The sequence below is a fragment of the Chiloscyllium punctatum genome, chromosome 22 (assembly GCF_047496795.1).
Source record: "Chiloscyllium punctatum isolate Juve2018m chromosome 22, sChiPun1.3, whole genome shotgun sequence".
Classification (NCBI taxonomy): domain Eukaryota; kingdom Metazoa; phylum Chordata; class Chondrichthyes; order Orectolobiformes; family Hemiscylliidae; genus Chiloscyllium; species Chiloscyllium punctatum.
In genome coordinates, this window is record NC_092760.1 from 13,660,138 (window position 1) to 13,765,442 (window position 105,305).

General features: G+C 42.6%; 2 protein-coding genes across 3 annotated transcripts; one reads left to right on the forward strand and one right to left on the reverse strand.

Annotated features, from left to right (window-relative positions):
• Positions 1-5,186: 5,186 nt before the first annotated feature.
• syt13 (synaptotagmin XIII) lies at positions 5,187-33,478 on the reverse strand. 2 transcript variants are annotated; one of them, XM_072591831.1, is made up of 6 exons: positions 32,800-33,474; positions 24,261-24,477; positions 19,939-20,073; positions 17,985-18,295; positions 11,910-12,033; positions 5,187-6,939 (listed from the first exon to the last, which is right to left on the reverse strand). In XM_072591831.1, the coding sequence occupies exons 1-6, from the start codon at positions 33,091-33,093 to the stop codon at positions 6,635-6,637; spliced, it is 1,386 nt and encodes a 461-aa protein (XP_072447932.1). In that variant the 5' UTR covers positions 33,094-33,474; the 3' UTR covers positions 5,187-6,634. The 2 variants fall into 2 exon arrangements, with proteins under 2 accessions (XP_072447932.1, XP_072447933.1); XM_072591832.1 differs by lacking the exon at positions 19,939-20,073 and having other exon boundaries at positions 32,800-33,478.
• Positions 33,479-44,815: 11,337 nt separating this feature from the next.
• Positions 44,816-71,553, forward strand: commd9 (COMM domain containing 9). The gene is made up of 6 exons (XM_072591834.1): positions 44,816-44,956; positions 56,459-56,584; positions 65,332-65,471; positions 68,409-68,443; positions 68,626-68,729; positions 70,134-71,553. The coding sequence occupies exons 1-6, from the start codon at positions 44,900-44,902 to the stop codon at positions 70,272-70,274; spliced, it is 603 nt and encodes a 200-aa protein (XP_072447935.1). The 5' UTR covers positions 44,816-44,899; the 3' UTR covers positions 70,275-71,553.
• Positions 71,554-105,305: the final 33,752 nt, after the last annotated feature.

Consider the following 105,305-nt stretch of genomic DNA (forward strand, 5'->3'; position numbering starts at 1 on the left):
TTCTGCATGGAGCGATCCAAGTCATTCCCAGCTCAATCCCTGCTTCGAGTGCCCGTCCAACTTCTTTCTGAAGTCATTGGTGAATTCCACAAGTTGCATAAAAACGTTCTTTCTCACTCACTGCATCACTTACTAGAAACTTTACATCAGTGTCCCCTAATGCTTGTCCTGGCAACAAATGGAAACAATTTCTTCTTGCCTATTTTATCTTGTCATAATCTTCTATTCAAATGTTTCCTCAATATCTTCTTCACAAACAACTCCGGCTTTCCAAACTAACTTAACCTTACATCTCAAGTTCCACATCTGTAAATAATACTAATTCAGAAAAAAAATGCAGTGTTAACCCTGAATGAAGAGCTACAATTATGTACCTATGTACCCACGGTACCAAATTTTGCTTCATGAATCATGGCCTGATAAAACTGAATTGTTGATGCCTGACTCTGATCAATGTTTATCCTTCTAACCTTTTTGAAAATGTATTTTGCTTTGGAGACTATTTTATGAGATGTAGCTAATCTACTTGACTTTGGCAATAATGTTCATGATCTATAAACATAAAAGGTCTGAAAGCACTGGTCTGTAGTAGTTCACCCATAATGTTATCCATCCCAATTCTTTTGTATTTGCTATTGAAATTTAAAGCACCTTGACATGTTTGACCTATCTTTAGTTTGGGACAACAGCAGCCTCCTTTGGTAAATTATTATAATTAGTTCCAACGACACATTCAATACTGTAACCAAATTGTTTGCAATTTGTTTTGCTTAAGGGTCAGTGGGAAAGTAAGCTGAGTTCAGTGTAAAATGGATACACTGGTTTACAAGGAACATGTTTAATGGGATCAATTCCACATCCTGCATTCTCTTCAAAGGATTAGTACGGGTTTTGTTAATAACATTCTTGTTTTTACATTTATTACATCTTAAAAAGTCTATTTTAATTTCAGCAAGGCTGTTATAAAGGAAGCCAAGTTCAACAAGAACTATTTTAGTCACAGTAACCCTTGCTGGCTGATGCCCTGTTCTTTCTGAGATTGTGAGCTTGATGACTGGCAGTATTAACTTGTAGTTTTTTACGTCATTCTTCAGCCTGCTGGAATGTTTTCCACTTTGACAATAAGTGGTGTTATCATTTCCAATGTACAAGTTAGAGCGTCTTTACAAGGATATAGATTGATATATTAAGTTGCTTGTTGGCTTGAATATGTCAGCTTGGTTTACAGTTACAGTTGACAAGTATTATAGCCCAACTAGTAAATTTAAGCTTGTCCATTCTCTTACTCACAGGTAAAGCACAACTGAATAACAATGCTGAGAAATAATTGGGGAAAAATATACCTAGGCATATAAAAACACAGAAATTCCCAAGGATCATCAGGTTTGCCTGTACCATTCTAGTAGTTGGATGATACAATGGTAATTTGTGGCTTTGGCAAATGGAAAATTGTCAAAGAGTGATTCATCATCTACAGCACAAAATGGTATTAGTTCACTTAGTGAGCATGATTGTTCAAGTGAGTGGAAACCATATAGAGCTACAGCAAGCCAGATCTTCTCTAAATCTTTGGAGATTTTATGACAATATTAACTAACTTGTTCATTTCATTGATTGGTAGGAAAGGCTTGTTGATTGAATTAGCCTCCTTTTGGTCCTACGTTTGTATATTCTTATCGATATAAATGTTCCAGAGCTAAATTCCAGAGGTTGCTGTGGTTAGATGATATCACCACTGGATGCCTATGATCCAGGTTTTGACCAAGTCAGGATAACTTGGACATCCTTTAAAATTTGCAGGTAGGTAGCAAGACCAGGATTCCAGACCTCATTCCTAGGGTCAGTGATTGTCAGGAGTGCCTTTTTAAGATACAGGTTGTGAGCCCAGAGCCTATATTTCAGACTCAGTCAGCTTCATTGAGGGAATAGGCTGTCTTAGTCCCTTACAATTTTCATGGAGTCAGGCCAGGATTTATGATTCATGGGCCCTTAGAGATGCCATGAACAATATTCTGCATGAGGGATGTTGTTGAAGAGATATGTTCAGAAAGTCTTCCTCATGCTCAGCTCCCATGCCTGGCTATGTTCCTATGATAAGGCCTAGCTGACAACCCAGAAACACATTAGTTTATTGTAACAGCTAAACCCGAAGGAAGAATAGCCCTTTTGACAGCTCTGGTTCTCTGATCTCTTCTGTTCAATGACAATATTTAAAAAAAAGTATTTTCAACACATTTCCAGAAACCTTCCAATGAAGTATAGATACTGCTCAAGGATGTTATGACATACTTTTTACAGCAGATGGGACTTAAACCTGTGCCATCTGGCCTAAAGGTAGGGACACTATCATTGTACCACAAGAGAACTTAGACAATGTTTACTTTCATAAGATTAAGAGTTTTCAAGCGCTTATAGTTTCTGCTATTAATAATTTAAAATGTCTGTGTAAAAGGAGGTTTTTGTAAAGGAAGTGATGAGTATTAAGTGAATGCATGACTTGTTTTTAAAGCTTATTTTACAAATGCTATTGTCATTGAAGGATTCATTGTTTCTTCACAGTGTAAAGTGAGCCATAGAAATGTACAGCTGGAAACAGATCCTTCATCCAACTTGTCCATGCCCACCAGATATCCCAACCTAATCTAGTCCCATTTGCCAGTACTTGGCCTATATTCCTCTAAACCCTTTCTACTCATATACCCATTCAGATGACTTTTAAATGTTGTAATTGTATCAGCCCCCACCACTTCCTTTGGCAGTTCACTCCATACATGTGCCACCCACTGCGTGAAAAAGTTGCCATTTAGGTCCCTTTTAAATTTTCCCGTCTCACCCTAAATCTATGCCCTCTAGTTCTGGACTCCCCCACCTCAGGGACAAAAAGACCTTGTCTATTTACCTTATCAATGCCCCTCATGATTTTATAAACCTCTAAGACCACCCCCCAGCCTCTGATGCTCCAGGGAAAACAGCCTCAACCTATTCAGCCTCTCCATGTAAACTCAAATCTTCCAACCCTGGCAACATCCTTGTAAATCTTTTCTGAATTCTTTTAAGTTTCACAACATCCTTCCTATAGGAGAGAGACCAGAATTGCACGCAATATTCCAAAAGTGACCAATCCAAAGTGCTGTACAGCTGCAACATGACCTCCCAACTCCTATATTCAGTGTTCTGACCGATAAAGGAAAGCATACAAAATGCTGCCTTTACTATCCTTGCTACCTGCGACTCAACTTGATAGATGGTCCTGCACTTCAGTCAATGGGCATCAAGTCCCATAGCTTGGAATAGGAATATGTGGGGTGGCATGAGTAGGAGGAGGACATGAGGAAACATGCATGGAGCATGAGGTGCGCGTGAGGAATTAGGGGTGAGGGCTAAAAGGCCATACTTGGTTTCATTACATCTGGGATGAAGTCCCACAGCACGAGGACAACACATTTAAACAGCTCACCTTGGCACTCAGTAGCATATTTCGTTGCCTTGGAACTCTTTCCCGGGTTGGCTTGCCCAATGGAAATCCACACTCAATCCCCAGCAATTAAACTCTTGTCTCTGGAGCAACCTGCATTGGGAATTTGGTTGACATCCAGAATCCATCTCGATGATCAAAATCTGGGCTGACTTTGCTGCAAGGTCAGATCTTTCAATGCAACATTAAACATGAAATGTTAATAGGTATTCATAACTTCAGAAAGTATGTCCATTAAGAGCATGGACGGTTGTTAGAAAGAGCAGGAATAAATATGATAGAACATGACCAAAGAGAAGGAAAGGTGGTCTACTGGAATAGGCTTAATAAGATGGTATATAGATGATCCACAGCTACACATTGTATAGATAATGGAACCAATACCAACAGGTACATAATGGAGTGACCCATTCAGTCTCTTAAACCTGTGCCATCAATCAATTAGATCATGACTGATTAGTACCTCAACTCCATTCATCATACCCTTAATACATTTCAATCTCCATCTTGAAAATTTAAATTGATCCAGCATTCCTTTTGGTGGAAGGAGGATTCAGTTCCAGAATTTCTTTATCCTTTGTGTGGAAGAATTCTTCCTAATTTCACTTTTAAATTACTTTGATCTGATTTCATATCATGGCATCTTGTTCTAGATCCCATTACCAAGGGGAACTGTACCTCTGTCTCAACCCTAACAAATTCCTTAATCATTTAATACTTTAATTGAATCATCTATAAATGATCTACAAGTACATACTATATTTATGCAACTTTATTATTTAATCCTTTAAACCATTGCCTCAATCTGCTGAATCCCTTCTAGGGCTAATTTATCCTTCCTGTGGTTTACTGTCCTCAGAATGCTGCAAGGGGATTTGGTCAAGATTTGTTTGAATTGCAGCATTCTTCAGATAAAGGCCACTCAGCTTTTTAATTTTATTTTGTGCCTACATAATGGCTTTTAGTGAATTACAAACGGAAATAATCCAGAGAATGGAAGATCTAAAAAGCTTTTGATAGATAGGATTTGATATCGAGTAGCACGGCAAAGCAGCCTAAGGTGCCAGATTCTTGTTCCAATCTCTTGAATGAACTTGTGTTGCAGTGGCAGTGCCCCGGCATCTGGCCCAGGTTCAATTCTCACCTGCTTCAAAATCATATCATGATCAGTCTGTACAGGTCTATTTAAGATAACAAAATGTGATACTGATGAGAATATTCAAAGAGACCAAATAATGAAGGAAAGTTGTTTGCCCCTGCACCACCCCTGTGAGACACAGTACCAGTTCCCATATAACACCATGTAGGTTCTTCTGTGTTATGTGCCATTCAGTCACTAAACTATACCTTGTTCAGTGAATACAGAGCTGTTTGCTTCACATACTGTACAATGGCACTCAGTGACTTTAATTAGCTAATAATATTACTTGGCAATATATGAAGATAACCAATGGGTATGTCAATGAAATAGCATGGTGATCAAATATGATTTCAGCACATAGATACATGATTTGTATTTGTTCTAATGAGCTGAAGCATGAAAGGCTCATGTGCTCCTGAATTCAATAACTTTGAATAGAGTTGAAGGATAGTATATATCGAGTGTGAGATGAGAATGTTAAGTTTTTTTCGCTTGTTAGCACTAGCCAGCTCCTCCCTCCCCTTCCCTACACCACACCCCTTCCCCCCCCCCCCCAAAAAAATGGTCAAATTAGATTAGATTACTTACAGTGTGGAAACAGGCCCTTCGGCCCAACAAGTCCACACCGACCCTCCAAAGAGCAACCCACCCAGACCCATTCCCCTACATTTACCCCTTCAACCTACACTATGGGCAATTTAGCATGGCCAACTTGCACACTTTTGGACTGTGGGAGGAAACCCACGCAGACACGGGGAGAATGTGCAAACTCCTCACAGACAATTGCCCAAGGCAGGAATTGAACCCAGGTCTCTGGCGCTGCGAGGCAGCAGTGCTAACCACTGTGTCACCGTGCCGCCATGATGTTACCTTGTATGTGATGTCTTTGTGTTTTGGATAGTAATGGTCATGGGTTTGGAAAATGCCTTGGTAAATTTCTGCATTGCATCTTATAGATGGTGGACACTGCTACTATTCAATATTGGTAGTGATATTTCTGGTAGTCAGTGTGTCAAGAGTATATCAAATGATGCATGTCAGCATATACTGTACTTTGTTTTCAGTAAGTAAATTATGATAAAACTGTACAGTCATCTGGGGAATATTTTACTTGAGTGATTTTCTAGACCTAAAATTCAATATATTGCAGACAGCAAAGCTGTCTTTATTTGTAACACCCCACAGCACTTATTTGGTAATGTATTTCATGATGCAGTGTACCCATTTGTATGCAGATGGCTTTCCTGCTAAAAATGTTTAATGTCATTTGGTATGCCAGATTACCAGTGATGGATTTCATGGTTTCTGTGTTGGAAGCCAACTGACCCAAAAACAAAATCAGACAAGTATTTGTGAGACACTATAATTGGATTAATGAAGCACGAGGCAACTGACAAGGACAGGGAGCAAGTTATAATCACGAGGAGGGATGTTCAAGAGAGCGAGGGAGAGGGCTAGGCAGAAACTGGTAATGGTCATCTCAATGCAGTGGACTTAGGGTGGGTCAAACACTTCTGCAACACCAGGAAACCACATTCTGTTCAGCATTCACCAGAAAACGTAAAGTTTTGGTGACTGCCCTCAGTAATCCCTTCAGTTAGGCTGTGTGTAGGACATAGTTTTTCAATCTTTTCAAATTAAGAGCTGTAAATGGGCCCCAAAATTGCATAAACAAAGTGCCAAACACATTAAAGCAATGGGCCTAAAATACAGTTCATGCATCTACGAATATGATGGGAAGTTCATTTTCATTGAGTAATGAGCCCACTTTTTGATTGAGAGGTGGGCACAGCACCATTGAATTTCTTGGGCCGTTATTCATTGGTTATTCAGGAAAAGAGATCTTTTCAGGAGCTTGAAAGCTCCCAGTAGATGCAATGGAGCAGGAAGGGATTATAGTAGTGCTGGAAAAGCACAGCAGTTCAGGCAGCATCCGAACTGCTGTGCTTTTCCAGCACCACTCTAATCCAGAATCTGGTTTCCAGCATCTGCAGTCATTGTTTTTACCCAGGAAAGGATTATGCATATAGTTTATGCCACATTGCAATCTGCTTCCTGGGCTTGTTTAACATTTCCTGCCAGTGACTTAGCTCTAAGTCACTAGAATTCAGACCCAGGCTACATTTGCCCAGTAAGTGGTGTTGCCCTGTACAGTCCTGGTTCAACATCTCTATCTCAAGATGGGATTTAAACAGTAGCTCATAGGGCACTTCAAACATTATCATCTCGTTCCAAACTGGATTTATCTTGTGCTTCACGTGCCTGGTATGTTTCTTCTTCAGTTTCATGGACTGGTGCATCAGGGTGAGTTTCACTGAAACATCTATAAAGAACAAATCACAATTTATTTCAGCTGAGGCAGGGTAACAAACTCTCTAATTCTATATTAAGCTAAAACCTGGAATAACTTAAGATTAGACCTTTGATTATTGGATGCTTATTACAGCTATTGATAGATATAAATATTTACAGTTACATGCACTTCAGTGCTTGGGCTAATACCAGGCTATTCAGATCCCAAGACTAGCATGCTTTCATCAGTGTGTTCTACTTCTAATAGCCCTAGTTAAAGTGGAAACTTAGGACATCATAACTCATATTTTATACAATGATGCTGTGATGATATCATGAGCATGTCTCTTAAAAAGTATACTGGCATATTAACTGTAAGACACAATACACTATTTTTGAAAAGTACTTCACTACTTGTAAAGCACTATAAGAGCTTCTGAAATGATTAAAAGTGTTACAGAAATGAAAGTCTTTCTTTGGATTAAAAGTCACCTTCCTCTATCAGTTGCAATGAAAGCAAAGTGAGTGTTGGGCACTACCAATCCAATCCCTAATGTGTAGCCAAGGTGTAGTGTAACAGTAATAGAGAGCACAGTGATAATTTTTGAAGACATCATAGGGACCATGTTGTCACAGCATACTTGTACATTACTTGAAGTGTGACATTGGAACAGAGTTAGGTGTAACTTTACTCTTAATTCTGAGCTAATACATCTGTCTCTGTTTATACAACTCCCAGATGGCGTCATTATGAATACTAGGCTGAGTTCCAAGACTCATTAATAGGTTAACTCAGCAGGGTTTGGTTTTGATAGGTTCAACAGATTTATTTGAAATCACGAGCTTTCAGAGTACTGCTCCTTCATCAGGTGAAGTGACATTTAATATTGCTGTTATATTCCAATCTGTTACTAAACAGAGTTCCCCTCTGATAACTAAATAGCTAAACTCAAAAAGCATACCTCCTTCTTTAATATTTTATAAAACGGAGGTGGTTAAATGAAATTAAATCCTTTCACTCGCTCTATAATCAACAAGTAACAATTTATCTAACTCTAACAATGAATAATTGAACAGAACTACTAACAAATAAAAAAAATCCTCATGGCATGCTGTTTCAAAAAATACGAGTCCCACTTATACCATAAAACAATAGAATTTAGTCTCTCAAAATTACAGCCAGGTTATGTCTCCCAGAGCTTTGTCTTCTCCCATTTTCTTCCTGTCTTTCTAGACTTTCTTGGCAAATTTAGAAAGCATCCTTAAACCCTAGAATCTCTTTAGCAATCTTAAGAGCCACTCCCCCGACTTTTGATTTATCCAAGTAACATAAATTAAACAGATTTTTCAATTCTCACCTAAGTTTTATGTAAAGATCTAGGGCACTAATCTCCAAATCTGTTTAAATCTGCTGGGACCTTTCCTACCCCAAAACTGTTCACATCTGTCCAGATCCATGCATGAACCAGCCAAATCTGTCCAGATCCCAGATGAGTCCCCAATTTGTTACAGTTATATTATGTTCAGTGATACTTTACCTGACAAAGGAGTAGCGCTCTAAAAGTTTGTGATTTCAAGTAAACCTGTTTGACCGTAACCTGGTGTCATGTGACTTCTGACTTTGTCTAGCCCAGTCCAACACTGGTACCTCCACATCACGGTTGATAGATGAAAATGGAGTGTTTTCCTCTACTTATTACCTCAAAATGTGTCAATCAATGAATTATTCTTGGTTTAGTTTAATCAATGAATTATTCTTTGTATAGTTTTATCAATGTCTATATGGTTATTTGGACTAGATTAAGTTCTGAAGTGGGAGAGGCTTCTGGTATTGAGAAAGTGAATTACTCTGATTGACATTCCTATAGGATTGTAATAACAATTCTTTTTGCAAGGCAGAATTCTGAATGGGTGCTTTCTCTTGCTTACCAGTTCAACACTTATCAATGTGAAATAGCTCATTACTTCTTTTCACAGTACATACCTATTACTAAACAGAGTTCCCCTCTGATAACTAAACAGCTAAACTCAAAAGGCATACCTCCTTCTTAATCTTTTATAAAACGGAGGTGGTTAAATGAAATAAAATCCTTTCACTCACTCTATAATCAACAAGTAACAATTTATGGGAGCATATGTGGAGGGGAGGGTTGGTGTAAGAAGTGAAGTTCAGAGGGCCTTACAGATCTTAAAACAACTGGGACAGAGTCCCAATGAACTGAGGCAAATTTTCTAACCAGTTGTCCTTGGCATATGGCCAAGTAACTCAGTCAACCCTGTGACCCTGAGTGAGAAAGCAAAGATTGGGTTCATTAACCATTTCTCTCTCCATACATAAGACATTAGACCATTAGAAGTAGAAACAGGAGTAGGCCATTCAGCCCCTTGAATCTGCTCCACCATTCAATAGGATTATGGCTGATTTCACATTCCTCACTTCCAGTTTCTTGCCTTTTGTCCTGTAATCTTTGATTCCCTGACTGATCAAGAATCTATCTCAGCCCTAAATGTACACAAAGATTCTGCCTCCACAGCTCTTTATGGCAAGGAGTTCCAAAGACACTCAATCCTCTTCTTCTCAGTCTTATGTTAGTGCCCCTTTATTCTGAGACTATACCCTCTGGTCCTAGACTCTCCCATGAGGGGAAACATCCTCTCAGCATTTACCTGTCAAACCCCTTAAGAATCCTACATGTCTCAATGAGGTCTCCCCTCATTCTTCTAAACTCCAGTAAATGCAGTACCAAGCTTTGCTCATAAGACAATCCCTCCATACCAGAGATCACCCTTGTGAACCTTCTTTTTAACTGTCTCCAATTAAATGATAGCTTTCCTTAAATAAGGGAATCACAACAGCCCACTGTACTCCAGACGTGGTCACACCAGCACTTTGTACATTTACAGTAAGACATTCCTACTCTCATACTCCAACCCTCTTGAAATAAGGGCCAACATTCCATTAGCCTTCCTGACTACCTGCTGCATCTGTGAGCCAGCTTTCTGTGTTTCGTGCACAGGCCCCCTGAAGTCCCTTTGTGCTGCAGCCTTAAGTAGTTTTTCTCCATTTAAATATTTTGTTCTCTCTTCATAATGAATAACTTCACATTTTCCCACATTATACTCCATTTGCTAACTTTGCCAACTAAACCTATCAATAGCTCTCTGCAAACTGTTTATATCCCTTTTTACAACTTGCCTTTCCACCTATATTTGAGTTGTTTGCAAATTTGGCTACAGTACATTCACTTTTTTTCCAAATCATGCATGTTTGATTTTTATTTCTAGCTTCTATACTATTTTGCCTTTGCATCACCACTGTTCCTGTCTTGGCTGAACATGAGTCACACATCAGGTGTTTGACTGTGGATCCCACTCTTTGAAATGCCAACCCTACAATTTTTAACATCTAGATGAAGGGCTTATGCCCAAAACATCGATTTTCCTGCTCCTCGGATGCTGCCTGACTGGCTGTGCTTTTCCAGCACCACACTCTTGACTCTGATCTCCAGCATCTGCAGTCCTCACTTTCTCCTAATTTTTAACATCTGCCTGAACTTACAAATGGGGCCTCATATAAAGAGCATCTTTTATGAAGGAATTATCTTCTAACTGTCCTACAATGGAGTTTGTGTTTTGGGACAAACCTATAACCAAAGTGGACAGTGCTACCAACTGAATCTGGTTAACAATACTCACACTTAAATTTTCCAACATTATTGTGCATGTACATTTTGATGCTTATGCATTCTGCCCAAATTGAAGTTCTGCATGTGTCAAAATTGGTTTGTGCTATTACTGGATGGAAATGTTTGAGGCGTCCTGTTTATTTAATTTACTGATAGGACAGTAAGTGTTTTTTGTAAAACAGGAACCCACTGAAAAATTTGAAATACAATGAGAAATGGTAAAATACACAGAGGATTAATAATGCAGCAGTGGCTGTCATTCATTACCTTCTGCAAATACATACACAAGGGAATTGGCACCCAGCTTTAGGATGGCCTTTACAATACGGTCAGAGGTTTGCAGCATGGAAACCGGCAACTTGGCCCAACTTGCCCATGCCGCCCAATTTTCACAATTAATCTGGTCCCATTTGTCTGCATTTGGTCCATATCCCTCCATACGTATCCCATCCATGTACCTGTCAAAATATTTCTTAAATGACAAAATTGTATTAGCCTCCACCACTATCTCTGGCAGCCCATTCCAGAAACTCACCACCCTCTGTGTGAAACAATTGTCCCTCTGCACCCTTTTGTATCTCTTCCCTCTCACCTTAAACCTATATCCTCTAGTTTCAGACTCCCCTATCATGGAGAAAGGCTGTTGGCTATCTACCTTATCTATGTGTCTCATGATTTTATGGACCTCTAGAAGGTCACCCCTCAGTCTCCTATGCTCCAGGGGAATATGTCCCAGCCTGTCCAGTCTCTCCTTATCCCAAAGGTTATCCTCTTTATCTGCTAAATGATGCCAGAGTATATTCTATCAGTTCTCTAGTGTAGAAATCTTGCTTTCTATCTTAACAGAGGTAAAATGCATCCTGCTACTCTAATTCACTAACTTTGATTCCCTGAGGCTAACCAGTGCTGATAGCCAATTGCAATCGTCTGAAATTATAAAGTTGCTGAAACTTTTCTTGAAAAGAAATAAAAATGTTGGATTTACAGGGGTAAACAGTTAGGGTTAGGGAGTGTTCTGAAACTGTTAAAAGGTCAACGTGTTGACTGATGGTGTTATGACAATGGGTTTGACTTAAATTTGCATCTGAGCAGCATCTCAAGAGGTTAAATCTGAAAAGACAGCAATGAGTTTGATCACCGCTGGAGGAATCAATGTGGTAACTGATAACAGGCTGTTCATCATTTCCCTCAGTCAGAGGACATGAAACGATGCAGGGAATTGTACAAAGATCAAACTGGCAAATTCTTGAAAAGTCACAAAAGAAATGCTTTCTTAAAATAAGGTATGTGTGTATTTAGGAGTTGACTCTTTTACCTATCAGATGTTTCAGCTCGTCTGAGTTTAAGTGTCGTGCCTTCATAACAACGACAATGAGACGGTTGGCAGCTGGAAGGTAGTTAATAGAAAGCAAAATCTCACCAGGCGACGTTACAGAGTCCTAGAAAACAAGCCATTGGTGACAATTTGAAAAGTTCTTAATCATCAGCAGTAGCTGCTCCCAAAAGCAGTTCCTCCTCACATAATTTGCTCAAGTACATAAAGACAGAAATCATATTGTATAATTCCAATATAAATGTGCTAAATATAGATTAGGCAGCACCACAGAAGTACACTTAACCAAACTGCTATTGAATTTTCTACCAATGAATTGCCTGTATGTGAAAACTAAACAGACTTTGTTCTCTTATTGCCTCTGGTTTATACCTCTGGGACCTATAAACACTTCAGAATCACATGCAAGTGAACACAAGTTAATTGGATTGTCATCAGTCGTACTTAGAAACAGAGATAAAAACATGTTTACAGGTCCTGTATTGTCAGGGCAAGGCTCAACACTCTTCCATTATTATTCATCAGACAATGAAAGGCTGATTTTATGTCCTGAGCAAAAGCTAAAAAATCTAATCAAGTGTCATAAAAATAGATTCATTGTCACTAACTCAATATATAAAACCCATATGATTCCTGAATTCCCATTAACTGGTTGTTGAGTTCCTAATTCAAATTGCACTGTTACTGGAGCTATGACAGCTACAGAACAGGAATTTCTTTTCAGGAGGTAGAAGAGTATGATAATTTTCTTACAATGCACTCATACACCTCCTACAGGAAGGTAGGTGAAATAACTGCACAGAGGCTGGTATCCCATCATCAAGTCATACTTTATTTACACATGAAGAGTCCTTGATATTTATTCAACTCCCTCAGAGCCAGCTCTGAGTGAACAGGATGTCTGACAATCCTGTCTCTGTCAGCCAAGGATCCTTGATTGGGGCTCTTAATATGGTCCAATCAGGAACCTCCTTTGAGGTCCATCTGACTGACCTCATTACAATCTTGGCGTCCCTCACCATCTGAGTCCAAGGACATAGGCCAGTTCCTTTTTTTTTGTAGCTCGTCTTGGGGCATTTTAACACCCGGTCAGGTTCCTCCAACTCTGCCTGTTATACAAGCTCATTTCTTGTGCCCAGAGTGTCTCAGAAGACATTCACTTTTCTCCAGGCAGCAAAGATGTCGAGGTGGTGACACCTGCCATTCCAACTCAGATTCTGAGCTATCTTCAAAACTAGATGGAGGGGGAGAACCCACGGGTTCCAAAACAGTTGGAAAGGCTGTCAAGGAGCCAGGTACATTTTGCTCCTTCATCATTTGCTAATTCTACCCTGATGCCATACGGGGAGGCATCACATATCAATACCAGATCTAGCTTGGGATTATAATATGCCAACACCTTAGAGGATGATAGCTGTTTCTTCACTTCCCCAAAAGCTGTGGCTTGGCTATGTGAGCATTTCCAAGGCTAATCCTTTTTTTTAGAAGAGCTGAGGCAAGTGTACCAGGATGGAAACCACATTATGGATGAACTTGCTGTAATGATTCACCAGCCCAAGGAAAGACCGAACCTCCGATACAGACATGGGAGCTGGGGCACTTTGATCGCCCTCTCCTTGTCTCCAATGGGTGTAACACAGTCTTGTTGACTCTGCAGCCCAGTAGATCACTTGGGGTGCCTGGAACATACATTTTTCCCTACTCAGTCAATGTGCTCACCTGAGAGAAATGTCTGTGGACTATGTCCAAGTTCTCTAAGTGCTTGTTATTGGTCTTCCCCGTTGTAAGCATGTCATCTAGATAAATGGTGACCTGGGATAGACCTTGCAAAATGTCCTCCCTCGTCTGCTGAAAAATTGAACAGACTAATGATATCCCAAATGCCCAAATAGCATTGTATATTGGTACAAACCCTTACGGGTATTAATTGTAGCATACTTTTGGGAATCCTCAATTGTAGGTATGCATGACTCATGTCCAGCTTCCTGAAAGACAGCACCCCCTGCAGCTTAGTGTATAAATCCCTTGCGCAAGGGATTGGGTATTTATCCAGCTGTGAAAAGTGGTTTGAAATCCCCAAAAAGGCAAATCAACCTGTTGGGCTTCACAGTCAGTACGATTGGTGCTGCCCATTCTGCAAATTGGCTTGATGATTCCTTTGCTTTCCAACCTTCTGATTTCTGCCTCTACTTTTGCCCATAAGGCAAACAGCACTGGGTGGGGCCTTGCAGAATCATGGAATTGCTTCCTGGTCGACATGCAAAGTGACCTTGGCTGTTTTGATAGTCCCTGGACCTTCCTGAAAAATGTCTCTCAAGCAGCCATTTTCTAATCAAAAATGTTGATCTCATCTAGGTGAATCTTTCTCAAACAATTTCACCCTACCAAGCTTGGGCCCCGAGTCTTTTACTAAATCAGTTGTAACTAAACCAGCTGCTTCTCATAAGACACTGGAACCGAAGTACCCTTCATCTATAAAGGTTTCTCAGTATAGGTTCTCAGTCTAGCCAAGATCTTGCATAAACTTAAGGGTTGGAGTCCAGAGCGAATTTTGTTAAAGATTGGTTCTGCCATCACTGAAACAGCCACGCCGATATCCACCTCGAATAGAACTAGGTGGCCATTTAACCAGATATTTATTTTGATTGGATCTGATTTGGATGTTGCTGAGCAATTTAACTGTTCCAAGCCAGATGTAGGTGGGCTTTCTAGGGTATGAACTCTGCTGAATGTCGGCCTATGAGTTCTTTCATTCAATTCAGGCCTAGTGGGACTCTCTTGCTGTCTTGAATCCACATACCAGCAGCAACTACAATGGCTTGCTGGCCTGGATCCTGAAGAACACGTTAACCATTTGGCCAAGGCTTAGCTTTGCTTTGGGGTTTTGCTGTGGATTGACCTAGAGTCCCTCTGTTCAGGATATGTCCTGAGGCTATGCAATTGCCTTCACGCAAATGGTGTTCCCAAAGATCAGTTGGACTGAGGAGGGTATCCACTTCCATCTGAATACTCTGCACTCATAAACTCCACTTGCTGTCTTTTCCAATGAAAAAGGCCAGTTACAGTGCCTGTTTGAAGCCTATATTGGGCTTCAGCTCGAAGGTGCTTTTGCATGGTTACACCATTAATCCCACACACCAAACGGGGTCTCAGCATCTCATGAAGGGTTAAATCAAAGTCACACACCTCTGTCAGTCATCTTAACCTCATCAAAAATCCTGATATGGATTCCACTGGTTCTCAAATTGCTGAGTAAAACCGATAGCACCTCAGAATCAGAAGAAGTTTCATGTTGTAATATTCTTTAAATAAATCCACCAACTCTTAAAAGTTTTCATTACGTGGTGACTCGGGGAAAGTTAGGCTTCTAATAACCAAAAAAGTTGTCAGGAGAATTATGCATTGCTTTTCAGCCAGGAAAAGCTAATGCATTCTTTGCACATACTGGGTCCAGTCTTTGGTGGCAGGATTGAAGGAGTCAAGCTTTCCAAATAATGGCATGATGTTAGAAATGCTTCCCCCAACTCAAAGGCGACTGTTGCGATTGAATTTCTTCAGGAGTGTGTTTTTCTCCCATTGCCACTGAAAAGCTCCACAGAGGCCAGTATCCCATCACTAAGTCCCCCTTTATTTACCTGTGGAGAATCCTTGATACTGATCCAGCTCTCAGAATGAACAGGATGTCTGACACTCCTGTTTATATCTGTCAGCCATGGCTCCCAGAGTGGACAGATTAACAGCCCCAATGATGGAACTCCTGTTGTCTGAGGTCCACTTGGCTGATCTCATTACAATCACCACCATGGAGTACCCATGTTGGAGAATGTGAGGATTGCAGATGCTGGAGATCAGAGTTGAGAGTGTGGTGCTGGAAAAGCATCTGAGGAGCAGGAGAATCGATGTTTCAGGCATAAGCCCTTCATCAGGAATGAGGCTTGTGGGCTGGGGGGGATGAGAGATAAATGGGAGGTGGGTGAGTTTGGGGGGGGGGGGGGCGGGGCGGGGGGGGAAGGTAGTTGGGAAAGCGATAGGTGGATGAAGGTGAGGGAGAAGGTGATAGATCTGAGGGGGCAGTGATGGACGGGTCCGGAGGGCGGTGCCGAGTTGGTGGCTTGGGACTGGGATAATGTGGGGGGAGGGGAAATGAGGAAGCTGTTGAAATCCACATTTATCCCGTGTGGTTGCAGGGTCCCAAGGTGGAATATAAGGCGTTCCTCCTCCAGGCGACAGATGGTAACAGTTTGGCGGTGGAGGCGGCCCAGAACCTACATGTCCTTGACAGAGTGGGTGGGGGAGGAGTTGAAGTGTTTAACCATGGGGTGGTGGGGTTGGTGGGTGCGGGTGTCCCAGAGATGTTCTCTGAAACGATCCGCAATAAGGCATCCTGTCATCCCGCTGTAGAGGAGACCACATCGGGTGCAACGGATGCAGTAGATGACATTGGTAGATGTACAGGTGAATTTTTGTCAGATGTGGAATGATCCTTTGGGGCCTTGGACAGAGGTGAGGGTAGTAGTGTGGGCACAGGTTTTGCACTTGCTGGGGTGGCAGGGAAAGGTGCCAGTCGTGGGGTCTGGGCTGGTGGGGGTGTGGACCTGACGAGGGAGTCACTGAGAGAATGGTCTTTTCGGAACGCTGATAGATGTGGGGAGGGAAATATATCTCTGGTGGTGGGGTCCATTTGGAGGTGGTGGAAGTGGCGGAGGATGATGTGTTGTATGCGGAGGTTGGTGGGGTGGAAGGTGAGGACCGGGAGGGGTTCTGTCCTTGTTGTATTGGGAGGGGTGGTGTTCAAGGGCAGTGGTGCGTGAAATGTAGAAGATGTGCTGGAGGGCATCATCAACCACGTGGGAAGGTAAGTTGCGATTGAAGAATAAGGAGGCCATCTGGGACTTTTTGAGATGGAATTGGTCATCCTGGGAACAGATACGGTGAAGGTGGAGGAATTGGGAATAAGGGATGGTGTTTTTACAGGAGGTAGGGTGGGAGGAGGGGTACCCATGTTATACTTACTATAAATGTGTTTTGTTAAGTGAAGCTCTCAGAAACCACATGGAGAGACCATCAGACATGGTCGAGGGAAACCCACTTTGCTTTGGGAAAAGGAATGAAGATCTATCAACTCATGCAACTTACAGCGATTCACTAGGTTGTTTCAAGTTGAATCTGTTTTTGCCTGCAGCAAAGATCACCTGGTACAAAAGGTGGGCACCTTATGGCATTGTTCAAGGAGAGAAGATCAATTGAGGAATCTCAACATGCTATAAATTAAGGCTTTGAAGAAGGCACTTACCACCCATTTAAGGGACTGAACTCACCATCTCCCCAATCACCTGCCTACTCAGGTGAGCAAGAAAGGTGGCTCGTTTTCTCAACTGGGTATCCACGGCAATCTACCTGCCACGTTAGGGGTCTGGGAATGTCTTCACTCACTCAAATTTGAGGCGAAATGCTGGCAAACGTAGGGGAAACAAAGGTTTAGCCTCTAAAAACTGGAGGCCACCATGCCTATGGTACACCAAAACACCACCCTTCCTTACCCTCACCCTGTAAGAGGAGAGAAAACATTTATCTTCTCACCATTCCACCCCTAAGGAGTGGGCCTCGAGAGACATTGACAGTCGCCATGGATCGTCACTGTCGAGGCCCTCGATGGGCTGAGAAATGTGCCAAAGCTCGCCAGTCAGCTCTAAACAAACTGCTTGCCACGCGTTAGGTTGAGTTTTGTCGGTGGGTGTGAGAAAGATGCCTGGACTCACATTTAGTTCCAAAAGGTGGTTGTAGTAAATCTTTCTTTGTATAATATTTAGCATTACAATCAGAGGCAATTCAACAGCTTTCATTTCCCTTTACAACAAGTCTTTATACAGTCAAGTTTTTTCCACAATCTACAAATACTTCCTCTCTGCCTGATTGGTCCTATTAATAATTCAGACATTGAGCTGCTTCACTACATCCGCTTATGTAGGTCGTTGTGATCCCAGAGGCCTTGCAATAACATATACATATACAAATTTCAGTGAGCAAACTGAACTGGGAAGGTATAAAAGGTAATACCTTTTTAGGAGCTTTCAGATTGATCCACAAATTGGTTCTTGCATCCATCGGCATGTCAGGTAGGTGGAGTTGTGCTTCTCCCACACAGTAATGCCTGGAATACCTGTCATAGCTGTAGAGAGCCAGCGTCAATATCCCATCCCGCAGGTGTTCTTCTGAGACTGGGAAGATCAAAGTCTCCTGCCAAACTGGGAATAAGGTCTTGGTTTGGTTGGAGGTCTCGGCCTCAGTCTTTCCAAGTTTCGTGACCAAAGTACCTACGACATAAATGTCGCAGTAGTTCATATTTTCCACTGTATCTATGAACTGGGCTGGAAAACAGTAAAATAATAAAATAAGGAAGAAAGAAAGCAAGCTAGAATCTGAATTGTTGGCTGCAATATTACTCATTATCTAAGAAAAATGATTTAATGAATGAGGCACTGTTTAGTATGACACCATCATCCCTGAGAATGGTTTTTACGTGAAGGGCAACCAGATGCTACTTTTTGGTTTCTTCAAGTTTCTTCATTTAACCTGTACTTTAAATACATCAAAAACATGATTCCAGATTTAAGGTTTCAAATGACAGTCTGTGGAACAAGTGGAGTGGCAAGACAGCCAAAACCACAATTTTTAACCGGGAGGTTTGAAAAAAAATTCTTTACAGAAAGAATTATTAGAAAATGCAATTCGCTGTCACAAATTGAAGTCGGTTCAGAAGTATTTCCAAAAGAGAAATGTGTGAGGAGGGAGGAAAGGTCAGACTACATGGCTCATTAGGTGATAAAGCCTGGCACAGACTTGAATACCAAATGGCCCGTTTCTGTTCCTATGATCTTGTCCAATTGTGCACAGCAATTCCCCATGAAAGCAATCTGCCAGTTAAACAACAGTGGCCACTTTTCAAAAGTAAATTATTGCCTGTGAAATGCACAGGGTCCTCGAGAATGAGAAAGTCACTCTATAAAGTGCATATCCATCCATCTGCACATCCTCCTTTCCCAGGAGTGCTGTAAGAAAGCAAAAGAATGGAGCGGTGCTGCAATTCCCTTATGTTTTTAATGTCCAACTGAGTAACAAGGGTAAAGATGCCCAGTTCACCCAACTGTCCTTTCATAAAAAGGTCACGTTGCACAAAGGGACTGGGAAATGGAAGCAGGGATGGAATTGCAAAGACCTTTGTGTAAAACACAGGATGGTGGAAGAATAGGAAATTATGCTGAAGAAACTGATGGTAGCATTGTCATTCTGAAATGGTAAACTAAAAATTCCAGTGATTGGAGCAATTGGAAGCTACAGCACCATTGTGACAGTTATAGCATAATGGGAGACTACTCTCTAAAGGAAACATTAATCCAGTAATGTTCTTGATTAGAAGCGATTTGAGGCAGTAACTGAATTTGAAAGTGGTTTAAGAGCGCCAAATTCACACAACACTACAGTTCATCCAGCACTGACAAGTGGCAATATGCTACTGTGAGTTCCCTAACTCAGCCAGGGCGGGAGGGAGATGAGATAAGTAGGGGCCAGACAGAGAGTGCTGGATTGTGTGTTGGTGTTGATGGAAGTCAACCTGAAGAAGAGGAAAGAAAATTAAACTTAATTTTCTTTATCATAGTTGGCAACTGTAAATGTCTGGGCATGGTAGGGGACTAACTAGTTGAAGTCCAGTGTAACTGAAAGAGCTTTGGTGGTGCAGAAGTAATGCTGCTATCTCTAGACCAGGAGGCCTGAGTTCAAGAAGTCCCACCAGGAGGCCTGAGTTCAAGAAGTCAACGGATGTTGTGGTAATGTGTCCAGCATAGTTGAAAATTGTCTTGAGTTTATTAACAGGCAAGATAGCTGAATCACCAAACATTTTCCCAGGCATATTGCTACACATGATTGCTTCATCACCAGAACTCAGTAATTATGACTTTGGCAACTACCTCATTTACACTGTGCCCTGAATTATACTGAACCAATGCTACACCTTCAATAATGGTGAGATGCAGTTCCGACTTATGGTAGTTATATTTTGTTGCATAATGCAGCTTCACAGCTTCCAGCCAATCTTCAGATATTTCACTCTCCAAATCATCAGATAGAGAAGCAGCATCAACAGCAGCTATATATAATCAGAAGGAAGGAAAGAATAGTAATGAGTCTTCATTCAGGCAAAGGATGGGGCAAAATTTTTCATACCACATTATCACAGATTCTCGCACATTCAACCACCTAACCAGTCACAGTTACCTCCAAACTCAATATTTTATGTTTTGAGTTATTTATCACAAACTGTAATTTTTTTTGTCAAGCTTCTACAATTGCCTTACATCATGGCCCAATATGACAAACAATTCTCTAAAACTTGTACAAGAGGACAATAAGTGATAAAGTTCTATATAACACATTAAATAGCAACATCACAATGTAGGCCATATGGATATGTCTTTAAAAGTCATATCTGAATAATTATCCAGTCACTATTTAATGCCATATAGGGCTGCCCTCGCACAGTACAGTTCCAATACAGGCTCATCTCAGAGGCTACCGCAGAACAGGCTGCTCTTCCAGACTCCTCATTCAGGTTAAGAATCTTTTAACTGTGCCTTGTCTGAATAGAAGATCAGATCAACACAATAACAAGAGCAGGAGGAGGTGGCCTTAACTCCACTTTCCTGTCTGTGTCTATCGAACCTGACTCCTGTCAATCAAAAGTCTGTTTTACTCTGCTCTGAATATAGGCAATGAGACTGCCTCTATTTGTCTCTGTAGAAGAGATTAACACACCTCCCTTCTCATTACTAAGTCAAATCAGAGATCCCTTAGTTTAAAACCATACTTTCTATCTTAAATTCCAACAACGCCCCACAGCTTCAACTTTGTTAAATCCTCCAGATTTCTATGTTTCAATAAGATTAACTTTCACTCTTCTGAATGATCCAGTGGACCTATCTCAACCTTTTCTCTTAAGACAACTCCCTTATTCCAGGAATCTGCCGAGTGAATCTTCTCTGAACTGCTTCCAAGGCATGTATCTTTCCTTAACTAAGGTGCCATAAATTCCCTGTACAAATCTAGCAGGATTTCTCTATTTTTATATTTCATTCTTCATGCAATAAAGGCCAGCAGTCCATTTATCTTCCTATTCACTTCATAGAACATAAAACATAACAATGCAGGACAGGCCCTTTGGCCCTCAATGTTGCACCGACAAGTTAACATTCACTTCCTGTATGTTAACATTTTTTGACATATGTAACATAACACCTAGCTCCCTCTGTACCATGAAATTCTGCAGTCTCTCTCTCTATTTAAATAATTTTGCTTTCCTATTCTTCCTGCCAAAGTGGGCCATCTCATTACAAATATCTCAGCAAATGTAACTACCATATACTCAACCCCTTCAATGTGGCCCAGCTTTGATCACTATAACACCTCAAAAGTTAAAGTTTGTCAACCTGAAAATGACCCATTTATCCTGATTTTGTTTCCTTTTATTAATTGGTATTCTATTCATGCTAATACCCTCTATACCAGAAGCTCTTACTTTATCTGGCAGCCTTTCACGTGATACCTTATCAAATTCTTTTGGAAATTCAAGTACACTGTATCTACTAGCACCCTTTTTATCAACCCTGTGTGTTACATCTTCAAAAAACTCTAACAGATTTGTCAAAAACTATTTCCCTTCCATAAAAGGGATGGCATGGTGGCTCAGTGGTCAGCAATTCTGCCTTACTGTGCCAGGGACCTGGGTTTGACTCCAGTCTCAGGCAACTGTCAGTGTGCAGTTTGCACATTCTCCCCATGCCTGCGTGGGTTTCCCCTCACAATCCAAAGCTGTGCAGGTTAGGTGAATTGGCCATGTTAAATTGCTCATAGTGTTCAGGGATGTGTAGGTTAGGTGCATTAGTTGGGAGAAATGTAGAGTAATAGCTGTATGGTAATAGGTCTGGGTGGGATACTCTTTGAAGGGTTGGTGTGGACCTATTGGGCCGAATGACCTGTTTCCACACTGTAGGGATTCTAGTTCTAATACTATGTTGACTCTACCTGATAACACCACAGTTTTTTTTTTCTTAAATGTCCTGCTACTACTTCCTTAATAACAAATTCTAATATTTTCCAATAACAATGTTAAGCTATCTGGTCAAATGTTTTGTGCTTTTTGCCTCCCTACTTTCCTGAATAGAAGTATGATATTTGTAATTTTCCAATACATTGGCATATTTCCAAAATCTAGGAACTAATGCATTCCGTATCACTGCACACTAAGGTCGAAAAGAAAGCAGCTGTAGAAACCTTAAGCTCCTGCCACCAGTGACTACTAACATTTTCTAATTACTTTCACCCAAACTGATTCAATATCTTGATCTTTCAAGCCAAAATTATTTCTCACTACCATGATGATGTTATTCATTCTTAACAGATATCCTATCTCATTCATCTTCCTTCCCATCTTCCTGAAATATTAAATATGCCTAAATATTCAGTTTGCAGCCTTTATCATTTTGCAACCATGTCTCTGTAATGTCCATCATGTCATACCCATTAATTTTAGTTTGCGCAGCCAATTTATCAATCTTTTTATCTGAACACATGCAACATTCATAAAATGCCTTTTATTCAGTCTTTTTGCCATTTTCTTCTACTCTTGCTTGCACATTCCTATTCTTGCTCTGTCCCTTCATGCTGTACTCTGGGTACCGTTACACTTATGCTGCTCTGCTGTATTGCCATGTCCTTTTTCTTTAAATTCCTTAAGTCTACTCTTATATGAACCCTCCCCTAGCTCATACTATTGGATTTAGAGTCTTCTCTACAGTCATGCTTATTATTAACCAGGATCCCAGGGCAGTACTAATAAAGGCATAATGGATTTCCCAGTGGTACAGCTCCCCAATATTGACACCAGTGCCTGATGCATTATAATGTCTGAAGTTCAGACTCCAGCTCATTAACTTGGAGCTTAAGGTCATTGAGCTACAAACACATTAAGATGTAGTTACGTGAATCACAGTGGTGTCCAGCACTCTCACATGTTACAGTTGCAACACTTCCACTGCCCTGCCATATTCATTAAATTGGTGATGGTACTGTGCCTTTAAGAGAGATGTACTTTTTGTGCCATTTCTTTTGCAGAGAGGTGTTTCCACTGTGGTACTGGGGTGTCTGCTTCAACAGGCAGTTAGTAAACAGCTTGGAGTTATCCCAGAGTGTTTTTCTTTAATTAGACAAAAGAAGTAGGAGTAGGTGGGCTCAGGGCTCTCATAGACCCAGGAAAGTTTTGACTTTTGCTTTCAGTTATTGAGAAGCTTTCTGCTGCTGCTGAGGTAGCAGCTTGAGTCCTGTACTGCTAGAGTTTTAGACAATAGGCTTCCTCTTAGAAATAAGGAGAGACAGGCTGTTATTTTCAGTATTTCAATCTGCTGGACTGGAGAGAGGCAGCACATGAGAATCTTAATGTTTTGCAAAGTAACCTTGCTAAAGTAGTGATGGACCAATTGAACTGCATCTGGAACACAACACCTTACACTTCTCTTTAAATCAATATAAAAGTTGGGGTTTAGGCTACCCCTTTACTATTTTGGGTGGGTGGTGGGGGCAGGGGGAGTGCCTGGGCTGGTCCATAACAAATTGTATTTAACTAACTAAGGTTTCAAGATTACAAATACCACAATAATGATTTCTATTTATATGATATGCTCTAACTAGTTAATCTACAAGATCAATACAACACAACTGTCTCCTTGGGAGCTCATCCGAGCAGCATTAATGAAGGATTGAGTCCAATTTCAGGAGTCCTCATTTCAGACTTGAAAATAGACCTAAAGGAATTTTAACCCTTCTTTAACATCAATAGATGCTTAACTTCCTGGAAGAAATGTCATCTTCACCTGTTCTTAATATCTCCTTCCTTGACAGTCCAGCTGAGATCAGTACACAGGCAAACCACAATGCTGGGAGACCTTTCAGTTATTAAAAAAAAATCCAGCAGACAACTTTGGGGTTAGCATCATGCAGCACTTTGTGAAATCCATTGTACAATCCATATTGCTATCTGGATCAATCAGAACGATTTCACTTTTGAAAATATTACTCCCATTTCTAAATCACACCATGGAGAATTTATTGACTTGCATTAACACGGGGGCAGACAGGGGTCCCAGAAGTACTCCTGCACATAGGACACCAAATTGTCACCCACTTAGGGCGTGACTTGTAGAACAAAATTGTTACTATGCTGGCAATATTTTAAATCATGGAGGACTGGCAGCACTTTATTCACTCGTTGGAGCGTTGCCTTACCGTTCTTGGAAATAATAAAGAGTTCTTCAGATGAGTCTGCCATTAAACTGTCAGTTTCTCCCCCGTCGACTGATGTTGTTTCATTTGTTGATCCCAATGTGTAGTCAGTGTAATTTATGAATTCCGGTGATGTTACCACTGGTTCAGGGGTGTAGATCTTTGGGGTTGTCAGCCGGGTCCTTGGCTGGACTGGCTCTGTAGTCTTCTTCAAACTAAACTGTGACAGCAATTAAACAAGAGCCTTATGTTTAGGAGAAATTGAACTTAGAAAACTGGCTGGTGTAGGTAACATATGTGCTTTTGTTATGCATATTCATGTTCTTGTGATCACATGCTGCTAGCACACAGCTTATTTTCTTTCAACCACGCACCTTTTATCTTCTACTGGTTTTAGAAAGTAGTTGCTGAGGCTGGAGAGATGGACTATCCCCTACCCTTTTATCAATCATTAAAAGAGTAAATTCATCATAGATGTGGGATTATTTATTACACAACAATGTCAAACATGCTCTTTATCAGCCCAAACCTGAGTATCATCCAGGTCTTGCTGCATATGGACTCAGAATGCATCATTATCTGAGGATTTGCAAATGGAAATGAACATTCTGCAATCATTGGTGAGCATCCCATTGTCACCTTATGATAGAGATGAGCTGTTAGACATGGTTGGCTCTAGGGCATTTCCTGCAATTAATGTCCTGGGATGAGGTGATTGCCCTGTAATAACCACACCTATTCCTTTGGTGCTTGGCATGACTCCGACCCTTGGTGGGATTTCTCCCATTTCCAGTTGACTGCATTTTGTTCAGTAGTGCTCTGTGGTGCCATATTTGGTCAACTATTACTTTGATGGAAAGAATTCAGATCTTTTGACCCTATTTGGACAGAGGTTGTAATAAGGTCAGGAACTGAGTGACCCTGGTGAAACCAAAGTGAACACTGATGAACAGGTTGCTGCCACCTGATAACACTGTTGATGGCACCTTCCAACACTCTACTGATGAACAAGAGCAGACTGATTGGTTAGTATTTGTTCAGGTTGAAATCATACTGATTTTGTGCAAACTCGGACACACTTGTCTGGGCAGAGTACACCTTACCTGTGACCAAGGGTACCCATACTGGCAAGGACAGGACTGGAAAGAGACAGAGAGCACCAGCCTTGGAGTATGGACAGGGAGTGGGACACCCAGAGAGTGTAACGGGTCTCATAACAGTTAAACGTATCCATGGAGTCAGTCACATCATTGGGGAAATAGTATGTATTAAGATCTTCTGGTTGAATAAGGGTAGAAAAAACTCAGCACCCAAGTGGTGCATGAACTTCATTCACCAATCTGACCTACCCAATCCCTTGACCTGAGTGGCCACATATTCATGGTTACACTCTGCACTCAACCAAAACCACTCAACTCTTTCAGGGTGTAGTCAGCTCTCAAACAATTTGTGAAGTCTCTCCCCAAGCTACATTAATATTTGCTCAGACACCTCTTAGATATTCCTCCCAATTTTCATTCCTGTTGAGGTAATAATACTTTAATAACGTTTAATCTCATCGACAGCAGTACTCTTAATTAGACACGGTGAGAGCTGTTTGTCCTAAAGCTGGTTGATATAAGCAATATTTCTGGGAACTGCTGATTTAATGTTAGGCAAGGGAGCCATGAGAAAACTCTGGCTTCATTGTACGAAAATAAAATTTAATTTCACCACAGAGCTTCTCTGTTTCTAGCTCAGCAAATTAGATCTTTGCTGTTTATCCTGTTCTTTTAGATGTGATTAACCATTTTGCACTAACCTGAGGCCATTGTGCATAAATCCCCAGTTTTCACCTAGCATCTGTCTTGTGAAGGAGACCCACACTAAAGTGACATGTATCCATCTAAATTGTCTCTTAACTCTAAATTTTACAATTATTGTCTGACAGCTATCTTGTTTTTATTTTACGTACAAATCTAAACTGGTTGGAGACAAATTTAACCTACAACAGCTTCCTCCATAGAGTCATACAGTCCCTCTCCATCTTAATAATATCCTTCCTATAACAGGGTGATCAGAATTGGATACAGCACTCCAGAAGAGGCCTCACCACCGGGCCTGTACAACCTCAACATGATATTCCAACTCCTATACTCAAAGGTTTGGGCAATGAAGTGTGCTAAATGCCTTCTTAACCACCCTATCTACATGTGACACAAGCTTCAAAGAATTATGAACATGAATTGCTCATTCTTGCTTTTCTACAATACTATCCAAGGCCCTACTTTTAATTGGGTAAGTCCTGCACTTATTTGTTTCACCAAAATGCAATATCTCGCAGTTATCCAAATTACACTTCATTTGCCAAAGATCAAAGAGGCTATCTTTGTGTTGAACCACAGGAAATGGTAGTGATATTAAATGAATATTTCATGTCAGTTTTTACTGTAGAGAAATAAATGGAGGCTAGAGAACACAGTGAAATAAATATCGATGTTTTGAAAACAGTTCACATTAAAGAAGAGAGGTCTTAGATAATGTAAAGGTGACAAATCTCTAGGATCTGATCTAGTGTATGTCAGGATGTTGTGGAGAGTTTGGGAGGAAATTGCAGGGCCTCTTGCAGAAATATTTGCATCATTTATAAGTATGGGTCAGGTGTCAGATGGCTGCAGGGTGGCAAATGTTACCTTTGTTTAATAAGGGATGGGAGGAGAAGCTTGGGAACTATAGAGCTGTGAGTCTGATTTTGGTCGTGGTTAAGTTGTTGGAAGTGATTCTGAAAGATAGGAATTATATGCAATTAGAGGCAAGGAATGATTAGGGATAATCAGCATGGTTTTGTCTCACAAACTTGATTTGAGTTTTTTCAGGAAGTAACCAAGAAGATTGATGAGGACAGAGCAGTAGACTTTTTTTTTACTTTTACTTTAGTAAAGCATTTAACAAGGTTCCACATTAGACTAATTTTGATAAGATAATTAGTAAAGTTATATTACTTGGGACCCAGGGTGATCTTGTCAATTGAATACAGAAACAAGTACATTTGTATTCCATGGAATGGTAGAAGCAAAATAGTAAAGAATATCAACATTATCGATCCACTCTGAGCAATGGTAATCCAGTATATGTAGTTTGTCACCTGCAGAAGTTTTGGCCCAAAATAGAAAGAATGTAGAGGTACTGGAAAGGATTCAGGGGAGATTTACAAGAATGACACCAGATACACATGGGTATAAACATCAAGAAAGGATTGACAGGGTGGATCTCCTTCCTCTTGATAAAAAGGCAGAGGGGTGACCTAATAAAAAAAGTTCTTTTAAATTATCAAAGAATTTCAACAGAGTACATCCAGGAAGAATATTTTCTCTTGTGGGGAAAAGCGAATGCAATGTTGTCTCTTATCTCAAGAGGGTTGGAATATAAAAGCAGAGATGTACTACTAAGACTTTATAAAGCTCTGGTTAGGCCCCATTTGGAGTACTGTGTCCAGTTTTGGTCCCCACACCTCAGGAAGGACATACTGGCACTGGAACGTGTCCAGCGGAGATTCACACGGATGATCCCTGGAATGAAAGGTCTAGCATATGAGGAACGGCTGAGGATACTGGGATTGTATTCGTTGGAGTTTAGAAGATTAAGGGGAGATCTAATAGAAACGTACAAAATAATACATGGCTTTGAAAAGGTGGATGCTAGAAAATTGTTTCTGTTAGGCGAGGAGACTAGGACCCGTGGACACAGCCTTAGAATTAGAGGGGGTCATTTCAGAACGGAAATGCGGAGACATTTCTTCAGCCAGAGAGTGGTGGGCCTGTGGAATTCATTGCCACGGAGTGCAGTGGAAGCCGGGACGCTAAATGTCTTCAAGGCCGAGATTGATAGGTTCTTGTTGTCTAGAGGAATTAAGGGCTACGGGGAGAACGCTGGCAAGTGGAGCTGAAATGCGCATCAGCCATGATTGAATGGCGGAGTGGACTCGATGGGCCGAATGGCCTTACTTCCACTCCTATGTCTTATGGTCTTATGGTCTTAAAACATAACAAGAAGCCATCAATATAGTCAGCAAAAACAAAAAATATTAAATTGGAAATTCATAACAAATGTCTTCAACCAAACAGTAGGAAGAATGTGAAACTCACTAACAAGTGGAATGGTTGAAGCAATTGACTTCGATTAGATTAGATTACATTACATTACAGTGTGGAAACAGGCCCTTCGGCCCAACAAGTCCACATCGACTTGCCGAAGCGCAACCCACCCCTACCCCTTACCTAACACTAGGGGCAATTTAGCATGGCCAATTCACCCAACCTGCACATCTTTGGACTGTGGGAGGAAACCGGAGCACCCAGAGGAAACCCACGCAGACACGGGGAGAACGTGCAAACTCCACACAGTCAGCCGCCTGAGGCGGGAATTGAACCCAGGTCTCAGGCGCTGTGAGGCAGCAGTGCTAACCACTGTGCCACCGTGTCTCTCACACACATTGTCTCTCACACACACTCTCTCTCACTCACACACACACACTCACTCTCTCTCTCTCACACACACACTCTCTCTCCCTCACACATACACTCTCTCCCTCACACACTGTCTGATGTAGATACATTTCAGGGAAAGCTAGCTAAACAGAGAGGGAGAAAGGAATCAAAGTTTATGGTGGTAGATTTGTGGAGCATAAACATGGCACCCCCCCAGTTGGCCTAAGTGGTCTATTATCCAATGTAATGAGCACATAAGGACAATTGGTGAAGAAAATGGAACATTATACTGAGCACGAGAAGATAGGCATAAAAAAGTTTATGTGCAATATTGTGCAAGTATAATGGGAGCTTTAATTCTGCAAGTCATATGTACTGTATCTGACATAAGTATGGAGTAATGGTTTAACAGAGTTAGCCTATGGGATTATGATCACCTGAAACTATGTCAATCAATGACTAAGTAACATATGAAGGAAAATAAAACTAAAAAGTTTCTTGTTAAAATGTACCCAGATTTCTGCAGAATAATTTAAGAGACAACAGGACATTACACTAACCAAAAGCTGAAACGAGTGAACTGGATGTTAACACGTTGTGATGTACTCAGTGGGAAGAAAGTTAACTTCTTTCTGTGGGAGAATGCAGGTGACCACTTCTACACAGAATCATTTTATTCAAAATAAAAAGTGAATTGAAGTTAATGTTGTTGGGGGAACGGAAGGAGCGGACTTGATTGCTGCAGTTATTTTACTCAACCACTTTCAGTCCAGTTGCCATTGTGCAGTCTTTTGTTCACTGATCCTGCATCTACCTGTTTTTAAGACAGGTGGCACCAATGCAATTGGCAAGTAACAAGCCATTTGACCTTTTTGACATTAAAGTTGGCAACTGGTAAACAATCTGACATTTTGGTACCAGGCCATGAGTACACTCAGTTAGAGACAGAGTACCATTGCCAAAGCTGATATAGTTATATAGAAGTCAGGATGGTATGTGACTTAGAGGGCAATTTGAAAGTGGTTGTGTTTCTATGTATCTGCTGCTTCTGTCCTTCTCGGTAAGGGAAGTTGGAGGTTTGACAGGTGCTGTCAGAAGGAGTTTTCTGGGAAATTTCTGCAGTCCATCTTGTGTAACCATTGTACATTGGTGGGAGAGGTACTGAATGAGTAAAGTTAGTGAATGTGGTGCCGATCAAGTGGGTTACTTTGTCCTGGATGGTGTCAAGCTTCGTAACTGTTATTGGATCTGCACCCATCCAGGAAATTAGAAGCACTCCATCACATTGCTGACCTAACCTTGCAGCTGATGAACAGGGGAGATGAGAGGATAGTTACTTGCCACAGAATTCCTAGCATCTGATCTGCTCTTGTAGCCACTGTATTTATGATATTAACATAAAACCATTCAGTTTCCAGTCAATGATAACCTCCATGACATTGATATTGGGGCATTCAGTGATATGAATGCCATTGAATGTCAAGGAACAATGTTTAGATTTTATTTTGTGAGAAATAGTAACAGAGTCATACAGCATGAAAACAGACTCTTTGGCCTGACCAGACATCCCAATTTGACCCAGTCCCACTTGCCAGCATTTGGCACGTATCCCTCTAAACTCTTCCTTTTTCATATGCCCATCTAGATGCCCTTTAAATGTTTTAATTGTACCAGCCTCTACCATTTCCTTTGGCAGTTTATTCCATACATGCACCATCCTCTCCATGAAAAAGTTGCCCCTCAGGTCCTTTGTTGAAGATGGCACTTTTATAGTTGAAATGTGCTTGTCACATATTAGCCCAAGTATCTGAGGAATCGCACTTGCTACAAAACACTGAACTTGTAGCAAACACCCATATTTCTGATGTTATTTTGGAGGGAAGCTCACTAATGAAGTGAAGCAGCTTCAGATGGCTGGGCCTTGGACTGAAATCACTGTTCCACGTAATTTATTTGCCACGACACAGACCTCCAAGATCCATTTATGACACCAGCTTCCAGAAGCCACTCACTGTTCAAGCCAATCAGCATACCTGGGATTTCACAGCTGCTGTACAGCTTAGCGGGAACACTCCCTGAGATGTGAAACAAAAACAGAAATGGCTGGAGAAACTCAACTGGTCTAGCAGCATTTGTGGGATGAAAGCAGAGTTAACATTTGGAGTCCAGTGATACTTCATCAGAGCTAGATGATTGCCGTCCAACAGTCATAGATGTGCAGGTTGGGTGAATTGGCTGTGCTAAATTACCCATAGTGTTCAGGGATGTGTAGGTTAGGTACATGAGTCGGGGTAAATGAAGAATAATAGGGTAGGGGGATTGGGTCTGATTGGGTTACTCTTCAGAGGGCCGGTGTGAGCTTGGACTAAATTGTCTGTTTCCACACTCTAGGGATTCTATGATTCTATTCTATAATAATCTTTATTAGGTATGGCTCCAACCAGCAGAGTGCTTTTGCCTCAATTTCCATTAATGTCAATTTTGATAGAGCTCCTTGATGCCACGCTTGGTCAAGGGCAGTCCCTTTGGAATTTAGCTTGAGTTCATATTTGGACCAAAGTGAACATTGTTGACAGGTTATTGCCGAGTAATTGCTGCTTGATAACACTGGTGACAACCCCTTCCATCACTTTACTGATGATCTAGGATAGACTGATAGGGCACAACTTAGCCAGATTGGATTTTCCGTACTTTCTGTGTACAGGACACACCTGAGCAATTTTCCACACAGACAGGTAGATGCCAGAATTGTAGCTGTAGTGGAACAGCTTGACTAGGGGTGCGGCAAGTTCTGGAACACAAATGTTCAGTACTGTTGCCAGAATGATGTGTTTTGATATCAAGTGGACTGAATTGAATTCAGCATTTCATCATAGGATCCCTACTATGTGTAAGCAGGCCATTTAGCCCATCAAGTCCACACCGACCCTCTAAACAGCAGCCTACCAGACCCATCCTCATATCCTATCCCTGTAACCCTGCATTTTGCATGACTATTCCACTCAATCTATGCATCCTTGGACATTAGAGACAATGTAGCACGGCCAATCCACTTAACTGTACATCTTTAGACTGTGGGAAGAAACCCATGCAGACACAGGGAGAATGTACCGTACAAACTCTACACAGACAGTCACCCAAGGCTGGAATTGACTCTGACTCTCTGGGTGCTGTGAGGCAGCAGTGCTAATCACTGAGCCACCATGCTGTCCACTTCTGGCTGAAGATTGTTGTGAATGCTTCATAGATGCGTTGCATCTCCAACCCTCTTTATTGAGGGGAAGGAGATATTTAAGAAACCATTACCTCCAATGAGTGGTGGAGTTATTCATCACCATTGGCAGCTGGATGACGCAGGACTACGGTGGAGCTTTGGTCTGAAAGATTTATTTGATCGCTTAGCTCTGCCTATCACTTACCGCATCTGCAGTTTGGCATGCAAATAGTCCAATAATGTAGTTTCAGTAGGTTGACACAATGTTTAAGTGTTGCTCCTGTCAGACTCTCCTGAATATTTCACTAAACTAGCACTGGTAGTAAAGGTAGAGAGTGAAGGCTAGACTAGTTTATGATTATGGGTCAAAACAATTTAGCTGCTGCTGATGGCTCACACATGACCAAGGCTGTGCGTCATGACAGATATGGGAATCATAATGGGTTCTTCCCTGACCATAAGGCATGCATGTCTCCACTGACTTCAGTGTTAAGGGGTCTCTAAAACAGAAAGTACACAAGTCCTTCAGAGCAGTTAGAATGACTCAATCTCAGTCTCAGTCATTAAATAACGGTTCTATCAGTAATACAGACAAATGTCAAACTTTGGAGTGAGTATTAGCTGTCATGGGAGAGTGACTGGGCGAGCCGTGGCTTACAGCTGCAATGTGAGAAGTCTCCTCTCTGCAACACTCCCTATCCTCAATGCAACTTTGGCTAGTGACAGCGTGAAGAATGTGGCTTCAAGCGAGAGATCCTGAGTGTTTTTTTTTGTTATTGTTTCTAAGCTGTATCTAGTTTACTATAAGATTCCTGAGTCAGTGACTGACTGACTAACTGCTGTGAGAGTTGTGTTCACTGACCTGCTGCGCCGTGCTGACGATGTTATTCTGCCCCACGGTAGCTCCAGCTTTCTCGGGGCTCTTAGAGTCTCCTGCCCTTTTCCTGGAACAGCGGCAAAACAAAGCCAGCACACAGATGGCCAGCAAGCCAGCAACTGTGCCCAGTGTGCCCCCGACTGCCGCCAGTGGAAGTGCCATCACGGTCTGAGAGCCTCTCCCCGCTCCCCGTGTCACATTTTGGGAAAGATCTGCAGCCCTCTTGGATTCAAACAGGCGGCTGAAGTTATCTTCCGCCATCCTGCCCTGGGAACTCATCCCTCACGCACAGTGAAACCTGGCAGGCGGTCTGGTGAGCAAGAGATCTCGGGCATTGCCATCCTGAAGTCAGTCAGAGAGGGGAAAGCTGCCCAGGAGACATCGGCAGCGCTTTCTGTGGGTTCAAACTGATCTCAGCAGGAGAGGCGGGGCTTGCTGATGGGATACAAAACAGGGATCTGGGGCAAGGCTTTCCAAAGGCAACGAGGAACTTATATAACGCTCACGAAAGGCAAATTATTGTTCGCGTTTCACATCTCGAATCTCACATGAGCCGTCAGGAACTGGCAGCGTGTTGAGAATCTGTTTAACACCAGAGAAACAAGTTGCAACAGTGCTGCAAACAGCAGTATCTCTTATTTATTAACTCTCACAACAGATCCCGCCAATTACCGTAAGACAAGATGTACAGACAGCAGTTTTGTTTTTCTCATTGCACTGATGCATTCGATGAGGTCTGAGCTTTGTGCAACCAGGAGCGAAGGTATATCAAAGAGCTTGGATCCCTATAAAAATCGGTGATTTCACTCCTCTCGGGAGTTAATCATTTAGCAGGTCCTGTTCCTCACTCAGGCAGTTAGGAGAGAGCACAGGAAGGGTGGAGGTGGTAAGGGAGTAGCACTAGCTTAAGGCATTCTTTGAAGTGGCTCATTGTCTGTATCATAGTTGCCTTCGACCGTCAGGACTGACCACCTGAAGGTGCTGGGTATTTGGTTCGGGGGGGCTGGGGCGTGCGCCAAGACCTGGGAGGAGCGGATCAGGAAGATGAGACAGAAACTAGGCAGATGGGGGCAACGGTCGCTCTCCATTGCGGGAAAAAACCTGGTCATCAGGTGTGAGGTACTCTCAGTATTGCTATATGTGGCACAGGTCTGGCCTATCCCCAGGACCTGTGCCGCCGCAGTCACCCGGGCCATCTTCCAATTCATTTGGAGATCAAAGATGGACCGGGTCCGAAGAGACTCTATGTACAAAGACCGGTGCAATGGGGGAAAAAACACGCCCAATGCCACCCTCACCCTGATGGCCACCTTTGTGTGTGGCTGCATCAAGCTGTGCGTGGATCCCCGGTACGCAAACACCAAGTGTCACTACGTACTGAGGTTCTACCTGTCCCCGGTGTTGCGAAGGATGGGCCTGGCCTCGCTGCCGCGGAACGCTCCGAGTAGTTGGACCGTTCCGTATCACCTGTCCTTCGTGGAGAAATTTATGAGGAAAAACACCTTTGACCACAAGTCCATCAGGAAGTGGTCAGCACGTAGCGTCCTTGAGACCCTTTGGGAAAAGGAGAGGGCGGATCCTGTCGAGCGGTTCCCTGAGCAGACTGTCAAAGCCATTTGGCAGAATGCCTCATCGCCAGAATTTTCCAACAAGCACCAAGACGTGGCTTGGCTGGTGGTGAGAAGGGCTCTGCCTGTGAGATCCTTTATGCACGCCCGGGCTCTCAGCCGCACCGCACGCTGCCCTCGAAGTGGCTGCCGGGGGGACGAGACTGTCACACACCTTCTTCTGGAATGTGCCTATGCAGAGGAAGTCTGGAGAGGAATGCAGTGGTGTTTGTCGAGGTTCGTCCCGAGCAGCGCCGTGACGCGGGACTCCGTGCTCTACGGCCTGTTCCCCGGGACTCACACCGAGACGAACATTAACTGCGCCTGGAGGATCATCAACTCGGTGAAGGACACTCTCTGGGCAGTCCGAAACCTGTTGATCTTCCAGCTGAAGGAGTTGACCCCGACTGAGTGTTGCAGACTGGCACATTCCAAGGTCCAGGACTACGTGTTGAGGGACGTGCTGAAGCTTGGGGCAGCTGCCGCCAAGGTGCAGTGGGGAAAAGACCACCGTGTAAGATCGGCCTGCCTAAAGAAGAACAGGGGGCCCGTGCGGACGTTTTTTTTTGGGCTCTGCTGATGCCTCAGCCAAATATATGTACAAGATTGAAAAATGCACAGGATTGTAAATGACAAGGATAAATTTGAATCTGTGTTTGTAAATGTGGACATATGTATGGCATGATCAAATGTACAGACCATCAAATCATTTTATGAATAAAGTATAATTTTGAAATAAAAAAAATAGTTGCCTTCGCCCAGCTCCCAGCTGTGCCTCTATGGAGTAGCTGCTTGCATTCAAACGTGGACACAAATGATAAACTGGTTTGATAGCTGGACTAAAACCAGGCGAAGGTTAGGTCTCCTGCCCTTAGCAACTTAAGGATTTTACCACCTTGGAATGTGAAGATTGATTCCAGCAAATTAAGCAGATGAGTTTTTAAGTAACAGGTATTTAACAGCTAGCAGAGTGCACACAAAGACTACACACAAGCTAGCAATGCTGAGTACAAGTGCATTCTCTAAACATCACCCTTTTCATATGAAACAAAAAACGCATATGCTCTCATTTACAGTTGCATGTATTTCAAATTACCAATATGCATGGTCACAAATAACACTGTCACTCTGTAACACAGTTGTGTATTAGTTCTACTCCGTTCCAATTTAAAAACATTTCCTATGGCCCCTTGAGCCTGCGCTGTCAATTCAATGGGATTATGGCTGAGCCAACATTCCTCGAGTCTACTTTCCTGCCTTTTCCCATAACCCATGATTCCCCAACTGGTCAAGAATCAGTAGGGGTATGGGTGGGTTGCGCTTCGGCGGGGCGGTGTGGACTTGTTGGGCCGAAGGGCCTGTTTCCACACTGTAAGTAATCTAATCTAATCTAATCATCTAATCTAATCTATCAATCTCAGTCTTCAATTCTCCCATAACCACTATATTTTTATGATTAGTCCAGTTCAGCTTCTGGTCAACTGTAACTCCCAGGATGTTGTTAGTGTGGGTTGAAGTGATGGCAAAACCATTGAATATCAACGAGCAATTTCAGAGATAAATTGTTTCTAAGATAAGGGAATTTTAACCTCCCACATCCACACAATACTTCAGAGGGTACAAAGTTTTAATCTCTTAAGGTTCAAACATGGTGTCATGAGATATTTGAGAGTTGTCTGTTTACAGAGAAACTGGAGAGTTGCCTGTTAACAGAAAAAAATGGACGTTAACTGCATTGAAGATGACCTTCACAAATATATTACTCTCTAGTGGCCCTTTGCCCAACCTCTCTTAAGCATCAAAATTAGTTTGATGAAAACAGTGAGGTAATCCAGAAAATACTGAAGGAGAGGCATTGCTACAGAGTATATCTCAATGACAAATCATTACTGCTGAGCGGAACACTCAACATACTGGGCAATGCAAGTTCAGTCGGATGCAAGACACTTAGCTGAACCTGAAAGCAGCTGAACATCAGTCATATGAAGATCATAAAAGACTGAAAGAAACTCTATGGTGATCTGAAATCTGTCTAAGAACTGTAGTCTGCTGGTTAATCACTAATCCTTGGGACCCAAAAGTTAACATTGCACAGAGGAAAGGGCCAAGTTCGAGAAAGATGTTTGGAACATTTCAACCACATCCTGAATCAGCCTTCATATATCGATGAAGAAGCAATTAACAAGCTACCACAGGTTCCCATTAACTTCTCCCATGGTGACCCTCCCACAATGTTAGAGAAAACAAAAGACAAAGTTCAGAGAGCTGGTGCTTTCCCAGCTAAGGTCTCCAAGCCTGGAGATCAATGTTCGATCAAACACCTGAGGTGCTCACCTGAGCTGGCAGGTCAAACCCCATTATAGTGAATCAGTCACAGTGAGTCAGACTACATGTAGACAGAATGCATGTCTTAGCACTTGCTAAGTTTTATTCATTCATAAACTATGATGTGTCACGAGCTAAGTCTGTACTTATTACCCAACTATAACTGTCTTTGAGCTTGGGTAGTGAGCTGCCATCATGAAACATTGCAATCCATGTGCTGTATGAGGACCCACAATGCCATTAGGGAGGGAATTCCAGAATTTTGACCCAGTGCCCCTGAAGAAACAGAGATATAGTTCCAAGTCAGGATGGTGTGTGCCTTGGAGAGGAACTTGCAGTTGATGGTTTTCCCATCTCTCATTGTCTTTCTAGGTGATAGAGGTTGTGGATTTGGAAGGTGTTATTAGAGAATCCTTGGTGAGGTACTGCAGTGTACGTTGTAGATGTTACATTCTTCTGCGACTGAACATCAAGATTAATGTTAGAGGGAATGAATGTTTGTGGATGTGGTGCCAATCAAGTGGGCTGCTCTGTCCTAGATGCTGTCAAGCTTCTTGAGTGTTGTTGGAGCTGCACCCATCCAGGTATCTTATTCTGTACTCAGACATTCAGTATACAATAAACAGACTCTGATGTTTAGTATTGCTGAATAAAGAGATATGCTGTCAATTTTCTTTTTGTTTTGCATTTGTAAGAACAGACACAAAAATACCGAATTTCAAAGTGAACACCAATTTGGACTTCATGATAAAACAGTGCTGATTGGCTGGGCAAGTTGACTCTGATTGATCAAGTTACAACCATGGAGAGTGCACCACTGACCAACAAACCCCCCCACCATATTTTTCTTTAACTCTGAAAAGGTGCAATGCCTGGACATATTCTTTTCACCTGTGGGGGACAAGGCCTAAATATGAATACATGTATCTTCTAGCAAGTGTAAATTAGGCATGTTGTGAGCTTGACTGATAAACTTAAATTGGTGGTTGGTGCAATTCTTAGCACACTCAGCATTATTCTGAAACTGAGGTTATTGAATTAGGAGATGCATAATCTTGGTATCCTTGTTAATAAAACCTTGCTTCCAGACCATAAAATCTAGGAGAAAGTGAGGACTGCAGCTGCTGGAGATCAGAATCGAAAGGTGTGGTGCTGGAAAAGCACAGCAGGTCTGGCAGCATCTGCAGAGCAGGAGAATCGATTGGCTGTGCTTTTCCACACTTTGAGACCATAAAAACCAGGCTTTGAGTTCTTTCCTTCGCTGTCTTTCTAATTTTTGATCCAGAGTACAGTGTCATAGAGTCTGGGGTCTATTTAACCCTGATCAAACGTAAGGTCCACCAGAACCTGATCATGTGAGGGAGGGATATATATCTGACCCCAATGTCACAGGTGTCTGCACTCTTCCCCATTCGCAGGGTGCTGTGTAAGTGCAGCTTGGTTTGAATGTACTGGCGCCCTCTGCTGTGGCATAATAAATATAAAGCTTCAGGGATTTATCACTTTCTTTTCTGAAACTGGCTGAACTGGTTCTGATCGCCAGTTTCTAAACAGCTGAAGCTCCATCTGGGCAGTCAGTCTATGTGAACCCAGAGGGAGGAAAGAATACTGGGGTCTGATTTTGCAACTGCAATTACGGTCAGATTTCCACTCCATGCTATTATTTTCCAACAAGACAGAGCTCTGCATTTCTGGCAGGAGATTTATCACAACTCCTTCAGAAATGCAAAACGCACCTTAAATTTAACAGGTATAGGATAATCAGGAAAAGTCAAACTACATCCCATTTTCACACCAGCTCGCCACCTTTTCAAAAGCAATTAGGAACAAGCAATAAATGCTTTTCCAATAAAAGCAACATGCTCATCTCCTGACTGAATAAACATAAAATATAAAGAAACAGATGGAGACATGGGATACTGTAAAGGATCTGGGCTTTGACACTATTTCCAGTGACAGTACTGAAGATTTGTGCTTCAGAACTTGCCACACCCCGAGACAAGCTGTTCCATTACAGCTAGAATACTGGCATCTACCTAATAATGTGGAAAATTGCCCAGGTCATCCTGTACACAAAAAGCAGAACAAATCCAACTGGCCAAATAAAAAATAGCCTGTCAATCTACTCTCAAAATAAGTAAAGTGATGGAAGGGGTCTTTAACAGTGCTATCAAGCAGCACTTAGAGTCATAGAATCATAGAGATATACAGCATGGAAACAGACCCTTCAGTCCAACCTATCCATGCCGACCAGATATCCCAACCCAATCTAGTCCCAACTGCCAGTGCCCGGCCCATATCCCTCCAAACCCTTCCTATTCATATACCCATCCAAATGCTTTTTAAATGTTGCAATTGTACCAGCCTCCACTACTTCCTCTGGCAGCTCATTCCATACATGTACCACCTTGTGTGTGAAAAGGTTGCCCCTGAGGTCTCTTTTATATCTTTCCCCTCTCACTCTAAACCTATGTCCTCTAGTTCTGGACTCCCTGACTCCAGGGAAAAGACTTTGCCTATTTATCCTATCCATGCCCTCATGATTTTGTAAACCTCTATAAGGTCACCCCTCAACCTCCTCTCCAGGGAAAACAGCCCCAGCCTGTCCACCCTTTCCCTATAGCTCAAACCCTCCGACCCTGGCAACATCTTTGTAAATCTTTTCTGAACACTTTCAAGTTTCACAACATCTTTCCGATTTGCCCAGCAATAATCTGCTTATTGATGCTCAGTTTTGGTTCTGCCAGGGCCACTCAACTCCTAACTTTATTACAGCCATCGTTCAAACATGGAGAAAAGAGCGGAATTCCAGGCATGAAGTGGGAGCGACTATCCTTGACATCAAGGCCGCATTTAAGTGAGTGTGGCATCAAGGAGCCCAAGCAAAGCTAGAATCAATGGGAATTAAAGGGAAAACTGGTTGTGGTCATACCTGGCACAAAGGAAGGTAATTGCAGCTGTTGGAAATCAGATATTTCAGCTCCAGGATTTGTTTGCAGGAAACCCTCTTCCTCAGGGTAGTGTCCTAGGCCCAACCATCTTCAGCTCCTTTATTAATGACCTTCCCTCCATCATAACGTCAGAAATAGGGATGTTCACTGATTATTGCACAATGTGCAGCATCACTTGCAACTTTTCAGATACTGAAGCTGTCCATAGCCAAAAATAATAAGAAGTGGTCAATATCCAGGTTTGGGCTAACAAGTAGCAAATACTATTCCTGCTACACAAGTGTCAGGCAATGAAAATCTAATCAACCACCTTTGATATTGAATAGCATTACTATCACTGAATCTACCACGATCAACATCTTGGGAGTTACCATTGAACAGAAACTGAACTGGATTCACCATATAAATAGTGATGACAAGAGCAGGTTAGAGGCTAGGAGTTCTGCATCTCCTGACTTCCCAAAGCCTATCCCTCCTTTGCAGCTCCAATAAAATTCAAAAAGAGTGATCAAATGGCTTGGGCCCTATTTATGAGATTGCCAATAAAAGGCCTTATAAGACATAGGAGCAGAAGTAGGCCCATTCAGACCTTTGAGTCAGCTCCACCATTCAATAAAATCATGGCTGAACTGATAATCCTGAGCTCCACTTTCCTGCCTTATCTCCGTATTCCTCAAATCCATTATTGGTTAAAAATTTATCTGTCTCAGCTTTGAATATACTTAACTCAGCCTCTAAAGTGCTCTGCAATAAAGAAGTCAACAGATTCACAACATAGTTACAGAAGAAATTTATTTTCATCTCTCATTTAAGAAGGTGACCCCATACTCTTGAGATTATGCCCTGTAATCCTAGACTCTCCCACAAGGGGAAACAAGCTGTCTGCATCTACCTTTTAAGATCCCCTAAGAATCTTATATATTCTTATAGGTCTCCTCTCATTCCTATAGATTCCAAAGAGTACAGGCCCAATCTATTTAACCACCCTTCATAACATAGTCCCTCTATATCCAGTATCAGCCAATTGAACATTTCCGGGACTGCCTCCAATGCTAGTAGGTTTTTCCTTCGATAAGGAGCTCAAAACTGTTCACAGTATTGTAGCTGTGGTCTGACTGGTTCCTTGAATAGTTTTGACTAAACCTCCAGATTTTTATATTTCATTCACTTTTAAATAAAAGCCAACATTAATTTACCTTATTGAATCAATACCCAATGAACGTGAATACTAGCGTTTATAGAGATTTATTCACGAGGGCTTCCTCTGTGCTGCAATTTTTTTGCAGTCTTTTGCTACTTAAATAATATTCTGCTTGTCTAGTCTTCCTGCCAAAGGCATAACCTCACATTTTCCCACATTATGTATCTAGTAGTGACATCCCACTGGAAGTGGCAGAAATGGCACCTTATGATCCTTTGGATGTAGAGGCTGGTGACATGAAAAGTGCTGGACCTTTTTCTCTAGTGATATATATTGTACTTATTTTCGTTCCTCCTTTTGCCCCCTGATTATTTGGTAATTTTGGAATGCCATTAGTGTCTTCTACTGTGAAGACTGATGCAAAATATTTATTCAACTCCACTGACATTTCCGGGTTCCCCATTATTTCCGCAGTTTTGTTCTCTAAGGGGCTTATTTCACTTTGGCCTCTCTATTTCTGTATAGTTAAAGAAGATCTTGCTGTCCATTTTGTATTACTTGCCCTCAAAGTTTATCTTTGCCTTCTTTGTTATTATTTTGGTCATCTTTTATTGGCTTTTAAAAACTTTCCCAATCCTCTGCCTTCCTGGCAATCTTTGCATGATAAGTCTTGTAACATATGTATACTGACCACTGAAGGTGGATTTATGGTAGATAGTAGTAGATAACCTCTAGCCAATTTCCCTCAGCACTCTCCTCTCATTCAGTATAAATGTTGAAGTGTCCTGATGAATACAAGTTGAAAAGCTTTGACAAATGTATTTTTTTAATAGACTCAGGTTCTGTACAATCAAATTAAAATTTATAAGGAGGAAATGTTGGATAGGATGTCTGTACTTAAAACAGTCAAGGCACCAGCAATGGATGAGATGTATCCAAGGTTACTGAAGGAAGTAGGAGAGTGGAAATTGCTGAGGAGACTTAGTGTGGTATTCAAAATTATGAGGGGTCTATGCAGAGTAGATAGGGAAAAACTGCACCCACTCATGAAAGGATCAAGAAGGCATAAGATTTAACGTAATCAAACAAAGAAGTGAAATTGACACCAGGCATTGAGTGGTTTGGGTCTGGAATGCACTGTTTGTAAGTGTGGTGAAGGTAGTTCAATCATAAATTTCAAAACAGAATTAGACTGAAACCTGAAATGGAAGAACAAGAAGGACCTCAGGGACATTTCAGGAAAATGAAATTAAGTAAATCACTCATTTGGAGAGCTAGCACAGACACTATGGCTGAATTGTCGCCTTCTGCAGTGTAAGAAATCTGCAATTTTTAAAATCTACTTGTGGGATCTGGGCATCGCTGGCTAGTCCATTTACTGCCCATCCCTAATTGCCCTTGAGATGGTGGTGAGCTGCCTTCTTGAACTGCTGCAGTCCATGTACTGTAGGTAGACCCACATGCCATTATGGAGGGAATTTCAGGGTTTTGTTCTAACATCACTGAAGGAATGGTGACATGTATCTACTCACAAGAGAAGGCTATACAAGGAAGGTAGCATTTTGTAAAGCTCCAAGTCTGGGAGGGAAAAAGTCCTGGAAATTCAGAACTTTGGCTACCAAGATCAAAGCATATTGATATTGTGGGAATGGAAACATTAGGATGAACAGGGGATGGATTCTGTGATACGCATTTCAGTTGAATCATTCAATGATTGAAGTCTGTGTACCTTCTTAGAGGTAGGATGTAGTACTTGTAATGAAAATTTACCCACTTCCATCTACAAAAGCTAAACATTGTAGAGGCAGGAAATTTAAATTCAAAACAGAAATGCTAAAAATACTCAGCAAGTGAGGTAGCACTTCTCCATCCCAACAACAAAGGTTTTATCAGTATCCTTGTAAACCTCTTTTGCATTTGCTGCAATGCCTTTGCATCATTTTTAAAGTTTGGTAATAAGACTGCATGATAGTGAGGACTGCAGATCCTGGAGAGTAAGAGTCGATAAAGTGTAACGCTGGAAAAGGCACAGTGCCTTTCCAGTGCCGCACGTTATCAAAGAAGACATCCTTAAGTTGTGAAAAGAGGATTTGCTTCGGAAGTGAATTACTTGGTTTGAGATGCAGTGTCTAGACCACAGCAGCTGTTTAAAAATGATCACGGTTGCAACTGAATCACTTCTTACAAAGTTCTGGGAAGGAAGCACTGTCTCCTGACTTCTCCAATGCCATTTTTGATTCACTTTCCAGGAAGCCACTGTTCACTGTGAAGATTCTCAAACAATCCTGATCCATCTCTCAGTACAGACTCATTCTCGTTTCTGGCAATATCAAAACCAATACAAGCAAAGTATTGGTACAATACACAGAACTCTACATGGCTTTTATTGACCTTCATGATCAATTCCACCTCAGAAAGTCCCAGATGGCCTCCTTCTTCCATGATTGTAACTTCCCTTCCCATATGGTTGACAATGCCCTCCAATGCATCTCCTCCACTTCACGCACCACTGCCCTTGAACCCCATCCCTCCCAAAGCAACAAAGGCAGAACCCCCCTGGTCCTCACCTTCCACCCCATCAACCTCTGCATACATTGCATCATTCTCTACCACCTCCAAACAGACCCCATCACCAAAGATATATTTCCCTCCCCACCTCTATCAGCATTCCGGAAAGACCCTTCCCTTTGCGACTCCCTTGTCAGGTCAACACCCCACACCAGCCCAGACCCTATTCCTGGCACCTTTCCCTGTCATCGCAGAAAGCACAAAACCTGCACTCACACCACGCCCCTCACCTCTATCCAAGGCCACAAAAGATCCTTCCACATCCGTCAGAATTTACCTGTACCTCTACCAAAGTATAAATTGCACCCGGTGTGCACTCCTCTACATTGGGGAGACAGGATGCCTTCTTGCAGATCATTTCAGAGAACATCTCTGGGACATCCACACCCATCAAACCCACTGCCCCGTGGCAGAACACTTCAACTCCCCTTGCCATTCTGTCAAGGACATGCAGGTCCTGGGCCTCCTCCACCGTCAAACCATACCACCTGACGCCTGGAGGAAGAACGCCTCATATTCCACCTTAGCACCCTGCAACCAGATGGGATAAATGTGGATTTCAACAGTTTCCTCATTTCCCCTCCCCCCCCACATTATTCCAGTCCCAAGTCTCCAACTCAGCACCGCCCTCCAGACCTGTCCACCACTTCCCCCCGTTGACTTATCACCTTCTCCCTCACCTTCATCCACCTATCACTTCCTCAGCTACCTCCCCCCGTTCCTATTTATCTCTCAGCCCCAGCCCACAAGCTTCATTCCTGATGAAGGGCTTATGCTCGAAACGTTCGTTCTCCTGCTCCTCAGATGCTGCCTGACCTGCTGTGCTTTTCCAGCAACACACTCTCAACTCTGATCACCAGCATGGAAACAGTGAGGTCTGCAGATGCTGGAGATCAGAGTTGAGAGTGTGCTGATATGTGTTTCAACTCTGATCTCCAGCATCTGCAGTGCTGACTTTCTCCTCCTTTATTGACCTGTGAAAAACCATTAACCACGAGGCCCTTTGAAAGTTCTCCTGGGTCTTGAATGCCCAATAAAGTTTCTTAGTACCCTTCAATTTGATTCCTTGATTCTTGTGTGATTCCATCAACTCTCATCATCTTTAATCCAACGCCTGGTCATTTGCAAGCTGCTTCCATCAAGGGATGATTCTTGAAGTCTTGACTTGACAGGGAGCTTTTTGACCTCAGCAGGTTGAATAGTCCAGCCTAGGGTCACATGAGTCAAAGCCAAGTTCCCAACACACAAACATTTCACCATGGGCAAGGCTGTGTAGTTCACATGCAAGGGAGTTCCAGCGCTAAAACTGCAAAGTGTTGACAGTACGTGGATTTGAAAGTGAATCTTGACTGAGGTGAAGTCAGCCCACACTCTTTCCCCAATACATACACAAACACACACACAGAGACATCTTGACACCAAACCGACTACAGCTCCCAGAATACAGTGCGCCGCTCACCGCGCCTGCGCACTGGCTGTCCGGAGGCAGCAAGATGGCGGCTGGGCTGGGCAGCCTCCCGGAGCTTGGAGCCCTGCAGCTGCTCTTGAAGGTAATGCGAGAGAGGCTCAGAAACCCTCATTGATACCGACGGATCCCACTAGCGGCCTGGCAAACTCAGAACCCGCTCACCCTTCCTCATCAATGACCCGAGACGTTGGGCCTGTGTGTAATCTTGCCCACGATACTGGGGGCGGGGGGAGGGGGGTCAGGCAGCTGTATTGGTGCATGTGTCTTTTTTTCCCCCTTCGGCGGGTTTCTCTGTGTGAAATCGTCACGTTTTAAAAAAACTATAGAAACGCAAAATAAAATCATAGTACAGGAAATTCGGTCTACAAGCAATTGCGCAAGCAACCTGTTAAAGTTTTGATAGAATTATGAAGGATGAACAAGACTAATTATTTCCTCTGCTTGTAGTTCAGTGACCAAGGGTCGTCAACTTAAAATTCATCACTGAGTGAGGAGAAGCAGTTCTTTCGATCTAATCTTTAAATCCTTACAGTGTGGAGCAGCCAATTCAGCCCATCAAGTCCACACCGACCCTTGGAAGAGCATCCCACCCACACCGCATAACCCTGCATTCCCCATGGCTAATTCACCTAACCAACACATTCCTGGACACTATGGGTAATTTAGCATGGCTAATCCACCTAACCAGCTCATCTTTGGATACCTCTGTGGGAGAAAGCTAGAGCACCCAGAGGAAACCCACACAGTTACCCAAGGGTGGAATCTAATCTGGCTTCTGGTGCTTTGAGGCAGCATTGCTAACAACTGAGCCACCGTGCAAACATTAATAGATTATTTATTGCTCACAATGACGACTTTATATTGGCAAGGCCAGATGCAGACTGAATGCCTTCTTTTTGGAACACCTCTGTAGGAATGATTGTGATCTTCCAGTTGCTTGCCATTTCTGTAAACCATCTGATGTTTTTGGTAACGTTTCTGTCCTGGGTCTGCTGCAATGTTCCAATGAAGCATAATGTAAGCTTGAGGCTGAGACACCTTACAGCTTCTAGGACTTTATGAATTGCACAACTTCATAGCCTACTACAAAACATTGTCCTCTATGTGTTCTTACTCCCTCCCCCAGGCCTTGTTTACTTTGCTCTTGGCAAAGAGGACTCACTTTCTCCCTTTCAAACTTTAATTTACACCCATTTTACATCTCGCTCACAACAATTAAAACCTCTTTTTTCACTGGGCCTCCACATCATTTGTTCACTTGCTACCAGCCTTTTGTCAAAAGTACACAATATGCCATTTTCCAAACCTTTTCAGTTCTGAAGGAGAGTCACATTGGACTCTGTCTCTTTTATTACAGATGCTACCAGACTTGCTGAGTTTGTCTAGCATTTTGTTTTAAAGCAGTTTAGTGAGATCCATTTACAAAATGATGCATAGAGGTTATAAAGGAAGAATAATAAACGTTTGAATGAAAAAGAACAGGACATGTTTTGAGAAAGTAAGGCAGCAGTTTGGATTTTTCAAGCACTCATAAGAGTCCTGTACTATAAGAGGTTATAAGCAGTAATTTTGCTTAAAGTGCCACTGGCACCAGTAGAGAAGAGTCTTCGAATTTTTAAATTGTGTTGTAACATTTAATTGCATCAAAAGTTGAGTGCTACAAAGAAACAAGGGACAGAAAGGAATTAGTTCACAAACTCCTGAGCAGTAACATAAATCAGTGAATCGGAGGTACATGCAACAAGGATGATACAATAATTATGGATGACTTCAATCTTCGTACAGATTGGACAGAGCAGATTTGCAGCAATAATGTGCAAGATGAGATCATGGAACAGTATGTCTGGGAACCAACCCAACGATAGATAATTCTAGATCTAGTTTTGTGCAATGAGACAGGCATAATAGTAAAGGAATGTCTTGGGAAAAGTTATCAGGGAAAGGTGACTATAATGTGGTAGAGCATTATATTGAATTTGAAAATAATTTACTTAAGTGTGGAACTAAATCCAGAAACTGAGTTAAAAGATATGGAATTATAGTTTCAAAAAGCACAAAAAGAGGCCTTCAGCCCATCATGTCTGCAACAGTCATTAAACATAGGAATGTTGTGCTAGGCCAGCACTAGTTGCACTTGAGAAGGTAATGTTAAGTTATAAGTAATGTGATAGCAAATTACAGTTTCCAAGTTTGAGGATATGAGAGAAACTCACCAGCTACTAAAGATTTGTTTTTAAAAAAACACAAACTTTCCTTTCTAGTTTTTTGAAAAATGTTTACAAAGTATTCTCTTAACCACTCTGTGCTCCATTCTCCTCACTCAGAATCTGACAATTATTTTCCGTTTGTTAGCTTGAAACAATAATGCAAGTTAAGTCAAACTGCAATATACATTAAGAAATTTACAGACTATTTTGCATTTCTCCCAAGAGAATATTTCAAGGAGAAAGCATCCTTTAAAAGGTGTTTTTTTTTTCTGCATTGACTATATGTTTTTGGATGGTAAGAGATTAAGAAGCGTTTGCATTCAGAGGGCTCCTTGTACAAGTTAACATATAGGTACATCAAGCAGTTAGGAAGACAAATGGTATGGTAGATTTTATTACAAAATGATTTGAGTGAAAGTGTAACGAATTACTCCAATTGTACAGAATGCTGACCACAATTGGAGTACAGGCTACTCTTTGAGTCTCCTTGCCCTAAAGTGAATGCTGCGAAGTTTCACTAGATTGACTGAGTCAAGACAAGGCAATGTTCTATGGAACTGAAGATAATGAAAACTCATCCAATTATTAAAGGACTTGGCTCAGTCTGTCAAGGGAGAGTGTTTCTCCTGATTGGAGCATCCAGAGTGTTACTGCTTCAAGCTAAGATGAGAAATATTTTTCACTAAGTGTCATAGAGATGTACAGCATGGAAACAGACCCTTCGGTCCAACCTGTCCATGCTGATCAGATATCCCAACCCAATCTAGTCCCATCTGCCAGGACCCTGCTCATATCCCTCCAAACCCTTCCTATTCATATACCCATCCCAATGCCTTTTAAATGTTGCAATCGTACCAGCCTCCACCACTTTCTCTGGTAGCTCAATCCATACTCGTATCACCCTCTGTGTGAAAAAGTTGCCCCTTAGGTCTCTTTTATATCTTTCCCCTCTCACCCTAAACCTATGTCCTCTAGTTCTGGACTCCCCAACCCATGGAAAAGACTTTGTCTATTTATCCTATCCATGCCCCTCATAATTTTGTAAACCTCTATAATGTCACTCCTCAGCCTCCAACACTCCAGGGAAAACAGCCCCAGTCTATTCGGCCTCTCCCTATAGCTCAAATCCTCCATCCCTAGCAACATGCTTGTAAATCTTTTCTGAACCCTTCCAAGTTTCACAATATCTTTCCGGTAGGAAGAATGGTGGTAGATCTTTGGAATTTTCTCCTCCAAAATGAGCCTGTTGTTCAGTTGCTGAGTGTATTCAAAACTGGTGGATTTTTAATTTGTGGACCTTAAGAGGTCAGGGAGAGTGATGCTGCAGTAGAAGATCGGTTCTGATGTATGACAGAGTAAACTGAAAGAGTCCAGATCCTTTTTATGTTCACGATAGTGATGCCCCTTTATAATTTGTTTTCATCTATGTAAAAATCTTCAGCTTGAAGATACAACCTGACCTGCTGTGCTTTTCCAACGCCACACTTTTCGACGCTGACTAGCAAGGTTAGATCACACTGAACACGGGGAGAACTAGCCGTTTGGATACAGAACTGGCTTGTAGGAAGAAGACAGAGGGTGGTGGTGGAGAGTTGCTTTTCATTCTGGAGGCTTGTGACCAGCAGTGTTGCACAAAGATCGATCATCTCGTGGTCATCTATCTAAATTAAAGAATATGATGTCTATGTTTTTGTGTAAGGAATCAGATTAGATTAGATTACTTACAGTGTGGAAACAGGCCCTTCGGCCCAACAAGTCCACACCGCCCCGCCGAAGCGCAACCCACCCATACCCCTACATCTGCCCCTTACCTAGCACTACGGGCAATTTAGCATGGCCAATTCACCTGACCTGCACATCTTTGGACTGTGGGAGGAAACCGGAGCACCCGGAGGAAACCCACGCAGACACGGGGAGAACATGCAAACTCCACACAGTCAGTCGCCTGAGGCAGGAATTGAACCCGGGTCTCTGGCGCTGTGAGGCAGCAGTGCTAACCACTGTGCCACCGTGCCGCCCACAAATCAGTCTCTTTAATTCATGTTGCAGGATCATTATGGCTAAAATTTCACCCAATATAACTTTGTTAGTGTTGGTGCTGTGGTGACTTCTGAGCCTGAAAGGATTGATGAGGGCAGACCAATGGAAATCATCTTTATTGACTTCAGTAAGACGTTCAACAAGATTTCTCATGGTAGACTGATTAGCAAGATTGGAAAAAGTGAGGACTGGAGATGCTGGAGAATCAGAATCAAAAAGTGTGACGCTGGAAAAGCACAGCAGGTCAGGTGACATCTGAGGAGCAGGAGAATCGACATTTTGGGCATAAGTCTTTCTTCAGGAATGTGAAGGGAGAAGGGGACTGAGAGATAAATAGGGAGGTTGGGGTGGGGGGAGATAGCTGGGAAGCCAATAGTTGGATGCAGGTGGGGGAGTAATTGTGATAGGGTGGAAGCATTGGGCAGGGTGGAAACTGGTGAAATTGATGTTGAAGCCATGTGGTTGAAGGGTCCCATGGAGGGAGGTGAGGTGTTCTTCCTCCCATTGGTTGGTGGCTTTGGTTTGCAGAAGAGCAAACCCAGGATTTGCATGTCCTTGGGATAGTGGGAGGGGGAATTGAAGTGGTCGGCCTCAGCGCGTTGGGATTGTTTGGTGCATGTGTCCCAGACATGTTCTCTGAAATGTTCCGCGACTTGGCGTCCACTCACAGCGTTTCAAGGAACATCTCTGGGACACGTGCACCAAACCAACCCACTGACCTTTGGCTGACCACTTCAACACCCCCTCCCACTACCCCAAAGACATGCAAATCCTGGGCTTGCTCCACCACCAAACCAAAGCCACCCGCCAACTGAAGGAAGAGCGCCTCATTTTCTGCCATTGGACCCTTCAACCACATGGCATCAGCATCAACTTCACCAGTTTCCAAATCTCTCCTCCCCCTGCCTCATCCCAGATTCAACCCTCCAACTCAGTATCACCCTCTTGATCTGTCTACCTGTCCATCTTCCCTCCCACCTATCATAATTACCCTCCACCTGCACCTGCCTGTCACCTTCCCAGCAATCTTCTCCCCAGCCTCACCGCCAGCCCCATTTATCTCTCAGCCCCCTTCCACCTCCAAATTCCTGAAGAAGAGCTTATGCCCAAAACGTCAACTCTTCTGTTCCTTGCATATTACCTGACCTGCTGTGCTTTTCCAACGCCACACTTTTCGACGCTGACTAGCAAGGTTAGATCACACTGAACATGGGGAGAACTAGCCATTTGGATACAGAACTGGCTTGAAAGAAGAAGACAGAGGGTGGTGGTGGAGAGTTGCTTTTCCTTTGGAGGCTTGTGACCAGCAGTGTTGCACAAGGATCGGTGCTGGATCCACTGATTTTCGTCATGTATCTAAATGATTTGGATGTGAACATAGGAGGTATGGTTAGTGACTTTGCAGATGACACCAAAATTGGAGGTGTAGTGGACAGTGAAGAAAGTTATCTGAGTACAATGGGACCTTGATCAGATGGGCCAGTGGGCTGAGGACTGGCAGATGGAGTTTAATTTAGATGAACGCAAGATGCTGCATTATGGAAAGGCAAATCAGAGCAGAACTTATACACTTAATGATAAGGTCTTGGGGAGTGTTGCTGAACAAAGCAACCTTGGAGAGCAGGTTCATAGAGAGTGGAGCCACAGCGATGCACAGCACAGAAACAAACCCTTTGGTCCAACTTGTCCATGCCAACAGATATCCTAAATGATCTGGTCCTATTTGCCAGCACTTGGCCCATTATAACTGGGCCCTCTAAACCCTTCCTATTCATATATCCATCCAAATGTTTTTTTAAATGTTGTAATTGTACCAACCTCCACCGCATCCTCTGGCAGCTCATTCCATACACGCACCATCCTCTGTGTGAAAAAGTTGCCCTTTAGGTCCCTTTTAAATCTTTCCCCTCTCACCCTAAACCTATGCCCTTTAGTTCTGGACTCCTCCAACCCAGGGAAAAAGACCTATTTACCATATCCATGCCCCATATGATTTTATAAACCTCTATAAGGTTACCCGTCAGTCTCCGATGCTCCAGGGAAAACAGCCCCAGCCTATTAACCTTCTCCCTGTAGCTCAAACCCTCTAGTTGCAAATAAACAGAATAGTAAAGAAGGCGTTTAGTATACCTGCTTTTATTAGTCAGTGCATTGAGTATAGGAGTTGGGAGGTCATGTTGTGGCTGTACAGGACATTGGTTAAGCCACTTTTGGAATATTATGTGCAATTCTGGTCTTCCTGCTGTAGAAAGGATGTTGTGAAACTGAAAGGGTTCAGAAAAGATATACAAGGATGTTGGCAGGGTTGGAGAGGTTGAGCTATGGGGAGAGGCTGAATAGGCTGACGCTACTTTCCCTGGAGGGTTGGAGGCTGAGGGGTGAACTTACAGTGGTTCATGAAATCATGAAGGGCATGGATAGGGTGAATAAGTAAGGACTTTTCTCTGGGGTGGGAAAGTCCAAAATGAGAGGGCGTAGGTTTAAGGTGAGAGGGGAAAGACTTAAAAGGGATCTAAGGGGCAACTTTTTCACGCAGAGGGTGGTGCATGTGTGGAATGAGCTGCCAGAGGAAGTGGTGAAGGCTAGTACAATTGCAACTCTTCAATCTGGATCAGTATATGACCAGGAAGGGTTTAGAGGGATATGGGACAAATTCTGATAGATGTGACTAGGACGTCTGGTTAACATGGACGAGTTGGACTGAAGGGTCTGTTTCCATGCTGTACAGCTCTCTGACTTTAAATGACATTCAGACTTGAACCATATTATAGGTGCTGAGGGAAGGCCTCTCCCTGATGAGGCTTTAAAATGAGGCGAAAGTGAGGACTGCAGATCCTGGAGATTAGAGTAGAGAGTGTGGTGCTGGAAAAGCACAGCAGGTCAGGCAGCATCCAAGGAGCAGGAGAATCATCAGGAAGGGCTTTTGCCTGAAACATTGATTCCCCTGCTCCTTGGATGCTGCCTGACCTGCTGTGCTTTTCCAGCACTACACTCTCAAGCTTTAAACAGCAGCCAGGTTTGTTCTCTTAGGTGGAAGGAAAAAAGATTCCATAGCACTATTGTAGGAGTGGGGAAATTCTCCTCAGGAAAAGTAATTGACTATCCAGTTATTTATCTCCCTGTTATTTGCATGTGTGCCTATTCGCTTATATTAAATTCATTGAAATACTTTGCATTGATGAATGGTGAGTAAATTGAAGTTATTTGCTGAATGATTCTAGTGGTCTTGCCTCTGTCCTGTTTGGAAGGTTATTTCAAAGATCTGCCTGATGTAATGTGGATTTTTAAGTATTGTGCAGAATTTTGCTTTATGCCTAATTTGCGTGTCCTTTTTCGAGAGCTACATTTGTATTGATTCATGTGTCTCTGGAAGAGTAATCCCAGCTCTCTTCCAATGAAAGGATTTACACTATTTCAGCTTTTTTTCTGTTGGCAAGAATCCCAGAGCTCTTTTGGAGTGCTGATCACCTTTGCACAGTTCCCAGTGAAATAAAGGAAATGCAGTCATTCAGTCTCCCAAGTGCTTTGCTGCAAGCGAGACCTCTGCTTTTACCACGTCGCTGATACTTGGAACTGTAACATTGAAGTCTTGTGCATTTCAGTCCGTGAGGCGCCTCTGTGAGCTCTTGAGCCTTTATTAAGTAGTTTTCATTTTTCACTTCTGTGAGAGGAACTCTGATTCCTGTTCCATTACTCAGTAACAGGCTAGTGATTCTGATGGAAGGAGTGCACTGGTAATCAAGCTCCATTACTCCATGAGCCATGCCAAAAGTGTAAATGCTTTATTTAATCATCAAAATATTCAATTTGTTCATTTTTATATTATTCGGGATAAAAGAAATGTACACCAGGCATTAACTTATCAAAAACTAAACCAAGCTTACTAGCAAGGCTGTTATGCAAAAGCAAACTCTATTCCATTATTCTCAAACGCACGCATTCACGCTATTGATAAGGCAATGCAGTTCTATAGGGATAATATGTTTAACAAAAATCCCCAAAGGGAAAAAACAATGAACAAGTGTTAAAGTTCTCTTACACATTCTGAACATTTTGGTGTGGGTTTCCCCCAGGTGCTCTGATTTCTTGCTACAGTTCGAAGATGTGCAGGTCAGGTGGATTAGCCATGGGAAATGCAGGGTTACAGGGACAGAGTATGGAGGTGGGTCTAAGTGGGATCGTCTTTGGAAGGGTGGTGTGGACTTGATGGGCAGAATGGCCTGCTTCTACACTATATGGTTTCCTGTGGTAAAGGATACAAATAGGAAGAGTTCTTAACAGTCCAGTCAGTTTTCCACTGACGAAATCAAGATACTGACTGCCATAGAATTGATATGGTCTTCAAATCAGATTTGAGTTCAGATGAGAGTTAGTTAGAAGTCATGATATTTAATGTTATCATGCTCCCACAATATTTCAGCTGAGGGAGAGTGAGTGTGAGATCCTTGTGGCTGATTCAGCTTTAAGATATTCTGCTTATGTTTCAGGAGAGTCAGAACCTGGTCTGTCCAGGCTGGAAGACTTTATTCAACGGACTCAACAAATGGAAAACATAGCAACTGCAGCCCACAGGCTGTTGCCATATAACCTTTAGCATGGGTCTTCTTTCAAACCAGTTTTACGGCAATTAAAGTAATAAAATCCATCACTTAACTGTCTCAAAAGTTTTTGCTTGCCTTCAGAATGCAGAGTCATCTGATTTTTTTTGTAAGCAGTTTTGTAAACACTCTAATCATTTGACTTTTCAATTTCAAGAAGTCATATAGTAAACCCTCTTCAACCCAGACGTTGTTGAAATCTTCCATCTCTCTGCCTCTGTTATGAAGTTATTTTTAAAGGATAGTATATTTCCAACAGTAAACACAACTATTTTATATGAAGGTATATTTTATTATGTTCTAATTGTAAGCTATTCAGATCCATTTGGCTACTATTCGAAAGCTTTACCCTTAGTGAGAAATTCAGATGTTTTGTATTGTGAGTAGCATTGTCTATACAGTGGATCCAATTATCCAATATCCTTCAATGAACTTTTGCTGTCTCCATTTACAGTTTTAAATTAAATTTCTATTTTTTAAGCAGTGTCAGTTTGTAATTGTAACTTCTATGCCTTCACTTCCTTGATAAAACTCTGTAGCTTGTTTTCTGCTCTGCTCACAACTAATCTTCTTAAAGTCATCAACAACAAGTACTGGCTGTGACAAGAGAAACTTCCCCCTTCAAGTCTTCTTTAATATCCATGTTGTGGATATCCTTTAGCCCCTGCTGTTCCTCTCTTATCCAGCTGCATGTGACTGGTCTTTCTCAGTCTGTTGCTCCTATTCCAGTGCAGCTACTGAATGTTGAATAGTTTCTCCTTGAACTGCTTCATAATCAACACTTCTCCTCTTGAGTTTATGCTGTATCATGTTCTCCATGTATTCTGATAACACCCAGTTCTCCCTTTTTCTAAGAACTCATTAGCGTTTGATTGCTTGAGGATAAGCCAGAATTTCCTCAGAGCCAGAAATTGCTGGAGACACTCAACAGGTCAAGCAGCATCTCTGGAAGGAAGCACAGTGAATGTCTCAAATCCAGTGACTCTACTTCAGAATTGAACTTGAAGACTCTCAACAGATGCTGCCTGACCTGCTGAGGTCCTCCAACAATTTTATTGTCTTTGTTTCAGACATCAGCATCCACAGTTGTTTGTTTTACTTCCTCAAAGCTATCTTGTTTAAATGCTACCAAAACACCACCATTGTGTTTTCCAGACTACCAATGTGAGTAGAGACCAACTCTTTTTAAATATAATATTTTTGAAGAAGATTTGAGTTTTTAAATGCATGGCTTAAGGAGGTACAGCGATCCAAATAGACTCCTTATCACATGCTATGACCTTTCCTCTTACTCCTCCACCTTTTACCACTGGTATCCTCATGATCTATTCTTGGCCCTTTGTATTTCACATCCATACCATCCATCGTTGATATCATCATCCAAAGACACAGCACTAGTTTTCACGTGCACTGATGACGACACTCAGATCTGTTTCCATGCTGCCTCTCCTGCCCCTTTTACTATCTACAAATTATCAAATTGTTTATCTGACATCCAGTGCTGGATGAGCCGAACTTTCCTCCAGTTAAGTACAGTAAACTCCCTAATAACTGGCATGCATGAAGAATAGGGGTGTGCCAATTATGTGAATGCACCAGTTGCAGTGAGGACCACTCGTAAATACCGACAGTGAGTTTGATCAAAAGGAGAGAGGAAGATCAGTTCCCAGAGCGAGGAAATATACTCCTGCCAATTGGTGGTTGCATGAGAATCCCTGATAACACCTTTGTCTCTGCTTCCTGTTGCAAACTGCTTTCCTTAGTCACCAACTCGTTCTTTCTATCTTCCTGGCTGAACCAGACAGTTACCAACCTAAGTACTATTTTTGACCCCATAATGAGTTAAAACCTAAATCTACGCCACCAGGGGAACCAACTTGTTCCACCTCCTGAACACAGCTCAATTTTACTCCTGTATCAATTTGCATAATGAAACCCTTATCCATTTTCTTTTTTTGTTCCAATGCATTTTTCCTGGCCAAACTTCCATATTCTACTTTCCCTAAATTTGAGGTCATCCAAAATTCCACCTGTGTAAGAGTCCCATTTGTCTATTATCCCTGTGCATATCTGCCTACTGCTCAAACAATCTTTTGATTTTAGAATTCCCTTTCTAGTTTTCTAATCTCCCTGTCACTTCTCCCAGCCCTATAGCCCTCAGAGATATCTGTACTTCTCTACCTCCAGTCCTTTGAAAGTTCCTGATATTGATCCACCATGATTGACAGCCATGCCTTCAGTTTTCCAGGCCTGAAGTCCTGGAATTCCTCTCCAAAGCCTCTCTGCTTTTCTACATTTCCTTTTCCGTTGATCTTCCTTAAAACCTAGCTGTTTGACCAAACTTTCAATCTGCAATTTGACTTATGTGGTACAGTGTCTCACCTTTGCTTTATGGTGTTCTTGTGAGGCACTCAGGATGTTTTCTTACATTAAAGATCTTACAGAAACACAAATAGTTATATCATCAAAACACATTCGTTCAATTTGGCCACATTTCCCATTCTACCCCAGTTTCTGTTCCTGTGCTGGTTCCAGATTGAATATTCCAGAGTCTACTCTCTAGCCTCCCAATCTCCACAAACCGAACTTGTTTGTTAATCTGTCACCAGGGCAGACAGTTTAAAATCATTGCATTCATCCATATGGGCTCATCTCACTATAGTTCTGTGACCTAATATTCATGGTGTTTTACATAAGTGTAAATACAGATAATTGATGATTACCTACTTGGATTTTTAGGCTCCCTCAAAGGATGTGGTGAGGCAGTTATGTCAGGAATGTTTTTCCACTTCAGCAACCAACTCAGTCAGGTTAGTTGACAGCACCGCCAAAAGTTTATCGGTGACCCCTGAGGAGGCAAAACAGGTAGGTGAACCTCTGAGTTTTTAAGTCTGTACTATAATGATGCATTTATGGACAGCCTTGTCTGCACCTAAAAAGTAAATTACAGGGGAACCTCGATTATACGAATGAGATGGGCAGGCATAATTTCATTTGGATAATCGGTTATTTGGTTAATCGATTAAATACCTTTCCTCTGGGGCTCAGAATTTTTAAAGTCTGCTTCCAATTCAGGAGACTAGCGGCAGCACACAGTGCGCGAGCCCCCACCACTGCCCCAACCCCATTCAACCCCGCCCATCCCCCAAACCCCTTCCGCCCCCCCAAACCCCTTCCAACACTGCCCCTGCCCCACGCCCACCTCCAGAATACCATCAAACCCCGCCCTCCCCCCCCCCCCCCCCCTCCAAACACCGTACAACACCACCCCGCACCTGCCCTCGGCCCCAACCCCATCCAACACCGCACCCCCCCGCCCCCGCTCCCCAGCGCAAAGTGGGTGAGCCTCAACCCCAACACTATCCCCCCACCCACCCCCAGAACCCATCCAACCCTGTCCCCTACCCTGAAACCCATCCAGCACTGCGGCCCCGCCCCCCCAACCTCATCCAACATTGCCCCCCCCACACCACAACCCTGTCCTACCCTGCCCCTTCTCCAGGGCAGCCAGACTGGTCACCAACATGGAGACTACTACTGCTGCTGCCTTTGTGGGGTCAGTCTCCATATGGCGTGCGCGCGCAAGCACACACGCGCACACACAGCCACACACACAACTTATTACTGCAACTTTTTGACAGGTTCCACATTTGCCATGTACAGAATAATGTTGGAGAGATTATCTGTGGAAGGGGGAGGGGGGTGGTTAGGGTACACAACTCTGTAGAACTCCACGGAAAGTGTGGTGGGGGGGAAGAGAGAGAGAGGGCGGGAGGTCAGTCATTTGGAGACGGTGCCTGTTTAATCACTAAACAAAAGACGCGATCACTGTTGGAAACACATCTTTGATGTAATGTTTCTATCGGGACCTCGAGATCTCCTTTGGATAATCTGATTTTCGGATAATTCGTATTCGGATAATCAAGGTTCCTCTGTAATGCTTTCCTGCAAATTTAGTGAATAATATGAATTGAGAAAGTAGAACGTGAAGCAGTGTTCTGGGATCCAACACAAAAAGTTAGAGACAAACATGACTTTGCAAGAATCACAAAAACATCTTGTGCATCAGATACATAAGAGTCTGTGTCTGATGGACTTACCAAAAACATTGATTTGAAGAAGAAGTCTCTGTCTTTTTGCAGAAAATGTGGCCTCTTCACTCCTGATCTTTAGTGATTCAGATTCAGCACAAAATAACAGAATGAGGGCCCCTAAAATGTCTATAGATTAATTGTGGTGTCAGTTCCCTCTCAATATAGTGTCCTGTAAGTGTTCCAGATACAATGTTTCTTTTTACTGTGGGGCAGATTCTAAAAACCATCAGCATTTGCTATTTGTTATCAAACCGTGCAGTCCAACTTGTCCATGCAGACCAGATATCCCAACCTAATCTTGTTCCATTTGCCAGCACTTGGCCCATTTCTCTCTAAACCCTTCCTATTCATAAACCCATCCAGATGCCTCTTAAATGCTGCAATTGTACCAGCCTCCACCACTTCCTCTGGCAGCACATTCCGTACATGTGCCACACTTTGCGTGAAAATGTTGCCCCTTAGGTCCTTTTTATATCTTTTCCCCTCTCACACTAAACCTATGCCCTCTAGTTCTGGTGCGGTGCAGTGCAGTGGAAATCAAGCCCCACCATTCCTGGGGTCATCACACAAGTTAAAGATTTTTAAAACTTTTGCAGCAATTTCACAATCTTCCTGATTTTCAGATCTAGGTTGACAGAAAGATGGGCCATGTATCTGTACTTAAAAGGAATTACTATTTATTAAAAGTAGTTAGACTCTAGCTAGAGGTAAATAACATCAACGTATAACACTAAGGTAAAAGAAAAAACTGGATGCTAGAAATCTGAAACAAAACAGAAATTGATGGAGAAACTCAGCAGGTCTGGCAGTATCTGTGAAGAGGAAAACCCTCTGAGTCTCTGACTTATCAGTTAGAAATCACAGTTTACAGCTCCTGATGAAGCAAAGGTAAGCTGATTCGCTTCATGTTTATTGTTACTTGCTGCAGTGAACAAAGTGGGAGCTCCTGGTTAGTGGAGACCTTACAGATTCTCTTGTTCCCAACCTCAAGTTGTTCAGTTACCCGAGAACAAATCACCTGGTTGTTAGCAGGCAGAAGATGTTTGACATTGAAAACTGGCCATTGTCTAAAACCCCATCAGCTTGTTGCCAATCAAAGCTCCAGTTCCTCTGCAAACACCAGTGTAATCCACGGCTGTAAAAACAGTGTTCACAATTAATATCAAATGTCTTGATTTTAAACCATGCAGCAATCTTCAATTTTAAAACTTTTCTTTTCTCATTTCAGCACACGTTTTAAAAAAAATGAAAAGGTATTATCTTTACAGTGTGCAAAACCAAAGTTTTTAACTCTGGAGGGGCAAAATATCGGGCAGTCTAGGGGGGTCCACCAGAATCAAAACTTACTAATTTGTCAATTTTATTCCGATTACAAAATAGCAAAAAAAGACTCTGATGCAATAAAACTGAAGTAGATTGTTCACATGAAGAAATTTGGACTTGTCACATTGATGCATGGAATTTTCAATTGCTTTTTCCAAAAATGTACTTTTATTCACTTACAGACGTACAGAAGAAAGTTGACATTTGAAAAGTTGCAAATTAAATCCGTTTCTTCCAGTACTATATATTACCATTATATTTACAGTATGCATTCACAATATTTATTCAATGTCAAACAGACAACCACAGAGGCTTTATCCAATTTTCAGCCTCTCTGTGAAACTATGCGAACTGGCTGAGATTTTGGATGCACCGGATGGATCTGACTGGAAGGGTACTTGTCAATTTTGGCGGTGAAACTTCTGGAGATGAGACATTGTATGGAATGACATTGGCAGTCTAATTAGTCATAGAAATGTACAACACAGAAACAGACCGTGCAGTCCAACTTGTCCATGCAGACCAGATATCCTAACCTAATCTCGTTCCATTTGCCAGCACTTGGCCCATTTCTCTCTCAACCCTTCCTATTCATAAACCCATCCAGATGCCTTTTAAATGCTGCAATTGTACCAGCCTCCACCACTTCCTCTGGCAGCACATTCCATACACCTGCCACACTTTGTGTGAAAACGTTGCCCCTTAGGTCCTTTTTATATCTTTTCTCCTCTCACACTAAACCTATGCCCTCTAGTTCTGGATTCCCCCACCCCAGGGCAAAGACTTTGTCTTTTATCCTATCCATACCCCTCATGATTTTATAAACCTCAATAAGGTCACCCCTCAGCCTCCGATGCTCCAGGGAAAACAGCCCCAGCCTTTTTAACCTCTCCCTATAGCTCAAATCCTCCAAACTTTAGCAATATCCTTATAAATATTTTCTGAACCCTCAGTTTATAGAAAGTGAGGACTGCAGATGCTGGAGATCAGAGTCGAGAGTGTGGTGCTCGAAAAGCACAGCAGGTCAGGCAGCATCCGAGGAGCAGGAGAATCAATGTTTTGTGCATAAGCATTTGGCCATTTCTGATGAAGGGCTTATGGACGAAACACCAATTCTCCTGCTCCTTGGATGCTGCTTGACCTGCTGTGCTTTTCCAGCGCCACACTCTTGACTTTGAACCCTCAGTTTGCTGATTTTAAAAAGTGGACCAATTTATCCCAAATCCAGGATTGGCTAACAGGGGGCAAAGTTTGACCAGCTAAACTTTGTAACTTGCAAATTCTGCCGTAGGGCAAGGAAAGAAGTCCATTTTCTCAGAGTTTTGCTGGGGTAATAGATGGCCATAAAGAATCTCCCTGAAAATACCTTTTCCTTTGAGTACTTGGGTTGGCATTTATTTATTTATTTATTAAGGTTTATTAGATTATTGTGGATTTTTGGACTTAATGCTAAACCCCAAAGCTCAGAATCTTTTGTTTGTAAATAACCATACTGGCATAAAGAACAATTGCTAATTGAGAGGGCAAACTAACAGGGTTAATTGGACAAAGCATAATATTTGATTTTCCATTACAAAGATATGATGATGTAGAAGGCCAACGTGGATTGATCGCTCTTTTAGATTCCCATGCTTCTAGGATCTTCTTCACTCCTTCAAGCTGACGCTTTGATAACGTAAACGCTTATATATATATATATCAAACACACACACACGTGGGATTCAAGGTTTGTGACAAATGCCACCAAGGTGGGGGATAGGAACAGAAAATATGGGATGGTATTCAATTGAGAGGGGTAAAATTATACTACTATTAGACAGGAGTTGTGGAGTATAAACTGGAACAATTGTTCTACAGGAAATGCATAACAGAAATGTGGAGACTGTTTAAGGAGCACTTGTTACAATTGTTGGATACCTTTGTCCCACTGAGACGGACAAGGAATGGTCAGGTGAAGGAGCCTTGGATGACAAGAGAAGCTTCTTGTCAAGAGGAAGAAGGGAGTTTACTTAATGCTAAGGAAGCAAGGGTCTGGCACAGCTTTAGAGGATTACAGGGTAACTAGGAAATAATTCAAAAATGGACTGAGGAGAGCTAGGAGGGGGCATGAAAATGCTTTGGCAGGAAGGAGTAGGGAAAATCCAAAGGCGTTCTACACTTATGTGTGGAATAAGAGAATGATCAGAGAGAGAGTAAGGCTGATCAGGGATAATGGAGGGAACTTGTGTCTGGAGTCTGAAGATGTAGGGGAGAGAACAATCGCCCACATGCACAGGGACATGAGTTCACAGTTTTCTCTGAAACAGCAGTTTCTCAATGAACTATAGTCATTTTACAGGGAAGAACATCCAGACAAGGCAACATTCATATTAATTGGGTGACAGTTACAATCAGTGAGTGTCAATAGTAAAGATTAAGCCATCTGCTGTTACACAATGATTAATTGACTTCACATAATGAATACTTTTCAACTTGTTAATTGATGTTACATACTGATTGCTACTTCATCTTATTAAATGGCTCTACATAATGACTGCTTTTCTACCTTGTTAACCCATTATCCTTACCTCCAGCACCCCATTATTAACTGTAAGTTCTTATCTGATCTGAGTCATGCTCAGCTGAGCCATTTGTTTAATAAAACTCAAAACTTAACTCTCCCTTCCTGCTCATACCCAATACACATTCTCATTCCTTTTTATCATTTTATGATAACCAATGGCATTACCAGCTTTCATAAGACTCTAACAGCCAATATTTAAGCAAGTTATTGACACACAGCATACAATGATTAAAACAACAAAATTACTAGTCCATTACAATAATTAGAGTTTGAAGAATCCTCTCTTGTGGAAAAAAAAATCACCAGTAAAGTTCTTAAATCCTCAGTCCTTAGTGACTGCTCCATCCCCTCCAAGTCGAATGGAAATGAGCCAGTTCTCCCAAATCTCCTTTAGTAAACTCCAATCTGAAAACAAAATTCAGTCTGTTCTTGCATTACTCCTCGGAGAAATCTGATTTCTTAGGTAAAGGCAGTTAATACTTGACAAAACTGACGAGACTTGCAGCCTTCTGGAAGTGCTTCAGATGGAGGATACCAGTGCATCTGAGTGTGCAGCAGCTGCAGGCTAGGTGGATGCAGCATTCTTTGCTGCTTCTGCTCCCGCTCTCTACTGTTAAATGTAACAAAGCCAAGTGGCTGTTGTGATGTTAGCTTGATCAGTGAACTTTCATAACTCTTAAATGATTGAAAGAGAAGGTAAAGTTCACGTGGTTTAATGTCCGTAGGAAGGCCACTGACAAAAAGCATACAGATCTCCTCTTTGCCATTGTTAGCTGCTTCACTTTTCATGCTCATGACTGGGAGCTGATTGAATCCGTTGGGTCAGGTTGTGGAGGGATGGGTAGTGGTCCGAAGACATGCTTTACCTGAATATGGAGAAACTCTAGAGACGATGTTAGCTGCTGAAGGTATGTCTGCATTTTCTCTCTCATTCTTTCCTTGCCAAGGTGGTTATCAGTATGAAAATAGTCACACATTTAACTACACTAATTTGTGGCTGCTTATTTAACCTCCTTTGAATTCTTGAAGTCTGTTACTCTGTTCACTATTTTTGACATTATCAAGTTTTATACAATCCATAAACTTCTAAATTGTACTGCTTAAACAATTGAGTCATTTGTAAACAACAATCAATGGTCCTAAAATCAAACCCTCAGGGGACTCTATTCAGGTTAGTAAAAAAATATTTTCTTTTAACAAATTGATACTTGGCTAATGTGAAAGCTGTCAGGATAAGTATTTCAAAAGTCCAGAACAGCAAGAAAACAACAAAATGTTTTCTTTGCTTTAGAAATTGAAGAGGTAGTTTTAAATTTAAATCTCAAATATTCATGGGAAACAAATGCTGAATATTTTAAAATATGTTCTCCAAATGAAACTTCCCAAATAAAACAGTTGGAATTACAATGGCAACTTTGGTAGAGATCAACACTTTTTGAATTTGCATTATGAAGGGGACCAGTGAAGTCTGAACAATAATTAAAAGAATTTAAGCAGCTCAGCCTCAAGTTCTGATAGTCTTTAATATCCTATTAAAACATCAAACTCAACATGCACTTCTTTTTATGAATGCTCTGCAATAAAAACACAGCAACAGAGTTATTTTACTACAATACTCTCATCTGGCTAAAGAATGACCACTGACCCAACTTTTTTTTTAAACAGGCATTGCAGAATTTCAAATACATCAGGAGCTTAAGGTCCTCAATCAATTTATTTTATTTTAGAAAGGACATAATGTTGTACAATTTCAATATAAAAACAAAATCTACCCCACTACACAGCCCACAAAACACATTGAATTGAGATCCTGATTCAAACAAGGTGAAACAGTTACTTATAGGGATTTTTTGATCCAGTATTTTAACAAATCAAAATTGTTTAAACATCAAACACTCTCAGCATGGCACAATTTACATTGAAACTTACCCTTTTCAACCCAAGTATTAGAGCAACCTTAATTTCAGCATTTTCTTGGTTTTTTTTTCATCCTCTCACTGAAATTACACTTATAAAAAGAGAAAGCCCTTACAGCGGACCACATGGCCAATCTCTTCCCCCAGAACAAAGACTCACAGAGCTTCAAATTTCACCACAAGGGGACTTTAACCCCTTTCTCACTTTACTCCCCACGAGGGGCTTGAATCCCACTTAAACATAGAACTCAAATCGCACTGAAGCACAGAGAACATGGAATGAGCTGCCAGAGGAAGTGGTGGAGGCTGGTACAATTGCAACATTTAAGAGGCATTTGGGTGGGTATATGAATAGGAAGGGTTTGGAGGGATATGGGCCGGGTGCTGGCAGGTGGGACTAGATTGGGTTGGGATATCTGGTTGGCGTGGACAGGTTGGACCAAAGGGTCTGTTTCCATGCTGTACATCTCTATGACTCTATAACTCAAATCCCACTTAAACACAGGTGGCACGGTGGCTCAATGGTTAGCACTGCTGCCTCACAGCACCAGAGATCTGGGTTCAATTCCAGCTTCAGACAACTGGCTGTATGGAGCTTGCACATTCTCCCCATGTCTGCGTGGGTTTCCTCCGGGTGCTCCAGTTTTTTAATTAAGGGCTACGGGGAGAATGTGGGTAAGTGGAGTTGAAATGGGCCCATCAGCCATGATTGAATGGCGGAGTGGATTCAATGGGCCGAATGGCCTTCCTTCCACTCCTATGTCTTATGGTCTAACTCAAATCGTACTGAAACACAGAGAACTTGAATACCATTTAAATGCAGAAAACTGAAACCCCAATTAAACGCGGAAAACTCAAACCTTGTTTAAACATAGAGCTCAAAGCTCAAAACACAGCGAACTCAAAGCTCATTTAAACACAGAAAGCTCGAACCTCAGCACAGTGTGGAGGACTTGAACATCAAATCAACCCACCTAGTAGACTAGTACCACGCAGAGGATTTGAACCTCAACCTATTTGTTTGGATCCTGCCGATCGTAACTGTTTGTTTGGATTCCCCCCGCCCTCAGTCAAAGCAAAACACTCATAGACACTGTGTGGTTTTACATCCGTCATCTTTATTCCGGGCCTTGGAGGGAGAGAGAACGATCACCCACATGCACAGGGACATGAGTTCACAGTTTTCTCTGGAACAGCAATTTCTCAATGAACTGTATAGTCATTTTACAAGGAGGAGCATCCAGATAAGGCAACGTTCATATTAATTGGGTGACAGTTACAATCAGTGAGTGTCAATAGTAAAGATTAAGCCATTTTCTGTTCCACAATGATTAACTGGCTTCACATAATGAATACTTTTCACTTTGTTAAACTGACCTCCTATACTGAATGCTACCACATCGTGTTAAATGGCTCTGCATAATGAATGCGTTTCCACCTTGTTAACCCGTTGCCCTTGCCTCCAGCACTCCATAGTTAACTGTAAGTTCTTATCTGATCTGAGTCATGCTCAGCTGAACCTCTTGTTTCACAAAACTCTTTCCCAGCCAGATCATACCCTATACATAGTCTCAGTCTGATGACCAGGTTCCTATCTTGCAGTGGTTTGGGACTGTTGTTCCTTCATGCACAACTTGTCCTCAGTAGAGGGAGAAAAAAATTCTTTCCCTAAACAAATGTATCTCATTTCTGTTCCAAATCATTTTCTCCCTACAGTTGATCTACTCCCTCCATGGCTTCACAAGGCAAGTTGTATTTCAAGGGCTGACTTCAGCTGAAGAGATTCTTCCACTATTTCCTGATAGCTTCCATCAAAACCTGAAAAATCTGTTAACTAAAATAATTGTTGACAACAGGTAAGTGCTTTCACTGCCCTCTCATTTTTCACTCAGTGTTGCTGTCTGCCCTGCTACACTTAGTCTCACCACTCTGTTTACTTGAAAGTGCCCACCATTAAAATGGATGGTTGATCCAATACTGATCAGACCTAACTTGCTTGGGTTTTGTATTCTTATTTGAGTACAATGTAATTTAAAATATTAGGCTTTTGAAATTAATAAAAAAAACCCTCTTGTCAGAACCTGCAACTGAGCTAAATGATTACAAATCCAGCAAATGCACGTGTTCAAATATTGACTGGGTTGCATATAGGCCTCTGATCCCTGATAAATATCTGTAGACACTTCAGACTCTGTTTCAATAATGAGCTGTGAAGTTAAAATAGAAGTTCATTTATTGAGACCAGACAGTTCATTGTTTTCAAATGAGCATTATTAAGATACCAGGTCTTCAAACTGGCAATATAATTTGTGACTCTTGATACTTCTGTCCAGCCAACTGACACTTCAATTTATGTAGATTCATGGGAAATAGTATCTTTATTTGCTATCTCTAAACTTGAATATTTAAATGCTCCACTGACTGGTCTTTCACGTTGCACCTTCTTTAAGTTTGAGCTTATCTAAAACAGTTCCACATAAACCTAACTTGCATTAAATGAAATTATCCATCACCGTGTGCCAGCTGATCTCCATTGGCTCCCAGTCAGATATTTTAAATTTCTTGTTAGAACATAGAACATAGAAAAATACAGAGCAGTACAGGCCCTTCGGCCCTCGATGTTGCGCCGACCGAAGCCTACCTAACCTACACTAGCCCAATATCCTCCATATGCTTATCCAATGCCCGCTTGAATGACCATAAAGAGGGAGAGTCCACCACTGATACTGGCAGGGCATTCCATGAACTCACAACCCGCTGAGTATAGAATCTACCCCTAACATCTGTCCTATACCAACCTCCCCTTAATTTAAAGCTGTGTCCCCTAGTAACAGCTGACTCCATACGCGGAAAAAGGTTCTCACTGTCAACCCTATCTAAACCCCTAATCAAATTGTTAGTTTCAAATTGATCCATATCCTGACTCTGCCTATCTCTAACTTCCTTCTATCATCAGAATGTCTGCATTTTACCAACTTTGACCTCTTTTCCGTCCCTGATTTTCATATGTCTACCATAACTGCCGTACCTAGGACCTAAAATCTGGGATTCCCTCTCTAAACCTTTCCACTTTCCTACCTTTGGAGAAAGTGAGGACTGCAGATGCTGGAGAGCAGAGCTGAAAAATGTGTTGCTGGAAAAGCGCAGCAGGTCAGGCAGCATCAAAGGAGCAGGAGAATCGACGTTTTGGGCATAAGCCCTTCTTCAGGAATGAGGAGGGTGTACCAAGCAGGCTAAGATAAAAGGTAGGGAGGAGGGACTTGGGGGTAGGAGCGTTGGGAATGCGATAGGTGGAAGGAGGTTAAGGTGAGGGTGATAGGCCGGAGAGGGGTTGGGGGCGGAGAGGTCGGGAAGAAGATTGCAGGTCAAGAAGGCGGAGCTGAGTCCGAGGGTTAGGATTGAGAAAAGGTTGGGGAAGGGGAAATGAAGAAGGAGGAGAAATCTGCATTCATCCCGTGTGGTTGGAGGGTTCCTAAGCGGAAGATGAGGCGCTCTTCCTCCAGACGTCGTGTTGCCATGGTCTGGCGATGGAGGAGGCCAAGGACCTGCATGTCCTTGGTGGAGTGGGAGGGGGAGTTAAAGTGTTCAGCCACGGGGCGGTTGGGTTGGTTGGTGCGGGTGTCCCAGAGGTGTTCTCTGAAATGTTCCGCAAGTAGGCGGCCTGTCTCCCCAATTTATAGGTGGTCACATCGGGTGCACCTCCACATCATTTACCGCATCCGCTGAACTTTCCTACCTTTACCTCCTTTAAAAAGCACCTCTTGGAGGGTTCTGGCCATCTATCCTAATATCTCCTTCTGTGCCTCAATATCAAATTAGAACTGTACTATAGGAGTTTGGACAATTGTTTTGTTTCTTTGGGGAACTGCATTTATGTGTGAAATTGGATGCTTCACCCCTAGTAAGCATTTGAGAGAACTGGGGCAGAATCTCTACACATTCTGTGGGATCACAAGAATTGATGTGTCTGCATGCAGGAAGTGCAAGACTACCAACCTGAAAAAAAAATCTGAATTAAGATAATGCACAATTCCAACTTTTGCTGTGTCGGAGAATTGTCTAGCTATAACTGATCTTGTGAAATTGACACACATACTGGTTTATTTCACGATGTTGTGGGAAGAGGAATTGACTGCTTATATACAGAAAGGGCAGTCTGTACAGATGAGTGTCAGCCCCTCTTCCACTAGCTCCAGCTACAGTGAGTTCTTATAGGGTTACAAGTAATCAATGTTAATTTCAAGGCAATACAGTTTCAATCACATTTGATGGGAACAATGCTGCTCGTCCAGCAGTATCGGTCAGTTAACAATGGAAACAAGAGGTTAGTTAATCTACAGAAATAGGTGCTAATATTCAGCATCCTGGCTGCTATAATTTCATAGGGCAGTGAGCATTCATATCAAGTACCCTTGTGCCATTTGTCTGCATGGTCATTGTGATGTCTGGGTTCCTGGGGAGACAGGGCTTCAGGAGCTTCAATGCCATTGGGAGGCAGTGAATCTCATTGGCAGGTCATCTAGGTAACATGTTCTTTCAGTCAGCAAGGGCTTAGGGTAACGTCTCTTTTATGGTCTGTTCTTGAGTGTGGCCAAGTTGACGTAGCAGTGGCTTTCTGGGTAGGCCCTCTTTGGCTGAAGACAACAATAGTTTCTGTAAGTAAATGGTCTGTAGGCAAAGTGGTTTTTCCTTCTCCCACAGTCTGAAATTATGCTGTCTCAGATGTTGTGGTAATTTGGTGGGGTGACATGGTGTCTGTTCTCTTAAAAGTTAATTTTAAATGTTTGTTTCAGAGCTGCCTGGCGGAATGAAGCACTGACAAACCAGAGTAAGTGGAACTTTGTTTACCTTCCTGCTTCAGTCTACATTCTGTCAGTGTGTATTCTGAGATGTATCCATTGTCATGTGATGAGATTTGTAAGATGTGTATTTCTTCCCCATTGGTTATCATTATCTTAAGAATGTTGATTCTTAACCGTTTCGGACTGTTGCTTCTTTCTCTTCTCCTAGTTTCCTTACCTCAACTCATTGACATGGATTGGAGAGTAGATATCAAAACTTCCTCTGATAACATCAACAGAATGGCAGTGCCGACGTGCCTGCTCCAGATGAAGGTATTACTGTGTGATTCGTGACTGTGATATTTAGAAAAGGCAGAGAAATCTTTTTTTTAGATATTTTTTTTCCCAAAAGTAACTTGAAATAGGATTGGGCTGGTTGACCAGTGACAATCATGCTCATCCCCCAGAGACATTGCGCAATTTTAACTGGGCAAATTTGATCTCTCCCTACAATACAGGTGACAGTGTTGACATGTAATCATGTAGTCAATCGTTCCTCACCTATGTAGCATAATAGGATAGGACAGCAATTTGCTGAGGATGACTTTTAGCTTTCAGTGAAGTGGATACTTTGGAGATGGCAAAATCAGACTGATTAATTATGGTTTGCAGTCAGATTAGATTGTTTTGATCTCATAGAGCAGCTTTTGCCTTCAATATTTTCTGGTGTAAAACATTAAGGGGCATGAATGATATGTAAGATATTCCTCCATTAAACCTTTAAATATTGTTTTAAAAAACGGATCAAATTCCTATAAAAAGCAGAACTTGCAAAAAATGGTCTGCTTATGTGTGGGTGCACTTCATAATTTAAAGTAGAATTCATGTTAATGGTTTGATTTATTGTGGGGATGTGATATTTTTCTTGGGTGAAAGAGTGTTTCTCATTCTTGATGTGTGGTGACATTAATGCAAGATTAATAGCTTTGAGCCATCAGTTGTAATCTTATAGAAAATAATTATTATCAGGAAGTTGTGTTTATTAATTTTTCTTGTTCTGCATTAGACACACATAGATTGTTATTTTTTAGGTATGTTGAAATTCAAAGCTGCACTTGCTGATAGTCATACAGGATAGTTGCAGCTCTCTAAGTAAGACAGATTGTATCTGTTTGCCTCAGAACTTACATGCACCAACACAGAGTTGTCCCATAAAAGTTAAATTGCTGTGAGCCCATGAAATTACTTGGATGTAGCCTGGAGTAGGGAAAGGTCACTGTCATTTGATCAGGTTCGGTCAACAATAAATAACCATCTCTGAATCCCACTGGAAGAAGCATCTTGCTATTTGCATCCAACAGACAGAATATTAGTGGAGCAAACCCTTCCTCTCTCAGAGATAGAATTCTAATTTAAACTGACATAACTCCTTGGTTACCCACTTCTCAGCTTTGAGAATAATCCATAAACTGATAGTGGATAGAGGAAACAATAAATTTGTCCAAATAAATCAACAAGTTGACCATGTTATGTAAGTGTGCAGTCTCTTGGAAAGCTAGTTACCTACTTATTGGGATTCATCACAACTCTAGAGCAATCCCCTTATTAAATTTAAATATGCTTGTGCTATGTGCAACTAAAATAAAGCTGCAAATAAAATGTAATGACTCAAGATGTCACTGCCATTTATCAGCAAAGCCAAGATTGTCTTTTCTAACTGCACTGTGCTTCTTGCAGGTTCAGGATGATGTCAGTGCCTGCCAAGGTGGACCCATCATATCCACTGTCTGTCTTGAATTAAGTAAAGAAAAACTGGATACAATGTTGGATGGACTCGGTCGAATCCGGGATCAACTTTCAGCTGTCGCAAACAAATAGCATGTTTGCTAACTGCATCAGAGGAGTTACAAGCATTGGAAATGTCTAAAAGCATCACGTTTGGACTTGAAAAATTATTCTATTACCCTGTCTTGCTATACGGGACATTGCAATAAGTTTTCACCATGTTTGTGATTTCATTTCAAGCACATTGAATCTATGAATTTCCGTAATTTTCCCCTCCACGCTCATTGCCATTTGATTTAAGATACCGTATCAATGTTTCGTAAAGTGTTATTTGTCCTGTGTATTAAAATTTTCATAATATATATTCACTCATGTCTCAGATTGCTTGCCTAAAAACCTCCAAGTACAAAGAATAATGTTAGTAAAAGACTTGCACTTTTGTAGTTTAAAGGAATGTCAAAATCTCTTATTTTTTGAAGCCCTCATTCCTTTAATTGAAAAATTCCATAACATATCAGAGACAAAGCATGTAACTTGTATGTAATTTATATTTTATAGAAATTAATTGGAATTGTATAAGTAATTATATTGTCCAGACTTGGGTTTCACTGGAATATCTATTGATGTGTGTAGCTCCATGTAATTCATGTTCACCTGAGTTTTGCAGAGCTGAACAGGATACACTGTTTAATTCAGCCTTGGTTGGGATGTAAGCAATAACTATATTGTACTGTTAATCTTTGATCACAGAATTGAAGCATTGAGGGACTATTTTGCCATGGTGGAATGAGTGCATTTGGGAACATCAATGGGGAATGAATAGGGTTAGGATGGCTGTACCTCTCCACTATTTTATGGTAGATTTTATAATTTATTTTACCAGATTCTGAACGTGCAACAAGTATGAAGTTATTGAGTATTGGGTGGAAAAAAAAACATTTAATTGGCTTAGATCGAATTCTGTAATTTCAATGACAATTGAGATAAATGTGACCTTTGCCTCCCTCCCTTCTCCCATTGTTTGTACTTCTCGTGCGACATTATATTTAACTATATTGCTTGTTTCAAATGTACCGACAATTACTGTGCCAATTAGCAGTCTATTCTGCAGATGTGCTTTTGCAAACGTGAAGAGATTATCTTTTTGGCTAAATTTTAGTTAAAGATTTTTTTCTGTCCTGTAGTTCTTCATCCTGGCTTTGTATAATGTACCTTTTCAGCCATCATTCTTTCCTTATTTTGTTGTATGTCCCCTATATTTTTTTAATGGAGTACATTTACTTTTCTTAATACCACATTATATAAATGAGAAGAACCTGTGTAATGTTTTTCCAGTTATAAACTATGAGTAAAGTTAATATTTCACTGGTTACCTCTGTGTCTTATTCCTTTGTTCCTTGCTCTTACTTTCAAGGATTTCTTTCATTTTCTCGCCTCATGCTGAGGACATAGTTTTAAAGGTACCAGCAATGTTTGATCTGATCTTCATCAGTATATTAATATTGACCAGCTATTTCCCCACTTAGAGTCATAGAGATGTACAGCACGGAAACAGACTCTTCAGTCCAACCCGTCCATGTCGACCAGATATCCCAACCCAATCTAGTCCCACCTGCCAACACCTGGCCCATATCCCTCCAAACCCTTCCTATTCATATGCCCATCCAGATTTTAAATGTTAATATTGTACTAACCGCCACCACATCTGGCAGCCGATTCCACACACACACTACCCTCTGCATGATGAAGTTGCCCCTTAGGTCCATTTTATATCTTTCCCCCCTCACCCTAAACCTATGCCCTCTAGTTCTGGACTCCCCCACCCCAGGAAAAGGACTTTGTCTATTTATCCTATCCATGCTCCTCATGATTTTATAAACCTCCATCTCAGGTCGCCCCCTCTGCCTCCGACGCTCCAGGGAAAACAGCCCTGGCTTATTCAACCTCTCCCTATAGCTCAAATCCTCCAAACCTGGCAACATCCTTGTAACTCTTTTCTGAACCCTTTCAAGTTTCACAACATCCTTCCGATAGGAAGGAGACCAGAATTGCATGCAATATTCCAACAGTGGTCTAACTAATGTCCTGTACAGCCACAACATGATCTCTCAACTCCTGTACTCAATACTCTGACCAATAAAGGAAAGCATACCAAATATCATCTTCACTATCCTATCTACCTGTGACTCCACTTTCAAGGAGCTATGAACCTGCACTCCAAGGTCTCTTTGTTCAGCAACACTCCCAAGGACCTTACCATTAAGTGTATAAATCCTGCTAAGATTTGCTTTCCCAAAATGCAGCACCTCACATTTATCTAAATTCAACTCTATCTGCCACTCCTCAGCCCATTGGCCCATCTGACCAAGATCCCGTTGTAATCCAAGGTAACCTGCTTTGCTGTCTACTACACCTCCAATTTTGGTGTAAACTGCAAACTTATTAACTATACCTCCTATGTTCACATTCAAAACACTTCTATAAATGACAAAGAGTAGTGGACCTAGCACCGATTCTTGTGTCATGCCACTGGTCACAGGCCTCCAATCTGAAAAACAACCCTCCACCACCACCCTCTATTTTCTACTTTTGAGTATCCAAATGGCCAGTTCTTCCTGTATTCCATGAGATCTAACCTTGCTAACCAGTCCTCCTATGGGGAAATGTGTTGGACGCCTTGCTGAAGTCCATATAGATCACGTCTACAGCTCTGCCCTCTTCAATCCCACCACCGACATCAGGCTCACCAGTCTATAGTTCCCTGGTTTGTGCTTACCACCTTTCTTAAAAAGTGGAACTACATTAGCCAAACTCCAGTCTTCTGGCATCTCACCTGTGACTATCGATGATACAAATATCCCAGCAAGTGGCCCAGCAATCACTCCCCTATCTTCCCACAGAGTTCTAGGGTACACCTGATCAGGGCCCTGGGGATTTATCTACTTGCATGCAGTTCAAGATATTCAGCACTTCCTCCTCTGTAATATTTTGTCACCATATATTTTCCTACATTCTATTATCTTCCATGTCCTTTTCCACAGTAATCATTGATGCAAAATACTTGTTTAGTATCTCCCCCATCTCCTGCAGGGGGAATAGCACCGGGAGTAATCCAGATATTACTATTCTCAAGGATTTCCTTTTTACATTCCTGCCTACCTCTGTATTCTCCCTTCATGTAGACTTCCAGAAGGGTACTTTAGATAGCAAACACGTGTGTGAAGTCTAGCTACTAAATAATCATTACTCTGTCAGAATGAAGGCAGGTTTTTGTCCTGGTAAAGATCTGGTACACTTGTAACCAGAAACTGGTAACTGATACTGGTTATTCTAGACGAGAAAGTTGGAGCTATCCACACATTCATAACTAAGAACAGCAGTAGATAATTCAGCCCCTCCAACCTAGTCCACCATTTGATGAGATTGTGGCTGATCTCACCTCGTCCTCGACTCCACTTTGTTGCCCATTCTCATTGACCCTTTAACTCATTGCTAATTAAAAATTCTTAAATTTACAGGACTCCATGTCCCAGCATCCTCTACACTCAGGGTCAATGAATTCCACAGATTCGGGATGCTTTGAGAGAAGTAATTCCTCTTCATCTCTGTCTTCAATCTGCTACCCATTTTCCTAATACTATGATCTCTTGTTGGAGGTTGCCCCATTTGGGAAAACATCCTCTCTATGTCTACTTTGTCAATCCTCTTCATCATCTTCTATATCTCAATTAGATCTCTCATCTAAACTCTAGAGAGTATTGGCCTAAACTGCTCCATCTCGTGTCATAAGACAAAGCCCTCCTCTTGGGATCAATCTTATCAACTTCCTGTGAACTGTCTCCAATACAAACACCCCTGCTCAAGTAAGGGGACCAAAACTGTATACAATACTACAGGTGCAGTCTCACTAATGCCTTGCAAAGTTGCAGCAACACCTCTGCTTTTATATTCTATTCCTTAAAGCAATAAATATCAAAATTCAATTTGCCTTCCTTATTACCTGCTGTACCTGCAGCTTAGTTTTCTGCAATTCATATTTGATATGTGGTGCGTCAATCAAGGTGCAGTTTGATATGGTTACAGGTAGAATAATAGACAATAGGTGCAGGAGTAGGCCATTCTGCTCTTCGAGCCTGCAACACCATCATCCTTAATCAGTATCCTATTCCTGCCTTATCTCCATAACCCTTGATTCCACTATCCTTGAGAGCTCTATCCAACTCTTTCTTAAATGAATCCAGAGACTGGGCCTCCACTGCCCTCTGGGGCAGAGCATTCCACACAGCCACTACTCTCTGGGTGAAGAAGTTTCTCCTCATCTCTGTCCTAAATGGTCTACCGCGTATTTTTAAGCTGTGTCCTCTGGTTCGGCACTCAACCATCAGCGGAAACATGTTTCCTGCCTCCAGAGTGTCCAATCCTTTAAAAATCTTATATGTCTCAATCAGATCCCCTCTCAGTCTTCTAAACTCAAGGGTATACAAGCCCAGTCGCTCCAGTCTTTCAGTGTAAGGTAATCCCGCCATTCCAGGAATTGACCTCGTGAACCTACGCTGCACTCCCTCAATAGCCAGAATGTCTTTCCTCAAATTTGGAGACCAGAACTGTACACAGTACTCCAGGTGTGGTCTCACCAGGGCCCTGTACAGCTGCAGAAGAACCTCTTTGCTTCTATACTCAATCCCTCTTGTTATGAAGGCCAGCATGCTATTAGCCTTCTTCACTACCTGTTGTACCTGCATGCTTACCTTCATTGACTGGTGTACAAGAACACTCAGATCTCTCTGTACTGCCCCTTTCCCTAAATTGATTCTATTTAGGTAGTAATCTGCCTTCCTGTTCTTGCCACCAAAGTGGATAACCATACATTTATCCACATTAAACTGCATCTGCCATGCATCTGACCACTCACCTAACTTGTCCAGGTCACCCTGTAATCTCCTAACATCCTCCTCACATTTTACCCTGCCACCTAGCTTAGTATCAGCAAATTTGCTAATGTTATTGCTAATACCATCTTCTATATCATTAATATATATTGTAAAAAGCTGTGGTCCCAGTACTGATCCCTGCGGTACCCCACTGGTCACTGCCTGCCATTCCAAAATGGAGCCGTTTATCACTACTCTTTGTTTCCAGTCAGCCAACCAACTTTCAATCCAAGTTAGTACTTTTCCCCCAGTACCATACGCCCTAATTTTGCTCACTAACCTCCTGTGTGGGACTTTATCAAAAGCTTTTTGAAAGTCCAGGTACACTACATCTACTGGATCTCCCTCGTCCATCTTCAGAGTTACATCCTCAAAAAATTCCAGAAGATTAGTCAAGCATGATTTCCCCTTCATAAATCCATGCTGCCTCTGTCCTATCCTGTTACTACCATCCAGATGTGTCGTAACTTCATCCTTTATAATAGACTCCAGCATCTTTCCCACCACTGGGGTCAGACTAACTGGTCTGTAATTTCCTGCTTTCTCTCTCCCACCTTTCTTAAAAAGTGGCACAACATTAGCCACCCTCCAATCCGCAGGAACTGATCCTGAATCAATCGAACTCTGGAAAATAATCACCAACGCATCCACGATTTCTCGAGCCACCTCCTTCAGTACCCGGGGATGTAGACCATCAGGCCCTGGGGACTTATCAACCTTCAGACCTAACAGTCTCTCCAACACCAATTCCTGGCAAATATAAATTCCCTTTAGTTCAGGTCCTTCAGCCACTGTTACCTCAGGGAGATTGCTTGTGTCTTCCCCAGTGAACACAGATCTGAAGTACCAATTAAATTCTTCTGCCATTTCTGTGTTCCCCATAATATATTCCCCTGTTTCTGTCTTCAAGGGCCCAATTTTAGTCTTAACCATTTTTTTGCCTTTCACATACCTAAAAAAACTTTTACTATCCTCCATTATCTTATTGGCCAGTTTACCTTCGTACCTCATTTTTTCTCTACATATTTCCTTCTTAGTAATCCTCTGTTGCTCTTTAAAAGCTTCCCAGTCCTCCGTTTTCCCACTTATCTTTGCTATGTTATACTTTTTCTGTTTTAACTTTATATGTTTCTTAACTTCCCTCATCAGCCACGGCCACCCATGCTTCCTCCTGGGATCTTTCTTCCTTTTTGGAATGAACTGATCTTGCAACTTCTGCATTATACACAGAAATATCCGCCATTGTTCCTCCACTGTCATCCCTGCTAATGTATTGCCCCATTGAACTTTGGCCAGCTCCTCCCTTATAGCTCCATAGTTCCCTTTATTCAACAGAAATATTGTCACTTCCGATTGTACCCTCTCCCTCTCAAATTGCAGATTGAAGCTTATTGTATTATGGTCACTACTTCCTAATGGCTCCTTCACTTCGAGGTCCCTGACCAATTCTGGTTCGTTGCACAATACCAGATCCAGAATTGCCTTCTCCCTGGTTGACTCCAGCACTAGCTGTTCTAAGAATCCATCTCGGAGGCACTCCACAAAGTCTCTTTCTTGAGGTCCAATACCATCCTGATTCTCCCAGTCTACCTGCATGTTGAAATCCCCCATAACAACTGTAGTAACATCTTTGCGACAGGCCAATTTCAGCTCTTGATTCAACTTACATCCGACATCCAGACTACAGTTTGGGGGCCTGTAGATAACTCCCAAGAGGGTCTTTTTACCCTTAGTATTTCTCAGCTCTATGCACACCGACTCTACATCCCTTGATTCTAGGTCCTCCCATGTAAGGGACTGAATATCATCCCTTACCAACAGGGCCATCCCACCCCCTCTGCCAGTCAGTCTGTCCTTACGATAGCACGTGTAGCCTTGAATAATTATTTCCCAGGCCCTGTCCACTTGAGGCCATGTCTCAGTTATCCCCACAATATTGTATCTGCCAATTTCCAAAAGAGCCTCAAGCTCATCCATCTTATTTCTAATGCTTTGTGCATTCATATATAGTATTTTTAATTTATTACTGCCCTCACCCTTCCCATCAACTCCTATTTCACTCAACCTGACAGCATGATCCCTTTTTGAGTTTTCTGCTTCATTGATACAGTTGTCTTTCTTGACTTCCCATGTTCTAACTTTCCCTTCAATTTCCTTCTTAAACATCCAGTTTGTCCCTCTCCCCCCCCCCCACCAGCTTTTGATTGAAAGACCTGGCCTACTCGCCACTGCCGCGGACTGGCAGTATCATCTGTCTCTGCTGTTTCCAAAAGATAATGTAATTGGGTAGGCTATACACCAAAAACGTGTATACCATGCAGGGGAGTATTTCAGTACATTTGCTGTAAAGAATCAAACGAATTCACCCCTGACCTGGCCGGTAGAACTACATAGGATCATACAGCACGGAAACAATCCATGCTGAACATAATCCCAAAATAAACTAGTCCCAACTGCCTGCTCCTGGCCCATATCCCTTCAAACATTTTCTATTCATGTACTTATCTAAGTGTATCTTATAAGTTTGTAACTGGCCCGCATCCACCATTTCCTCAAGAAGTTCATTCCATACATGAATCACCCTCTGTGTAAAGAATTTGCCCCTCATATCTTTTTTAAATCTCTCTCTGGTCACCTTAAAAATGTGCCACATAGTCTTGAAAAGTCTCACCCTAGGGAAAAGACAACTGTCATTAACCCTGTCTACACCCCTCGTGATTTTATAAAACGCTATAAGGTCAACCTCCTACGTTCCAGTGAAAAAAGTCCTAGCCTATCCAGCCTTTCTTTATAATCCAAACCTTCAATACCTGGTAACATCCTGGTCAATCTCTTCTGAACCCTCTATAGCTTAATGATATCCTTCCTATAACAGGGCTAGCAGAATTGGACAGAGTACTCCAGAAGAGGCCTCATGTTGACATTAGGTTGACACTGGGAGATATGTTTTATTCCTGATGAAGGGCTTTTAACCGAAATGTCGATTTCGAAGCTCCTTGGATGCTGCCTGAACTGCTATGCTCTTCCAGCACCACTAATCCAGAATCTGGTTTCCAGCATCTGCAGTCATTGTTTTTAACACTGGGAGATATGTGTCTAACTTATTTGTGGGGCTTTTGTATTCAATCATATTTGGAGGTTGGAGAGGACTTTTTCAGCTTGATATTTTTGTTTCTCTGACCTTTTTCTGTTGGTGGGGTTAAGGATGTATAAGTGAGGGGGAGATGGTGAACTGAAATTGCCCAGTGATAACGTACAGGCTTAGGACTTGGTGGTCATGTCGGCTTAGACTGAATTCCTCTCCCACCCGCTTGATTTGTATCACAAATTGCTCATAGACCCCTCACCCTGCAACTGTTGACCAAGTTGATATTAGTCAATTTAGCAAACACCTGATTTAATAGCATGCATTGCATTTACCAGTTGTGGGGAATCCTAACCTGTCTGTTCCAGAGAAACAGAGTCTGCTTCTGTTAGTGCCTAATGTTTGTTTGAACTCTCATATCTGAGGTGGATGCTGTAATGGGAGTCTCTGCACAATAACCCAACCCATGGGAATGAAATTGAATCTTGAAGTGGAAAATTCATATGTGGGCAGATACCTAGAACATATACTGATAGATATGTTATTCTCTTTCCCTATTCTCAATATTATTCTCTTTTTAATTAGGGTATTATCTGTCACAGTAGGATTTTTGCAAAATTGGAAGTTATTATCTTTTTGAGTTTAATTGATTTGTTTGAATCGTTTCTCTCATTTTCAGCTTTTTAATTTAACCTACGAATACAGTTTGTGATCTACCTGTTTGCCACCAGGGGGCACACATACACTTCATAAGTATTTAGGTTTACTCGGAATAGACAGTGTCTGAAAGTCCAGCAGTAAATGTTGCTGGGCCTGGTTTAATGGCTAGATTTCTGGGATGTTTTACTGTGCTATATAAGTGCAAAAGTTGAGAGTGGGGTGCTGGAAAAACACAGCAGGTCAGGCAGCATCTGAGGAGCGGGACAATCGATGTTTTGGGCATAAGCTCTTTGTCAGGAATGTAAATGCAAGGTGATGGGTGACAATCAGGACAGCATCATAACCTGCTTTGCGCTTATTCAGCTAAATTCCTAATTCTAACTGTGACATTGTTGTGAGAGGGGTAGAACTGCAGTGGGATTTGCCCCTAATGCCTCTGCATTTAATTTTCAAACATGCACATTTAATTAACAAAATCTATGAACAGAATCTACAACATTTCAGCAGGTATATCTGCTGTAGCATGTGTTACTTGAGTAAAGTATGCTTAATCTGAATGGGTACATGATCTCTCTCTATTCATTGTGTAATACTCACGCAGGCCGGAGATTCTAGATCAGCAGGACTTTGCTTTTGCCTTTGCCCCTTTTAGGTGCAATAATAGAACTTAGAACAGGGGTGGTGTTGGGGATTATGTGGTATCTGTGTAATGTTTCGATTGGGGTTCATCTATTTGGTGTAAATGCAGTCTTTCCATTATTTAGTTTGATGAGGAACTATACTTGCCAACAAAGTAGTTAGCAAATAAGCATATGAGCAGCAAGGTAACCTGGAGAGGCCAGGATTTTACTTCATTAGCAATGTTCTTGTACTGCTGCATCTGTACCTGGAGTATGAACTTTGGAGGTGAATAGTCATGGTCTTGCCTTCTGATGTAATATAGATTGTCTGCCCGAAGGACCTTTCGCATTTGTTAAAGCAGAGCTGAGCTCCCTGCTGTACAGACAGGCACAATAGAGCATGTCGGTGCAGGAATGCTGGGTTGCAGACTGATCGAATGCCTAATTATGTCTGCTCCAGTCAGCTGTGAGCGTCTGCTGGTAGATGTGCTAGTCCTGCACTTCATAATGAGAATAGTTTGAAAGCCCTGGGGGAAGAGGTAGGGATGATGTGAGTTTATTCCTGTATATTCAAATGGGAATGTGAGACTCCTTTACCAAAGACCAACTGGAAGAAAGAATGTGGCATGCAGAGAATCTGAGAGCAAACAGAGAAGATAAGTTTTTATGAGTTATAAAGTAGTTTGTTCTCACACTCTACAGATGTGAACAGAGACATGCTGTCTGGAATGGGATAGATTACTTACACCATGTTGTTGATGGTGCCAGAGCTCTTTGGAATCTTGAATTCAAGAAACCATTGTGTGGCACGTTCTGTCTCTGACCAATGAACTTTTACACCTCGCCACTATCTTTCCCACTTGCAGTTACCTTGAGACATTGTCAGCAGAAAGTTGGGGTATACTTAGAGAATCATACAGCACAGAAAGGGGCCCTTCAGTCAAAGTTGTCTGCGCCGACCAGACATCCCCATCTGACCTAGTGCCATTTGCCAGCATTGGGCCCAAATCCTTCTAAACCCATCATATACCCATCCAGATGTCCTTTAAATGTTGTGATTGTACCTGCCTCCACCACTTCCTCTGGTCGTTCAATTCCATGTTTATTTGCACCAGTCTATTACCTGCAGAAGACCCAACGATCTGGGGACTATATCAGCAAGCAGCTCTGTAGTATACAGCAGATAGCATGGACTTTCATCATAGTGTTTGTAACATAACATTTCTTCACCTGAACACCTTGTTTTAAATTCCATTAGAGTCAGCAGCACTCAGCCAGGTAAGGATAAATATCTTAGCGCTGTGGTTAGGCTGGAGCGTTACACCTCTGCCATTATACTGAGTCATTTTTCAGGACTTGATGAGGTCTTGCCAGCTAAACACAATGAAGCCATGGAATTGAGTGCCCGTCAGCAACATTTCTGCGAATGTGGGTTTGCTGTGACACTAACCCACCTTTCTGCAATTAACTCGAATGTGACAAGTCCCTGGATGTGAGAGATGAGTTGGCTAATTCAATAATGCCCTTTTGATTCACTTAACTCCCCACAGTTTTCACGAATGTCTCAAAAAGCAAATATTACGGATGTTGGAAATCTGAAATGTCACTGCTTGTCATTTGAATTCTCCACCTCGCTTCTATTCTGACTCTTCTGTGTACGGTTTACTGCGCTTTTTCAGGGAAGCTTGTGGAACAACAGTTTTGGATTCAACGTTAAGTGCAACATCTTTAGATCATAACCTCTGCCTTCATCTTGCACCGTGTTGTTTTGTTAAGTTGGAGGGGGTGAACACACGTCCATCTTTGGTAGTGAGTGAGTTAATCAATTATTCTGCAGCAAATCACGCTTCAGAATTAATTCCTTGCACATCGTATTTGAGACACTTCAATGTCACAATCAGGTGAGATGCAAATATAAAAGATTGCAAGCTGAAGCAGCTGTTCTGCAACCAACATCAGCCCAGATTGAAACCTGAACCTTCCAGATGTGTAGACCTGGTACTTGTAACCCTGCCCCTGCTGCACGTGTGACTTTTTTCTCAATGAGGACTTTGCCCAAGACGGCTCAGCATAAAATTTACAATAGATGGTGCTGATAAAAATCATTTACATTATGCAGAGGTTGCTGTTGTTTGACAATGTCAAATTTCGCCCGTCTTCAGGGAGCTTGATCTGAGCAGAATGACATTTAAAGGCGTCTCACGTTGGAGACCGTGAAACTTTTACACAGCTGCAGCTGCTCAGGCTGATATGATCCTCGCCTTTGTTTTAAGATTATCTGGGTTTTTTTTGTGTCTGTGGCTGCTTCTATTTATCAGTTTGGTTAAGAATGGTATTTTGTTCTGGAGGAGGTGGAACTGCCCTCTTGGGATAATTTAATGCAGTGTATTTTGTGATGCACTAATGTTTGGTTTTATTCCTCTTTCTGGAAAGGTGTCACACACGGGCACTTGTTTATGGAAAATGGCTGGTGCCCTGGCATTTTCACAGCGAGGCAACTCTGATACCGGTGTAAAAGAACAAAAGGAACTTGGGAAGAGAGCGTATCACCAAGACATAAGTGGCTCAGAAATCAGAGATCGTTTAATAATTTGCTTCGATGTGCCCTGATAGACAGATCAGAATAGAGTCTAGATTAGAGTGGTGCTGGAAAAGCACAGCAGGTCAGGCAGCATCCGAGGAGCAGGAAAATTGACATTTTGGGCGAAAGCCCTTCATCAGGAATGATCACCTAGATCAGAATAGAGGTTTGAGCTCTGATTAGGGGACTGTAATATTTGACTTTTAGCTTTATTTCTTTATTTTTCTATTTAATACTAAGAATTACTTCAATGGTTACCTTTTAACCTTGTTCTTCCTTTCTACCTTGTTCATATGATCCTGTATCTAAGTTCTTTGTTCCTAAGATGGTACCATGTGGGGCGACATTATACACTTTTCACTGTACTGCTGTACTTGAGTCCATGTGTCAGTAAAATCAAAATCTAAAACATCTGGGATATAGAACCTGAAAATGTGGTGGAAACAGATTGTGACCGAAAAAGGGGGAAGAAAACCAACCCTGGCTTGTGAGGAAAGAGCAGAGAAGCTGTAGTGAAGAGTTGGCAGGGCCACACTGGGCAGTTCTCTTACTCTACATCAGTCAATGTAGAACGGCCCCATTTCTATCACCACAAAGCAAACTGCACCTCAGGTTTAGTATGGCATTTTAGCTGCCCTGCATTTCAGTCACCTCACCATCGCCTTACATTTGACAATAAACACGACAGTTGTCAAGCAGAGCAGTGGATGTGGTGTACATGAATTTCAGCAAGGCGTTTGATAAGATTGCCCATGGTAGGCTCATTCGGAAAGTAAGAAGGCATGAGATACAGGGAAATCTGGCTGTCTGGTACAGGATTGGCTGGCCCATAGAAAACAGAGGGTGTTGGTAAATGGAAAGTATTCAGCCTGGAGCTCGGTGACCACTGGTGTTCCGCAGTGATTGATTCTGAGACCTCTGCTCCTTGTGATTTTTATAAATGACTTGGATGAGGAAGTGGAAGGGTGAGTTAGTAAGTTAGCCGATGACATGAAGATTGGTGGAGTGTGGATAGTGCGGAGGGCTGTTGTAGGTTGCAACGGGACATTGACAGGGTGCAGAAGCTGAGATGAGAAGTGCCAGATGGAGTGAAGTGATTCACTTTGGAAGGTCAAATTTAAATGTAGATTACAGGGTTAAAGGGAGGATCATTGGCAGTGGGGAGGAACAGAGGAATATTGGGGTCCACATCTACATCCCTCAAAGTTGCCACCCAAGTTAATAGGGTTGTTAGAAGGTATATGGTGTGTTGGCTTTCATTAACAGTTTAAGAGCCATGAGGTTATGCTGCAGCTCTGTAAAACCCTGGTTAGACCACATTCGGAATATCGTGTTCAGTTCTGGTCACCTCATTATAAGAAGGATGTGGAAGCTTTAGAGAGGGTGCAGAGGAGATTTATCAGGATGCTGCCTGGACTGGAGGGCATGTCTGATGAAGAAAGGTTGAGGGAGCTGGGGCTTTTCACATTGGAGTGAAGAAGGATGAGAGGTGACTTGGTAGAGGTGTACAAGATGTTGAGAGGCATAGATACAGTGGATAGCCAGAGACTTTTCTCAGGGCTTCTGGGGTGAGGCGGCGGTGGGGAGGGCGGGGGGGGGGGGGGGGGGGGGGTGGAGTTGCGTAAATTTAGGTGATTGGAGGAAGGTTTAGGGGAGATGTCAGAGGTAGGTTCTTTACTCAGAGAGTAGTAGGTGAGTGGAATGCACTGCAGCGGTGGTAGTAGAGTCAGATACATTAGGGACATTTAAGCAACTCTTGGATAGGCACAGGGATATAGTAAAATGAAGGGTATGTAGGTTAGTTTGATCTTAGAGTAGGATAAAAGGTTGGTACAACATCAAGGGCTGAAGGACCTATACTATGCTGTACTTTTCTATGTTTTATGATTCACTAAAGATCCTCAGGCAGCACCTTCCAAACCCATGACCACTTCCATCTAGTAGGTCAAGGGCAGCAGATACATGGCAACATCACCTCCTTCAAGTTCCCCTCCAAGCCACTCACCATCCTGACTTGGAAATATATTGCCGTTCTTTCACTGTCACTGGGTCAATATCCTGGAATTCCCTCCCTACACACATTGTGGGTCAACCCCCAGCAAGTGGACTACAGCGGTTCAAAAAAGCAACTCATCTCCGCCTTCTCGATGGCCATTAGGAAAGGGCAATAAATGCTGGCCCAGTCAGCAACACCCACATCACACAAATAAATATAAAAAAACTTATTTCCCAAAACTGTTTTGTGCTCTCTTTTCAAAACAATAATGTTTTTAATTCATGAATTCTTGGCAGAAAAGAATTATTCGAGAAGTGAAGCGAGGGTGCAAGTTGTGGTAAGTATTTTGGAAGTTCCCTGGGCAACAGCAACTTGGACACTCTTGAGGTCATTTGTATTGAAGTTGTTGAGTGTGGAGCAGACCAGGCTAACTAGGGGAACCTGAAATCTATATTCTGCTAAAGCACATACTGTGATTACCCTGCAGTATTTTTCATGTGATCATACATCTTCATAATTGATTAGATCCTCTGAACTATTAATTTCCCTGACACTAATGTGAGCCAGCTCACATTGTATTTCAGTTACATTCTCCAGCACCTTCATTTTTTTAAAATCCCAGTTTATTGTTACTCATGCATCCAATTTTCAACTGAACAGTGCCCCATAAATTCCTGAGTTCTTAATTTTGTGAAATTCTTTTACCAACTCCCACAAGCAAGCTGAACCAGATGGACTGTGTTCCGAACTATTGCCAGTGTCTGGAAATGCTCAAAGGATCCAAGATACACAAATGGGACAAATTAACAATGTACTATAGTAACTGAGAGCCATGCAGTTTTAACATTGTAACCTTAGATGTCAGTAGGACATTTAGTTAGTACTAAACACACACTATAAATTGTCGCTGGAGGATGTTGCAATGTTCCCATTTTACATTTGGGTCCATGAATCTGAGAGATTGTTGCTTTGAATCATTACATTGTACAGATTCTTAGGTGGTTTGCCAAACCATGATACGTTTTTTAGGGAGACAACCTTTTAGTTTTATTGAAAAAAAAGTTACTTTGCAGCCAGAATATACAGTAACATCCTTCATTGTGCGGTAAAAAATTAAACTGAGTGTCAGCTCTCACCTTATAGCAGCGACTTAATTGGCTGCAAGGTTCTTTGGGAAGTCCTGAGGTCACAGAAAGTTCAACATAAATGTGATTGTTTACTTCCTCAGCTACTGATGTCAGAAGCAGCAATGGCAAAGCAAGGAGTGTGGCTGATACATTTGATAACAACATTGAACTGTAATATATTATATATATGGTGCCCACTGTTCTCAATTCACCTATGGGACTCTTTATAATTGACCATGTTGCTATGTCATTGTGTGAGTACACACAGTCCCAGCTCTATTGGTTTATAGATTTTTTTTGATATGCTGACCGTGACATGGATTTATTAATTCACTGGTACCAACTTCTCTTTCAATCTTTGCTGTCAATTGCAGCTACTGCTGCTGTGTTAGTTTATTGATTCCCTGGTGCCCACTGCTATCTCAATTTATCAACTCATGCCCACTGATGTAAGGTCTTATTGAGTCCATGATACCTGTTGCCTCACTCATTTATTCGCTCTTTGTAATATTCCACAGTGTATTCTGTTGTCATTGAGTTGCCCGTGATGGGTGTTGGTTGCTTTTCACATTTCATAATGTTGAGAGAAGTACAATTGAAATCGTGCATCCTGAATTTTCCATCCTCACCTTACTGCAGTTTCTCTTTAGGATGCATTGTCTTCACGCTCTGAGAAGAACATGATAATACCCTTCAAACCTTGCACAGAGACTTGACTCCCCATGTGTAACATTGGTTACAAACATACATGTCACACACACTAAAGGCTGGGGCAGCTGCCGCCAAGGCGCAATGGGGAAAGCCCACCATCAAAGTTCTGAGGAATGGTCGCTCAACCTGAAACGTTAACTCTGATTTCTTTCCACAGATGCTGCCAGACCTGCTGAGCTTTTCCAGCAATTTCTGTTTTTGTTTCTGCTTTTCAACATCCGCAGTTCTTTTAGTCTTCACCGTCGAAGGTATTTCTGCCAAAGTACAACGGAGGTCCATTCAGTTAACGGACCCTCCTGATGCCTCAGAAACATACAAGGAGTTCCTGGTACTTAGCATGATTAAAAAACGTCTTTAGATTGGTTGTAACTATCAAGAAAGTCAAACCCCAGTGTTTGTTTACTTGCCTGTACCTAAACTCTGAACTGCTTTAATAACTGTGGATGTACATAAAGATTTCCTTTGTTAATGAATAAAGTATATTTTGGCAAAAAACAAAATGGCCACTTTCCCACCAAATTGTACGCTGAGCATCGTGACCAAGTGTAACCAAAGCTAAATATAAAAGTCCTTGAATGTACTAACTCATTACTGGCTGTTCCCTTTCCTGGCAAAGTTTCAGCTATAAAACTCCCAAAATCTTTCCAGGATTTGAAAGGGACGAAACCTTTGGAATTTCCTTCATGCTTTTCGAGCCTAGCATCCTGACTGTATGAATATTCAAAACTGAAATCTGTTAGCTGGCTTTTTGACCCCCAGTTCCTTTTGAAAAGGCGGCTCCACTCTTTCTGACATGATTAAATCCTTTCAAAAACCTTACACAGATGGTTCAGGCTTGACAGAAAACAGACTTTTAAATTGTGCTGGACACAGTCTCTGCATGCAGTGAGTTTTCACCATAAAACCCATTTATGACCAAAAGACCGAGATTTTTATAGATGGGCGAAGTAATTCACTATAGATTGTACACTTGCCAGGGTCTAGCTTGATTTGCATCACTTATTTAATTGGAGCTAACTGCGCCAGGACAGAGGAATAAAAGATATAGGCGAAGCAGTAGAGGCCATTCAGCCCTTAAGCCTGATCCAGGACTGATTTGATTGTGGTCTCCTGTGTGTCCCACCACCACCACTGCCACCTCCCCCACTTTCCTCCCCTCCACCACCACCCCCACCTTTTGGTGCTTTTTCCAGCTTTGTATCCTCATGTAGGCCGGAAGTTCACCCTACGTAAGTTCACGGAGAACAGAGTGTTTGTTGATTCTCTCTGTTGAATCCTGTCGTGGCTCTCTGTACGGTTCCTTTCTTCCAACACTGCCAATATTTGTTGTCTGTCCTTAATTCCCCCTGAGCTAAGTGCCTTGCTGGCGATTTCAGTGGGTATTTAACAGTCAACCACATCGCTGTGGACGTGGAGTTTCATACAGGCCAGACCAATTACAGGTGGCAGATTTCCTTCCAAAAGGATATAGAATCCATACAAGTGTGCAAGCAGGACATTTGGCCCATCATGGCCTCACCAACCCTCTGTACAGCATCCACCCGACCATCCTATCCTTGTACCCCTGCATTTCCCATGGCCTGTGCACCTAACCTGCACATACATTCCTGGACACTATGGCTCAATTTAGCATGTCCAATCCACCTGACCTGCACAGCTTTGAAGTGTGGGAGGATATCGGAGCAGCTGGAGGAAACCCATGCAGACACGGGGAGAATGTGCAAACTCCACACAGTCAGTCAGTCAAGGGCGGAATCAAACCCGGGCCCCTGGTGCTGTGAGGCAGCAGTCACTAACCACTGAACCACTGTGCAGGCTAATCTTGGGCCTAGATCATCTTGAGATCTTAAATCATGCCCGAAACTTATACACTTTGCTATTACTTTAATTAGTCAGACTCTTATTGTACTGATGGTTCTATTTGGTGCTCATTTTAGTGTTCTCAAATCTCAGTCAAGGTCTTTAATGTCGAGTTATCATTATGCTCATTTGATGCTTCAAGACACACTTTGCATTCTGTTTGTCCACCCACCTAGTGGAACAATCTGCTAGCTATCACTAAATGTTGTGTCTGGAATGACTTCTAAAGGAGTTACTAACTTAAAAAGATCGCAGGCCTTAACATCAAATCACATATATTTTAAGCATGAGAATAGCTTTATGCGTGTAAATTAAAAAGGAAGTACACCTAAGTTATTTTTAGACAAGGCAGCCTATAGTCTTTGATTGGGGTTAGTACTGCAGTAATTTGCTTCTTTTCTCCAGCCTTGCTGTTTCTAATTCTGTTTGGATCTTAATTTGTGAAGATGTTGTGATTCACTTGTCTCCTCAGCTTTGTTAACTGTAATCTGGGGTATACAAAGTTAAAAATCACACAACACCAGGTTTATTTGGAAGCACTAGCTTTTGGAGTGGTGCTCCTTTAGCAGTTGGTTGTGGAGTATAAAATTATAGGACACAGAATTTATAGCAAAGGTTTACAGTATGATGTACAGTTACGTGAGGTTCCATGAATTGGTGAATTTAAAATGGTGTCTGGTTGTGAAGGGTTGTCAAGGTTAGTGCCAGGGTAGCGAAGAAGTCAATCAGAAACATATGAGATAAAACATTACCGGTCTTGAATCTACTGTGACTGCAGACAAGGCATCTGCAGAATGTAGGTGCCAAAAGTTCAGTTGTTAGCCAGAGTTTTACAACATTGTGTGTAGAGTGGAATGAAAGCTGGGGGAGAGGCAGTAAATCATGGTGGCAAGTTGTTCATTGAGCATGACTGCATTTGTAGCATAGAGAGCTGGTCAACAGAAGCACTGTCTGCTTGAGGTTCCCTCCTCACCCCCTAACAATGTTTGTTTAAAGCCCCATTATTTTACTTGACAATGATATTAAATACCACCGATGTTATCTGGCATAAACCTGCACACAGTGGAACTTAATAACTAAAACAGAAACGATTAAATACCCCTTGCAGGCATCAGCAATTGCTGTCATCCAGGTCCCCTCTCACTGGATTCTCTGGGAACGCGGATTGCATGGGGCTCTGTGCAGTTACCTGGTCCTAATGAGATCACTGCAGAGTCAAACCCTGGAGAGATTGAATGAATCAGGTTGTGTCCCTCAAAGGCCAAAGACAGTGATGTCCTGCGCACGCTACATTGATGATCAAAACACACCGCCCAAGAAAGATCCTTTAGTCCCTGGACTCAGCTTCAGATTTCAAAAGATGCCTGAGCTTGGGAAAATGGTCAGCTGTCGATTAACATCCCCCTGGCCAGGTATTCCTTTATGTCCGTATGGCGAAATCTTGATGGGGGAGTGTGTGCAAGGTGCCATGGCAGTGCCATGAGTTGTGATGCCACACGTTACTGAGTTCCCTGTTGCTGCAAGGAGTCGCATTATTGAACCCTTACAGCATGGAAGCAGGCCATTCAGCCCATCTAGGGTACACCGACCCTCCGAACAGCATCCCATCCAGACCCCCTACAACCCTGGCCTTTCCATGGCTAATCCACCTAACCTACACAACCCTGAACTGACAGTGTTCAGGGATACAGAAATGTAGGGTTACAGGATTCGGGTAGGAGGTCTATGGTCTTTGGAGGCCTGCTTCCGACACTGTCAGGAATTCTACAATTAATCTCTGGACAGTGGGAGGAAATGGGAGCACCCGGAGGAAACTCACACAAACGCAGGGAGAATGTGCCAATGCCACACAGACAGTCACCCAAGGCTGGAATTGAGCCTGGGTCCCTGGCACTGTGAGGCAGCAGTGCTAACCACTGAGCCACCTAATTGCTCCTGGTTTGTTATTTGCCCCTCACTACACTTGGTTCAGAATTTCTCAGCTCAGCCCTGGAAGCAGTTCCTGTTCATTTATTTTAACGTGGTTCTTGTTGGAAGGAGTCCGAGTTTGTTGTTTTTGACTTTTGACAGGAAATAAACCCCCCAGAAGGGACTGGTTTCTGTCTGTTTGGATAGAAGTGACTTGGGTTTTCTGAGTTTTTAGATTAGATTAGATTACTTACAGTGTGGAAACAGGCCCTTCGGCCCAACAAGTCCACACCGACCCTCCGAAGCACAACCCACCCATACTCCTACATTTACCCCTTACCTAACACTTCGGGCAATTTAGCATGGCCAATTCACCTAACCTGCACATCTTTGGACTGTGGGAGGAAACCAGAGCACCCGGAGGAAACCCACACAGACACGGGGAAAACGTACAAACTCCACACAGTCAGTCGCCTGAGGTGGGAATTGAACCCGGGTCTCTGGCGCTGTGATGTATTGGTTTATTTCTTCATTGCACTGTTGGCTCAGTCTCAGGAATTAGCCACTTGGATTGAGTGGGCCAGTTCACTCAGTCTGAATGCTGACAGCCACGCGATGTTCTTCCTTGCCCCTGGTAAACTCTAATGATGTCCAGTCCATCTTCTCCATCACTGAGGCGTGTGCTCATTCCCTTCCCACTGACGGATTCAAGCCTCTGTTGTTAATGTTGTTAAATGAGGACCTGGAGATTTGGATCAGATTTGACATGGCATTGGGCAGTGCTTCATGTAGCTGCCTCTATTTGAATAATCTGGCACCCTTCCTCTCTCTGGTGGCAACACGGTTCATGTGAAAAACAGTTTAATTGAAACACAGTGATGTTGGCAGACGCCCGTGGTATTTACATATCTTCAAGTTGCTCTGTTCCAATCTGGTGCATTGTGTTATTTGCAGCACTGGCTAAAGTAAGGCTTTAGTTTAAACTGTTTGTAAACCTTATGACATTCTGATACAATAGAGAAGGTTGGGGAGGGGTGTAAGGCCCTGGTTAAGGTTGAGGGGAGACCGTCAGGTTGGGTCATGTCCAGAGTGGGGAAGTGGTGGGGGTAAGATACCTGGAGCAGGAGTGTTGGGAGAAGGGGCAGGTTAGGTTAGAGGATAGTAGGAAGGTGTACTTGGGAGTGTGAGATGCACATGGAGCAGTTAAATAGCTATTCAGGAGTTAGACTGTATATTTAATAGCCTAACTTTTCCTGAGTAACTATTTAATTTAATTGGAACCATCCAAAGTCTCCCATTTAATTGAGATTTCAGGAAGGTTCCAGATCTAGGGGTGGAAAATTTAAATTCCTGGGTAATTCCTTTTATGCCTTCTCCATCTTACACTGGCATAATGACTTTGTGGCCATCAGAAAACCAGGCCAGTGAGTCAGAAAGCCATCCCACCCAGACACCAATGAAACTGCACTGCTTTTCCTGGTGCTATGCTTTCAGTACTTGGTTACATCCTTAATCTGCATATCCAAATGTCAGTTTTCAGATGGGTCAGGCAATAAAGCAGAGGTTATTATGCTTGAGGTCCTGTTCCTTAATTTAGCTTCTAGCTCCTGCGACTCTCCAAACTAGTTGTGTTGTCGACTCTTTGCTATGTTGTTAGCTCCAATGTGAATCACAATCCACCCTCTCCCTCTCCAAAACCCTTTCAAGCCGCTCCAACAGGCCCTGAACTCCAGGAAGAAATGGGTGATCCTTCCTGTAAGCCTTGCGTCACCACACACTGCCCTCGAGGTGTCTGTGTGGGATTGTAGGGTTGAGACTGCCATGCATCTCCTTCTGGAATGTCCTTTGCGAAGGAAGTCTGGAGAGAGATATGGTGGGTTTATCGAGGTTCATCCCAAGCAGCTCCGTGACACAGCACTCTGTGTTCTACGGCCTGTTTTCAGCACACTCACCGAGAGAAATATTGATTGCGCCCGGAGGACCATCAACTCAGTGAAAAATGCTCTTTGATCTGCTTGAAACTTGTTGGTCTTCTGTATGCCCTGTCCCTAACACTCTCCCTGAACCCAGCAAAAACCTCTGGTCATCTAATGCACAGAACAGAACATTCCCAGCTCTTGAGTGGCATGGGCAAGAAACCCGCAAGAATACAGTGAGAATGAAAAACTGATTCTTGATAGCAATTAGAAGATGGATGATTTTTTTCCCTTAAGTATCGGCACGGAATTTGAAAGCTTGCTAGTAAGCAGCAAACACCTTATTTCTGTGCATTTTGTTGTCAATATAGGAGAGTCTTGCTTCATTTTATGCGTCTCACAATTCACCAATGGACTGCTGAGAAACTAGACAGTGTCAAATCCCTACTTGAGAGTCTGAAGGGTTAACTGGCAGATACAGCTCGCCACATTATTCTCTGCATCTCCATCACCAATATAGAACATAGAACATAGAACAATAGAACATCACCAATATAGAACATAGAACAGCACAGAACAGGCCCTTCGGCCCCCGATGTTGTGCCGAACATTTGTCCTAGCTTAAGCACCTATCCATGTACCTATCCAATTGCCGCTTAAATGTCACCAATGATTCTGACTCTACCACTCCCACAGGCAGCGCATTCCATGCCCCCACCACTCTCTGGGTAAAGAACCTACCCCTGACATCCCCCCTATACCTTCCACCCTTCACCTTAAATTTATGTCCCACTGCACATTGCATAGGTAGTGAGGTCTCCTCAGGGCTGAGTCATATGTTTTTTTTAATTCACTCTTGGGTTCATCTTTTATCACATGTTGCAGTGTTAATAATACAGTAAAATGTACTTTAATATTTCTAATGTGTTTTGCAATTAGACAAAAAAAGAGAGATGAACATAGAATATAGAACATAGAACGTCACAGCGCAGTACAGGCCCTTCGGCCCTCGATGTTGTGCTGTCCTGTGGAACCAATCTGAAGTCCATCTAACCTATACTATTCCATTTTCATCTGTATGTCTCTCCAATGACCAGTTAAATGCCCTTAAAGTTAGCAAGTCTACAACTATTGCAGGCAGTGAGTTCCACGCCCTTACTATTCTCTGAGTAAAGAAATTACCTCTGATATCTGATCTATATCTATCACCCTTTGATTTAAAGCTATGCCCCCTCGTGCTAGCCATTGCCATCCGAGGAGAAAGGCTCTCCCTGTCCACCCTACCTAACCCACTGATTATCTTATATGTCTCAATTAAGTCACCACTCAATCTTCTTCTTTCTAAAGAAACAGCCTCACACCCCCTCAGCCTTTCCTCGTAAGAGCTTCCCTCCACACCAGGCAACATCCTAGCAAATCTCCTCTGAACCCTTTCCAAAGTTTCCACATCCTTCCTGTTATGCAATGATCAGAACTGTATGCAATACTCCAAGTGCGGTCGCACCAGAGTTTTGTACAGCTGCAGCATGGCTTCATGTTTCCAAAACTCAACCCCCCTAGCAATGAAAGCTAACACACTGCATACCTTCTTAACAACCATCTCAACCTGGGTGGCAACTTTCAGGGATCTATGCACCTGGAGACCGGGTGCTCATCTACACTGCCAAGAATCTTAATATTAGCCCAGTACTCTGCATTCCTGTTACTCCTTCCAAAGTGAATGACCTCACACTTTTCTACATTAAACACCTCTCAGCCCAGCTCTGCAGCTTAACTACATCCCTCTGTAAGCTACAACATCCTACAGCACAATCCCCAACTCTACCGACCTTAATGTCATCCACAGACTTACTAACCTACAAGACAAAGTTAAACATGGAATTGATGTTACATAGGCGAGAATTTAATTAATGGTGAGAATGCTAGTTATACGTTAATAGTTAGTTTAATTGGATTCAAACCAAGAGTGGTCATTGTTTGTGAGCTGTTTTGCTTGGAGCTTCAGGATCAAGAGGAGGGAATGTGGTCAGGTGACCAGCAGCAGAAAAAGACTGGATAAGAGTTACAATCAGTCGTGCTGGGAATTTTGGTCAGGCTAATTCAAACTCTGATCCTGATGAAAAGTGCAGTCAGGACACATTGTGAGCAGTTCCGTCAGCTGTGGCCTGCAGTTTCCTGTCTTGACCAAATAAGGCAGGTGTCATGGTGGTCCACTGGACATGTTGCCACCATTATTACCTTATATGGACTGTATGGAATGTTTATGACTTGGGAGTTGTTTACCAGTAATCCCCATTGGCTGGGATTGAAAAATATGATCAGGCTTTGATCAATTCATTGGCCGAGCCCTAGAGATCTCTCTGGAAATGGAGCACGTTTTCGGTTAAGAGAACAAAGGGGCTATTTCAGAAGAAGCCTCCCAGATCATACTTGAAAAACACGTGCTCTGAAGTAAATGTTCAGAGAGAGAATAAAAAACCATGAGGCGAGGCCTACACAGAGAACAATGATGGTCACTTCTCTTAAATCAGAGTAATATTTGATTCAAACCAAATTTATAGAGCTTAAGTAAGAACTAGGGTTAATGAAGTGAATTAAGTAAACACAAAGTGAAATTAAATGAAGTGAGTTAAAGTTGAAGTTAGATGAAATAAAAAGTTAATGTTGCAATGAATGTGTGTTGGTATTTGAAGTGTTAAAATAAAGAAGGGTTTGTTTAATTAAGTTCTGAGTCTGTTCCCTGCCTTTTGTCTGTCACACAAGGGAAGAATATGGGTTGAAGGTTGGAGGATTCCTTTTTGGGTCACACAGACCATACTCAGTGGTCAAAGCAAACACAACCTCTTTGTTTGGCATTTTTTTTTGTCTTTCTTCTGCGCAATGAAAGTTCCTGTTCACATCTGGCCTGAATACAGTACTTTACACCGTCTTGCTCCTTCCACTTTTAAGATGTGGAGGTGTCGGTGTTTTGAAGAATGAAAACATTATCTGTTAGGGAGGAAGCAACAGTCTTTCAGAAAGTGCTAGAACATCGGAGGGTGCTGCAGAAAGTTTGCTTTGTGGAAAGTTTGCTTCCGAGGCTTTATTCATGGTCATGGGTCCGAGATCTGCAGACTGAATTCAGCCGTGACGCTCTACCAGCTTTGACACAGCCACCCATCATTGTTTAGCCTTCAGTGTCTGTTGTTTCACACATGCCGCTGAACAAGCGTGTAATCCTTATGTACACATTGGTCCAACCTCTGAAATAACAGAGCCTGCACTTAGAGCACCTTTTCCCACCAGAACAATGTGTTCTGATGCAGGTTTCAGATGTTAATGCTGTATTGGGCGTACGCTCCCTTGTAGGACACATGGGTAGAATCCATGAGACATGTACAGGGATGAGTGACCACGTACAAGTAAACAGAGAGTGACTGGAGGTGTGGCATGTGAGTAGAGGCAAGGACCTACTACAAATCTTTTCACACTAGCACTGGCCTCAGCGCTTTTCTCATTAAAGTGCTAAGTCTTGGCTGTACTCAGAAGGGATCCCCAATATCTGCTGCTATGACATGAGCAATGCCACATTCATATAACTTCTATCCCGATTGGAATAAACAAAGAAACTGTTTAACTCTGACTTGTTAATCATGATCTAATGTGTGTGCACGGTGGATGATGGAAGTGTTGGAGGTGGAGAGGCTAGGGGGGTGGCCCAAGTGGGTGAGTGAGTAGGACCTCCAGGTCCCAGGTCAGATAAACAGGAAGTGAGCTCCCTTCTCTGGGCCATTAGCTGAGTCCCAGTATCTCCGTGTAAAAGTCAGTCCCTGGATTACAGTGTTCAAAGGGTTACAGAGCTGGAGTTTAAAGTAGTGTCTGCGATGTGATGAGACTGAGTTGCCAGCCTCAGTTACACCTCCCTCTGGTTGCCACATGGACAGCACAGTGGAGCCCGGATGTTTCATTAGTGGGGTGAGTAGAGCCAAGTCTCAGTGAACCATGATGGGAAAAACCTCCATAAAAAAGCCATAAAAAATAACAATCTAACAAAGGGGGCAATTCAGCCCTTGCGATCCTAATCAACCCTGAAGAATAGCTGTAAGCCAGCACCTTCCTTTCACCATTGTTACTGAATCCCAGCTCAGTCTGAGACCTCTGTTCCTCTGTAAAAGCCTTGCGGCCTAACCTGCTCTTGTGGTTCGGCCCCGACGGGATCGGCTGTTCGAGCAAGTTACTGCAGGTGCTGGAATCTATACTGGAAAACAGCAAATGCTGGAGGTTACAGCAGGTCAGGCAGCATCATGGAGAGAGAGAGAGAGCAAGCTAATGTTTCAAGCCTAGATGTCTCTTCATCAGAGTTCATCCAACTTAGCTGAGCTTCACCTCCCCCTCCCCCAGCTCCCGTTCCCTCCAGCTCCCATTTCCCCTAGAACCAGTTTCCCTAACTCCTGTTCCTCCAGATTCCATTTCCCCCAGCTTCTACTCTCCCCAGTCCCATTTCCCCCAGCTCCCATTCCCCCAGCTCCTATTCCCCCCGCTCCTATTCCCCCCGCTCCTGTTCCCCCCAGCTCCTGTTCCCCCAGCTCCTCTTTCCACAACTCCTATTCCCCCAGTTCGTGTTCCCTCAGCTCCCATTCCCCCCAGCTCCCATTCCCCCTGCTCCATTTCTCCCCAGTCTCATTCCCCCCAGCTCCCGTTCCCTGAGCTCCCATTCCCCCAGCTCCCGGTTCCCAGCACCCGTTTTCTCAGCTCCCATTCCCCCCAGCTCCCATTTCCCCAGCTCCCATTCCCCTGGCTCCTATTCCCCCAACTCCCAATCCTCCAGCTCCCAATCCTCCAGCTCCCATTCCCCCGGCTCCCGTTCCCCAGCTCCCATTCCCCCTACCCCATTTCTCCCCAGTCCCATTCCCCCCAGCTCCCGGTTCCCAGCACCCGTTTTCTCATCACCCATTCCCCCCAGCTCCCGGTTCCCAGCACCCATTTTCTCAGCTCCCATTCCCCCCAGCTCCCGGTTCCCAGCACCCGTTTTCTCAGCTCCCATTCCCCCAGCTCCCGGTTCCCAGCACCCGTTTTCTCAGCTCCCATTCCCCCCAGCTCCCAATCCTCTAGCTCCCAATCCCCGGCTCCCGTTCCCCAGCCCCATTTCTCCCCAGTCTCATTCCCCCCAGCTCCCGGTTCCCAGCACCCGTTTTCTCAGCACCCATTCCCCCCAGCTCCCGGTTCCCAGCACCCGTTTTCTCAGCACCCATTCCCCCCAGCTCCCGGTTCCCAGCACCCGTTTTCTCAGCACCCATTCCCCCCAGCTCCCGGTTCCCAGCACCCGTTTTCTCAGCTCCCATTCCCCCAGCTCCTGTTCCCGGTTCCTATCTCCTCAGTTCCATTTCTCCGCAGTCCCATTCCCTTCAGCTTCAGTTCCTCAGCTCCCATTCCCCAAACCCCATATTCTGAAAGGCTTTCTCTTAAAATCCATTCTTTCCATGTCACCAGCTTTCTCTCTGTTTTCAGAAATTTCCTGAATCTTGCCTTTGACCTTTTCCCACAGAGTTGTCCAGCATAGAAACAGGCCCTTTGGCCCAACTCAATCATGCTGACCAAGTTTCCTAATCTTGAAGTAGTTGCATTTGCTTGTGTTTGGCCCATTTCCCTCTAAATTTTTCCTATCCATGAACCTGTCCAAATGCTTCTTGTGACTAGAATTGTATGCAGTACTCCAAATATGGCCTTACCAATACAGCCACAACATGATGCCCTGACTCCTGTACTTCCACCGATGAAGGCAAGCATTCCAAACACCTTCTTCACCATCCTGTCAATTTGTGACACCACATTCAAGGATCTATATACCTGTATGCCTAGGTCTCTCTATTCGACAACACTCCTCAGGCCCCTACCATTAACTGTGAAAGTCCTGCCATGGTTTGTCTTACCAAAATACAGCACATTGCATTTATCTAAATTACACCATCTGCCATTCCTTGGCTCACTGGCCCAGTTGATCAAGATGCCATTGTACTCTTAGATAACCTCCCTCACTGTCCACTGTACCACCAAACTGATCTCTCATGTTCTGCTCAGTACCTCACCATCTACTATAAACGAACAGTAATTATGTGAAAATTGTATGTGAGATCCAGTTACGTTTCCAATGTTACGGATAGTTTTATTCAACACCAACCCTAAGTTCAAAATGGATGCAGTGAGAGATTAGTCCATTTTCGTGCATAAAGCTGAGCCTAGTATCTTTCAGAACACTGCAGTACAGTTGACGAAGACTGCACACCCCGTTTGAATTTTGCCCAGTGTTCACGGAATGAGCTAAATCCTTTGGGAATGTTCCTTGATGTTTTGATGTTCTGTGGATGTACCTTGTGAGGATGAGTTATCTTGCTGTTTTATTTCCATGAGATAATGTGGTGTCTTAAATCGAACCAGCTGTCTCTGCAGGCTCCTGCATTCCCTGTAACCTTCCCACGCCTTTGATGTCCATATCCCTATCTCCAGCACTCTCTGTCTTACAGAGCTGTAAGAAATGATTAATGGTCTTAAAACTGCACCAGGATAGCGAGAGGGAGTGAAGTGAGCCCTATTCTTTGGACCATTCCTGGTGTTACACGACAGCATGAATTCAGTCCTTTTCTTCCTTCCAGAGCTCAGAGGTGCTGACCCAGATTATCTTTCCTTTTTGATGAGGGGCTTTCATCTTCTTTTGGATCGATTGGCTACTCTGTGTCTGACAGACCCCAACGTCATTGTAACCAAATGCTCAATAAAAACCTTTCAACCGTCTTCAGCTGGATTTCAGTTCTCCAGGTCTAAAGAAGGAAAATTTACTGATATAATCTTCCACTTCCACTAAAAATAAATTCAGTAAAATACAGTTTTAAGTTGTGCTGAATGCATCATCTTAGAGAACTCTTCTTTATTAAGTATTGCATTATTCTGTCTATAATCCTGCATTTCTTACAAGTTTAATACTTACTCATGTTTGCATTTACAGTGCTGTCTTTCTATTTGGGTCAGGTCTAACATTTCTGTCACCTCTGTCTATATTTTTAACATCAGGTTGAGAATTGGCCTTTTTTTGTATTAATTTTGATCTCAAACGCTATGATTCTATTTGGGTTGCTCCCAGGACCTTGCCCTGTATGAGCTTGGACAGCAAGGATTATCATGGGAATCATATAGAATTCCCATCCTCTCCAATTCTATCAGCTAACTCCAGGCTCTCTCAGCAGGGATTGGAGCGATAATGGTCAGGAGCAGGAATCCAAGCTGATATTTCTCACACAGCAAGAGGCCGCAGAAGCCCTCAGGTTTTTTTTAATGATAAAAAGAGTTTCCTTATAATTATAAAAAGATCATTATCATACCCTTGGATGTCTGGTGGATAGAAATTGCTTTAGGGCTGACACAGTTACAAAGCAGGCAACAGATAAACAGGGCAAGTACAAAAATCCTAGCTGTCTAAAAATATATTTCAAATCAACCGCACAATGTACTAGGTGGAAGAATCCAGTGTATGGTGGAGTGCAGGGAAGCTTTGGACTGTCTTACAACTCAAATAGAGTCTGAACATCCACCAAAGGACTATGAAAAGAATCACTGCACTTTTGAAAACAAGTCATTGAAACTCATTGAATCCTGTGTTTGCATCGTTGCTTAGCAACAAGTTAAGACAATAGAGAACCACATTGTGTGTGTAGAGAATCATTCATTTAGCAACAGGTAGCTGACTGGTTTGTGTAAACGTGACCAGTTTTGGATGCCCGAAATCATCAGAAAGCTGTCTGTTTGATTCCTGTATAGATGAGCTTGGGGGTTACAATAGAGGACGAGAAGGCTCCAGACTGCTGGAAGGGCAGCTTCTGTGTCTCTATCTTGCTGTAGTGAAAATACCTGAAGCCTGGAGAAAGCCAATTGGTTTCTCCCATACATTGCCTTCAATAAGTAGCTAAACAACTTTGTAATTCGAGTACCAGTTGTCCTGTGCCTCCTGTAAAGAAGTGAAAGAATCTGGAGAAAGCTGACTGAAGAACAGAAAGACTTGGGAGTCAAAAGGTACATCTCATTGAAGCCTGTGGTCTGGTGCTATTAAGCCCTGTTTCCCCAATTCAGTTTTCTCCCCCTCTATCGATAGCACCAATGCTTCTTTCTTTGTCTGTGTTTTATATTATGTGTGTGTGTGTGGGGGGGGCGGTAGGGGGGCACTTAAAAAGGGGTTAGAATTACATCTAATAAAGTTTTATATTAATGATTCATAAACTGTGACTCAACCCTACGAATTTGTAATAAATAACCAGTTCTAGATGAAATTAATAATTGCTGTCGACCTGATTCGATCAGATAGGGAAAGTGGGGACTTTGATTTAAACATTAATGTTTGTGGTAACCTCGGAATATGGAGCATAGAAACTGTTTCCACTTCTAAATGGATCAAAAACCAGAGGTCACAGTTTATAAGTGTTTTGTAAAGATGAGATGAGAGCAACCTTTTTCACACAGATGTGTAGTTAGGGGCAGAAGGCACAGCCTGGAAATGTGAGGTAGATTGAATTGAGGCATGCAAGAGGACACTGGATGGTTACTTAAAAGTAAATAACATGCAAGGCTATTGCGGCCAATTTTATGCACCGCGCTTTGGGATGGACTTCAAGGCATCGAAGAGAATGGAGACCTAGAGTGGATCTGAGGATGAGAGACTTCAGTCATGTGGATAGAGGATGAGGCTATTATCTCCAAGTCAACTCTCTCTTGTCTTCTCTGAGAGGAATAGCCTCACCCTCTATCCACATGACTGAAGTCTCTCTACAACCACACGGGATTAATGTGGATTTCACCAGTTTCCTCATTCCCGCTCCAGCCTGGTCCCAAGCTTCCCCACCTCCCCTCGTATTTATCTCTCAGCCCCTGACCCACAAGCCTCATTCCTGATGAAGGGCTTATATCTGATATGTCGATTCTCCTGCTTCTCGGATGCTGTCTGACCTGCTGTGCTTTTCCAGCACCACACTCTTGACTCCGATCTCCAGCATCTGGAGTCCTCACTTTCTTCCAGCTGAGTTCAGCATTGCCTCCTGGTTTTGGACTCTATCCATGTCCTATTTGTAAAATGCGAATTTTTTTAAGCCTTGTTATCCAACTTTTTCACTACCGTGCCAGTTTCGATGCTTTGTGCATATTTATTTCAAAGTTCCTCTGCTCCCGAACCCTTTTTAGATTTGAATTCTTCACTTTATATTACTGCTCCTCATTCTTCTGATCAAATTACCATTTCACCGTACTGTGTGTTAAATTTCACTTGGCACATAATAGCATGGTCTGTCTATGTCCATTTGAAGGTTATCACTGTCTTCTTCAATTATAAGGTGACCTTTGACATATATATTGGCAAATTGCTTGTCCGATATCCAAATACCTTTGCTAGATCGTCCGGCTTTGGTGGACGGTCCTGCAGCAGGGTCCTCTCCCAGGCCAACATACTCATGATCAAAACACCAATCACTCATGACCACCTCTGCTGTGTCGAATGTATAATTCAAATGTCCCGCAGATGCCGCTCCAGTTGGAACTCAGTCGCGGCAGGAGCTGCTGTAGAGGTAAACAGTGCACAAGCCTCCAAAGAGCCCATCAACTCAATCCTTCAAGCACCATTGGCTGTTGCCTTGCCAGAGTCCGCAGATTGCACTTCTCAGCTATTTCAGTGCCCATTGAATTGGAACTCCAATTGGGTAGACACGTCATCCTCGATCCCAGGGCACTCTCTTAACGCACTATCTAAGCTTTTAGCTTTTGCTTGGGCAGGCCATTGACCGGAGATGCTTGTTGCATTGGTTTTGCTCATGAATCCAGATTACCAAGACTCTTTCCACATCTTCCATGATGCCTACCTCTGGTACGACTTGGCAGCAATTAAAAGCAGAGGGGGTGGTGGGAAGGGGGAGGTGTGGTGTGTGGGTGATGGACTAATGATGTTGTTGCTCAACTGCTAATCCAGAGAGTCAGCCAATGTCCTGGGGACCCGGGCTCGAATTGTACCACAGCAGATAGTGGAATTTGACTTCAATTAAAATCCAGAATTAAGAGTCTAATGATGACGAGTCTATTGTCAGGAAGAAAAAAAATAATTTGCTTTGTTAATGGAAAGAAGAATCTGCCATCCTTACCTGGTCTGGCCTACACGTGACTCCAGACCCACAGCAATGCAATTGACTCTTAACTGGACTCTGGCCAATTAGGGATGGGTAATAAATGCTGGCCTAACCAGTGATGCCCTCATCCTGTGAATGAATAAGAAAGTGTATTACTTAGACGTAGGTTAACTTTAATTATTGTGTGCACGAATAGGGTGAGTGAGGGAGGGAATTTGCAGAACTTTGACAGAAAGAAGGAATCCATTTGTGCTCTGCTGTGTGTGGGTCTTTGGTTCCAGCATTTCCTTTCACTGAGGCCTGGTAATTTTGTAGCTGGGAACAGGCCTCAGTCACCTCTCTGACTGCTGAGGCAGAGCTTCAGTAATTGGGTTAGCAGGTCAGGAGCTGTCGGACTATTCTCTTTGTGAGCTTGTGAATTGTCTATCACTCAACCCAGGGAGTCACTGCAGCTTGTGGCGTGATTGAATTCTCTGTCGAAAACAGCAGTAACATCAAAGCTTTAACAGAATGCTTACAAATCAAAAGAAGGGACAGGCAGGAGAAGAGAAGAGTTAGTGGGTGAGCCCAGAGGAGACAAATCAATACCAGAAAGCAACTCAAATCAATAGTAGTTGTAAGAAATTACTGCCTAAATTAACCCTGAAACTGTAAGAAGATAAAAATAGCTCTGAAAACTACCTCTCCTGAGACTTCAGTCAAATTTGCAAGGATCCCTTTTCAGGATTATTCACAGTTTACAATATTATTGCTGAATTGTACATCTGCGAGGACATTAGTTTGTCACACTGGTGGGCATTTACAACACAATGGATCATCTTAAGCAGGAATCCATTTTAGGTAAAATCACTAAAGTCCCATAGGGCTCTTCTCTCGTTAGAGAGAGAGATAACTGGTGGTGGTTTAACCTGAGGGTCACCAGGCCTCAGGTGAGCCTGAGAAAGTAATGGTAACTCAGCCACTGCAGGAATTAAACTCATGCTGTTACTGTCACTCTGCATCACCACCCAGCCAACTGAGCTAAGGATGGGCCTGAGCATCAGTGCATTCAAGAAGAATAAATCTTACAATTCAAAATTATTAATAAACTGCCTGCACCTCGATTGTAAAGTAAATATATTACAAACTGTATACCGTATTTGGTGTGCGTGTCTGTGTGTATGCCCGTGTGTCTATGTGTGTGTCTCTCTGTATGTGAGCCTATGTGTGCAAGTCTGTGTCAATCTGTGTGTGTGTGCCTGCAAGTCTATGTGTGAGTGTGTCTGTGTCTCTGTCTCTGTTTCTGTGTGTGTCTATGTCTCTGTGTCTGTGTGTGAATGTCCATGTGTGTGAATGTCCACGTGTGTGTATATGCATGTGTGTGTGTATATGTATGTGTGTGTGTATATGCATGTGTGTGTGCACATCTGTGTGTCTGTGCATGCATCTATGTGTGTCTGTGTGTGCTTTGTGTGCATGTCTGTGTAAGTCTGTGTGTGTGGGTCTATGTGTAAGTGTGTGCGTGTGTGTGTCTATGTCTCTGTCTGTGTTTGTGTCTCTGTGTGTGTATGTCGTGAGTCTGTGTGTGTGTGAGAGAGAGAGAGTATGTGTAACTGTGTGTTTATGTCTCTCTGTCTGTGTGTGTGAGAATGCCTGTATCTGTGTGTGTATGTCTTGTGTCTGTGTTTGTATGTTGTGTCTGTGCTTTCGTGTGTGTGTGTGTGTGTGAGAGAGTATGTGTGTCTGTATGTTTATGTCTCTGTGTGAATGTGTGTGCGCGTTTGTTTGTGTGTTTTTGTGCATGCGTGAGTGTGTATGTGTGTGTCCATGTCTCTGTGTCTGTGTGTATCTGTGTGTGTGTGCGTATGTGTGTGCCTCTGGCTGTGTGTCCATATGTGTCTGTGTGTCTGCGCGTGTGTGTGTCTGCGTACGTGCGTGTCTGCGTGTGTGCGGTGTGTGTGTGTGTGCGTGTGTGTGCGTGTGCGTGTCTGCATGTGTGTGTGTGTGCGTGCGTGTGTGTGTGTGTGTGTGTATGTGTGTGCCTCTGGCTGTTTGTCCACGTGTGTCTGCGTGTGTGTGTGTCTGCATGTGTGTCTATGTGTGTGTGTGTGTGTGTGTGTGTGCTTATGTCCGTTTGTGTGTGCGTGTGTGTGTATGCGTGTGCATGTGTGTGTGTATGTGTGTGCCTCTGACTGTGTGTCCGTATGTGTGTGAGTGTGTGTGTGTCTGTGTGTGTGTGCATGTGTGTTTGTGCGTGTGTGTGTGTGTGTGTGCCTCTGGCTGTGTGTCCACGTGTGTCTGCGTGTGTGCGTGTGTGTCTGCGTGTGTGTGTCTGCATGTGTGTCTGCGTGTGCGTGTGTGTGTGTCTGCGTGTGTGTGTCTGTGTGTGTGTGTGTGTGTATGTGTGTCTGCATGTGTGTGCATGTGTGTGTGCGTGTGTGTGTGTGCGTGTGTGTGTCTGTGTGTGTCTGCATGTGTGTGTGCATGTGTGTGCGTGTGCGTGTGTGTGTCTGTGTGTGTGCGTGCATGTGTGTGTGTGCGTGCGTGTGTGTCTGTGTGTGCATGTGTGTGTGTCTGCGTGTGCGTGTGTCTGCGTGTGCGTGTGTCTGTGTCTGCATGTGTGTCTGCGTGTTCGTGTGTTTGCATGTGCGTGTGTGCGTGTGTGTCTGCGTGTGTGCGTGTGTGTATATGTGTGTGTGTGATGCACACAGGTTGGGTTGGACTGTTGTCCCGGGACTATAACATCGGGAAACATCCCACAGGTGACATTGCAGTGCTATAAGATGCTATTATTGTCAAACTAACCTCGAAATATCCCGGCAGTTATATCCAAGCAGAAAGAATGAGGAGACAGTGGAAGTCTCAGGGAGATGTTGGATGAGCAATCCGTACAGCTCTTCATCAGTTTGGATGAGCTCTCTGGGTTATTGCTGACTGTGAGTTCGCACCCTCTTTCAGGGTAGGGAGTTACAGGGAGTGGTGGTAAAAAACACTTGGGAGCCCAAAGAGAAGACAGTCTTATCTCAAACAAGGTGTAATTCATTGCATAATGATAGCTACATAAAAGGTACGTGGAGGAGTATACTTAAGAGGGAAATTAGGAGGGCAAAACGGGGACATGAGATAGCTTTGGCAAATAGAATTAAGGAGAATCCAAAGGGTTTTTACAAATATATTAAGGACAAAAGGATAACTGGGGAGAGAATAGGACCCTTCAAAGATCAGCAAGGCGGCCTTTGTGTGGAGCCGCAGGAGACTGGGGGAGATACTAAACGAGTATTTTGCATCAGTATTTACCGTGGAAAAGGACATGGAAGATATAGAATGTAGGGAAATAGATGGTGACACCTTGAAAAATATCCATATTACAGAGGAGGAAGTGCTGTATATCTTGAAAAGGGTAAAGGTGGATAACTCCCCAGGACCTGATCAGGTGTACCCTAGAACTCTTTGGGAAGCTAGGGAAGTGATTGTTGGGCCTCATGCTGAGATATTTGTATCATCGATAGTCACAGGTGAGGTGCCGGAAGACTGGAGGTTGGCAAACGTGGTGCCACTGTTTAAGGAGGGTGGTAAGGATAAGCCAGGGAACTATAGACCGGTGAGCCTGACCTCAGTGG

Excerpts from the sequence above, each read along its gene's own strand:
- syt13 (XM_072591831.1), bottom strand. The coding sequence starts at position 33,093 with ATGAGTTCCCAGGGCAGGATGGCGGAAGATAACTTCAGCCGCCTGTTT. Across the intron at positions 20,074-24,260 it reads CTTTATTATTTCCAAGAACG|CTGCTGTTGATGCTGCTTCT; the intron begins GTAAGGCAACGC and ends GATTATATATAG. Across the intron at positions 18,296-19,938 it reads GCATCTCACCATTATTGAAG|CCCAGTTCATAGATACAGTG; the intron begins GTGTAGCATTGG and ends ACTGTTTTCCAG.
- commd9 (XM_072591834.1), top strand. The coding sequence starts at position 44,900 with ATGGCGGCTGGGCTGGGCAGCCTCCCGGAGCTTGGAGCCCTGCAGCTG. Across the intron at positions 44,957-56,458 it reads CCCTGCAGCTGCTCTTGAAG|GCTCCCTCAAAGGATGTGGT; the intron begins GTAATGCGAGAG and ends TTGGATTTTTAG. Across the intron at positions 56,585-65,331 it reads CCCCTGAGGAGGCAAAACAG|TTGATCTACTCCCTCCATGG; the intron begins GTAGGTGAACCT and ends TTCTCCCTACAG.